The sequence below is a fragment of the Phodopus roborovskii genome, unplaced genomic scaffold (genome assembly GCF_943737965.1).
Source record: "Phodopus roborovskii unplaced genomic scaffold, PHOROB, whole genome shotgun sequence".
Taxonomy (NCBI): domain Eukaryota; kingdom Metazoa; phylum Chordata; class Mammalia; order Rodentia; family Cricetidae; genus Phodopus; species Phodopus roborovskii.
The window spans coordinates 17,626,805-17,769,043 of NW_026126469.1; the positions used below are offsets into that span (position 1 = coordinate 17,626,805).

At 46.2% G+C, this 142,239-nt stretch overlaps 5 protein-coding genes across 7 annotated transcripts; 4 read left to right on the forward strand and 1 right to left on the reverse strand.

Annotated features, from left to right (window-relative positions):
- Positions 1-2,874: 2,874 nt before the first annotated feature.
- On the forward strand, positions 2,875-9,684 carry Tm4sf19 (transmembrane 4 L six family member 19). Its single transcript, XM_051191338.1, has 5 exons — positions 2,875-3,000; positions 7,225-7,426; positions 7,945-8,010; positions 8,538-8,707; positions 8,843-9,684. The coding sequence occupies exons 2-5, from the start codon at positions 7,226-7,228 to the stop codon at positions 9,024-9,026; spliced, it is 621 nt and encodes a 206-aa protein (XP_051047295.1). The 5' UTR covers positions 2,875-3,000; position 7,225; the 3' UTR covers positions 9,027-9,684.
- A 10,744-nt stretch (positions 9,685-20,428) lies between these two features.
- Dynlt2b (dynein light chain Tctex-type 2B) lies at positions 20,429-32,124 on the forward strand. Its single transcript, XM_051191339.1, has 5 exons — positions 20,429-20,538; positions 22,394-22,527; positions 25,553-25,622; positions 27,111-27,174; positions 31,975-32,124. The coding sequence occupies exons 1-5, from the start codon at positions 20,429-20,431 to the stop codon at positions 32,020-32,022; spliced, it is 426 nt and encodes a 141-aa protein (XP_051047296.1). The 3' UTR covers positions 32,023-32,124.
- Positions 32,125-33,349: 1,225 nt separating this feature from the next.
- Pcyt1a (phosphate cytidylyltransferase 1A, choline) lies at positions 33,350-70,582 on the forward strand. 3 transcript variants are annotated; one of them, XM_051191332.1, is made up of 9 exons: positions 33,350-33,502; positions 49,034-49,160; positions 53,813-53,912; positions 58,207-58,323; positions 59,227-59,378; positions 61,857-61,935; positions 62,433-62,575; positions 65,722-65,910; positions 66,860-70,582. In XM_051191332.1, exons 2-9 carry the CDS (start codon positions 49,044-49,046, stop codon positions 67,064-67,066), a joined length of 1,104 nt encoding a protein of 367 aa, XP_051047289.1. In that variant the 5' UTR covers positions 33,350-33,502; positions 49,034-49,043; the 3' UTR covers positions 67,067-70,582. The 3 variants fall into 3 exon arrangements, with proteins under 3 accessions (XP_051047289.1, XP_051047291.1, XP_051047292.1); XM_051191334.1 differs by lacking the exon at positions 33,350-33,502 and adding an exon at positions 33,607-33,768; XM_051191335.1 differs by lacking the exon at positions 33,350-33,502 and adding an exon at positions 48,884-48,942.
- A 450-nt stretch (positions 70,583-71,032) lies between these two features.
- On the reverse strand, positions 71,033-81,120 carry Slc51a (solute carrier family 51 subunit alpha). The gene is made up of 9 exons (XM_051191337.1): positions 81,029-81,120; positions 80,214-80,308; positions 75,707-75,861; positions 74,815-74,888; positions 74,090-74,248; positions 73,010-73,121; positions 72,639-72,785; positions 71,882-71,987; positions 71,033-71,402 (listed from the first exon to the last, which is right to left on the reverse strand). Exons 1-9 carry the CDS (start codon positions 81,064-81,066, stop codon positions 71,266-71,268), a joined length of 1,023 nt encoding a protein of 340 aa, XP_051047294.1. The 5' UTR covers positions 81,067-81,120; the 3' UTR covers positions 71,033-71,265.
- A 7,818-nt stretch (positions 81,121-88,938) lies between these two features.
- On the forward strand, positions 88,939-94,653 carry Zdhhc19 (zinc finger DHHC-type palmitoyltransferase 19). Its single transcript, XM_051191336.1, has 9 exons — positions 88,939-89,033; positions 89,140-89,287; positions 89,644-89,765; positions 90,244-90,383; positions 91,046-91,218; positions 91,538-91,643; positions 93,474-93,559; positions 93,848-94,037; positions 94,503-94,653. Exons 2-9 carry the CDS (start codon positions 89,142-89,144, stop codon positions 94,605-94,607), a joined length of 1,068 nt encoding a protein of 355 aa, XP_051047293.1. The 5' UTR covers positions 88,939-89,033; positions 89,140-89,141; the 3' UTR covers positions 94,608-94,653.
- Positions 94,654-142,239: the final 47,586 nt, after the last annotated feature.

Genomic DNA, 142,239 nt, shown 5'->3' on the forward strand with positions numbered 1-142,239 from the left:
CTGTTGCCCAGAGACTACAGCACATACTATCATACCCAGCTTAGATTCTATTTAATGAAAATATCTATAGGCATGTACACATTGACATATAGAAACATGGCCACATAATTCTGGGCGTGGTGGAGCATACCTTAATCCCAACGTAAAGGAGACTGAGGCAGGAAGTTGTCTGACTTCATAGCACCAGGGCAAAGAGAAAAAGGAGAAAAAGACGAAGGCGGAGGAGGAAGAAGAGAACAGCTTGTATACAGTTTAAAAGACTTAGTTGTTGGAAGTTGTTGGGAGCACAAGATCCTTGTGCTCATAGATTAGCACTAGGGAAATTAGGAAAGATAGAACCTGTTTTGGGGGCTGGAGAGATGGCTCAGTGGTTAAGAGCAGTGGCTGCTCTTCCAGAGGTCCCGAGTTCAATTCCCAGCACCCACATGGCAGCTCACAACTGCCTGTAACTCCAGTTCCAAAGGATCTGGCACACTCACACAGATATATGCAGGCCAAACATCAGTGCACATATGCTAAATAAATAATAATAATAAAATAACCTGTTTTTCCACCCAAAACTCTGAGAATGGAGGTCATTAATAGCTTGGTGACTTGTGCTATCTGTACAACCAGATCATACTAAGCTCCCACAACCAGGGCTGGGGGTGGCTAATGGGTTATGTGACCTTTGTTTATCTATATGGCCAGGGACTCTCCCAAACTCCTACAACCAGGACTGTAGGCTAATAGCTCTCTACACTGTATGTATGGTGGAGCCCACACCATATCATCCCTTAGGTGCTCGCTCTCTATCTATCTATCTATCTATCTATATATATATATATATATATCTCCTACTTCTAAAACCCATCTTCATGGAAGAAGTGGCATGTACTTTGGGAAGAGTGTTGAGGTAATTATGCCTCCTTGTGCACAGGGAATTGTGTTACATCAGGAAACTTTTTTCCAAATTGTACTGTACTTCAGCATACCTACAATAAACTGTCTGGTGTCAGACTCTAGAGGTCTAACACCGGCTAACTAGTCGTGCTGCACTGGATTTCCTTCTTGCCTCACATGGATCATGTGACCCTGCTCTTTGTAGAGACCCCCATACACCTTTAATCCCAGCACTTGGGCAGCAGAGGTGGGCAGATCTATGTGAGTTTGAGGCCAGCCTGGTCTACACAGTAAGCTTCAGGATAGCCAGAGCTATACAGTGACACCCTGTCTCAAACTAATTAAATAAATAAAATAATAAAAGATGTAAACTGGGGCTGGAGAGATGGCTCAGCAGTCAAGAACACTCTGGTTCTCCCCCAGGACTGAGGTTTATTTCCCAGCATCCATAACAGGCAGCTCACAAACACCTGTAACCCCAGTTCTGGAGAGATTTGACGCCTCTTCTGGTCTCCACCCATACTGCATGCCTGTGGTGCACATACTCAGTCATTTTAGTTTATCAACAAAAGTAAATTCTGGGCAGAGACTATGTGTGTTACTTTATCTGGTACATGAATTAGCTCATTAGTAAAATGATTCTTGAGCTTCTGTCATGCTGGGTTCAGCATATTCAGATCAGGTAAGATACAGCCTTCACCCTCTAGAGCAGTGGTTCTCAACCTTCCTAATGTTGTAACCCTTAAATATAGCACCTCATGTTGTGGTGACCCCCAACCATGTAATTATTTCTGTTGCTACTTCATAACTGTAATTTTGCTGCTGTTACGAATCATAATGTAAATATCTGCATGTTCTGATGCAACCTCTGTGAAAGGGCCATTCAACTCCTAAAGGGGTCATGACCCACCAGTTGAGAACCACTGCTCTAGGATCAGTTGTGTGAACTGAGTTCCCAGAAAACATCCCACAAGGCCATTTTGAGTGGCTAAAATGTCTGTGGTTGGGGCTGGGGAGATGGTTCGACCAGTTAGGAGCACTGGTCAATCTTCCAGAGGGCCTGGCTTTGATTCGTAGTATCCACACCTTAATTCACAGCCATCTGTAACTCCAGTTTCAGGGATCCAATGCCCTCTAGCCTCAGCAGGTACCAGGCACACACAGACACATGTATGCAGAAAAATCTCCCATACACATTACATAATCATAATTTTAAAAGAGGCATGTGTGTGTCCACTTCCAGAATTTGTGAACTTACTGTTATTTTCTAAAAATTACTAAGCCCGCTTACAACTAAGAACCAAACAGGCATTCTGCCTCCTGTAATTCTCTCTGCTAAGAATAAGAAAGTTAATTAAGGAAAGATGTTTTACTTGGATTATTTCTAGGAAAAAAAGAGACAGTTCTTGGATATTAGTTGTCATCTTTGCTGTCACTGCGCCGTGGAATTATTTTTAAGGCATTTGTTTTTATTTTGGGCTTTGCTATATTTTGTTTTTGAGACAGGGTTCCTGCTTCCACTTCTGCCTTGACTAGGACTTATCTAAGGCCGGTCTGGAGCTCCCATCACTGTGCAGCAAAGTTTGTTGTGACTGAGACACTAGAGGGTGGTGCCTGGCGCCTGAACACAAGGAAGAACAGCCCTGAGGCCAAGTAAGTGAGGCAGAAGGAAGAAAGGGTGGGCAGTGCTCGGTGCTACTCACGGGAGTCCAGATTCTACAAGCAAGGATGATACAGCAGGATGGTGCATCGGGTGTGGGGGCAGGGTGCTGGTGGCAGAGGAGGCTGAGGCAGTTCTGGGTGCAACCAGTGACTCATTAAGACCATTGAGCTCATGAGGCCATGCATCTTGTTTCCTTCCTTGGAATCACGTGAAAATGAGCAGAGAGTGGGTCACAAGCTTGGGGTTCGCCTGTGACAGAATGACTGTGGGCAGCTGTGGGCACACATCTGCACTCATGCATGAATGTCCAGGCGACCTCTATATATACAGACCCTGCAAGCCTGCCTCAGTAGGAGTCCTGGCTGTGGCTGCAGGAGCCAAGGCCCATTTTGAACAGAGCACCCTCCACTTTCCTTTTCTCCCCTCCGGACTCGGACTCTTGTCTTCAGACCCAGGTAAGCCGAAATGAAAGGGTCCAATGAAATGATGTCCAGGAACGGCAGGACACCAGTCTTGCAATTCAGAGTCCTGGCTCTGCCGCTTAGAGTTCTCTCGGTGAACTTCAGGCCTCTCTGTCCCTGCCTAGAATACCTTTCCCATCCAGTGCCTCCCTATCAGCCAAGATTTTCTGTGACCGCACTTCCTCTGGCGGGCCGGGGGATGGGGGGGTGGGGGGGTGTCGTGTCTCGCAGGCAAAAGTTAAATGGCCCTGTGTGAGTGTGTGAGCGTCTCTGCCTCTACCACACTCCATTCTCCTTGCTCTTTGCCTGTTCTGCCTATCTTTTTAGTCCTCAAGGAAAGGGACTGTGTTTTTTCCTCTCTAGGCTCTAGCATAGTGACAGCCAAAGACTAGGTGTTTGATTAATATCAACTGAGGAATAAAGGGAAAGGTGGAGAATGGGGTACACACAGAATTTGTGCTCCCCCTCCGAGAAAACTGTGCCCACATAGTTGCTGATGCTTGATTGGTTCCAGAGTGGGGCCTCCTTGTTCTTACTACAGAGTCCAACCGGCAGGCCAGCCAAGGGTCATTAGTGATTAAGCAAGGCCGGTACCTCCAGGGGCAGACTCTCGTGTTAATTCCCCTTCATGTGTCCTTTACTCTGTTTTCACTTCTTATTTTGTGTTGCAAATGTAGCATGCCTAGAGACATTTCTGTCCATTGCTTCTGCACATGTGCACCCCCAAATATGTCTAGATTTTCATTTTAGACTATGACTTCAGCTTGCACAGAATGACTTAACAGTGTTCACATGCATATAGCATACATGTGTGCTTATGGATACTATGCAAAGGTACCATTTGCTCTCCTTGACTGTATGTGTAATACGTCTTTCTCCACTCTTTTACTTCGTGGCTGGTTTGGGATTGGCACTCACCAAGACACGAGGAGTCAGTTCACTGTGTTCAGTTATAGGGTCTCTCTGAATTCCACTCACCTGAAAGGACACACTCAGGTTTGGCATTTTTCCTCTATTTGTCTAAATTTGTTTGTTTGAGACTAGGCTCCTGTAGCCTAGGCTAGCCTCCAACATACTTTATAGCCAAGGCTAGCCATTAACTCCAGATCTCTTGCTTCAAACCCCAAGGAGCTGGGATAACAGGTGCACACCACCATGCCTGACTTCAAGAATTATTTGTTGATTATTTGAAGTTGAAGTTCAGCATTAACTGAGATCCTTTTCTTGTTTGTTTGGTTTGGGAGGATTTGAGACATGGTCTCTTGTAGCCACAGCTGGCCTCAAACTCACTTTGTGGAGGACAGCCCGGAACTCCTAATCTTCTTGCCTCTATTTCCCAAACCTGGGGTTATGGTGAGTGCCACCATGCCTAGCACAGGCTCATTAATTTTCCACCCCTTCCTAGGACTTCCCTGAGGAGAAACAGGAGAGTTTGGTTTTGATACTTGGAGGGTGGGGGGGGGGTCTCGATACATCTCACTCAAGGGTGGTTATGAGTAGGTGCTAAACCCTGGGCCAGGTTCAAAACACATTCCTGAGTGGCAGGAACATGCCAGTTCTTACTGGGCCCTGACAAAGTCAGTCCTCGGAGAGAGAGTGGGTTAGTGTCACAAGCAGAACACTGCCCTTAAATGGTGAGATAATGTGAGGAGGGAAGACTGCCTAAATCACAAGACAATGAGGAACTCAGTACAAGTGGGAAAAACAAAAACAAAACAAAAAAAAAAAAAAAAAAAAAAAAAACCACAAAAAACAAAGCAAACTCCAGCACAGTGGGAAGGAATGTTTTCCAGAGGCCTTGCTTGCTTCTTGAGAATAGCTGGATACTGGTCAGGAAGTGGGCTTCAAAAGGAGGCCTCCATCATCTTCCCTAGCTGCTTACTCCGTCCTTCCTTCCAACCCTGGAATCCCTGGGTAAAGGCTGTTCTTCACACCCACTCCCCTAACATGCCCCTCTTCTCTAACAAGACCCACACCCTTTCACTTGGGACAAGCTGTCTATTCAGTGTAAAAGGGTTTGGTAAAGGCCACTCACCACACAGAACAGAACTGCAAAAGGAAGGTAGGTGCATGGGGGCAGAGAGAAAACCTGGACTGAGGAATCACAAGCCACCAAAGAGCTGCGGAGACCCGCTGAGGAGAGAGCCTGCCTCTTCAGTGTTGCCCCTGGAAACCATCTCCTTACCAAACTGTAGTTTACACAGGTAGAAACTAGGTTAACTAACGCTTTTTTGGTTTGAGGCTCATTTTTATTTGTGTTTAGCTGCTGCTGCTGCTGCTGCTGCTGCTGCGACATGGTCCTCTCTTTGTAGTCCTGGCTGTCCTGAAACTCACTGTGTAGCCCAGACAGCCCTCACTCTTACATTCTTTTTGTTTGAAGCTCCTAAATTCCTGGGTTCACAAGTATGAGCCACCTGAAGCATGCATCAGACTTTCTTTTTTATGGCTGACTATTTCTCTATATGCATATAAAATACATTTGGTTGATGGACATTTGATTATTGGCACACGCCTGATTTTAGCTATTATGAGTGAAGCTACTGGGGACATCCAAGTCTCAGTGCTCGTGTGGGCAGGCATTGTCACTGCACTTTCATCAAGCAGAGGGATTGCTGGCTGATTTGGTAAGTGAATGTTTAGGCACAGGACAGTACCATACTATTTTCCAGAACGGTTTCACCGTTATGTTCTCACCACCAACACAACACGTGGGACCATTCCTGTTGCTTCTCATCCTCACCCACATTTATATACATTTATACACGCTAACAAGGCTAGGTGTCATTAGTGGTGCACTCCCAAAGGCAGAGCCAGGCTGATCTCTGTGAGTTCAAGGCCAGCCTGGTCTACATAGATCCAGGTTAGTCAGGGCTACACAGCGAGACCCTGTCTCAAATAAAACAAAACCAAAAAAACCTCTAACAATTTCAGGAGGTATATAGGCAGGCAGGCAGGCAGGCAGGCAGGCAGGCAGGCAGGCAGGCAGTCCCCTCTCCTCCGGTCCCCTCCCCAAGGCTAGCATTAAACTCCTGGGCTCCTGTTGTCTTCCTCCTCCTACCCTAACTTCCCACATAGCTGGACTACAGGGATGCACAGACAACTGGCTTGGGTCATTGACATCTTCCTTTTCTCCACAGTGCTCTGTAATTCTTATCATATATACATCCTGTATACATTATTAAATATATCCATAGATATTTTTGTTTTGTGCTATTGCAAATACCTTTTAAATTAAAATTTTCAACTTGTCATTGCCTGTGTATAGAGACAGGATACAGTATTAATACTTTATTGTTTGTCCTTGCTAAACTCACCTATCCAAGTAATTTTTAATACATTGTTTAGGATTTTCTACATATATAGCCAGATTATCTTTGAATAATGTTACTTTCTGTTTATGGTGGGCTTTTTCCCCCTTTGGTTTTTCAAGACAGGGTTTCTCTGTGTAACAGCTCTGGCTGTTCTGAAACTCACTTTGTTGACTGGCCTTGAACTCACAGAGATCTTCTGTTTCTGCCTCCCAAGTACTGGGACTGAAGGTGGTGGGTTTTGTTTTGTTTTTTATCTCATTGCAATGGATGAACAATAAGAACACCACTGACAGCCAGGTATGGTGTCACATGCCTTTCTGCAGAGATGGTTCAGTGGTTAAGAGTGCTGATTGCTCTTTCAGGGGTTCAATTCTCAGCCCCACATGGTATCTCACAACCATCTATGACTGTGGTCTTATAGGATCAGATGATCTCTTCTGGTGTGCAGATAGATGTATATGTAGACAAAACACCCATATATATAAAGTAAGCAAATCTTAAAAAAAGAAAAATTGTTCTCTGACTTCTGCAAGTGATGTATCACATGAATATCCCCATACACACACATACACACACACACACACACACATACACATACACACACACATACACACACATACACATACACACACACAGAGAGACACCCACACACATACACTAAATAAAATGTAATAAAAATTTAAAAGAAAAATAGAGAAATAATCACACAAAATGTGATGGATGTAGAAATGTGTGTGGTTGAAGCTTGGTAGAAAATGAGAGTTAACTCCAATTATTGTGGAAGACAGTGTGTTGTAAAATTCCCTCAGCTGTCTTTGATATAACCTGTTTCCAGAAGCTGTCTCCATCTGTCTCCTGTTGGGTATTCCCACCTTGGCTCAGCTGTGACACTCTCCCATCATTCCAGGATGCTGTCGTTCTCCCGGGTGTTGGCGTGCTCACGGACCTGCTCCCGCTTCCTCGGGCTGAGCCTTGGTACAGCATCCCTGTTTGCTGCTGGGGCCAACATCGCACTCTTCTTTCCTAACTGGGATGTGACCTACCTGACAAGGGGCCTCATTGGCAAGCATGCCATGCTGGGCTCTGGGCTCTGGGGAGGAGGGTTCATGGTATGTGTCTTGGGTTCCATGAGTGGGAATTTCCATTAGGAGGTTGTGGTGGTTGGGGTGTTCCAACAAATTGGTATTGGGTTCATAAACAGCCCAAGGAATGAGGAATGGGTGGACTTGCCATGTGTTGCTGGAGTTTTAGCTTGGAACCAGGAAGGCTAGATGGATGTCAGCACCTACACACGTCAAAACAGTTCAACCTGGGCCCTACAGCCATTTCAACAGTTGTGTGTGGCAGCTAGAAATACAAATCACCCAGTCTCTTTCAAATTTACTTATTTTTGTCTGCATGGGTGTTTGTATGTATATATTGTATGTGTACCATTGTGGGTGCAGGAACCTTCAGAGGCCAGAAGAGGGTGTCAGATTCCCTAGAACTGTACTAACAGAGATTGTAGGCCACAGTGTGCTGGAAACCAAACCTGGGTCCCCTGAAAGAGCCCCCAATGCTCTTAACCATTGAGGAGTCTCCTTAGCTCTCACTTAGTCTTCTCTTAACTCACTTCTCTGCTGTCAAGGTCCTCATCGCGGCTGTTCTCATCTCCATGACAGGGTACTTCAGTAAGAACGCAGCCTGTCTGTATGTAAGTTCCCACCCTTTAACACAACTCTCACATCCTCTACTCAAGACAGAGGGCTCAAGGGGCAAGTTTAGTTTTCAGTTCCTAACTATGCCCTTTAACAACTCCTTCCTGCCATTTATGCTTGATTCAAAAAAGAGATCAAGAGCGGGAATTTGGGCTTTAAAGCCAATAGCTTGCCATTAGAAGAGAAAAGTGAACAAGCAGCCAGCAATTTGCTAGTTCAGAGTGGAGACACTGCAGTAGACTAGCAAGGGGTATCAACCTGCTGGGCGGTCCAAAGACCCTGTGCAGTCCATGTGTCTATCTGTCTGTCTTTCTGGCCTTTCTCAACAGTTTCTTCTTGACTCTACCAAGACAGACACCTTATCAGCCACCACTGGACATGTTGTAAAGGAATGTGTCACACTGGCTACCCATGATAGGGTGGGAGAATGCGTGGCCACCAAAGAGGTTAGACTTGGCCATGCCATGTCACCAGCCCCCTGACCACAGCTCTGTGTAACCTCTGTCTCCTGCCTCCACTACAGATGCTTATTGCTCTGTTGTCAAGTGGCCTGGCTTTACTTGGGGCCTTGGTTTGCTTTATCACTTCTGGAGTAGCCTTGAAAGATGGTCCCTTTTGCATGTTTGACATCTCATCCTTCAATCAGACACAAGCTTGGAAATTTGGCTATCCCTTCAAAGACCTGCCCAACAGGTAACTGTCACCCTCACAACTACAATCCCGTGACCTAGGTCACCAGAGCCCCAACCCTGTGTTTTTCTATTGCAGTTCCTTGATTGACTATTTTTGTTTATTCCCCACCCCTGACCCCCTTATTATTGGGGCTAGGAATTACTTGTATGACCGCTCACTCTGGACCTCTGTCTGCCTGGAGCCCTCTAAGGCTGTGGTGTGGCACGTGGCCTTCTTCTCCATCCTGCTGTGTATCAGCCTCCTCCAGCTCCTCCTGGCGGTCATCCACTTCATCAATAGCATCCTTGGCCTGTTGTGCAGCTTCTGTGAGAAGAGCTAGGTAATGGATGTCCTTTCATGATGTATTGCTGCTCTCACTTCAAGGACATGGTGTGAGTCCCTATTAGGCCTTCCTATGGCTACCAGCACTTTCTTGCACATGGGGGAATGGTACAATAAAATGAAAGTCACACTGTGTACTTTGAAGATGACTCAGTAATAGAAAGAACAGCGAAGTTATTGCTGGTGTATGAGGAGGAGCTTTTAACTTGTAAAATAATTTCATTTCAGCCTCTTGACAGTCCCAGAAAAGCTGGCCATGTGTAAAGTCAGAGAAGCTGAGACTCCCCATTCTCAGACACATAGCTAGCTGACCCCCTCAATCCTAAGTTCAAGTTTGCCATTGTAATAGATCTGCATTTCCTCAAAACCATAGGCAGGAGCCATCATCACCAATGTGACTGTTTTGGAGACTGGGCCTTACATGGTAGTCAGGGATACAGGAAGTCATAAAGGTGATGTCCCGGTCCATTAGGATTGGCACCCTTACAAGAAGAGTGAGAGGCTGGACATGGTGGTGCACACCTGTGATCATCAGTTCTAGACCAGCCTGTGCTGCATATTGAGACCCTGTCTCAAAATAATAGGGCCAAGGATGTAGCTGAAGTCCACCAGGTTCAGGCTGAGGGCTGGTTTTTAATTAATAATGTACCCTTTTCCAGAAGGGGGGGAGAAGCCCTTTGATCCATAAAACATTCAGGTGTCAATTCTCAGAGGAACAGTCACTTTCCCTGCAGGGAAGGAGGAACTTTGACCTATACAACACCTGGAGCATCCTTTATGAAAAGGAGGGAGAAACCCTTTGTTTACATGCATACAAGATGGGGCCTCAGAGAGGAGGTGGGGGCTCAGGGTACGCCGGCCTTCAAAGGAGGGACCCATAAGGGTGGCTCTGGGGTAAAGATGGCAGCTGCTAAGCCTGAGGACCTGAACCTGAGGGTTAGCCCCCAGAACCCATCTTGTGGAGGGAAAGAACAGACTCCTGTAAATTGTCATCTGGCTCTCGTGCCCAATGGTAGCTCACAGCCATCTATAAATCTAATTTCAAGGAATCTCACACCCTCTTCTGGCCTCTGTGGATGCATGCAAGTACACAGACATACATATAGGCCGAACATTCATATACACAAGTAAAATAAAACAAATTTAAAATTTAAAATTATATTTATTTATTTGTGTATGGGGGTAGGAGTTGTGCACGTGCCACAGAACATGTGTATGCTTGATTGTGTGTGTATTGTAGACGGAAGTTTCTATCCCACCCGGTCCTGGAGCTGTTTGGTCCCAAATAAACAGAGGCAAATATTAATTATAAACTGTTTGGCTGATAGCTCAGGCTTCTTATTGGCTAGTCCTCTCTTAATTATTAACCCATTTCTAATAATCTGTATCTCCACGTGGTCTTGGCTTACTGGAGAATGCTCAGGTGTTCCACCTTCCTGGTGGCTGTATGGTTTGTCCTCAACTCTGCCTACCACCTTTCTCTGTCCCTGCTTGGATATCCTGGCTGGCTAAATCCTGCCTGTCCATGGGTTGAAACGTAAGTGTGTGGTGGTGGAGACATCCAGATCTCACTTGATACATGAGAACAAAGAAAAGGCCACTTAAGGACCAAGCCAATCAGCCATCTGCAATCCAAATCAAATCTACTGTTACCTTGATCTTCAATTTCTAGCTTACTGAACTGTGAAGAAATATGGTCAGGGCAGCTCATACTTATAACACTAGCACTCAGGAACCTGAGGCAGGAGTCATGACTGAGTAGAGAGACATTGTCTCAACAACAGCAACAACCACAGGCTTCTATTGACTAGTCCTCCTATACTGAGGAAATTTGTTGTAGTTGCCCTAACAGACTAATTAGACCAGGCTTCTATTCAGTAGTCTATGTTCTATTGGAAGACCCCCCTTAACTCCCCACTCCTCCCTCTCCAAACCCTTCCCCTCAGAAAGCCTGGCAAGAGGCAGCTCCTCCCCAAGCTCAAGACCTCACCTACAGGGTATTTAAGACCCTGTTCCTAAGCCCGATGGGTGAAGACCCTGTTTCCTAAGCCGGATGGGTGATTTCTCCTCTTTCTTACCTGGAGATCACCTGGGGGTGCTTTGCTTGGATTAAACCTAGTCTTGTTAATTTGGCTTGAGTTGGCTATTAAATTGGTGGAGAAACCCATTACCGGGAATCCCAAAATACTTGTTCATCTACAGTAGAGTTCAATAAATCATGTATTCTGAGTGCCCACGATATACCTGAACTGCTGCACATGCTGTAACTCCGATCCAGAGGTGCCCAAGACAAGCTTCTTGCCCTGGTCCTTGCCCTGCCCTTCAGACTGATGATCCATTTATCATAATTTGGACATCACATGCTAAGAGCTATGTAAGCACCAGGCAGTGGTGGTGAATACTTTTAATCCCAGCACTCAGGAGGCAGAGGTAGGCAGATATCTGTGAGTTCAAGACTAGCCTGATTTACAGAGTTAGTTCAGGACAGCCAAGGCTACACAAAGAAACCCTGTTTCACAAAAACGAAAGAACTATGTTAGCATTCAACACAGGTGCCAAAGAGCTCAGGGGAACAATGAACTCCAGAGAAAGCCTAAGGAAGGCTTTGGTTGTTTGTATCTGAGCTTGTAGAACTTGGAAGAGTTGGTCCAACAGATAGGAATAAGAGGGTGTCTTAATTATTTCTCTACTGTTGTGAAAATATGCCATAGCTAAGGCAATTTATAAAATAATAGTTTACTGAGTCTTACAATGACAGAGAATGAGTCCATGATCACCATGGTAGAGAGCATGGCAGCAGGCAGACAGGCATGGTGCTGAAGCAGTAGCTGAGAGCTTTGTATTGTATCTGAAAGTCTGGAGGCAGAGAGAAAGAGACTGTGCCTGCCAAGGGCTCTTGAAACTTCAAATCACAGCTCTAGACTCACCTCATCCAGCAGTGGCATGCCTCCTAATCCTTTCTAAACAGTTCACCAATTTCAGACCAAACTTTCAAATGTATGAGCCTATGGGGGCCATTCTCATCCAAACCATCACAGCATCAGACAGGGCTGGTACTGCTGAGCCCAGGGGCAGATATGGAGGCTATGCGCACTGAGCTGGTGAGCTGGTGTGGGCTCTGTACTCTGCCATGTGGTCTTTCTCCACAGAGCTCAGTGTGCTGGACAGTTCCACGAGGAAGGCATAACAAGCCAGTGGGATCATGAAGAATGCCAGAGAGCAGCCATATGAGCCACGGAGAGATTTCAAGCATGGGGCACAGGAAAGCCACTCTGTGAAGGATGCTTAGGGAAAGTGGGGTTTAGTTGTTAGAACCAAGGAGACCAATCTAGGCCTCCCGAATGAGGTTTTTGTTTTGTTTGAGATAGAGTTTCATATAGCTCAAGCTGGCCTTAAACTCACCATGCAGCTGGGGATGGTCTTATATTCCTCCTGATCCTCCTGCCTCCACCTCCCAAATGTGCCATTATGTCTGGCTGAAGAAGGTACAGTCTGAACAAAAACCTGAATAGTAAAATTAGTCTGTCTATACTTGAACTGATAATGGGTATTTCCCCAGCAACTACCCCTTCTAAGCATCATAGAAGACATTTTGGAACTTTTAAATAAAACCGTCAGGTTGAAGGTTACAAAAGAAGCTTGATGAACACCAGAGGAAATTCTTTCTCTTAGTTTTTAAATTATGTGTGTGGTGTGGTGTGTGTGTGTATGTGTGTGTGTCTGTGTATGTGTGTGGGGGTATATGCACATGACTACAGGTAACCTCATAGGCCAGAGCATTGGATTCCCTATAGAGCTGGAGTTACAGGCAATTATAAGCTGCCTGATTTGAGTTCTGGGAACCCAACTCAGATCCTCTGCAAGAACAGTAAGTGCTCTTAATACCAAGCCATGTCTCCAGCCCCCTTAGTTTTTGAATAAGGAAGAGGTCAGGATCTACAGCCTTCTAAAACAGGATCCAGCACTGGTACCTGGAAGCCTGGAAGCATCCTAACCTGCTCCTTCCTGACTTGTGCACCACAGCAGGATGACCCAGGCTGTGGTTAGGGATTGGAGCTGTGCTCTGCAAACTTTTTGTTTAGGGGGAAGATGACATTTTAGGTGTTGAGGATCATGTAGTCCTTTTGCAACTGCTCATGCTCATGTCTAATTAGGTAAAAGCAACTGGGAAGATGCAAATGAGTATCTTGTGTTTCAGATTTTTTTTTTTTTTTTTTTGGCTTTTCAAGACAAGGCTTCTCTGTGTGGCTTTGGAGACTATTCTGGAACTAGAGACTGTCCTGGAACTAGCTCCTGTAGACCAGGCTGGTCTTGAACTCACAGAGATCTTCCTGCCTCTGCCTCCCGAGTGCTAGGATTAAAGGCGTGGGCCACCAATGCCCAGCAGTTTTGGAAATTTTTTTTTAAAGATTTATTTATTTATTATGTATACAGTGTTCTATGTGCATGTACAGCTGTGGGCCAGAAGAGGGCACCAGATCTCATTATAGATGCCACCATGTGATTTCTGGGAATTGAACTCAGGGCCTCTGAAAGAGCAGCCAGTGCTCCTAACCTCTGAGCCATCTCTCCAGCCCAGTTTTGGAAATTTTTAATTAAAGTTTTGGTAAAGCTTTCAATTTCTGAGCCAGGTGGTGGTAGCATACTCCTTTAATCCCAACACTTGGGAGGCAGAAGCCAGCCTAGTCTACAGAGTGAGTTCCTAGACAGCCAGTGTACCGGCCTGTTCTTGGGGTTCTGACAGGATATGCTCTCAGCTGCAGCCACTAAGAGCACCATCTGTGTTCACTATGTTCCCCCTTTAAAAGGGCCCTGTCCACCTCCCATCCTCCACACAGCCCCCTCTGTTCCTCTGCCTCCCTTTCTCTTTCCTACTGCTCCTGTCCCCAGAGGCCGCTTTTTATGATCCCTTTCCCTAAAAAAAAAAAAAAAAAAAAAAAAAAAAAAAAAAACCTCTTCGTGAACCCTGCCTCATGGCGGCTTTCTCCCCCGCTTTTCTTAAATTAAGACTACACAGACAGGCCCTGTCTTGAAAATCCAAAACAAACAAACAAACAAAAACACTTTCAATTTCTGTAATCTCCACTTGTCACAAAATACCATTTCTTCTTTCTGTTTTGTTTTGAAGTGGTCTCGCTCTTAGCCCTCAACCTCCTGACACTGGATTTATAGGAATGTGCCACCACACCATGTTTTGTCTTTTGATTTACAGTTATTACAAAAATATAAAATTGGGATAGTAGTGATGCCTGTAATCCCAGCACTCTGGAGGCTAAGGTAGAATTCCAGGCTACCTATCAAAACCTTGCCTCAGCTGATGGGAAGGCCCTAGGCTGAACATGGAGAGCTCAAGCTGGTGACAGACTAGAGGCTTCACCCCTACTGACTTGCCTTTGTGGTACTGGAAGGTGCTCTGAATGCCACCTGAGCCTCCAATAGTGGTTTCCTTGGAGGATATGGCAGAACAATGGTGGCACAAATGTGAAGGTAATGAACCACTCTCTGATTAGATTTAAGGCTTACTCCATGAGATGGACCCATGCCTGACATTGCTAGGACGGCCAAGAGCCTGAAACTGGATAGGCCATAGGTCTAGGGGGAAAACCAAATGCTATTGTTCTGCTAAAGGAACATTGCAATATAATGACCCCTAATGACATCCTGTTACCCCTACATATCAGTGTCTTGCTCAGCCACCATCCCAGAAGCTGCTTTTTGTAGTAGATGGGAACTCACAGAGACCCACAATTGCAGTGGGCAGAATGAGACTTTATAAAGTCTCAGTCCTAAACAGCATGTCTTCCTCAAACTCCTCCCCTCAGGGCTCAGGATCTACTCTGAAGAGGAGGTGGGAAGGCTACAGAGCCAGGGGTGATGGGTGACACAACAGGACTGAGTCACATATAAACTCACAGAGACAGTGGCAGTATGCACAAGACCTGCAAAGCTTCAAGCTAGACAGGATGCCAACTCTAAGAGGCAAAAATGAATGCAGTCTCCTACCCGAAACCAAGAAGCTATCTACAATTGATACCCTCTGGCAGAGGAAAACTAGTTTCTTTCCAGTGAGACTCACTGGGGATACTAAACACACTTCAGGGAAGTCTCCATGCCCAGGAATAGTTGGCCAACACAAAATGAACTTGTCAGATGCAAAGGAAACTAATTCCCCAAACTCCAAAAGTTAATTCAAATATCCAGAAATGAGCTTAATATGGGCTATAGGAAGATTTCTGCAAGTTAGATAAAAGCCAGCATTCCTCAGGAACTTGTGAAACTGGTTCCTTCGAGGCAAAAGAAGTCATTCCCCTTATCTCTAGCAGAAGGGGCAGAGACAAAGGCTGTTACTGCTATGTGTCCAGCACAAGGCTGTTCTCTCCCCTCCCCCAACAGCCTATGAGACCTACTGTTTAAGCTCCAGCTGGCTGTATTTTCCATGTGGCTCTGGCCCTTGCAGCCTGCAGACCCATGTGGACACCTCCTTATCTTCTTCTCCTTCCTGGCTTTCTCTCACCTTGCCATCAGACTGCAGACCTACTATGCTATCTCTCAGTTTCCACTTGCAGTCCTGCAGCTCATTTTTAAACTCAACTTCCTCACTCCTAAAAAATCTGTTATTCCTACGGTTTCTTATACTGTAAACTCTTATTTTAGGATTTTCAAGTTGATCATCTGACACAGTTTCCTTCAAAACGTTTTGTCTGTCTTTCTGTTCCATCTATTTTGTTTATATGGATGGAAATGTGTAAATGTATCTAGCCACATGCTTTTTTCTGACTGATCTTGGATGTCTGAGTTTATGTGTTCTGCGTGTCTTGGTAACAACTAGTTGCCTCTGGACTTTTCTGGCCCTGAATCTGATGTAATGACAGAGAAATTTTATGCTATTCTACCTTATTAAAGAAACAAAGCACTAAGAAATTGGGTATGGTTAAAAATCTGTAACAAAAATTAACTTAAAACTGGTAACTCCAAATTATAACTGACTAGGATTGGAAAGGGGGAGGTCATGTGACGTCACCGCTATCTTATAACAGGTCTCCAAGATGCTTTCGATTAGGATGGGTTTTTGTATGATAATTCCAGTCCTGTCCTAAAAACAAGGCTTATTAAAGATAAGGTTTAAAACAATGTTGGTTTTCTGAAATATCAAAGGTGCACCTCCATTGCTGGCAGCCAGATTTTGTCATGTAAGAGTAATTTTAAAAGCCCTAAATTGTTTACACTGTGAAAACTGGGTTTTGCCTTCTGGAGATACTAAACTGCTTATACCTAAGAGGTAATGATGCCCCAATCCTCAAACGCTTCAGAGATCTGAGAATATGGCATTTTGATTTAAAAAAAAAAAAAAAAAAGTCTTCTCATGATAGAGACATGCCAGCTCCTGGCAACACCCTGTATGGATGGCCATAGAAGAACCTCCTGGAGCGCTCTTTAAATGTAGCAAAGCAGGCCATGGAGTGTAAAACTGCCTTGCACCTTAACTGCTGCTAAGACCCTGTCTAGACTGTGGACCAGCAGGACACTGGGGAATTGATTGCCCCCCCCTTTGTCAAGACAAAGTAGGCCAGTCCCCCCAAATTCCTCCTCCACAGGAAAGTCTGTCACATCTTCTTGGCCTGGCAGTTGCAGAATGATGCTGCCTTGGAACCTCGGTCCCCATTAGTCATGGGGAAACCCAGGACAGCTGTCCTAGGTATCAGCAAAGCAGTCTCACTTCAGCTTACTCATCGAGATTTATCCTTCTGGGCTCTGATGGTGTTTGATGATTTAGGGTATTGACACATTTACCAGTTTAACAGCTCCCTCACCAAGGTTACAACCACCTTTGTAGCTCATTAGTTCATTAGTTAAGTTTCCTGTTAAAAATACAGACAGGTTTGCCTTTTTCACGGGCTTCAGGCTTCAGAGTTTAAGCATGGATAGATGGAGTTTTAAATTTCTGTGGATTTTACTGTTCCCAGCTTTTATATTCTTTATGTCACTAACAGGACTGCATAGAGGCCTTTTCAGCATTACTGTATTGTTTCCCGTCACATGTGGCAGAATTCTGCTGAAACATTGTTGAAAAGCAAGATGCTGTTACCAGTTCAACAATCCATGGCTGCTCATTCTTGCCGACTCCCTGCCCCGAAACAGGTTAGCATTAAAGAGGTTATGGAAGTCTGTAGGCATGTTTGACTCTGTCCCTCCTGCCCTTCTCCTTTCAGTCTTCCTCCCTCCTCCTCCTTCACTGGCTCAACACCTTTCATTCAGTAAATTTCCTCTGGTTGTCTTCTAAGGATGGACTTAAAGGTATGTCTCATCCGGCGAAAACCAGGCCCTAGGAAAAATGTTCATGCCTTTTAACCCAAAGCCACAGCCCTTCAACTAAGATACCAAGATGTACAGCTGTTACAGCTGTTTTACAGGTACTTGCATGTTCCTGGGGGAAAGAGCTCTGCTACTGCATCAAGAAATCTGGCCTGGTAGAAACCAATATCAGTCTCCAGAGACCCTCTTTACCCTACCCTGCATTCCCCACCCTCCTGCCAGACATGTCTGCTTGCTGCTGAGAGGTGACCTTCGCTGCAAACTCAGGCCAGCTGAAGGTCTGATGTGATGGCTCAGGTACTTCTGGAACACATCATGTCTCGATTGGGTATGCAGTCCCTCTGCAAGCTCCTGGGACATCAGTGCTAGCCACCTCTCCAGACGCAAGGGCATAGCTGCTTTGTCATCTGACTCATTCTCCCTTCTCCCTTTTTGTACAACCAGGGAACGTCTCCATCCCATTCTTACTGGCATCTTCCCGCTTCCCATGGCTAGCCCCATTCATAGGGCTAGTGATAATCTATTTTTTCTCCTAGCAACTTGCCTTCTCCACTTCCTCAAGAAACAGATTCCTGGGGTCTCTAGGATGACAGTTAGCCAAATGCTTCTTCACCCACACCTCCCAGGGAGCATGAGCCCACTGACTACCAACTCCCCCACCCCACATCATCCCATGCCAACAGAAAGTAGCCAGACTCAAACTGGTGCTCATGTATGTATGTATGTATGTATGTATGTATGTATGTATGTATGTGTGCGTGTGCGTGCATGCATGCGTGTGTCTGTGTGTGTGTATATATTTCCCTCAAACGTTGGGATGTCCAGTTGTTCAACTGGGAGTTCTTCTTCAGTCCTGCTCTTTCCCATTCCAAACCTGTTCCTCTCCCCAAGTCCACCAAGGGTGGCTTCTTCCCTGGGGCTGCTCAACACCATGCCTACAGGGTACTTAAGCTCCAGTTCCTACAGACGCCATGTGGGTATACTTTTTGCTTCATTTTGCTTTGTTTTGGGTATAGCTTATCTTATTGCTCTTTTGCTTTATATTTTGGTTTCTTCTTTTGTGTTTATTTTGCCTGCCTTTCTTCCTTCTCTCCCTCCTTCTTTCCTTTTTTGTTTGTTTTGGTTTTTGGTTTTTTTGTCGTTGTTGTTTCTTTGTTTGTTTGCTTTTGAGATAGGGTTTCTCTGTGTAGTTCTGACTGTCCTGGAACTTGAATGAAAATGCAGAACTTCTTGTAAGCATTGCAGCTCAGATGGACAGGGATCCTGGCAGTTGGGAGCTCTACTCCAGGGAAGGGTTTCACTAATGCAAGTGTAACAACTCTGCTCTGGAGGAAGGGAGGTTTCCCCAGGGAAGTTGTTACAGCTTGCTTGGGACTATTACAGTTCACCACAGGTTCCCCAAATGTTAACAACTCTGTCTGCTAGGGAAAGTTTCCCTGGTGAAAGTGTTACAGTTCTTCTCTGCTCTGGCTCCTACAGAAATTGTTCTAGTCGGGTTCCACTCCACAGAAAGTGTCACACTGCACAACAAACCTCACCCAAGAGATGAATAGGAAGGGAAAATCCAGGAGGGTGGCTGCCCCTAGAGTGAGAGGCCGCAGCAAACTGAACAGGGCACAGAGTTTACATAGAGTTTCTTAGGGAGGGAGCTTCCCTGGCTCAGGGATTGGTGGGATTCTATAGCCTGACTCTGGGGCAAGCTCAGGGATTTTAAGCTCTGTTTCTGGGGTTAAATCAGGGACAGGATGTTTTTTGTTTGTTTGTTTTGCTTTTTCGAGACAAGGTTTCTCTGTGACTTTGGAGCCTGTCCTGGAACTAGCTCTTGTAGACCAGGCTGGTCTTGAGCTCACAGAGATCCACCTGCCTCTGCCTCCGGAGTGCTGGCATTAAAGGTGTGCACCACCACAGGACAGGGTGTTTTTCTTTTGGCCCTTTTCACCCTACATTCCCTCTTTAAAACAGGTGGGCCATGAACTCCAAGGTCTATCTGCCTGTGCTCCCTGAATGTAAAGATATGTGCCTTCAGGCTTGGCTGCTTCTTCTCCTCCTCCTCCCCCTCCTCCTCTTCTTCTTCCTTTTCTCTCCTCCTCCTCCTCCTCTTCTTCTTCTTCTTTTTTTTTTTTTTAGAGAAAGGGCCTGAGTTGCGGGGTGGGGTGGGAAGTGTATTCAAGGGGACACAGTAAAGAGATTGCCAGTATGACATGGTTAAGGTTTTTATTATAGACATGAGGGGACAGCCAGAGGCATTTGAAAGAGACCAGGGCAGAAAGAAAGTAGACTGAACATGGCCAGGCCAGGAGACTGGCATGGCCAGAACTATCTGTGAGGAAGCCTGGAGGCCAGTATACACTTTGATAGGCTGATAAGAGCCTGGGTAGACTACTGTCCTTCCTGCAGGAGGTAAGGCAACCGGTTTCACCAGTCCTGAGTATCTCACAGCCAGAATTCCCGTGGTCCAGCTTGAGCTTATTTCTGGGCTGCCCTTTGGAGTTTAGAGAATCAGAGTTTCCTTTGGATCTGTCAGGGAGGTGGGGAGGAATTGGCATTGGGGGAAATTGTGATAAGAATACTGTGTACAAAAAGTTTAAATTAAAAAATGCCTCAAAATAAAACAAAATTATATATGCATCCTGCTTTGGACTCACAAGTTGTCCAAAAACCAGAAGGGGCACTGTGCACGGATGGATGTAAGCCAGTAGAGTTCTAGCTCCAGCACCCATAAAACTCAGCACGGTGGTGCAAGCCCCTTATTCCAAACCTGGGGAAGTCGAGGACGCAGTTCAGGGGCACTTTCGGCTGCCTAGCGAATTCGAGGCCAGTCTGAGCTACATGCACCCTGCCTCAAAAACCAGGAACAGAGGAAACAAAAGGAAGTTAGGATGGGTTTGGTCCTGCAGCTTGCTGGCCGAGACGGTATTAAGGTCCTTAACTACTCTTAGACTGCTAGACACCAGTTGGTATAGGCAGTGCGCAGGCGCTGAGGGGGCGTGGCTGTGGCATGTCACGTGAGAAGTCCGTTGCCCTGGGGACGCGCTGTGGGACCTCCGGGCGGGCAGCAGCAACCGGCTGAGTGTCGCTCTAGAGATCATGGCCGCGTCCACTCGCTTATCCATCGGCGCCGAGGGCTTGTACGAGGCCGACAAGAACTCAGGGGAGCCCGAGAACACCTATATTCTGAGGCCCATTTTTCAGCAAAGGCGCGTAGCGGACGGGATACAGGGGACACTGTCGGTCGGGAGTGGGGTTCAGGCGCACGAGCGTCGCCAAGGAGACGCGTAGAGGGGAGGGGCTGGACGGTTTTGGCCTTCCGACTTGGCAACTTTTCCATCGCTGAGCTCTGCAACGGGATTGGCAGGTCTTCCCTTGAGCCGTAGACTGGTGCGTGGGAGTGGTTGACCTTTAGGAGATGCGCACGGGGGACAGGAAAAATAGAGGTTGGAAACAAGCAGTGTGAAAGCAGTACTCCAAGAGTTACCGCGTGCTTACCTGTGCACTTCTGGCATAAGACTCGGGCAGAGTCTATACAAAGCCCCTCCCATATAACATCGACCACTTCCCAGGAGGTTGCTAGAAGAGGGCGGTCGCTTAAGTCTGTAAAATCGTACATCAATAACATCTTACCAAAGAAAAAGGATTGCGTGTGTGGAGTGTGCGTATGCTGCTGTGCACTTTTTAGGAATTGGTTTTGTTCTGTTCTCCATTTTGTGGGTTCTGGAGATTGAACTCAAGTCATCAGGCTTGGCTGCAAGGGCCTTTACTACCTAGCTAAGCCATCTGTCTGAGCCCAAGAGAGGATTTTTTTTTTTTTTTTAATTCGAGGCGAGACAGGGAGGAGTGTGGATTGGTGGGTGACTGTAGAGATAGCTGTCTGTCATGTGCTTGCACTGAATGCAATTCCTGCACCTATTAATGGAGTTGTTTCGTTGTGATCACAGTATTGGAGAAACAGACTTTGGGTCTCACCTGCAAGTCCCAGTAAGAGACCCTGCCTAAAAAGCCAAGGTGGAGACTGGAGATAGTCTTCGTGATTTAGAGCACTGGCCCTAAATCCTCATCCAGAGAACTGGGGTTCAGTTTCCAGCACCACATGGCAGCTTTCAACCATCTGTAACTGTAGTTCCAGTTTTTGGCCTCTACCGGCATACATCTTTTTAAAGAAATAGAGGTAGAGAGGTAGTCCTATATGTATAGCAACTTCATGCTGCAGTTTCCTCATGGATACAGGAAAAGGTATGTTCAGTTACCTCCGCAAATGCCCTAAATGTATAGAACGGCACTGAGCTATGTTTCTCCTGTAAGCAGTGCAGAATGGGGTTAGTAATAAATACATGCGAACGGTCCCATGAGTTCATATGAGACTTGTCTGAAGAAAGGCTTAGCATTTTGTGAAAGATGGAAGGAGCATAAGCAGGGGCTGGAGAGTGATTAAGAGCATTTGCTGCTCCTCCAGAGTACCCAGGTTTGGTTCCCAGCACCCACTTGGCAGCTTAACAAATGTTTGTTACATTGTGCATACATAGGCAAGAGTCCATACAAATAAAATCATAAAAAGAGAAAAAGCTTAAGCAGACCAGTGAGATGGCTCAGCTGGCAAAGGCACTTGACTTCAAACCTGATGACCTGAATTCAGTCCTGGAGACCTAGGTAGTGGAAGGAAAGAGCGGACTCCACCACATAGTGCTATATGACAAAGTAAATGTAAGAGAGAAAGAAGGGCTTAGGGAAAGAAGTAAATAGCAAGTTTGTTACCATTGAGCTACATTCCTAGACCCTAGATACAGCATTTTATTTGTTTCTTTGTTTATTATTATGAGACAGGGCTTCCCTGTGTAGCCCTGGCATTCCTGGAACTCACTCTGTGGACCAGGCTGACCTCAAACTCACAGAGATCAGCCTGCTTCTGCCTCCCCAGTGCTGGGACCTAAGGGCATGCACCAGCACCTCCCAGCTAGATACAGTATTTTAGGGCTACTGATAACACAAAGGCTGAAGTGTGAAAACATGTCCGGGTTCTGAGCTGACATTTAGATATTCTCAAATTGTTTGCCTTAGGTTTAGACCCTCTGTGGTTAAAGACTGCATCCATGCCGTGCTCAAGGAAGAATTGGCAAAAGCTGAATATTCTCCAGATGATATGCCATATCTCACAAAACATCTGTCAGAAGTCATTAAAGATAAACTAAAAGGTAACATGGACTACAGCTGGAAATGATGTTCCCTTCAAACACCCAGTTCTACCAATTTGTTCCTACCTGCCCCTCCCTTTTTGAGACAGGGTTTCCTTGTGTATCCCTGTGTGTCCTGGAAGTCACTCTGTAGACCAGGCTAGCCTTGAACTCACAGAGATTTGCCTCCTGAGTGCTAGGATTAAAGACATGGGCCATTACTGCCCACCTGGCACCCTGGCCCATCTTTGAACCCAGGAGGTGAACTACTTCCTGTTAAAGACAACTTTTTCTTCAGTGTCTGGGATTCTATAATTATCTGGTGATTTTTACTCAGGTGGGATTTTGCAGACTATAGGAAAGTGTAAAACTTTGTATGTAAGCATCATAGGGAACCAATGTCCAAGAAACCCAAATATTCAGAAAGACCTCCTTTCCCTCATAATGATTGCTTGTTTTCCCCACCAACCTGGACCATTTGGTCAGGTGTGCAGTACTGTCCTAGGCTGTCCTAGACCCACTTCTTGCTGAGTCTTTAACTGCTTTTCTTATTCAGCCCTCCACTCTTGCTTGACATATGCTTGACATATGTATAGTACATTTTGTGCTTTTGCCTCTTGCTAACAAAAACTAAACTTTTTTGTTTTTTGAGACAGGATCTCACTGTATAGCTCTGCTGGCCTGGAATTCATGAAGATCCATTTGACTCTGCCTCCTGAATGATGGGAGGAAAAGGGGGTGCTATCATGCCCAATTTTGTTTTGTTTGTTTGTTTTTTTCAGACAGGGTTTTTCTGTGTAGCCCTGGCTATCCAGGAACTCACTTTGTAAACCAGGCTGGCCTGGAACTCACAGAGATCTGCCTACATTTGCCTCCAGAGTGCTGGGATTAAAGGCAGGGGCCACCACTTGGCTCTCATGACCTATTTTTAATGTTATATCATCAGAAAAGTTATTTACTTCTATCTGTGCCACCCACCTTTTATAGAATCAGGGATGGAGTTCAGGCCTCCTGAATGCTAGGCAAGTGTTGTACCATAAAGTCACAGTCACAAACCCAACCATAACCTCCTTTTTAGTTTTTCCTTTCTTTTCATTTATTTGGTAACATGTCACAATTTTTATTCCATTGAAAGAGTGGAGGATTTTTTCCTCAAAACATTATTCCATTTTCATCTAATACATGAATTGATAGATATTCACAGTATGTTTACTATTTCAATACTCACAGGATAAATATAAAACTATATTTCTTGTGTAGTGTACACTCAATGAAAAACAAGAGGCATTATTAGCAATAGTAGGTTAAGAAGTTGTAACCACTGGGGTATCAGGATAAATTGATGACACAGTTAATGGATATTAGTTGACATTTCTTTTAGGGGATTAAATTCCTTACCAAAGGAAGTACTTTAGGTACATACCTATAAAATCTCTTCTGGTATTTCACAAAAATAGTCGTGCCAAGCCAGCTGAAATGAGTGAGTGCTCCAGGGCCTTACATAGTCAAGTGCAACTATAAACAACTTTGAGAGGGGCCTAGAGAGATGGCTGAGGGGTTAAGAGCACTGGCTGCTTTTCCAGAGGTCCTGAGTTCAATCCCCAGCTGGTGCCCTCTTCTGGCCTGCAGGCATACATAATAAATAAATATGAAAAAAAAAAAAAAAAAAAACCAAACCAAAAACAAAACAGAACTCTGAAAAAGAAATACACGTGTCTGCCAGTCGATAATACTTTGAAGGCATTCAGTTAGCTTATCCTTTCAGGGTTCTCTTTTGTTTGCTTTTGAGACAGGGTTTCTCTGTATAGCCCTGTAAATGTAAGTGTCCTGCTTACATTTCTGTGCCATTAGGGTTTGAGAGAGCAGGGGGAAGCTCAGGTGAGGGTGTGGTGTTCTTAAAAAATAATTTGGAGAGCAGGGTGGTTATGCCCACCTGTAGTCATAGCCCTGAGGAGGCTAAAGCAGGAAGATTAATGAGAGTTTGATATCAGTCAGGGCTACATTGTGAAATCATGGCTCAAACAAAACCACCAACAACACAACAACTCAGCTTTTCTACGAATTTTGTTCAAGCTGCCTCTGGACGGTATCTGTAGCCCTCATGTGGTTTGTCCAGTTTACTGTGCTGTTCTGCACTCTGACCTTGTGCAGCCACGCCCAGGTTATGTTTCTTTCTATCCACCTCCCTTTTCTTCCTGTCCACCTTAATGAAAACCTTACATTTTCCTGAAGATCCCATGTTTTCATCATCTGCCCAGTTGTATTTTTTAGTGTGTGCGCGTGCGCGTGCACGCGCGCGCACACACACACATGCAGGTGCCCATCAGATTCTCTGGAGTTGAAGATAGAGGTGGTTGTGAACTATTGACACTCGAACTCAGGTCCTCTGCAGGAGCAGCAAACACTCTGTACCTCTGAGCCACCTCTCCAGTCCTATCCTCATGCTTTTGTGTTTGTTATTCCTTCTCCATAGAAAGTCTCTTTACCTGGTAAATTCTCACTCTCTAGAACATTCTCTGTGAAGTCTTTTCTGATCCTGCATCCCCCCTCCCGCATACTTGGAAGAACTCCCAACTCTGATACACCTTGTGCATGCCACTCCTGAAATAATTTCTTTTTGCTTGTTTGTTTGCTTTTTAGTTCTGTTATGAGCTCTCTGGTCCCTGAGGCAAGCAGATTGGTTTCTTATTTCTGTAACTTGAAGGGTGATCTTAGACAGGGGCCAAGGTTCACTGAAGACCCCTGTGTACCAAGTACTAGGCTAAAAGCCTTGTGTATTATTATACTTTATCTAACTTCACAGTCTACCAAATGAGAGCATTCTCTTTTAACAGACTAGAAACTTAAAGGGAAAGCTAGGCTCTAAGGGTTTACTGTGCAGTAACTTTATAGTTAGTGTTTATCTCTAGGTCTCACACCCCTAACTCTACTCTCATACTCCTTAAATACCCATGGACTGAGTGTTTACATCCATTCTGGAAGAATCTGTGTTTGGTCGGTCACTTACTACATACTTGACTAGAGATAATTTTCTTTTCTTTTCTAGAATTGGGATATGACCGGTATAAAATGGTGGTACAAGTAGTGACTGGAGAACAGCGGGGTGAAGGAGTATTGTGAGTAGTCAGCTTTTCCTGTCATTTCTATGTCCTTGGGAGTCATCCATTGGGTGGGTAGATAATTCGGTAAGTCTTTGTAAGAATGAGAAGGATGGCTTACCAGATGCAGCTGTGCACTGGAGGTTCAGTCTTGCTGGGTTCCAAGGTTCACAGCCTTAGGGTCATCTCTTATTTAGTCATGACACTCTTGTGGCATGTTCTGTACGTGGTTGTGCCACTTAGCAGCCCCTTGTCAGCGGGGCCTGACTCTCACATCATGACAATCTACATTATCTAGTTTGTAGTCTGTGGGGTGGGGATGTTGGACTTAGGATCTTATATAGGGAGTAAGTGATTTCCACCTCACTATAACCTCCACAAATTAGAACTGTCTTCAGAACTGTGTTTTGTATTTGAAACCTCTACTGATTTGGGTTGACTTTGTTAGATGTCGTCAGGACAAGCTCCAAAAAGTCCTGGGATGCTAAAGAGATGGCTCTTCAGTTAAGGCACTGGCCGCCAAGCCTGACAACCCAAGTTTAATATTTGGACTCAACTTAGAGGAAGGAGAGAAGCAACTCTTAGTAGTTGCCCTTTGACCTCCATTTTTTGCCATGGTGCACAAGTTCCTTCTTTCCATTCACTAGGAGGCAGAGGCAGGAGGAATCTCTGTGAATTTGAGGCCAGCCTGGTCTACAGAATGATTTCCAGGACAGGCTCAAAAGCTATAGAGAAACACACATACACACACACATATATTCCTGTAGTCCCTAAAGGTATTTTCAAATTCTAGGTTTTTTGTTTTTGTTTTTGTTTTTGTTTTTCTGAGACAGGGTTTCACTGTAGCCCAGGCTGCCCTCAAGCTCATTTTGTGACTGAGGATGACCTTGAGCTCCACATCTCCTGATTCCAGTCCCCAGGTGTTGGGATTACAGACTTGCAAAACTACTTGGCTATTGTTTGTTTTAGAAACAGGGTCTCACTCTGCTGCCCTGATCTTTCCAGTAGTAACTTTCCACAGCTTCCCCAATGTTGGTTTTACAGGTATGAACCTCCTAATGCTGGTCTAGTTAGAAGACTGAATCTTAGCTCAGTTGTCCCTTTCTTGTATAGGTCTCTAAAATGACCAGGCTGGATAAAGTATTATGTTGGGTCCTTTGTAAGACTTCTTTTCCTATTATTCTGTAGGAATTGAGCCCACTGAAAGTCAATCACAAGTGTCCTAACTGAGGTAATCTATAGTGAAAGGCCACTCTAAGTACCAGAGGCGTGGAGAGATTGATCCTGTGGTTGTCAGGCAACAGTTGGGTTGCTAAGGTGGCTAGAGGCTCTGGCTGCCTCACCTCTAGCTGGTTGTCCAGCATACTTTGCTTTACAAATACATTTCTCTCCATGTGCCGTGGACAGGTGTAGAGCAGGGACCTGTGAAGTTGTAGGGAATGAACTTGACCATGGCAGCTTATAGTTCAGATGTACATTACTGACCATTCTTGATTGGCATTTTAGCATGGGTGCTCGATGTTTCTGGGATGCAGACACTGACAACTACACTCATGATGTCTTCATGAACGTAAGTCTTTGGGAAACTCCTTTTTCATGTCTGGGGAGATATGGCCAGTGTATATCAGATTACTGCTAAAAGTGAGGATACAGTAGTATTTTTGAGACACATTTCTCAGATTTCTGGATAAGGTGCTTTTACTGAAACTTTTTTTTTAAGATAGGAGTTCTCTGTGTAGCCCTGTCTATCCTGAACTGCAGACCAGGCTTGCCTTGAACTCAGGGATCCACCTGCCTCTGCCTCCCTAGTGCTGGGATTAAAGTGTGTGTTATCACCACCTGGTATCAGTGGTTTTATTTTAAGTTTTATTATTTTATTTGTACAGAACACACAAGCAGAATTCATAGACATTTCTGCTTAAAACAGGGAAATTATAAATAAAGTGGCTTCTAATAAAATAATGTTACACATGCACACATGATGGTGTGACAATGAAAAGTAACCTTCACAACCCCCCTCCATCTTAGTGTTTCTATGGCTATGAAGATATACCACGACCACAGCAACTCTCCTAAAGGAAATAATTGGAGGGGCTGGCTTACAGTTTAGAGGCTCAGTGCATTATCATCATGGCTGGGAGCATGGTGGTGTGCTGGCAGACTTGGTGCTGGAGCTGAGAGGCCTACATCTTACAGGCAACAGGCAGTTTACTCTTTGTCACACTGAGCCAGACTTGAGCAAAAAGAGACCTCAGAACCTGTCCCCACAGTGACATACTTCCTCCAGCAAGGCCACACCTATAGTGCTACTCCCTTTGAGGGCCATTTTCTTTCAAACTACCCCCACCCCTTACCTGCCACCCACATATAAATGACTGTGTTCCAAAAATCCAGTTCTGACAACCTTATGAGAGTAGAAATTAACTTAGTTTAAAAATATCTGTTCATTTGAACATACCACACTTCACTGAGCTACAAAAGAACTTAGATGAAGATTTTATAAGCAAAGATGATTTTTCTTTCAATAATAAAATTAGCTACTTTATCTCAAAGCCACGTCTCAAAACTAAGGAGAAATAAAAGAAACTGTGAAAAAGAAAAATTGGAAAACCAGAGTTCCTTCTGCCTGTCTGCTCACAGGTCTATGAACAGACAGGTTGAATCTCTGTGCTTTATTCAGAGAGCTGGCAATCTGAGATGATAGTAGATTGATATCCTTAAAAGTGTGTTTGCATCTCCTCATCAGGCAGCAGTTGATAACAAGGAAAAGCAGGGCTGAGTAGGAGACAAAGAGTCATTCAGTAGTTCAGTCCTACCCCTCTAGTCAAGTGCTCAGCCATGATTTGGAGGCCTGTGATAACTGTATGTCTCTCATTAGCATCCCTCACATGCTTACTTCAATCAGTTGATATATGGGCTCAGGAACTCCAAATACTGAGTGACAGTCGTTTCTATATTAATCTTGTAGTTCTCCAGGGGCATCTGGGATGTGGGTAGAGTTAACTCAGAACAAACAGTTAGGAGCTGGAGATATGTCTCAGCAGTTAAGAACATTGGCTGCTCTTATAAATGACCCAGGTTCAGTTCCCAGTCCTCATATAGCAGCTCTGGACTGTCTGTAGCTCTAGCCCCTCTCTTCTGGCTTCAACAGGCATTGCACACATGTTGTACACAGACATAAGTGCAGACAAAACACCCAAACAGGTAAAATAAGAGATAATATTTTTTTGAAAAGAGCAATTAGGGCTGGAGAGATGGCTCACTGATTAAGAGCACTGACTGCTCTTCCAGAGGACCCAGGTTTGATTCCCAGCACCCACATGGCGGCTCATAACTGTTTATGACTCCAGTTCCAGGGGATCTGACCCTCGTGCAGACATTGAGACAAAACCACCAATGCATATAAAATAAAAATGAATAAAATACAAATACCAATTAACTGGGCATCATAGTGCAAGCCTTTACTCATAGCACTCAGAAGGCAGATGAAGGCAGAGTTTTGTGAGTTCAAGGCCAGACTGATCTACAATTTAATTCCAGGATAGCCTGGGATACATGAGAGACTCTGTCTCAAAAATACAAACAAACAAAAACCAATTAATGATGTATTCTACTAGTACATATATGCAGATTGCTTTCTACAATATTAAGTACAAATGAATTTTATAATACAGAATATGAAAGTACCCCGTCTAACCTTTCTTTCCCCTATCAATTTCACTGAACTGGACTGGACATAGTGGTGTACGTCAGTGTTCCCAGCACTTGGTGGGTATAGGCAGAAGGATCAGGACTTCAAAGTCACCCTTGGCTATCCTGGGCTACAAGAGAACCCTGTCTCAAAAAAAAAAAAAAAAAAATCATTAAAGAAACCACACACAAGATACCAAAAACACAAAACTGTTTCATTTGAGCATCGGTAAGTTATTGGTACATGTATTTCAGGTAACTTACTTTGATACTTGCTTCCAGAAGTCACCCCAACTAAAGTCCTTCAGGTTGTAATTAGTAGAGTTGTAGTTAGTACAGCAGAACAGAAATTGAACTGAGTAAACTAGGAAGGGGGTTCCATTTCCAGCTGAGTCAGTTTGATTGACTTTAAGGAAACTACTGAATTATCCTGAGTTTACATTATAAATATTAGAAACTAGGTTTTCCAAAGATGGGTATGGTTTCCCAGTACAGAGGGAACTTAATTAAAAATATAGATGTCAGGGAGCTTTGCAAGTAGACTCTGGTCAGTAAGCTGACATTTGGATCAGTGACTTAGTCTGTAAAAGTTTCCCATGTGTCCCTAGTTGCCAGGGTTTACAAAAGCATCAGAGTGGATGTGGTGGTGCATGGCTCTGATCTTAGCACCTGAGAAGTGGAGGTTTTGATTACATGAGACCCTATCTCACCGCTCCCAAAACCACCCCTGTAAATCCCCACAAACAAAACCAAAGTGTCATTCTATGGATACATGCAAAAAACAAACAAACAAAACCAAAAAAACAAAACCCAGTCTTCTTCCACAGATATGCTGTTGTTAGAACACACAAACCCAGCCACAGAAATGGAGTGCTGCCCACCAAAGGGCTGGCTTCTGGCTCATAGTTAGGTGCTTGAGTTCAGCTTGTTTTCCTCCCTGCTACTAGGCTGGAGTAAGTTTGGTATGACAGCCTTTGGTTGCTAAGACAGGTAGATTTTTACTAACAAGTTCAGTTGAGCTCTGCAATTAAAGTTTAGTTTAGCTTTGGTGATTTGTAAGCTAAAAGATGAACAAATAAAGCTCTGCCTGGTGATACAGGTCTCTAATTGTAGGTGCACAAGAGGCTAAAGCAAGAGGTCTCCACTTGAAGATCCTCTTAGCAAAGAGTGAATTTAAGACTTGGCTGGGTGATGTAGTGAGATCTTGCCTAGCATGTGTGAAGCTGTCTTTCCCTATCCAGACTGTATGGTAATATGCTGTTACTGTCAATGATAGTATATTACTTGCTCGGAGTAATGCACTTACTCCAACAACCTCAAAGCATTTGATAATTATTTCTGTGTTAAGTAAGGGAATATAGAATAATTATTTCGTAAATATGCATTACCCAAAATTTCATTCATATATTTAAAAAATCTGATTCTTTTTCTGTCTTCCTGTTATTTTACCTCACTTTTTATTTTATGTCATTTTTAAAAAAAATATTTATTGGTGTATCATATGTTTATGAGTGCTCTGTTTTCATGCACACCAGAAGACACCAGATCCCATTACAGCTGGTTGTGATTCACCATGTGGGTGCTGGGAATTGAACTCAGGTCCTCTGGAAGAGCAGTGAAGTGCTCTTAACTGCTGAGCCACCTCTCCAGTCCCCTTACCTCATTGTTTTTAACATATATAATATATATATATATTATATATTTATAAGTATATATAAATGTTTGTGTGTGTTGTGTGTTCATGTGAGTGCAGGGTCCCCAGAGATCAGAAGAGAGTATCAGATTGATCCCAATGAGCCATGTGATGTGGGTTCAGGGAACCACCTAGGTCCTCTGCAAGAGAAGCAGAGGTTCTTTACCACTGAGCCATTGCTCCAGTCCAGGTTGTTTTAGTTTTGTTTTTTTGAGACAAGAGTCTCACTATATAACCCTGGCTAGCCTGGAACTTTTTATGTAGATCAAGCTGGCCTCAAGCTCAGATCCTGCCTCTGTATACTGAGAGCAGACATTAAAGGCATGCATCACCACACCATATAATTATGTAATTAATTATATACATATATATGTATGTGTGTATAAACATATATAATTAATTATATGAGTAATTAAAGAGGCTGAACTCCCACTCTATCCTCCTTCCTCAACATCAAATATTAGATTACTGAATGTTAATTATACATAATGGGTTTCATTGACATTTCCATACATGCAAATGGACTGCTTCAATTATCCACTCTCCCAACTCCCCTCCTACCCTACTGGGCACCTTTTAGTAAGCAGTCTTACAGGCATCCTCAGGAAAACAACTTTATAGCTGCTCTTGGAAACCTTCTGCTTCTTGAAGGAAGAAATCTTCATAATTGAAAATTGATAAAAAGGAGGGTATGGAGGGCCACATCTGTGATTCCCTACACTTGGGAGGCTGAGGCAGGAAGATCATTTCAAGTTTGATTGTCTATGTTGAAGCCTTTTGAATTATGTATGGAGTTTTTTTTGGAAACAGAAGAAAAAGTCAAAAAGAAAATTATTGAAGGTCTAGTTTATTTATACTAGTATATAACACTGGTATAGTCTTAATTTCAATTGCCTGTGTTGACCTGCTTTCTCATTAGCACTAATATCCTGGATTTCTATGTTCTTACTGATTTATTTATTTATTTATTTATTTATTTATTTATAGGACAGCTTATTCTGTGTTGTAGCAGCGTTTGGTTGTTTCTACTATTGAATCTTTGGAAAGAGTGACTGTGATTATGAAGAAACCTCGACATTTTTATATTGCTAAATATCCTGACCAAATAAAAATAAGTTGGTACTTTGGCACCTAAAATCTGTTGTTTTAGATTTATATATTTAGTAGTTTGCTTTTATTATGCTGTCTGGGCTCTTACTACATTTGTTTAGTGTCAGGGTCTGAGAAGCTTCAAGTTGTATATAAAGTAGAACCCCTTAAAATTTGGAGACTTCTGTGTTGGTTACAATCTATTTTTGTGATGACCATTTTCCCACATAGAGGCCTTTGGTGTCTCTTCCAACTAGTTGTCCTTATTTGGGTCATTTTATCTGTCATGTCCAAACACCTACTTGAACTTAAAGGTGTGTGCCTGTGAGATTTTAATCATTTTTTCTCTTTGAAAGCACCTCAGCAGAATTTACCCATCTTCTTTCTTTTTGGCTATCTTCAAGTAAAAAATGCAAACAAATGCATTAAATTTCTTCCCCCATTTTTCTTCTGTAACTTTATGTGCCCACTTGCCTTACATCTACAAAATCGAGCTGGGTGTGGTGGCTAATGCCTGCATTCCGGAGGCTGAGGCAGCAGGACCACTGCAAGTTCAAAGCCAAGAGTAAGTTGCAGGCCAGTCTGGAAATAGTGTTAAGACCCTGTAATAAAGTTATTTTTAATCCCCAAACAAAAAGTCCACCACCACCCGGCAGCACAGAGGGGATGGAGAGACGGCTCCATGGCTAAGAGTTAAGAACACTTAAAGCTCTAGCAGAGGACTAGAGTTTAGGTCCCAGCACCCATCCAGGTGTCACTCCAGCTCCTCTGTGGCTTTGTGTATGGCCTCCGTGGACCCGCACAAATCTTAAACCTTTACAAAACAAAAGTTCACCGTAGCAAGTTCGTTCTCTTAGACTGCACACCCTGATCCGTGCATTTTTGTACCAGTGCCCACGCCTGTACTCTGGCTCAACGACTTCCGCAGTCGATTCGTAGGGATTTTTTTGGTGGATCAACCTAGGTCAAAATAACCGGAAGAGGTGAGCTCAGACCTGAGCGGAACCGAACGTGGCTAGCTAGCGGGCTCGAATTCTTTGGTGAGGTTGGGTGTCGGGGCCGCTCGTGTGATCGAGTGTGAGGGGCGGCGGGCGCAAGGGACGCTGGGAGACCACAGGCCGAGCGAGTCCCCGCCGGCAGGAGGCGCCACACATCCGGTATTCCGGGACTGTTGGCCCCGTGCCTGGCTGCGGTGCTCTGTCACTCCACCCGCCCGGCCCTGCTGGAAGCGGAACTACTATGTCAGGTTGTAGTTTTCAGGGATGTAGCGGTGGGATTGACAAGAGGGCGGGCAGTAGGCGGGACTTCCGGTCCGCAGTCCGGTCAGATGTTTCCCGGGCGTCTCCCCGCAACCTATTTGACTTCGCTAGTCGGTGACGCGGCGCGAGGAAGGAATCGGACGGCAGCGGAGCCTGGGAGAGCTGCGGTAAGGAACCCCGGGTAGTGTTTGCTTGCGTGGACAAACGCCGGCTGGGACCGTGAGGGGGCTGTGCCTGAAGAGCAGGTCAGTGACAGCCAGGGAGGTGTGAAGCCGGGGCTGCGAGGCTACTGTGACCGAGTTACAATGACAGCCAGGACGACTGTGACCCAGCGGTGGCTGCTTGTGAGGGGTCTGCGACCCCGGAGCAGTAAATGCGAGGGACTCTGACCTCGGAGAGCACGAGGCAGAGGCTGCGACGGGACCATGACCGAGTAAGTACGCGGTGACTGAGGGACTGACCCCAGGGATCATGAAGCAGCGGCTGCGAGGGCACGCTCACCAGCCAGCAAGCAGTGGCTTTGAGGGCTGGCGGGGAAGAATTAGATCAGAATTGGGCTTGGTGCTCTGACGTTGTGCTGTGTGCAGAGTGGGAGTGAGTGAGTGACTAGGCAGAGGTCTTAAGCAGAAACCACACTGGCGTGAGATTTATCAGACAAGAGTTTGAACTTTACGGACAAAGTTCTGTGGGCGAGAAACTTAATCCACCACTGAGTTACAGCTTTCTTCATCAGTGAAAGGGAAGTCCGGGTTGGGATTAATGTCTCCCAACCTTGCGTCCCAGTGTACTGTAGCGTTGTAATGACAGTTTAATGCGTGGCAACTGAAAAAAAAAAAAAAAGACAACTGTACTAGAATAGAAATTCTCACTGTTGACTTATGAAATGGGTTTCAGGTATGTGTGTTTGCAGTGAAGATGTAAAGTTAGTTTTGTACATCTTACAATGTATGCAGTAAAATGTAGCTAAAGTTTGAAAAATGGGTGTGGTGACCCACAGCTATAATCCTGTGGCTGAGGCAGGGCTATTTTGAGTTGTAATACAGCCTGGTGGGTTCAGGGATACCAGCTCCCCCCTTCCCCTCCCTTGAGACAGGGTTTCTTTGTGTAACCTTGGCTGTTCTGGAACTTACTATCCATACCAGGGTGGCCTTGACCTCTCAAGACATCTGGTCTCTGCCTTCCTAATGCTGGGATTAAAGGCAAATGCCACTGTGTCAAGCTTTTTGTGTTTTGTCTTTGTTTTTGTTTTTTTGAGAAACAGTGGAGTGGATTATTTGTGAACTTTTTTTTCTTTCTGTGATGATTCTATGATTGAGGAGCAGCAGGGAAGTAAGTACAAAGATGAGTTAGGAACTGGGACCTGTGCTGGGCACATGTTCCAACAAATGGGCTTAACTAAAGAAGGCTTTTTGGATGTAATTGAGGTGACTACTTTTGCCTGAGGACTAAAACTCAGAGTCTTTGGGAGAGCCTAACACTATATTGGAATAGTGATAGTTATAGAGGGAGTGAACATGTAGGAGTTTGTGGTAGGAGAAACTGCTTGGAGTAGTTATCGAGGAAGGAGAAACTTTGAAGCTAGGAACCAAGCTTGAGGAGGGAACTGAAAACACAAAAGTATACTAAGAATAAAATAGAAGCAGGGAGATATATGATCTTCACATTGTATTCAATCTTGAAGTTTAGAGAGTTTACTAATAAATAGAATTGCTAATAAGAGGCATTGGGCCAGGTATGGTGGCAAATGTCTTTAATTCCAGTGCATAGTAGGTACAGGCAGGAGGGCCTCTGTGAGTTCAAAGGCAGTCTGAACTACTGTCAAGGACCAGGACTACATAGAGGTACTCTGTATTAAGAAACAAGAATAAAAATATTGGGACTGGACATGGTGGCTGGCACACATCTGTAATTCCAGCACCTGTGGGTTTACAAAGCAGTAAAATCTGGTTTTAAAGAAAAATTAAATATAGGATCTGGGCTGGGGTCCAGGGAGATGGCTTAGCCATTAAAGGTGCTTTACCTGATTCAAGCCCGTCTTTCTGAGTTTAACCTCTGGAACCCACGTAAAGATGGAAGGAGAGAACCAGTTGTACCTCTGAACATGCATCATGACATGCATGCATGAGCAAGCACACACATAGGGAATCATGGTAATATATGAAAAATAAAAAGAATATTTCCCCCTGTACAATGGTAAATAAATAAATAATATAGTACTATATGGCAACTGTCATGGGAGACAAGGACAGAATAATGCTTGAAGTGTCAGCAGTCATGGAAGGGTTTTGATGCATTCATCTCTAAATTTATGGTAAGCCTGACACCTGGGAATGATACCACATTGTGAGTAATTCAGTTAAAGTTTTAGCTTGTGCTTTTATTTCTCAATCACTCTCTTTTATGAGGGCTATTAGTAATCAGTTGAAATGAACTGAAATGAGTATGGTCTGTCTCTCCTAATCTATTTTGAGATAGGATCTCTTCGTAGTCCTGGCTGGCTTGGAACTTACTATGTAGCACAGGTTGGCATTAAATTCTTGACAGTCTGAGGTGTGGTGGCCCATGTCTTTAGTCTCAGTACTTGGAAGGCAGAGGCAGTTGGATCTCTATGAGTTCAAGACCATCCTGGTCTACATTATCAAGTTCCTGGCCAGCCAGGACTACAAAGTGAGATCCTAAAATAAATAAATATATGTATACCAGCTCTCCTGCCTTAGCCTTCGGAGTGCTGGCATTACAAGGGTGTGCCGCTATACCCATCTTTACTTCTTTTCCCCTTCTCCTCCTCCTCCTTTTTTTTTTTTTTTTTTTTTTTTTTTTTTGAGATAGGATTTCTCTGTGGCTTTGGAGCCTGTCTTGGAACTAGCTCTATAGACCAGGCTGGCATCGAACTTACAGAGATCCTCCTGCCTCTGCCTCCTGAGTGCTGGGATTAAAGGCAGGCACCTCTAATGCCCAGCAACTTTTTCCTTTCTTATAGCCCTTTGTAGAAGATTTCTTCTGATTGTGTCACCCAGTGTTTTAAAAAGAAAAGATCTAGCCAGGCATGGTGGCACACACTTTTAGGAAGATGTCTGAGTTTGAGGCTAGCCTGGTCTACATAGCAAGCTCCAGCTTGTCAGGAGAGGCAGCCAGTCTCAAAACAAAACAACAATCCAACAGGGATTTGAAAGCCAACTGTGGATGTGTATAATCCCATCACTTGGGAAGTTGAGACAGGAGGATGGTGGATCCCAGGTTAGCCTGGGCTACATTTTAACTCAACCACACACTGTATTAATGTGGTTACCTACCTAATAGATATTCTTAATCACTGTACAGTTTGCAGTGTAGAGTCAGAAAGGTTCTTATTAGGGTATCACTTGGAGTTTGGGGAAATATTCTGTGCTTGACTAGTTACACTGTTTTATGGATTAATGCATGTGTACTTTTATTCTACATAAGTAGAAGGTCCTAGAATTTTCTAGAAGAGAATATGCTTCAACATCATTGATTGCAGAAGAGGCGTGAGTCACCATTGCTGTTTGATATGAGGACCTACCCTTTTAAGAAGAATGGTCTCAGCTGAGCGGTGGTGGCACAAGCCTTTAATCCCAGCACTCAGGAGGCAAAGGCAGGAGGATCTCTGTGAGTTCTAGGCCAGCCTGGTCTACAGAGGGAGTCTCAGGACAGGTCCCAAAGCAATACAGAGAAACCCTGTCTCAAAATAAATAAATAAATAAGTAAAAAATAGATAGACAGATAGATTATAAAAGAAGAAGAATGAAAGAATGTTCCTAGGATACAGGCTCTGATTATGGGAAGAAATACTTCTTATACTTATTTTAATCTGGATTTAGATTTCCTAAGTAATAGAATTATATGCATTATATACTTTGAAAAACAATTTGTAGGTAGGTTATAGCAGGGGATCCCTCTCTCTGTCTCTGGTTAACTCTGTTGTAAACATTTTTTTAAAGTTATTAGTACCCACAGCACCAAGTTTAGAGTAATTTTCTTTTTTTGAAACTAAGTCTCAGTGTATAGCTGTCACTATGTAGACCAGGCTGACCTTGAAGTCACAGAGATCCACCTACCCCTACCTCCTAAATGCTGGCATTAAAAGCCTGCATCATCCCAGCAGAATAATTTTCTTACACAAAATTAAAATAACATAAAATTATAAAAGAATTGTTATGTTTCAGTACATTTAATAAAATATTTTAAAATGTGTACTACAGCGGTTATGTGTTTTAAAAAGGATTTATTTTTATTAATTAAAATATTTATTTATTGTGTATACAGTGTTCTGTCTGCATGTATGCTTGCACATCAGAAGAGGGTATCAGATCTCATTATGGATGGTTGTGAGCCACCATGTGGTTGCTGGGAATTGAACTTAGGAGCTCTAGAAGAGTAGCCAGTGCTCCTAACCTCTGAACCATCTTTCTAGCCCCCTTATTTATTAATTTTTTTTAAAAAAAAATTGACTGTATATGTATGGGTATTTTTCCTGCATATGTGTTTGGGCACCAGATGTGTGTCTGAAGTCCTAGAAAAGAACATTGGAGCTCCTGGAATGAGAATTGCAGATGGTTGTGAGCTGCCATGTGGGCATTAGGAATTGAACCCAAGTCCTCTGGAACAACAGCCAATGCTCTTAACTGCTGAGCCATCTCTCAAACTCCTATTTTTATTTTTAAAAATTATGTTTATCTGTGTATCTGTGTGGGGCTATAGGCAAGTGAGCGCTGTGCCCATAGCCAAAAGAGGGTGTCAGGTCCCCTGGAGCCCGGTTTAGAAGTGGTTGTGAGCTGCCAAACTGAGTGCTAGAAACCCAAGCTTAGGTCCTTTATAAGAGGGGTACATGATCTTAAAAGCTGAGCCACCTCTCCAGCTCCAATAAGTCCCTTTTATTATTATAGTAAATGTTTGTCTATGGGTCTTATTGCTATAATTTAAAAATAGTTATGGGTTTAAACAGTATTTCAAGTTGGTTGTAGTAATAATAATTATAACATCATATGGAATGATATCTGTTGGTGCCAGAGTCTATTTTTCTACTCCATGTGCTATTACTGTTGTGGCTCATGTTCCTAACACTGAAGGAAATTGTGAATCTGTTAGAAGTTAGGCAAAACAGGTGTGTAAAATGTGATATCCAAATTCCAAATTCTATCATCTATCCTCCTTATAGGAGATTTGCATCTCACTTTAGGAAGAGCATAAGTTAAATGGCGGTTACTCATTGAATCTTCATGGACTTTGCTTGGCTATTTTGGCGGGAGGGTTGGGAGACAGTGTTTCACTTGGTAGCCCAGATTAGTCCAGAACTCATAGAAATTCTCCTTCTCAGCCTCCCAAGTGTTGAAGTTACAAATATGAGCTACCCATCATATATGACTTGACTCTTTTGAAGAACAGTGCAAAATAAAATTGTTTATCTGGACCTGGGTTGTGTAGTAATAATGTGCATGCCTGGCATGCTTGCAGTCCTCAATTTTGATCTCTTTCATTGTTACCCCCAAAAAGTTCAGATGTAAGAACTAGCATTAGTGGGAGCTAGAGAGATGTCTCAGTGGTTAAGAACGTTGACTGCTCTTTCAGCAGACTCAGGTTCGATGGTGGCTCACAACCGTCTATAAGTAGACACACACACACAGACACAGAGTGCATGGTGCATAGATATAATGCAGGCAAAAGAACAAAGAAAGAAGAAAGAACTAAATGTTAGTGTTCATTGTGAGTCTTTTTCTGTAATACTTTACTCTGTTTCCAGGCCCATGCAGATGCTTTGCTTTGCTCCAGTTACTAACTCATACTTTATACAGAGCTCGTATCCAGTCAGTGTACAACAAGGGTGTCTTTGAATAAATTAGAGGGAGGAGAGAAATTTTCAGACCTCAAACATTGAAGTATGTAGTAGCATTGAACTCCAGCTTGAAACTAATGTAGATATGCAAGTTATGTTAAGAAATTTATGTTTAGAAGTTCCAGACCAGATGTTCTTTTGATTTGTTGTTTGTTTAGTTTTTAGAGATAGGGTTTTTCTGTGTAATAGCTCTGGCTGTCCTGGAATTCACTCTGAAGACCAGGTTGGCATTAAACTCACAGGCTGCCTCTGCCTCCCGAGTGCTGGGACTAAAGACATGTACCACTACCATACATTCTTTTATTTATTTATTTGGTTTTTCGAGACAGGATTTCTCTATATTGCTTTGGAGCCTGTTCTGGAACTAGCTCTGTAGACCAGGCTGGCCTTGAACTCACAGAGATCCACCTGCCTCTGCCTCCCACTGCTAGGATTAAAGGTGTGTGCCACCAACACTCAGCCCATACATTCTTCTTAAAAAGTTACTTATTTATTAGTGTATATATGTGCATACCTGTGTCTCAGTAGAGGTGTGATGGTCAGAGAACACTGTGGAGTTAGTTTTCTTTTTCTACCTTTAAGTGGATTCCAGAACAAATTCAGATTGTCAGGCTTGCATGGCAGTGTCTTTGCCCACTTAGGCATCTCACTAGCCCTATAGTGTAATTTATTGAAATAATCCTATTCCTAGTACTGTTTGCTACCTTAGATTGTATAGTTCTAGGCAATTTGTCAACAGATGATTTGTTAACACTGACTTTGAAGCTAATCATCATGGTGCATGTCTTTAATCCAAGCATTTGGAGATTGAGTTAGGAGGGGTCACTGTGAGTTCAAGGCCAGCCTGATTTTATATGGAGTTCCTTTCTCAAAACAAAACAAAACAAAACAAAAACCAATCCTGTCCTCATTTATAAATCTGAGTTGTCAAAACTTGTATAATGTGTTGGTAAGCGGTTTTGGATTTGCAGGTCACACAGTCTCTTTTGCAAATACTCGCCTCTGCTGTTGCAGCACAGAGCAGCCAGTAGATGAGCTTGGCTGTGCTGAATTAAAACCTAGAAAAGCAGCAGTGGGACATCCTGGGCCTGCAGAGAAGTGTGTCTGCCCCAGTGTGGGAGACCTGGTTCTTATGCACAGTCCTCCTCCTTAAACTTCAAAGATGCAGAAGCAGTGCAGAGTGGATGACACGATTAACACGTGCCACGATGGACCTTATTGAGGGTCTGGCATGCTAGACACAGGGAAAGGTCTCACATACACAATAAGCTTGTTCACTCCGATGGCAGAAGTCTGAACATCACAAAGGAGAAGTTCACCTCTCCTTTTTTTGCAGATAGTTCCCTATGGTAATCAGTTAAACTTGAATTTGTTGAAATTTGGAAAGGTATATGTAGTTTCAATGTGCTACCATTTAGGTTGTCACATAATTTTGGATGTGCTTCCTGTTTTGCCCTGAGGTGCTTGCTAGATGTAATAGCAGTAAGTATAATAGGAGGGTTGGGGTAAGAGTGCCTAAAACTACTTACAGGGGCCTTTCATCTTTAAGTGAGACACAAGCATGTGCATGCCTAAACTAAGGTTTTGTCTCCTTCAGGACATCCATATTGAGAAAGTACTTAATAGAGCAAGTTCGGTGTATAAAAATAGTTGAGTGGATAAAGGCATTGTCACCAGACCTGAGGACCTAATTTCTATCTGGAGCCCATGTGTGGAAGGAGAGAACCAACTCCTGCAAATTGTCCTCTGGCCTCCACACACATGCTCATACACCAACAACATCCTCATACAATTCTTGTGTGTACACACACAACTTCTAAAAGTATGATTTTTAAATTAAAGAAAAAAACACTTGGGTGGTTCCATCCTTAGTATCTCTTCCCTACCGCCCCACCCCCGTGCACATTTCCACGGCTCTAGCTGAGTCGATGTGTCCAAGCAGGCATGTATTGAACACTGAAGAACAAGGCAGCCAGTGTGTGCAGGGAGGTGCGTCAGCAGAAGCAGCTCTGCTGGGCTTGTGAGTGTGATCAGAGACAGCAGGTGGATACTGTGTGTCGTGAGAGCAATTGGGAGAGACTGATGTAGCTGGTAGGCTGGCCGATACTGTCCTCATGTAGAAGGTGTGCTGGAAATGAGCATTTGTGATTAAGAAGGTGACAGGCTGAGTAGGCAGAGGTGTTGCGGGGGGGGGGGGGAGGGAGGAGGAGGCGGGCGACAGGTGCTCCATCCCACTGTGGCTCCTTGGTTGCAACTGTTCAGAACGATTTTTCTGAAGGATAAAGCATTAAGAGGGGAAGAGGAAATGTTTGCCTACCTTCACAGAGCTAATGAGGGAGTTCTGTGTTTTGTCTGCAGTGTCTTTCCTTCCTGACTTTTCCATGTGGAAGTCACTAAGTATTGAATGTCTCCAGGGCACTAGAGCTCATTACAAGACACTGCATTATGAGTTATGATTCTTTTTTGTTTTTGTTTTTTGTTTTTTTGAGATAAGGTTTCTCTGTACTGCTGTGGAGCCTGTCCTGGAACTTGCTGTGTAGACCAGGCTGGCCTTGAATTCACAGAGAAGTCATGTCTTAAAAAACCAAAGCAAGCTGGGTATTGGTTAACCCCAGCACTCAGGAGGCAGAAGCAGGTGGATCTCAGAGACTCACAAGCCAACATCTGTGGTGATACAGAGATGCCAACTGACCTCCATCATTTTTAAATTAAAATTCTTTCTGAAAAGGTTCATGGTGCTCTTTGTTCTAATTTGATGAGATAACTTAATCTTGAATGATTTCTACCATGCTAGCCCCTTATCACAACTTTACATAATCTATAAATTCCAAAAGCAGCTGTTGCTTCTTTTTTTGAGTTAGGGTGTCACTAGGCCCACACTGGCCTAGAACTCATTATATTGCCCAGGATAGCCTTAAGCTCATAGCAATCCTCCTGCCTCAGCCTTTCAGGTATAGGGATTATAGGTACAAGGTACCATGTCTGTCAAAAAGCTTGGTTTTATCATGTAGTGGTGGCATGCGCCTTTAATCCCAGCATTTGGGAGGCAGAGGCAGGAGGATCTCTGAGTTCAAGGATAGCCTGGTCTTCAGAGTGAGTCCCAGGACAGAGCTACACAGAGAAACATTGTCTTGAAAAACCAAAAATAAATATATGTAATATATCACCAGAACCCTCCTTTTCAACAAGTACCCTAATATTCTTTAATGTAAAAATACAATAAAAGAATTTTATTTTCAGAAAGTAATATGTAAAATATTTAGAATTCTTAATGAGTATGTTGAAACAGATATAAATCTACTTTATTGTGTGAATAAACCTCATTCCTATATGGCATTCCTAAATGTTACAGTGCTAAAACAGTGATTACAGTAATCATAGCTAATACTTAGATTACTTCCTATGTGTCAGGAAGTTAGAAGCGCTCTGTGCACATTAAATAATGTAACCTTCATCACAATCCTACAGAGTAGCTCATGCCCTCATCCTCATTTTATATATGAGAAAACTAAAGCACAGCAAGGTTAAATGATTCCACTGAGTTTATAGTTCTCAGCCAGGCAGTGATGGGGCATGCCTTTAATCCCAGCACTTGGGAGGGAGAGGCAGGTGGATTTTTGTGAGTTCAAGGCCAGCCTGGTCTGCATCTGGATAAACAAGCAAACAAAAAAGTTAATTATTCTCTCTCTCTCTCTCTCTCTCTCTCTCTCTCTCTCTCTGTGTGTGTGTGTGTGTGTGTGTGTATCCATCCCAGAGGGTGTATGGTTGGAAGTCATAGGACAACTTTTAGAAGATAGGTATCTTTGTCTACTGCGTGATCTGAGCCATGTCACTAGCCCAGAAATGGTTTTCTATTGGAAACTGGAGGAAAGGCTACTCTTGTCACACTGTGGCAAAGAAGCTACCAGATTAGGTCCATAGCCTTTGATTATAGAAAGTTTAAGATTAAGAATGATAGACTAACTGGGCATGTTGATTTGTGCCTTCAATCCCAGAACTTGGGAGGCAGATGCAGGTGGATCTCTGTGAGTTCAAAGCTAGCTTGGTCTACATAGTGAGTTCCAGGCTAGCCAAGGCTAAGTAGAGAGACCCTGTCAAACAAAAATAAAGCTGGACATGGTAGCACATGCCTTTAATCCCAGAATTTGGGAGTTAGAGGCAGGTGGATCTCTTGAGTTCAAGGTCAGCCTGGTTTACAGAGTTGATTTCAGGACAATCAGGGCTACATAGAGAAACCCTGTTTTGAAAAACCAAAAAGAAAGAAAGAAAAACAAAACAAAACAAACAAACAAACAAAAAAAAAAAAAACAAAACAGTAACTAAGGCAACCACTGAGCTATCTCTCTAGCTTCTGGTGGAAGGAATTTTAAAACAACAAAGTATCCAGGCTGGGAACCGATATTATTGGTTATTTTTACCCAGATTTATGGTGAGGCTAAGAACAAAGGAAGCAAAGTAGAAAGATTTTGGAGCAAAGAAAGATCATAGAGGATGCATCCAGGAAGCTGTGTGCCAGAGAGTGGTACTGGCTTAGCACTGGGACAGTCGGAAAAGGCTTGTAGTGCAGCTCAGAAATCAGATTATTCTCCCATCACAGGCCTGGAGCACTCGCAGAACAGAATTATTTCAGCAAGTGCCTTGGGGAGGAGGAACTTAGGTTCATTTCCCTGTCTCTAACTGGCCAAGCACTTTGTGGCTGTAGCATGAGTCACATGGATCTAGGTACAGCCTGTACTCTGTTGTCTTTGTGTTAAGTATGCAGATATGCAGACTGCAAAAGTTAAGAGGTCATGGTGGCTTCTACTCAGATTTCAAAGGAAAGCCTAGGAGGCAAAGCAGAAGTTTCTCACAGGGTAGGAACCTTTTCAGATAGCCCATTTCTGTGTGGCCAGGCATGTTGAGCAGTATTTGGGACCCTAGAAAGGTAGAGCTATCAGCAGTGCAAAGTGCATGCTAGGCAGAGCTTGGGGCAGCTTGGAGAACCAGCCCTGGGTGATAAGCAGCAGTGTCGGGGACTCCTCAGCAAACATGAGAAAGATGCTAGGCTTGAGTTACTTCAGTTAGTGTTCTTGCGCTTTCCTTGCTGGGTTTCAGACTGGCCTTGGACTGATCCTTTCTACTTATCTCTAGCTGCCTTTTAGATAGGAATATCTCTCCAGCCTTGACCTACCATTTCATCTTGGAGGTACAGAATCACAAGTAGAAGTAGCTGCCATGAGTTCTGACGAGCCTTTGGACTTTTGAATGACACTGGAACTTGTTATGATGGCGGCTGTGGGGTGGAATGAAAGCACTTCTGCGTTATGAGGTGATAAGGACGTGGACTGACAAGACTGCAGTGATAATAAGGGTGGAGAGATATGACTGCGGTCTTGAGTTGTAGCCACCATGATTGCTTCTAAATAACCATAGCTATTTTTCGTATATTTCCCCAGCAAACCATAAAAAGATAAAATCACAGGAGTTAAATGGTAGGGATTACCATAGGACTCCCGGTCCAGGGATGTTCTTGTTTCTTTAGTATTATCTTAAGATAAAGCACTAGCCGGGCATTGGTGGCACATGCCTTTAATCCCAGCACTCAGGAGGCAGAGAAGGCAAGCGGATCTTTGTGAGTCCAAGGCCAACCTGGTCTACAGAGCTAGTTCCAGGATAGGCTCAAAGCTAGCTATACAGAGAAACTCTTGTCTTGTTGAAGCAGGTAATTCCAGCCATGATAGTAATTTTTGTCCTGACCCATAAATAATTCCCACTCCCTTTACCCAAATTTCGGGATCTAACTGGTTTTCATACTGCTTATGACCATACTTCTGTCAGTAAATCCTCCAGACAGTTGCATTCTGAATATGTTAGGTCTGTTTGGTCCATATTGTGTGAGTATGATGGGACCTTTAAGAGATGGAGTTTAACGGGAGCATTCTGGGGGCTCTGCCCCTCAGTAGGTATTAAAGTGGGTCTGTGGGACAGAGTCAGTCAGTCAGTCAGTCATTCTGTCTGTCTGTCTGTCTGTCTATCATGTTCGTTTTTTGACACAAAACTCTCTATGTACTACTGGTTGTCCTGGAACTCAAAGGCTGAGCTCAAACTCAAGAGATTGCCTGTTGCCACCTGCCTTTGCCTCCCATATACTTCCATTAAAGGTGTGCACCACCACACCCAACCTTGCATCAATATGTATGTATATGTACGTATGTATGTATGTATACATACATATATGTATATATGTATGTGTGTGTATATATATATCTCATGTAATGTTTTTGGGGACAGAGTTTCTTGTGTAACAGCCCTGACTATCCTGGAATTCACTCTGTGGGTCAGGCTGGCCTTGAACTCACAGAGATCCACCTGCTTCTGCCTCCTGAGTTCTGAGACTAAAGGTGTATGCTACCACCACACAGATGCAGTTATATTTTTTAAAATCCATTTTAATTTTAAATTATTTTTATTATTTTAATTACATATGTATTTGTGGGTAGGTAGGTGGGTACATGTGGGTATAGTGTGAAAGAGGCGCAGGATCCCTCTGGAGCTGGAGTTGACTGCCTTCTATGGGTCCTGGGCATTGAACTGGGGTCCTCTGGAAGAGCAGTCTACCTTCTTATCACTGAGCCATCTTCCATCCCCATTGTGCAGTTTAATGTATGTCTATACCTCAATAGAGTTGTAAAAATATAGCGTGCATTATATAGCAGTGCTATGTACATATGTGATATAGCACATGAACATTCGTTATGCAGCACATGTTAGGAGTCAACAAGTTGGAACTGAGAAGGAACTCCAGAGATCTCATATGAGAGTTGATCTGTGCAGAAAGCTGTAGAGATTTTTAAAATAAAACATTTTATTTTGAAAAGAAAGGAAAGCCTATAGGAAAGTTGCAGGAATACTGAGATGAACTTCTTTGTGCTGAATCTAAAGCATACTTTGCTGTTTTTTCACGTTGGTGATCCAGCTGGGCCTTGTGACTGGTAGGCAAGTGCTTTACCACTGTTTACACTTCAGCCTTGTTTTTTAATATATATTATACACCTTTTCCTTGTTTTCCCTTCCTAGATTTGTGTTGAGGAAAACAAAACGAAACAAAAAGGAAGGCCTATCGCAAAGTTCAGGCTCATAAAGATAAACTCCCATATGCCTCACCTAGATTCATATGTTGCAAGTCTTTTGCCATTGTCAAATGTAATATTTTCTTTCTTCTTCCTCTTTCTCCTTGTACATAAGTTGTAGATCATGACTTTGTTTCAGGGGACTTCAGTGTTGGCACCTAAAATCAAGTAGTATGTGACAGCATGATCACCTAGTTCTGGAAGATTAGTTCTCAGCCTTTCATTAGTTTTCATGACCAGCAGTGTTTGAAGATTGGGCTCCTTGTGGGATGGCCTTCAGTGGCATTGTGTTTGTTTGCTTCCTCCTGACACACCCCTGTGGCTGGTATGTCCTCAGTACCTCATAGTAGGCATGATATGGGTGGTTTTGTAGAGTGACACCCCCTCCCCACTGCTATCAAGGTAACCCTTTTCCATTTGTAACAAATAATCTGTGGAGACATATTTGACGCTGTGTCAAAACTCAGCAAACTGTCAAGTGATGAGTTTGGAATCCTTTATCAAACATTGTGAAGGTAGAATCCTGCATGTGGCTTCTATGTATCAATTGAAGTCTCCTTCAAATAATGGCTACCTGCATTTAATTTTGTTAACATTTATTCATTTCTTTGCTTTTTAATTTACTTATGGAAGGTATGTGCATGTGTGGAGGTCAAAGGACAACGTGCAGGAGCCAATTGTCTCCTTCCATGGTGTAGGTACTAGACATTGAACCTGGGTCATCAGACTTGTCATCTCACCAGCCTGCATTTTATTTTAATTGGCTAATAATAATAGCTGTGGATACACCATGATTGTTTGTGATGCTGGAAATTGAACCAAGTGCCTTTGCATGGTAGGCAAGTCTACCACTGAGCTACATTTCGGCCTTTACTTTTGTGAGACAAGGCCTTGTTGTGTAACTCAGACTGACATGGAACTTGCTATATAGGCCAGGCTGGCCTTGAACTCATCATTCTTCAGTCTTTGCAACCAAGTATTGACATTACAGGGCTGTATCACTAATCCTGGCATACTTAGATGTTTTATGTGTGTGCTGGTTAGTGTGTATCAACCTGACACAAATTCAGTCTCCAGGGAAAAGGGAAAGCTTAGTTGAGGACTTGAGCAGATGCTTATAGAAGAGCCCTGGGATGAGCAAGTTAGAAACCGGCCTGACATCATTCTTAGCAAGCCTCTCAGATGAGTGCATATTTAGAAGAGTGATTGCTAACTAGGTGCCCTTAGTGTCACTGGCGCTTCACCTTCTCCCATGCCCATTTGTTTGTAATGAAAGGCAGTTTCTGGGCGGTGTTCCTGTCACTCTAGACTGCTATCTCTCTGTGTCAGGTTACTGCCTAGCCATGACTCACAGGGCGTCACCTTCAGCCTCTTAAGAATCAGGCCAGGTTTCTTGTAGATGTGGCCACATGGACTTGAGCTGGAGGATAGAATGTGAAGCACAGCTGTGGCTGTTCAGAAGGACATCTCATTCAAGAGGCATCCAGGCAAAGCAGCCTCATTCTGTCTGGCTTTTGTTTTCTTCCTTTATTCAGCAGATTTTCCACTGTGCCATTCATTATCTTAGGCAGAAGTGACATTTGATCATAGAGCTTCCTCTATCCTCAGGTTCTGGATGATGCCTAACAATTCATCATTAAAAAGAAATTAGTTGCCTCATGCAGATTGTATTACACAAGAAAAATAAAAATATTGGACTAGCAGGGTGGTTCATTGGGTAAAGGCACTTGTCACCAGATGTGACAACCTGACTCGTGGTAGAGAGAGCTAGCTTTCACAACTTGTCCTTTGACCTCCTCCCTCCTCCACATATATGTGTACACACACACACACACACACACACACACACACACACACACACACACACGAATAAATGTAGTAAAAATTGTAATGCAAATATTCCTGCTGGGACTAGAGAGGTGGCATAAGCCCACATCTAAACAGGTGGTTCTGACTCTTAGGATAGGGAGGTACCACATACTCTCTGCTAAACAGACAGAAAAGTAGGTTTTCTTTTAGAGAAAGAGTTCCCATTTGTTTATTAGCTGGGAATTCTGACCCAGCTTGAGGTAGTGACCCTGAAAGAAGGTGAAATGGCATGGTGACTCACAATTGTCACCCAATGCCAGAAGCTGAGGCAAAAGTATTTTACCAAAGACAACTTTTCATATTGCACCTGCTGTGTTTCTGTGATAGATAAAAAGAGTAGTGATAAGCTGGGGGTGGTGATGCATGCCTGTAATTCTAGCATTTGGAAGGTGGAGGCAGCAGGAGCATCACAGGTGTGAGGCCATGCTGGTCTATATGTTGGGTTCTAGGCCAGCCAGTTGACCATTCCAAGTCTGCTAAAAATACTTTAGATTTCATGACATTTTGTATTTCAGGTTAGTCAGTAAAGTCTAAGCACATATTCCCAAATCCAAAAACCCTGAAATCTGATACCGCTGATCACAAGTATTTCAGCTAGTTCAATTGGGTAAGAGTCTTCCTCAGCCAAGTGTTACTCCAGTCTTCACACAGTCAAGATATGGAATGGGGGTGTGTGGGCAGTGTGCTGGGGAGCAAGTTTCAAGGCCAAGGGATGAACTGTGGCCATTGTTCCGCAGTGGTGTTTGCACATCCTCTTTTTTGCCATTGGCTCATCTTGGTGAAATGTATGCTCTTGTAATCACTGTTTTGTTGTATTTGTATCTCTGGAATACTGGTTCAAGCATTTCTCTCTCTCTTTTTTTGACCAGTTAAAAGAAGATGGATGCACAGAGTTCAGCTAAAGTCAATTCGAGGAAGAGGAGGAAAGAGGCATCCGGCCCTAATGGAGCGACAGAGGAAGATGGCATTCCTGCGAAAGTGCAGCACTGTTCAGTCGTAAGTGGAGCTGTGAGTGGACACACTGGTGGGGTAGAGAGCAATGGGACACTGACACTGCTGTGAGTGTTCTTAAATAACAGGAAGAGCAGATAGCATGGATGGTAAAGGCTGTTATGCTTTCCTGACATATTGTGAATTACAGCTCGGGCATAGGACCCTTACATGGGAACTGAGAAATATGGTTAGGAAAACTTGGAGGATGTGCAAGCATTAGGCTAAAAGTAAAATTTAAGTAACAAAGTAGCAAAGCTTCAGTTTCCGAGTGTCATCTCACAGTGTCAGTGTCCTGTGTCATTTCCTATTTCACTTCTGGGTATACCCCTCTGTCCCTTTGCACACCTCCATCTCTGTGACATGGATGTTTTTCCTAGACTACTGCCACGCCTTACTCGAACAACACCATTTTAAACTTCCTGTCTTGTCTCAACTTGGTACCTTCTTAAAGCTTCACCTAAGAAACACGGAAACACGTCAAAAGACTTGGAGATGATTGAAATTGCTACTGAATCACTACATTATTCTGAAATCTGTGTTTCAAATGCTTCTGTGTTTCATTACTTCTCTTGGCCAGCCTGGTCTACAGAGCTAGTTCCAGGACAGGCTCCAAAGCCACAGAGAAACCCTGTCTCAAAAAACAAAAAACAAAACAAAACAAAACAAACAAACCAAAAAAAAAAAAAAAAAAAAAAAGATTTTTGTGATTGCATTTGTCATATTCATATTGTCTACAATAATTTTTCTAGAGCCCCTTTTGCCAAATAAGGCAACATTGTCACAGCTTCCATAGAATAAGGACATTTTTAGGGAGTATGATTCTACATACCATAGAAAACTCAGAAGATGGTGCAGTAATCAACAGAATGGGGCATTGTGCTAGCTGTATTTGTTCCGCAAACTCCAGTACTTGGCAGGCAGGCAGACAGGCAGAGATCTCTGAGTTCTATTTCAGCCTGGTCTACTTCTAGAGAGGAGGCTAGCAAACACTACATAATGGTATCCTGTCTAAAGAAACAAAACATCACAAAAAACTAGGGCATTATTAATTTCTGAAAGTTTCTCGGAGAATTCAGATTGAAGAGATGATGATGGCTCCAGTTCAGCTGTGTCACTTAGAATAGGGACAACTCAACCACATAGCTCCAGTATCTATACTAAGGAACAGAGCAAAGAGATGAGCTTCGAGGAGGCTTGAGGAGGAGTTCCACTGTTTTAAATGACTTTGCTTCGTATATCCCTGTAAAATGATTTACATGGATTCAGTTATCTGCTATGTCCATCTCCCAGGTATACACCAGCTTTTTAGCCTTGGCTAATGGCCCAAACTCCACTCACCCAGCATGCTGACTGACCCTATGGGGAAGAGCATCTGCTAAAGAAAAGAGTTTGTCATCACCACTGTACACCTATACTTTCAACTTCTTTTGAACTCTAGCAAAAAACAATCTTCCTTCTCTTGTAACAGCTTTATTGAACTATAATATACATTCCTCACACCAGCAATTTAGTAATTTTATGTATATTCACAGACAGTTTTTTCAGGAGAGTATATTTACTACTCCCAAGGAAGCCTTGTGTCTACTACTAGCAAATCACTCACTTCTGCTCAGCTTTTGGGAACCACTAATGTTTCTGTGTCTGGTGCTACCTAGTTTAGACATTATAGATAAATGCAAACACACATTATGTGGCTAGCCTTTTTCACTGACTATGTCTTTAAGATTAACCTATGATATGGTATGTTCACTGCTTAACTTCTCATTGCTAAATAATACCTTATCCTGTATCGTACCATATTTACTTCTGCACTTACCTGTTGATGTCTGAGGCAGGCAGACAGCATTACATGACTTAGTTCCGGTGTGCCAGCGTGGCTGTAGACACCAGGGCTGAGGACGAGCAGGGTCTTCCCTGTGTAAGATGGAAGCATAGAGTGAACTCTTCTTTCAGAGCTCCTTAGCACCATAAGAACACTTGTCCTTCCATGTAGAAAGGTCACCAAATGTTATGTGGCTAAGTTGGGGGTCAGCATGAAGTGGGCAGAGGAGAGAGGATAACATTGTCCAGTTTTCTCTGTATATTTAGACTGTTTCCTGATAGGAGTATTCCTAAAGGCAAAAATCAAAAGGACTATGATAGCTGGGGAATGTGCCTCAGTGATAGAGTGCCAGCCTAGTAGAGAGCAGGTTCTGAATTTGATCTAACACAAGTGCACACACACACACACACACACACACACACACACACACACACACACACACACACTTAAAAATTGCTGGACATGTTAACACACACTGGAGGCAGAAGTAGGCTGATCTCTGAGTTTGAGACCAGCCTGACTTACAGAGTGAGTTCTAGGATAGCCAGGGCTACACAGAGAAACCCTGTCTCATATAACCAAAAATAAATAAATCACAAAATTATTTATAAAAATTTAAAATTTAGCCTATCTGAATATGGGTCATTCACAAATATATATGTGTTACATATATGTGTATGCAAGAATGATGAATGTGTAAAGTACCTAAATTGAGGAAAAGCCATGGTTCTGCTTATGACTAAGATTCCACAATTCCTTTTTAGCCAACATATATTGAGATCCCCTGGCTGCCAGATGCTTTTAATGAGATTGCAAAGATGAGGGTTGTTTACCCAGTTGTGGTAAACGCTTATAATCTGAACAATCAAGACTGAGCCAGGAGGATTTAAGAAACTGGGTTGTATAGTTCATGGCCAGTTTTTGTTTCGAAAACAAAAACAGTAACATAACAACAAAGGCAAGAAAAGGAGACAGTAACAAATCATATATAGTGTGAAAAGTACCACCTAGAAAGAGGAAGAAATTGACATTGACTGAGAGGCGAGGGAAGTAATTTGTTATTGAGCCTTGACAGGTGTTTCTAATCCATGGCCTATAGACCATGTGCAGCCAAGGGTAGGTATGAAGTAGCCCAGCATAGAAGTATAAGTGTACTTAAATTGGGGCTGTGGTTAAGAGCACTGGTTCAACTCCCAGCATTCACCTGGCTCACACACAACCATCTGTAAAGTCAGTTCCAGGAGACCTGATGCCTTCTTCTGACCTCTGCCAACACCAGGCATGTAAGCAGCACGCAGACATGCATTCAGGCAAAACACCCACACACATGAAATAAATAAAAAGCCTTGAGGGGCTGGAGACATGGCTCAGCAGTTGAGAGCACTGACTGCTCTTCCAGAGGACCAAGGTTCAATTCCCAGCACCCACATGGCAGCTCATACCTGCCTGTAACCCCAGTTCCAGGGCTTCTGACGCCCTCATGTAGATACACATGCAGGTAAAACACCAATGAACACAAAAGTAAAAAATAATAAATTATGTATATATTTTAAAAGCCTAATCAAATGAATGTTTCTTTCTTGAGACAAGGTTTCCCTTGTCAAGAACAGGCTTTGGGGCCTGTTCTTGAGCTCACTCTGTAGACCAGGCTGGCCTCAAACTCACAGAGATCCACCTGCCTCTGTCTCCTGAGGGCTGAGATTAAAGATGTGTACCACTACCTCCTGGATCTTTATATAATATATGTATATATTATATAATCTTTTTACTTCTGCTCAGTGTTGCACTAGAAGTTCTAATGGCAATACACCGTACTAAAAAGAAATAAAACATCCAGATAGACGAGAACTGTATTACATTTTATTTATTCACAGATGATATTATCTCATATATAGAGAATCCTAAGGAATCAACAAAACAACATGACAGTTACTAATACTAATAGCTGAAGCCAGGCATGGTGGCACACACCTGTAATCCCAGTACCTAGTAGGTAGAGGCGGGAGGATGAGGAGTGCAGAGACCCTTTCTCAAACCAAACAAACCTAGTAGCCGAGTTATACAGTTACAGGGCCAAAGAAATATAAGAAATTCATTGAAGTCACACAAGCAAATCAATTACATCTCTGTATACTAGCAAGAAACAAGCCAAAGAGTTTTGTTTTTATTTTTTTAAAGATTCCATTCATATAACATCTGAGAGAAATAAAATCTTAGGAATAAATTGAACAAAGCCTCCCAAGTGAAGCCACATACAGAGAGATAAGCACACATGTGTTCTGGTTTGAGCTTTGCCTCTTAGTGCATATAGTTCTCATAACTAACTCTCTGACCCTTGTTTCCTCCTATAAACGGAGGGTCCTGCTGTAGCATTCCTTGCCTCACAGGGAGCATTTAAACATAGAGGATGAAGCGTTAAGCAGCTATGGTTTTACTTAGTAGCTGCTTGCCCTCCTGTTCCCTAGTTGAAGCAATATGAAATCTTCTTAGAAACCCTGGCAGTTTTGTCACAGGGTCCAAGGTTTGCTACACCACCATGCTGCAGGGAAGCCATCATTCCAGACCCAGTTTCTTGGGGCTGTGCTTAGGTTCCCAGGTAGTCTTCTCGGTTTTACCCCAAAGTCAACAGAAAGACATTTGTTCTTCATGCCATGGTTTACTGAACCTGAAGAAGGTTGCAACTGTCACTCTTCACTTTGGAATTCTTCCTTTACATTCTCAGTGTTAGAAAGGTTTAGTCACATCATTGACGTCCTTTAAAGCTCTTATTTTGAGTACTTCAGTGTATATCATTGAATTTGACTTACTACTGTTCTGTTACGTTCTTGTTCAGGGCTTACGGCAGCCAGCCCCTTTTTCTGATGAAATTGAAGTTGACTTTAGTAAGCCCTACGTCAGGGTAACTATGGAAGAAGCCTGCAGAGGAACTCCTTGTAAGTAACGGCTTAACTATTTTGTTTGCTATAGTCTTTAGCATGCTAGTCTGCCTTAATGTTCTGTTGCAGAGGATAACATCATCTTATAAAATTGTGCATTTTTCCTTACTATACATTTGTTTCCTGGCTTGTTGGCATACCTGTCATGAAACAGAAAACAAAACAAAACAACAACAACAAAAAAAATCAAACTGGGAATGTCACTTATTGGTAGGGTTTGATCCCCATTGTAGCAGAAAAGAAAAGATAGATGTTAACCCTGGCTGCAAAAAGTATTTAGAGATAGCTCATGTTGATCACAACTTTTCTGATTCATGAAGTGAATTTAATTAATTTGTTTATGGTTCAGATTTTCACTATGTAGCCTCTTAAATTTTTTAAATTACATATATCTATTTTGTGTGTATGTACATGGTGTGCATGCCACAGTATACATGTTAAGGTCGGGAGCAACTTTCAGTGGCTGGTCTCCTCCTTCTACCATGAGTCTCGGGAATTGAACTCAGATAAGCAGGCTTGGTGGCAAGTACCTTTATCTCCTGAGCCATCTCAGTAGCCTGGAGGTAAATTTCAAAATGCCAGCAGACAGTTCATGTTTCACATTCAGATGCAGGAACCTGTTGTAGTTAACAACTTTTTATTATATAATGACACATATTTAGAATTCATACTTTGCTCAGATCTGTTCACAATTATCCAGTTTGTTATTAGTATCCACATATCATCATGATACATTAAAAAGCTGAAAACATGTAGTAGTGTGCTAAGGGTATAGCAGAGAGGAAGTGCCTAGGCTTAGCATGCCTGAGACCCTGAGGTCAATGTTTAGTGATAACAGGACAAAAGAAAAAACAATGTGTGATAATATTTCTAGGTTTTGAATCTTCTAATAAATAAGCACTGATGATCTTAATTAATTAAAGACTTTAGACAAAGATACATGCTTTTTTGTTTTGTTTTGTTTATTTGAGATAGGGTTTCTCTGTATAGCTCTGGCTGTTCTGGAACTCATTCTGTGGCTGAGGCTGGCCTCAAACTCACAGATCCTCCTGTCTCCATCTCCTGAGTGCTGGGATTAAAGGCATATGCCACCACCACCTGAGTTATTTTGTTCTTTTTGTTTTGTTTTGTTTGCTTGTTTGTTTTTGTTGTTCTTTATAGGCATTAGTGCTAAGCAGTGGGAAGTTTTTTATGAGACTACTGCATCTTATTTTTTATTAATTTGTTTTTTATGTTTATGAGTATCTTGCCTGTATGTATGTATGTCCACCATGTATATGCCTGGTGACAGAGAAGGCCAGAAGAGGGCATCATATCCCTGAGACCTGGAGTTACAGGTGGTTGTAAGTTGCCACACAGGTGCTTGGAACCACCCTTTAGTTGTCGAGAGAGCAGCAAGTACTCAGCCCCTGAGGCACCTCACCTAGGGTTTGGGTGTAAGAAACTGTAGCAAGTTCTCCTGTAAAGTTGGCTAACTGGTTTGATCTTTTGTTTTTCTCTTTCATCTTCCTCTTGCCATCTCCTATGTTATATTAGATAAGAATATATTTTTGTCAATGTAGGACAAGGACTAAAACAAGAAAGGTTATTGTATCGGTTGGGGAATTCTAATCTAATAATCAACACAAAAGTATTTCTTCCCTGTTCCTCTCCCCAATGTTTTCCCTAGGAAACTTAAGGGAGTTTAACAGGGGGTCTGTGTAATTCAGAACAAAAGTCTTTAGTCAGAGGTAAAGATATGATAGGACAGATGAGCTCACCTTCAGGCATCTACTGGAAGATGGTGAAGCCAGCAATGTGTTTAACCCAGAGAAAGGAAATTTGGGAGAGGCAGGAGGTTCCATGATTGATGTTTGAGAGAGTGTCCGTGTAGACAGTTAATTGAAGCCTGGTTTAACTTACTGAGCCAGAGTAATGTAGCCACCTTCTTTATAACCCAGAGGGTGACATGAGGTTTCTCTTAGTAAACTGAGACGGTTGCCAATCAGGGTGTGGTTTATTTGCTTACTTCTCCCAAGAACTGTGCAACAGTGGCCCCTTATGGCCACTTGGTTAATATACCGGCCTGTGTTACCAAAGACTGGAGGTGGAGGTTGGTTGGGAAAAGGTTCCAGTGATACTTTACCATGCTGGCAAACAGCTTCCCTCAGTAACATTCTGCTTTCCACTCCCCAGACAGTGATTCCTCACCAGCCCCTTGCTTTGCCCTGCCTATATTGAAATATGTTCATAGCTCTCACAGTTTATCTAGCCTTTGCCTTTTAGGATCAAGTAAAGTCATATCATAGCCCTTTATTAGTTTCTTCATTAGTTCAAGAATTAAAAGGGAAAAAAAAGATTGTACATGTTTGTTTGTTTGTTTGTTTGTTTTTGAGCCCTGGCTGTCTGGAACTCACTCTGTAGACCAGGTTGGTCTTGAACTCATATCCTCTATCCTCCTGTTTCTGCCTCCCAAGTTCTGGGTGGCACCACTGCCCAGCTGATTCATATTTTATTTTACTTTTTACTATTTACTATAGATGAATAAATTTAGGCTTAAAGATGAAGGAAGCTAGTTGACAATAGCTAGTTGACTAACCCTTATAGTATAGGTCAATATTAATATATGTCCTATAATATTCAGTATATTACAGGACAAAGGTATAACTCAGTGATAAAGCAGGGTTTCTTAGACTGCTGGGATTTCTCATTTGGAGCACAGTGAACATTGTCAGTAGCCTTGGAATTGGTCTCATGCTTTGGGAGATAATTTCCTGGCTTTATATAGTGGCATATATATATATATATATATATATATATATATATATATACTTAGTGTATATATATATATATATACATATTAAGAATACTCAATAGACAGTTCTTTTTTATTCTAATTAATGGAAAAAATGAAAGCCATAATGAAAAATCCTAAAATGTTTATATTTTATTTTCAAGTACTTCATGTATCTGAGAAATGTCCCATCAGACAGCAGTGGCTTTGTCACTGTGTAGCTCTGGCTGTCCTAGAATTTGTGATGTAGACTAGGTTGATCTCGAACTCAGAGATCTGCTTGGCTCTGACTTCTAAGTGCTGGAATTAAATACATGCACCACCATTCCTGGCTAAGGTTGATTTTTTTGTTTGTTTGTTTGTTTGTTTCTCAAGACAGTGTTTCTTTGTATTGCTTTGGAGCCTGTCCTGGAACTCACTCTGTTACCAGGCTGGCGTCAAACTCACAGAGATCCACCTGACTCTGCCTCCTGAATGCTGGAACTAAAGGCTTGAGTCACCACTGCCCACCTTAAGGGTTGATTTTCAAAGTGAAGTGTTAGTTATTAATAACCAAGGCAAGCTGAAAATGAGAGTCCTAGCAGTCAGAATAGTTTATTATGTTCTATTTAAATACAGAACATAATAAACAGAGGAAGATGGTTCATATTACCTTCTTACAGTATTCTGTGGATGTCACCCCATCATTAAATAATGTAGGAAATAAATTTTCATTTATGACTTGAAATATCACAAATCTCAAGTGAGGGCTTGGGAGCTTAGTAGTTAAGAGTGTGCACTACTCTTGCAGAACAGCAGACTTCAGTTCCCAGCACCCATATTGGGCAGTTCACAGCCACCTATAAGTCCAGCTCCAGGGACCCAGATGTCTCTGGGATACTACTTACACATACATGTACCTACCCCCTCCATACACATAATTCAAAAGTGTTCTTTTTTTAAGGTGAGGATTTTATAGTTCAGAATATGTATTCATTGACTATATATTTAATATCACTTCTAAGGTAGTATTAAGGAAAAAGCACTCAGTCCATATAAAGAACATGGACTGCAGTCTAATTCAGATTGCAGAAACAGAAATTGCTGCCCTTACTAAGGAATACCTGTGTTGTTCAGGTACTCTTGTGTACTAGTTTGTTGAGACTATATAATAGTAAAATGGCTCATGTTTGCATTTATTTTATTTTAATTTTCATAGTTGTGGAGATTGCCCTTAGGGCCTTTTGCAGGACCTCTGCTGTTGGGTTGTATACCTATACCTCTTTTGACTGTGAGACAGGTTCTCACTGCATTGTCCAGACTGGCCTTGAAGTAATTCTGTAGTCCAGGCTGGCCTTGAACTTGGTAATCTTCCTGCTCCAGCTTCTAGAGTGGTTACAGGTCTGTGTCACCAGGCCCAACCCCAGAGACCATCAAGGAGAATGAAATGAGAGAGTCCCACAGTGAGGCGGTCGTGTGTGTCAGGTGTGAGGGGTTGAGTAAATGTCCTTTTTGACCAGTTCTTTCATTTGGATCCAGGTGAGCGGCCTGTGAGAGTTTATGCGGATGGAATATTTGACTTGTTTCACTCTGGTCATGCCCGGGCTCTGATGCAAGCAAAGAACCTTTTCCCTAATACATATCTCATTGTGGGAGGTAAGAATACATCGGGTGGCTTTAGGTGTTGCTCAGAAAAAGAGTGGTCTCCCTCCTGTTTGTGTGACTTGAGTGCAGTAACTAATTCAGGTTTAATTTATGAAAGGAAGGATGTGGTATAAGCTGTCCCAGATACAGTCTATAGGGGCAGCTTAGCCTGGAGAGAGCAGCAGCAGGCTCACTGAGAGGGCCTGGGCTATTTCGCAGTTTATAGCTGAGGTTATAGAGCAGCACTGGCCAGTTGGCTCCTTAAAAACATTTGTTCTGGACTTCACCTCATTAGCTTTGAGTCAACAGCAGTAGAAAAGTCTGCCAAGCAAATGTTATGGTCAAGTCCAATCTTAGGAAAATATAAGAAAACATTTATAAAATTTATTTTATCTGTATGGGTAGGTAGGTCTTTCTGTTGGTGACTGGTTGGTCTTCATGTGTGTTTCTATGCCACATGTGTGCCTGGTGACCAAGGAATTCAGAAGAGGGCTTTAGATCCCCTGGGACTAGAGTTACACACAGTTGTGAGCCACCATGTGAGTGCTGGGAATTAAACTTGGGTGGCCTTTAAGAGTAGCCAGTGCTCTTAGCTGCTGAGCCATCTTTCCAGCTCCAATAAAACATTTTTTAAAAACTTGACTGGTGTGGAAATATATAGCAGAAACTCAGTCAAAATCTGAGTTCCATGTTTTACCCTTTTCAGAAGTGTGAGCCTTGGTGTAGTGAATGTTCTCCTGAAGGTCTTAGATTGGGGAAAACATTGTTACCCAGGCTGAATGACATCCAGAAGATTCTTCTCCTCATTGGATGGGGTGGTGTAAGCATTGTTAAGGCCTAGAAAGTACAAGATGGGAAAGGTAGATGAGTGAGGGGGGTCAGGGGCCTTGACTGACACTTGCGCTTTGAACCCAGTCTGCAGCGATGAGCTCACGCACAACTTCAAGGGCTTCACTGTGATGAGCGAAAGCGAGCGCTATGACGCTGTGCAGCACTGCCGCTATGTGGACGAGGTGGTGAGGAATGCCCCCTGGACGCTGACGCCCGAGTTCCTGGCAGAGCACCGGGTAAGAAGGTGGTCTTGTCCCTGACTCCCACATCCCCTCAGTGCTTGACACAGAAGGCTACTTTTCCATTTGTCATCTGCTCCCCACAGCCAGCCTGTGGGAGTATTATTATTTCATTTATATATGGAGAGCAAGGCCCAGAGAGACAAAATAATGTGCTCCAGGTTACGTTGTTAGCTGGACTGAAATGAAATGTCTGGCTACATGGTTTTTTCTCCCGACACAATAGCTGTGTCCTCCCCTTACAGCATGCTAATCTCTTTAGAATATCCATAGTTCTAGCCACACACTGACAGACTTATCTATCTGGGTGAGTAAAATGGTTCAGCAGGCAGACACACTTGCTGCCCAGTGTGATGACCTGAATTTGAACTCTGGACCCACATGCTAGAAGGTGAGAACTGACCCCTGTGAATTGTCCTCTAGCCTACATGCACACATACAAAATAAATTTAATTTCTTAAATGTTAAAAAAAATGTTTATATTCCATAGCCAAGACACTATGGAGGTCCACAAGTTTGAGGACAGCATGAGCTATACAATAAAAACCTTGTGTCAAAACCAAGCAAAGGCTGGAGAGATGGCTCCACAGTTAAAAAAAAGCACTTGTGTTCTTTCAAAAGACCAGTTTTCCCAGCACACACATGAAGCAGCTTGCAGTGGCTTGTAACTCCAGCTGCAAGGGATCCAATGTCCTCTTCTGGGCTCCATAGAGCCCTGTACAACACACACACACACACACACACACACTCACACTCACACTCACACACAAATAAATAATAAAATCTCTTTAAAGGTGACTGGACCGATGACTGTGAGATTAAGAACACTTGCTGTACAGGATTTGGATTTGGTTCCCAGCATCCATATGGTGGCTCACAACTGTAACTCCAGTTCCAGAGGATCCAATACTTTCTGGCTTCCCTGGACACCAGGCATACACAAAATATAAAAACCTTTCAAAAAGAAAAACAAAAACTGAAGCTTTGTGTTTAGGAAATAGCACACATTCTCTTCTGTTGATTTCAGTTTACTTTCAGCTTTGGTTTGGGGCTAGAAATTGTGTGGGTTCAAAAATCAAGGGTGTTCTTGCTCTTGTTTAAGAAGTAATTATTATTTTAAAAGCCCCTGCCTTTGAGTTCTCCCTCATTGAAGCATGCTTCCTGCAAAGGTGGGCATGGAAGGGATGGATTGATTACTGCTGTTAGAGACCCTCCAGCTTGGGAAGCTAGTGTGCATATTGTTACTTCTCTGTGTGGGTGTGAGGATCATTGCAGGAGACAGGAAGGAGCAAAGATAGCCACCATGCTTCCTTCCAAAGTGGTACTTGAGTAGGCCTGAAGCCAGCAGAGGTTTATTGTAACTTTAGGATTAGGATAGACCATTTACTGCATTTTATTTACTTATTGTGTGTGTGTGATACGGGGCCATGGCACACGTGTAAAGGTTAGAGAATAACCTGTGGGAGCTGGTTCTCTCACAGGATGGAACTGGGGTTCAAAGCTTGGCAGCAGGTGCCTTTACCTGCTCAGACATCTCACCAGCCTAGGACAGACCTATGTGGTTCTCTACCTTTCCTCCATCAGCACTTAGCAATGGTACCAAGGGTGATGAGCAAAGTATTCTCTGCAGCACAGCCAGCCCAGATAGGTGTCAGAGGAGAACTTTGTGTCCTCTTTCTCCTTGTAAGCAGTAAATCCCCACCACTCAGCTTGCTTGCTGCTGGGCCTTTACTTTGCTGTCCTGGTAACTTGTTCATGGGTAATGGAGATGTTAGCTCAGCTCCTAAGGAGCTTGCTCCACACTTGTGCAGCTTCTGGAGGTTGGGTTTGCTAGGGTTAGTATTACATTAGCAAAGGCTTATGGGCCATCCAGAAAGAGTCAATAAATGAGGGTTTGTAACCTTCCTAGTCTTGTGTAGTGTATTTACAGCAATACAGTGATAAAGACTCATAGCTTTGGGTTTTGTGTTTCTTAGTAGAACAAATAATCTGTTCTGGTAAAAGGACTTCAGTTGCTATATCTAAATTCCCCATTTCTAGGGAACTAAGAGGAACAGCAGTTAATTAAGCAATAACGAGATCTTTCACTTTTTTAGAAGCCTTTTTGTGGCTCATTTCTGTAGAGCCCAGAGGACAGGGAGATTCCTTTCTTTCTAGGCTCTGTATACTAACTGGCTTACAAGAAACCTTTCCTGATTCACTGACCATGGCATGTTGATGATGTACAGAGGGACATAATACTTCTCTTAGACCAGGAGAGATAGCTGCAAGCTTTCTATGTAGAAGTCATAAGTAATTACGTTGGTGGTTTCTGAATAGATTGTAGAATGTATGGACCAGGCAAAAAGGTGCAGAGAAAATGGTGTTTTGAGGTGTGGCCCTGCCAGGTTCCCCTTTTCTGAGCCCAGGGATATTTACAGGGTCTTTCCAAATGGCAGTTAGCCTGGAGATGAGAGGGTTTTCTCTTGATTTCAGATTGATTTCGTAGCCCATGACGATATCCCCTATTCTTCAGCGGGGAGTGATGACGTGTATAAGCACATCAAAGAAGCAGGTGAGTGGGTTGATGTCCAGCTTCACTTTATGGGGTCCTGGGCAACTTCAGAGAGTCAGCTTTACAGTAGAGAATGTGAACTCTGAGAAATCCATATTCTGCTTCTGGTCAAATTGTGAACAACAGAGTCTAACACCTGTCATGTTTTGGTCCAAACATCTCATTTTAATCTCTTAAACTTAGGACAAGTCCCATACTTTTCTTACCATTAGGACAATGTGTGCCTCCTTTCTTCTAGGCCTTGCCTCAGTCCTTCTGTGTGCTGGATCTCTAGAGTCTGCTTTTTTTTTTTTTTTTTTTTTCCTGTTCTGGAACTCAGTGTAGATCAAGCTGGCCTTGAGCTCACAGAGATCTACCTGCCTTCCAAGTGCTGGGACTAAAGGGAAGTCTTTTTTTTTTTTTTTGAGAAAAAAAGAAGTATTTTGCCCCCAGATTCTGTCTAGTCCTCATCTGATGTGCCAGGACATCACAGTGTTTGTCTGTTTGTTTCAACTTAGGCATGTTTGCTCCTACACAGAGGACAGAAGGTATCTCCACATCAGATATCATCACCCGCATTGTCCGTGACTATGATGTATATGCAAGACGGAACCTACAGAGGGGCTACACTGCAAAGGAGCTCAATGTCAGCTTTATCAATGTGAGTTGCAACATCATCTCCAAGTTCCCATCCTCTGTAGGACACATCTTACTTTCTACACCATCTGGGCCAAGCATACTTTTCAGTCTGCTGTGGTTATCATTCCTCAAAGCTAATGCATACCTCTTTGCAGGAAGTACCACACTGAGCACCTCATAGAGAGCACAGAGGCAGGTTCTGCCCTCATGGTCTAATATCTCAGTGTACTGATACAAGGACAGGCTAACACAGCCAGACGTGGTGATGCAGGAGGCAGAGACAGGAGAGCTCTGTGTACCCCAGGCCAGCTAGGCTGCACAGTGAGGTCTGTCTTTAAAAAGAAACAAAAAACATGTGTGTATGTGTGTATGTGCACACACACACACACATACACAATATTCAGCAAATAGGAATGTATAATTGAGCTTGTCCATAGTCCCAAATACAGATATATCTGTTCTAGTGAAAGGACTAGAGGCAAGATCAGAATTTTGAGGCCAGTCTTAGTGACATGACACTCTGTCTCAAAAAAACAACAGAAGTATAAATTATATAGTACACTTTATCAGAAAGATAAAGAAAGGCTCTTAACTGGTGGTTAGTTTTGTTTTTTTATTGCATGTTTTTTTGAAAATGTGATGAAAACTATGATCTTTCCCCATGTGGCTTACTAATGATACACAACATTTTATGTATACTTTCCCTGCATGGGCTATTTACAAGTATTGTTTTAAAAATCATACAAGTACTTTTGCATAATATGTGCTTTTAGAAATTCTATAAATTTTATGTATAAAGTTTCAGTAAAGTTGATATAAAAAGAAAAAAATCTGTTAACTATATTGTATGCAGTAATCATATAGCCCAAATCTTTCACTTGTTCCCAGCTTTGTGAAAGAATAAGGTAAACCAGGGTAGGGCTTAGTGGTGCATCCCGATTTCCCAGGGTTTGGGAGGCAAAGGCAGGAGGACCACTTCAAGTTCAAGGTCAGCTATATAGTGTTTCAGGTCACAAGGGAAAAAAGTAGGTGAGCCAAGGGTGGTGCTGCATGCCTATATCCCCAGCAGGAGGTTGAGACTGCAGGATTGCAAATGTGAGGCTTATCTAAGATTCATAGCAAGACTGTCTCATAAAACAAAAGCAGGTGCCAGAGAGGTGGCTCACCCATTAAGTCCTCTTCCTGAGGACCTGGGTCTTTTCCCAGCCTCTATTTTGCAGCTCACAATCATCTGTAACTCTGGTTCCAAGGCATCCAGTGACCTGTCTGGACTCCTAGGACACTACATGTATGTGGGGCACCAACAACATGGAGACAACACAACAATAAAAACCCACCTATATACATAAAAAATGAAAGGAGAAAAAATAAAAATAAATGATTCCTCTTCCTTTTCTTCCTCTCCCTCCCTTCACCCTGTGCAGCCAAGTGCATGCTGTGTTACTGAGCTGAACTGTGGCCTTTTCCTTCCTTCTTATGATAATGGAGTTAGGAGACTACCTTTTTTTGAAAAAAATAACTTCATGTATGTCTGTGTGAGTGTGTCAGATCCCCTGGAACTGGAGTGACAGTTGTGATCTGCCATGTGAATGCTGGGAATTGAAGCCGGGTCCTCTGAGAAGGTGCCCTTAACTGCGGAGCCACCTTTCCAGCCCCACATTGTTTTGTTTTCAACAAAAGGTCTCAAGTTAAGCCAGGCTGACCTGGAACTTGTGTTTCTCCTGCCTTGGGCTCCTGAGTACTGGGGTTACCGCAAGTGCCATGCTCAGATGATACGATACTTTACATTTAACCAAATATCACTCCTTCTCCATAGAGCATTTATACCATTTTACACTAATGTTTAGGAACGTTGATAGGACCAAATTTCTTGTCATTTTGCAGATGAGCAAGCAGATCTTCAATTTCTAAGAAATAAAACATGGGCTGAGATGTCTTGGTTGTTATAGTGCTTGCTATACAAGCATAGTGACCTGAGTTCTGATCCCCAGCACCCATGTAAAAAGCTAGGTGTGGCAGCACATTATTTCAGATAACTGGGGCCTAGGACAGCAGCTGGACAGCCTAGTAGAATTGGTGAGTTCCAGGTTCAGTGAGAGCCTGACTCAAGGAAATAGAGTGTGGTTAAAGGCACCTGATGTTCTCCTCTGACCTACACACGTGCACATGCATGTGAACGCACACACATGCATAGACATGCACACACACAAATAAAAGAGGAAATTATGGAATGAGCTGATGATGGGGGGCACCTAGTACAGTGTATCAATTAAGGCTCTAGTATTTCCACGTTGCCTCTGGCATAATTGGCTGTTTCTTAGTAGTGTTATGTAATGATCTTGTGCTTGTACATTCCCATCTCAAAGAGTCATGTTGGGTATATAATATTTTGTTATATTAGATTTATCTTGAGAACCTTGACTTAATTTGGTTATATGCTGGTCTGTTCCAGCCTCACTGTTGTAGTTAGTTTAGTCCAGAGCTCTTATGATATTAAAATTATACTTTCAGCCAGGTGTGGTGCACAGCTTTAATTCCAGTACTCAGGAGACAGGCAGGTGGATCTCTGTGAGTTTCAAGACTAGCCTCATCTACAAAGTGAATTCCAGGACAGTCAGTGCTACACAGAGGAAACCCTGTCTCAAAAAACAAAACAAAACAAACAAACAAACAAAAATGATACTTTCATATATGATGACTGTTCAGAGATAATCTGTCCTAATATTATTATTATTATTTTCTGAGACAGGGTTTCTCTGTGTAGATTTGTAGACCAGGCTGGCCGAGAACTCACAGAGATTCACTTACCTTTGCCTCCCAAATGCTGGAATTAAAGGGGTGAGGCGCCACCACCTGGCAATCTTTCCTATTATTATGTTAAATAAATACAGGGCAGATTAAGCAAAGCAGAATTTCTAAAATGGAAAATTTAATGAACTATTTTTATTGTTATGTGTATGTCTCTGGGTAAGTACGTGTGAGTGTGGATGCTGGCAGGTCAGGGTGTCAGAGCTCTCAGGGGCTGAACATAGAGGCAGGTGTGAGCCGTCTTAAGTGGGTGCGGGAATCAAATTCAGGTCCTCTGGAAGAGCAGGAAGCACTCTTAGTAACCTGAGCCATCCCTTCCAGCTTGGGCATTATGTCTTAAAGCCATTTGTTTTGCCCTAGGAGAAGAAATACCACTTGCAAGAACGGGTTGACAAAGTAAAGAAGAAAGTGAAAGATGTGGAAGAAAAATCAAAAGAATTTGTGCAGAAGGTGGAAGAAAAGAGCATTGACCTCATCCAGAAGTGGGAAGAGAAGTCCCGAGAATTCATTGGAAGTTTCCTGGAAATGTTCGGTCCGGAAGGAGCACTGGTGAGGGCCTGCCTTCCCGACCCTGGGGGCATGTGGGTGGGGCGCTGCTCTCATGCTAGCAAGCACTGGCACTGGGCTCCACCCTCAGCCTTATCTATTTATTCATCTGTTTATTATTTTTGAGACAAGAACTCACCATGGGGTTGGCTTGAAACTTGCAGTGTAAACCAGGCTAGCCTAGGACTCAGAGTGATCTGCCTATCTGTCTCCCAACGGCTAGGATTAAAGGTGTATGCCACCACACCAAGCTTATTTATTATTTTTAGGAGTGTCTTCTTAAGGTGCCTAAACTGGCCTTGAGCTCTCTATGTGACCCAAAGCAGGTCTTGAACTTGTGATACTAATGCTTCAGCCTCTAGTCATTGTACAGTGAATTCAAGAGACTTGCAATGCTGTGGAAAGGAATATAGACTCTTAGCAGAAAGGAACATCAAAATGAAGAAGTTATCTAGTCACACATTTTCCTAGTGATTTTGCCAGCTGTCTATCAGCTTTGACACGTGGAGTTAAGATAAGTAGGTAGAAGCCATTACTTCTATGTTTTGGGTTTACAGGGAAGAGAAGGGGAAAAGAGCGCAGATGGAAAGTCGCCTCTCCATGAGGAGCTGCTGTGGGTCCCCAGTGAGAATAACTGCTCTCAAACCAAATAGAGTTCCATTAGTGTTTGCGCTCATGTGCACTGCAGACTAAGCCACCTCGAAGAATGTCTCTGACGGGAGTCGAGGAAAGAATGACTGACAAGCCGGTGTGGAGAGGAAACTGCTAGCGTTACAGCTGAGCCCTCCTGTCTTCTTCAGTCATATTTGACATAGCAAGGGCTGGGCGCGCCCCTCGAATGTGAGGCCATAGCCTTGACCCTCAGCAATAGAGAAATTAATTATAGGGGAGAGTCAAAAACCCTGTGGTCCAAAGGTATCTTCTAACTTTCCCTTTTGGTCTGCCTCCCTAGAAACATATGCTGAAAGAGGGAAAAGGTCGGATGCTGCAGGCCATCAGTCCCAGGCAGAGTCCCAGCAGCAGCCCTACTCATGAACGCTCCCCCTCCCCCTCCTTTCGATGGCCCTTCTCTGGCAAGACTTCCCCATCTTCCTCCCCAGCAAGTCTCTCTAGGCGCAAGGCTGTGACCTGTGACATCAGCGAGGATGAAGAGGACTAACCTTTCGTCCCTGTTCCCTCTCCCTCCCCCTTGCCCGTCACCTCCAGAAGCTCTCTGTCGAATTCCATTTTGTGATCCCAACACTAAACCTAAGGACATCTACAAAGAAAAGACAATGGGGCAAGAGGACCTGGGAGTGGGGGAAACAAAACAGCCTGTGCCCTGAGACCTCCATCGGCTGAGCACACCTGCTCAGAAGCCTGCTCTGCATCCATCTTCCTCCCCAGAACTTTGCTTCACTGTTTATGCTCATGTAATCTTGACAGGGAAATTGTCATTTTTATTAATTTTTTAAAAATTAGTCTTTCAAATATAGTAAGTAGAACTAATTTTTTGCCCTGAGGAGTGGGCAGAAGAAGGAAGCGTGTACTACCCAGAGGCCTTTCTTCCTGACACACTAGTGCTTGCCTTCTGTTCTGAAGCAAGGTGGCTTGCCAGATCCTTCAAAGAGCCATGCTGGTGGGTCATTTAGCAAGATTGTTGCAATTCTAACTTCCCTAAAATATCTGAAACCTGAATTAGCTCCTAATTCTGAGTGCCCTGCCAGCCCATGTGTCACTGTGGCTGTGGGAAGGAAGAGTTCTAAGCCTCGCTTTTCTTACTCCCTGAGGAGTTTCTTGTTGGACCCAGTGGGGTCCATGCAGACTCTGATGGGGTTGCAATCAAACCACAGAGCGTCGGTTGTGGTCTTTCTGCTGTTTTCATTTTCTCAGAAAATTCTGTTGCCCTTTATTTGGGAATTCTTGTCATTCTCTTTCCTGCAACCTACCTGTGACGGAAGGGACACTGAGGGCTGCTGGGATTGCAGAGGACAGTGCGATGAACTCAGTCTAGTGCCAGGGCAGCTGTGGTTACGTTTCTGTTGGGAATACATCCCTCACCCTGCAGCTGACATTTCAGCACCATGCCTGGCTTTATACAAAGGATGCTTTGTAAATGTTCCCAGCTTGAATTTTGGCTCCTTAACCCATGTTGCTTATTGCCATACTTAACACTTAGATTTTCAAAGGGCACACAGGCAGAGCATCAGAAAACACTTTCATCTCTAAAACACTTATTGACCTCTGCTCCTCTTGAGAATGCTCTTTGAGCCGATCAGTGTCCCATGGAGACTCTTTATCCTCCTAAGAACTGCACCTGGCAGGGACTTCCTCCACTGCCCTTCCAGAAGTCACAGGCATGCGCTAAACTACTGGCACACAGAGGTCCGTGCCCCCTGGCCACCCATGCTGGTGGTTACGCTTCTACTGCACCTGTTAGTTCCCAGAGGAAACAGAACTTGAATTTCACATCAAAGAATGCCGATTCTCAATACGTGCTACTGAGTATGAGCTGATGTATTTAGGCCCCTTGCATCTCATTTCAGCTACATGGCCCAGCAAGCTCATCACCGTCAGTTAGCCTGTAGCTGGATTTAGGGCAAAATTGTTTGTTCCAGGACCTGCTTGTCACTCATAAGTACCCCTTGTGGGGGTGGAGCTTTAGTGTTTTCAGCAAAGAAAACCACATATTCTTTTTCCTTGTACCTCTGCTGGGACTGTGAGCATTTATATCATAGTCCTCCCTAGGCACTTTCTGGTGGAAGCTGTGCTACTGCCTAAGGGTCCGAGGCTAGCACCACACAATGCCTGCATGGCAGGACTACCTAGGCTCCTATATTATCTTCCAGGCAGGTAGAGCAGAGGAGAGGATCAGAGAGGCACACTTGGTGCCCCGATCGATGGCCTGTGGAAACTCTGTTCCTAACTACTCCTCATGAAGTGCTGATTTCACTGTCAGATGTGATCCATAATGGCCTTGGCCTGGAATCCTTTTTCAAAGCTGTTGAGTAGTGTTTTCTCATGTTTATAGCACTGCATAGCTCGTTTTAACTTTTCTACTTTGGTCTTCTCTTTGGGGATCCGTTTCTGTCTGCCTTATTCTCCCAGGTACACACGGGTGATGACGTCACTGCTGCCATTCACCTGCTCGTTCTCTCAGTGGATGTATGTCACTGTGGAGATGGAAAGAGTCTCAAACACCAGGGCCTGGAGGCTGACAAGATGTGCACCTTAGCTAGACTAGCCTATGCTCATATCTTGGAACACTCATATTCTCAGTTAACAGGCATAAGCAAAAATGTCGAGGGTGTGGCAACATGTTAGGTACTCGAGGGTCAGTGTGCTCCTAGGTGCTAGAAAAAGGTGCTGTTGGGATGCTGCACTGTCGGCCACTTGTATCCAGTTAAATGTGGTTAAGCATCTGGATGTTGTGTCTGACTAATCCGAATCTCTTCCTGTGCAGCCTCAGCTGTGGAGCTTTTCCCCGAGGCATTATAAGAAAGCAGGCAGCATGGAAGGGTCCGGGTGAGGATGCGAGAACCTTAAGTTGTTTGGCCTCACAGCCTCTATGCCATAGGAAGTGGCCGCCGACAGGAGTCTTCTAGCTGGTGCTGAGAAGAGGCCAGTATAGCAGCCGACCTGGGCATGGGCTGGACAGGAATGTTGCTCTTTTCTGTGCTAGGCTGGAGACTGGAGAGGACTGGTTGCCACATAGACAAAGTAGAAATGGATCGCTAGTGCCCACAGCTGCTGTCTCTGAGAGTTAAGCCAAAGACCCTTTGCAGACTTGAGGGAGAGGCTGGGAGTGTGCGAAGGCTGGAAATGCCCAAGAAGAGAGCTGGAGAGACCGTTTCTGGCAGCACCGTAGATACTCCCATGGCCACACATCTGGCCAGCCACGGTGGCTCTTCCAGTGCTTTGTCACTGTCCCCAGCCCACGTTCACTCCCATTAACTCACATACTGGAGCCTGTTGTCTTTGAGATCTGTTCCTTACCAACTTTTCAATGCCTTCTCAGATCAGTTCTGTTCCCTACTTTGGTTTCTTTCCTAAAGCCATAGCTTCTAGATCTCTGTCAGCATACATGTGCCGAAATTGAACCCACACAGGTTCAAAGGAAGCTTCCTTAATGATGTTTTAAAAACTAATGGTATTTTTTTTAAGCTTACCAATGTAAGTATTTTTAAAGGTTGTATTTTTCAAAGTCATTAACAATGATTGTTTTCTCTCACAGAACAGATTATCATGGGATAAAGAATGGTCCCTAGCTTCTATTTTTCAGAAAAAAAATAAGTACAACATGTTCTTGGACATTAAATATTAAATAATATTAAAGGTTAATTCTCCTAAAAGAAAAATAAGAAATATAGTCTGTCTGCCAGAATTTTTTGTCCGTACGAGATCGGGGTAGAGACCAGAAATGGCAGGATTACACTTGGATGGCCCAGATTGGGTTCTCCTGGGTTTGAAGTGAGCACCCTCCACCACCTTGGAGGGGCTAACTGTGTTTTGCATCAAGGCTCCTGAACAGAAAATGCTGTTGGAAAGAGTCACTTGTGGCGTGAACACCTGCCCGTCACCACTGCCGTTCGATAGGGAGTTTGCCTCAGAGCTCAGTGTGCCACTTTCCTGTATAATAATTTATTCAGGGTTATTTTGGCTTTTTTCATTTAGCCAAATAAAGGCATTGTGGTTTTGCCTGGTGTTTCTATTTCCTGTAGGTTTGACCAGGCTTACGTGTGTTAACGTCTTAAGTACTGGGGGCTTTTATTTATTTGTATTCTCAGGTCCTTTGAATTTACGTCCTGATATCTCTCCTCAAGGTCAAGCTTCATGACAGTATTAATGAGCAGTTCCACTTGCAGCTTCTTACAAAAAAACTCAAAAAGCTGGTACAAGGGGATCTCAGACCTCCTATGGCCAACTGTTACACCCAAGGAAAGAATGACTTGTACTGCATGCAGAGCCTGGTTTCTTCTGGAAGCAAGGCTGGTGCTGTTTTGCCTGTTTTTATATCAGATAAACCATACATAAAACACATGCTCTTCTCCCTTTTATTCTCCTGTGCAAAAGCTCAGGGTGACCAATAGTGGCATGCACCCCCAGAAGCCTCAGGGTGACCAATAGTGGCATGTACCCCCCCCCAGAAGCAGCCTGCCAATGCAGACTCTGTTCATTACAAAACTTCAGACACTTTCCCTGAACACAACTCAAAACATTTCAGCATGCTGCATTTTACCTTCATCCCTACGTCACAGGGAAGCTGCCAGCCTGTGCTGCCAGTGAGAGCCTTAACCTCTGCTTAAGGTCAAGGGACAGAAGAAAGCGCATGCTCTTCTGAGAAGGACAGTATCATTTCCATAGTCCAAGCCACTCTCTTCAGGCTTTGAGTTTCAAGTCCGGGTCTGGTGCTGAACAACTGACGTACCCAACCTTGTCATCTTTCCTTCGATAGTACATTCGTGTCAGCACCGTCATCAGGAAGGTCTCCAGGATGAGCATGTGGCAGTTCATCACTGCAGTGTGGAGGAAAACACGATAGGGGTTACAGAGGAGGGAGCCATAGCAGCCCTGGCAAGTGAGCTAAGAGACACTCCAGTTTACCTCCGAACCAGGACCTAAGGATACCAGGCTGCTGTGTGGAGCAAGGCAGGTTAATGGTAGCCAGAACTGGGCTATGATATCTGTGATCTGAGGCCAGTGTGTGTGTGTTTACCCAGCAGTCTGCTTCCTAACCACATCCATCCTTATCCCAAGGTGAGGACTGAATCCCTGCCCTCCTGGATTGGCCATTCGGACTGGCCTCAATCTGGGGACATTGCCATTCTCCATGATGAGAGAGGGAAGAGTCCTCAGATCCTCTGCCTGGTTTCTTGGGTTCTTCCTGAACATTCTGAATAGACATCAGGTTGGCCCAACTTCTGTCCCAAGGTCCTCTCTCCCCGATCTGCTCCCAGTCTCACCTGTGACACAGAAAGGAGCCCTAAGAGCTCACCTTGAGACCTGATTTTAGAAGAAAAAGGTGGCGAGCAAGCAATCTGCCCGGTATTAGCCAAGACGGAGAAAATGGAGGGCTGCAGGGCAGTCAGGATGACAAGAACCTGCAGGACAGAAGAGACAGGTGGTGGGGTAGGGCTGCCACTGCCACCCCTGGTCCTGGGGCCAGTGCAGACTAGGCATACTAGTCTCTGCAGTTAATAGAGGGCTGAGATCTAAAACTACTAAAAATGGTTGTGATTTCCATCTTCGGGCAAATGATAATCCTGCTTCCATTTCACTCATTCAGGTTGCTCATGAGAAAAAAAAATTTTTTTTATCTCTCTTCTGGTCACCATCAGACACCCAGTAGCATGTAGCACATAAAATAGAGACAGACAGGTGGGAAAGGCCATATGATGATGGAGGCAGAGGTAGGGGAAATACAGCACAAGGCCAAGGAAGGGCCAAATCCGAGAGGGAGTGGCAAGCTGGGTTCTCTAGGTTCCAAAGAGATTATGGCTCTGCCTATATTTTGACTTTGGGTTTTTACAGGCTCTAGATCTGTGCAACAATACATTTCTATTGTTTTAAGCCCAGTTGGTGGTGTTTTGTGGCACAGAAAGGCAAATGATAGATAAAATGTCTGGCAGTGGGGGAGAAAATCTTCCAAATCTCTCAGAAAACCCAAAGGTTGAGACTATTGAATCCACTTCTGCCTCTGTGAGTCTTAACTCGTCGTGTGTTGCCAAATGCTGTTTCTGGGGTGTAGTTACCTGGAACAGAGCAAACTTGGACCCCATATTCTGTTCGCCCAGGTGCGCCCTGGCTTGACGGATAAGGATGGCTAGGGACCAGAGAGCGAACAGTGTGGACACGCCGAGGAAAGTGTTGATCCACAGAGCTGTGCTCGTCTCAGAGATCTGGTGGCAGACCAGAAAGCAGTCAGGGGGACAAACCCTCCCTTTGTGTCTCCTCTTCCATGTGAGGAAAGCCCCAAAGCCTAAACCATCTCCCCACCGGATTCTCTGGGCTGTTACTCCCCTGTGGCCACCCCTCCCATTGACCCTGTGTATTGCTGGCACTCAGAGATTATTTCTAGAACCCAAAGACAAGTCTTAGACTTTACTGTCCTTTCCTGGCTTACGTCTGATGGGTCATAGATGCCATCAGGGATGAGAAACAGGCCCACTATGCTCAGCATTATCTTCAAGAAGGCATACTGGAAAGGGCCCAACATCAGCAGCTGAAGTTTCCTCCTGAAGGAGGAAGAGAGTTAACATGGACCCATAAACCACCCGTCCTAAGGAAGCCTAGCCTCTCCACTGAGCTCCCAAGGCTGGACTGCCATGAAGGCACAGTAGAGGGTAGGTTGAGGGTACTGGGAACCCTCCTGGCCTCACACTTGCCTCTGTTGATGCCTTTTGAGTAGGAGCTCAAAGTATTGACTTCAAGTCCATTACTCAAAGTAGGCAAAGGGGCAAGCAAGCACCCAAACTACAGTTTTCACTTTGCCACTAAAGTATGCAGTGCAAACTGGGCATGATTAAAAAAAAAAAAAAAAAAAAAAAAAAAACACCTTTAACCCCAGCACTCAGGAGGCAGAGGCAGGTAGATCTCTGTGTGTTCAAGGTCAGCCTGGTCTACAGAGTTCCTGGACAGCCAGGGCTACACAAAGAAACTTTGTCTCAATATAAAGTAGGTAAGTAGATCAGCAAGGCAGTGAGCTGAAGCATTCCTTTCCGGCTGGAGAGATGATGGCTCAGAGGTTAAGAACACTGACTGGTGGTAGTGCACACCTTTAACCCCAGCACTCAGAGGCAGAGGCAGAGGCAGGTGGATATCTGTGAGTTTGAGGCCAGCCTGATCTACAGAACTAGATCTAGGACAGGCTCCAAAGCAATACAGAGAAACCATGTATCAACCCCTCCACCCCCAAAAAAAAAACCCCACTGATCTTCCAGAGGACCCGGGTTCAACTCCCAGCATCCACATGGCAGCTCACAACTGTCATCCAGTTCCAGGGGACCAGAAACCCATGTCAAAACATCCACATTTTAAAAAATTCTTCCTCTATTTCTCTCTCTGGGGGCCCATGTGGATTTTCTGGCTGTGGGATGCCTACCTTTATCATTGGCTTTGTCCCATACAGACTTAATTTCAAGAGCCATGAACTGGGGTTACAGAGCATCATGTTCTTTCATCCCTTGGCATTTCTCTGCCTTACCTGGTGAGCATGAGGGGTGGGCAGCAGGGGCAGCAGCAGCAGCAGGGACCTGTGTGCACCCTCATTGGGGTGTCCTGCAGTGTCTTCAGAACTGAGTCCTTCCCACCAAAGCCTTCCACCATGACCAGCATCAGCAGGTAAAAGACTACAGCATAAAACCTGGGATAGAGAAGCAGGATTGCAAGTGTGGGTGGGAGCTTCACCGTGCACCCTTTGCTGCTAATGAGATAAAGATTGCTGAGAAAGGGGGGTTCGCTGAGGTAAAGAGAAAAGAGCCTGGCATTTTAGTTGGTTTTCCAAGACACAGTTTCTCCATTTAGCTAGCCCTGGCTGTCCTGGAACTAACTGTAGACCAGCCTGGCCTTGAACCCAGAGATCTGCCTGCTTCTGTCTCCCACATACTGGGATTAAAGGCCTGTGCCACTGCTGCCCAGCTGAGGCTGGCATTTAGGTGCATGACATGGGGAACAGAGAAGTAACTGGGTCCAGAGGACTGGGAAGGGGACAATTTGGACCTCTGGGAATAAACAGGTAACTGAGGCATGTGCCCCAAAAAGGCATTCCCTGAGCGCAAGCAGAATCAAGAGTCTCACATTAGCACAGGTGGGTGAGAGCTAGATTCTTATCAATGGGACTTACAGACCAGGGCTCTGGAGGCTTGGGAGTCAGAAAAGGCCAATAAAGGAATGCTCATCCCCAGCGGCGGGGCGGAGCCAGACACTCACGCAGTTATGGTCATTTCCACGAGTGTGAGGGCTCGAGGGATCCAGAGACCAAAGCAGCAGAGCACAGACACCACCTGCTTGCAGAAGAGCATGATGCGCGTTAGGGCAGGGCAAGTGAGATCATCCCATGTTTTTGTAGCGAGGCCCCTCCACTTGCTAACCGCTGAGGCTGTCATTGGTAGAGCATGCGTAGGACCCTGGGCTCTGTACCCAGAACCGACAAAAATAGAAATGAGGATTGGTGAGATGGCTCAGCACGTGGAGGAGCGTCTCATGAAAACCAGGCAATGAGTTCATTCCCCAGAACCCACGTAAGGGTGGAACAAGAGCACAGCTCCACAAATTTGTCTTCTGGCCTCTTAACACGAGCTGTGGCATGTGTGCTTCCCCATCATGTGCACACACACTCTCAATAATAATAACAATAACATTCAATTTTAAAAATAAAAATTGCAATTGGAAAATAACTGAATAAATTAAATGCAGGTCCTATGCAATGGCTGCACAGACAAGGCTTACGGCTGCTGGAGCTGTGTCTCAGTGATAGACTGTTCAGTACACACAGGGGAAACAACAACAACAAAAAACCAAAACCAACCCACAATAGAAGGGCCACACTGAGCATGATCTTGTGGAAACAAACACCTGTGTATTGGAAGATGGCCCGCTTTTAACAGCAGTGCCGTGATAAAGTCCTGGTACTGAGTGGGTTGCTGTCTCTGCAGTCCTTTGCAATAGAAGACTTCATCCCATGGGCTGTTGGCCTTGCAAACAGGTGGAGATCAGTTCACATCCCCAGTGCCGGCAGGCAGCTCTGTTCTGGAGCAAGTGAGTTTAGGAGAACTCTCCAGCCAGCCTGCCCTGGCTCCAGGACCAGCGCTGGCATCCTCACCGTGGGTGCAGAGCTACTCCAAATCAGAGTCCTCTTCTTGATGGGGCAAAGGGTGTTCTTGTACAGATAAACGGCATCCTCCACGAAGATGGCAATTGAACCCATGGTAAAAAAGGTCAAGATGATGGTGAGGGCAATTTCCAATGGGCCCAATTCTAGAGGAGAGGAATAGATGCTAATGAATTGAAGGACAAATGCTGTTCCATTAATGCCTATTGAATAAAGTACAAGCACATGCGTGCGTGCGTGCCTGCGTGTGAGTTTTAAGATAGAGTCTCACTGTGTAGCCTTGGCAAGCCTGGAACTGGAACTCAGAAATATTAGAGAGGGCTAGACTTGAGCTCACAGTTATTCTCCTACCCCTGGCTTTAAGTGCTTGGGATTAAAGGTGTGCCATCATGTCTGATCCTACAGAGTCTTTAACTTTTCCTCAGTTAAAAGCATCTTTCCGAGCCATCTCACCAGTCCACTACCTTGTTGTTTGATCAGGGTCTCTCACAACCTGGAGCACACCAATTTGACTGGACTTGTTAGGCAGCGAGTTCTAGGGGGTCCCTCCATCTCTGCCTCCTAGTGCTGGGGTACATAGATACCTCCCCATGCTGTCTATGTGGGTGCTGGGGATGAATTCAGGCCCCTAATGCTGTGTGACAAGTAACTGACCCATTGAGCTATCCCCATCAGTCCCTGACATGTAAAAGTTTTCATTAAGAAGGTGATACCGCTGTGCATATTCTAACACTAATATACACTGTGTAATGATGGTATACTCACACAAGCACACCAAAGCTCACACCCTGTCTGCTCTTTTCTTGGAAAGCTCCCAGAAGTCCATTCTTGGCTTTTCCCATGGCCTCTGAACTGGGATCTCCACACCCTGCATTCTCCAGACTCAAGGGAGTTTTTCTAAATAAATTGTCTTCCACAGCAGAAAGGCAGAGGGGTGTACAGAGGGAGACTGGGGAACAGGGGACATCTAGGGTTTCACAGTCCACTAGGGTGACTTCAGCTCACATTTTATGAAAGACTAGAAATAGGAGCTTGAAGGACTGGAGAAGTTAGCCTCCCTGATTTGATCAGTGTACTTTGTATGTGCGTATTGGATTCTATCAATGTGTGCAATTACCCACTAACTAAAACCCTTTCATCTCAGCTCTGTTTGGGGCTGAAGATTTCACTCCCATGCTTTCATCTTTCCAGCAGCCATGCTGAGCTGTTTCTGCCCAGGGCTTTCTCTGTGGCCTCTGCTTTTCTCCCTGACCTCTGCTTGGCTGGCCCCTGGGCCTGTGTTCTCTGTCCCAGTGCTTAGACTTCAGCCCACAGGTCCTGTAGCCTGTGTGATGAGGCCTGCCCAGCTCATCGAGATTCTTTACATCTTCCTATACTTTCATACTGCCTCCACCTCTCACACACGGGCCTTGTCAGGATGCTCTCTGTTCTGTTGCCAAGTAACAGTGACTGCTCCTTTAAGTATGCTCGCTCTTCAACTCGACACAGACTAGAGTCATCAGAGAGGTGGGAACCCCAATTGAGAAAATGCCTCCATATGATAGGTCTGTGGTCTACCCTTTAGGGCATTTCTTAATTAATAATTAGTGGGAGGAGGACCCAGCCCATTGAGGTGATGACGCCCTTGGATTGGTGAAACTGGCTTCTATAAGAAAGCAGGCTGAACAGGGCAGTGGTAGCTCACGCCTTTAATCCCAGCACTCAGCAGGCAGAGGCAGGAGGATCTCTGTGAGTTCAAGACCAGCCTAGTCTACAGAGAGAGTTCTAAAGCAGCCAGGACTACATGGCAAGACCCTGTCTCATAAGACTAATAATAAATAATTAGAATAAAATAAATATCTACAATAAATAATTTATGCAAATGACGTCTTACAAACGCTGTGTTTTTGCCCACCCTTGTTTCTATAGCTTTTATTGCTTTCATCATGAGAAGTTGATGTTGCAGTTAGCATCCCTGGTGTGTCTTGATGCAGACAGGAGAGTTTTACCTCTCATATGCCTAGAATTAGAACTGCTGGGCTGGGAGAGGGGCAGTTTGGGATTCATGGGTACTATATTCATAGGTATTATATATTATGCCATGTGTGGCTGCCGCTTCATCAGCTTTTTACAAGGGTCCTGGGTACCAAACTCGGGTCTTCAGGCTTGGACAGCAAACACTTTTACCCACTCAGCCATCTCACTGGCCCTTTCTTGACTTTTAAGAAATTACTTGCTGTTTCTAATCATAAAGACAATTTTTTTTTAGTAAAAAAGTTTTCATTTTATGCTTATGTCCTTAATGTGCCTGAATTAATGCTGATTTCCTGTGTACTTATTTCCTTGGGGATATAGGCAGTGGTTGTGCACATCTTCCTAGGAGGGGGCCCACCTCCCTTCTGTGTGGCCCCCATGGAGGCCTAGTGCTGCCCCTAGACCTGAGGCTTTGCTGTTTTGTCCCTCCAAGCCCATTGTGACCTCATTGCTTCAACTGCTACAAGCTTAGCACAAGCCTTCGTCGCTGGCAGGACAGTCTTCCTTTTTGCACCTTCCCCAAACCATCCTGGGTCTTCTAGATAAACGCTTCGGTCAGTTCAATTTGAAACAAAATTAAAGATTATAACTGGAACCATATCATAAGTTCTAAAACACCTGGTTATTAAAAGCTCTAACAGTTGTAGAACAGCCCTTTTAACCACTTAAGAAACCGGAAGGAGTTTCTACCGTCGGTCATTGCCACAACTCAGAATCACTCTCCTGTCTAAATATTTACCAGGGCTCCTGCTTTGTGCTGGCTGCATTTTCCATTTCTTTCCTTCCTGCTGACCTGCTCTGGCCTGCTGGATGGGGTCAACAACCTCTTGGTTTTATCTCTGCTTCAGCCAAGCTCTTACCCCCAAGTCATTCTGATTACCGGTTAAAGGTCCTGAAAACTCCACTCAGCCCCTCCCAATGGTACAGCCCTTAGGGGTGGCTCCATCTTGAGGATAAAGTACAACCTTCAGGCTTGACCTGATCCAGGCCCCACCTCACCTGCCCAGCCCTGTCAATTGCCCCAAGCTCCTCCACCAGTAACCATGTGTGGGCAGCCGGCTGGCTCATTCCACCGTCATCCCCACCCTGGCTCCCCATGTCCCTTCTGCTCCAGCCTCACCAGGCAGCCTACTTGACTCTGAGACCCACAGTCAACCTATTTCCAAATCCTTGCTGTTCTACCTATGCATGTGGTAGCAGAGTTATGAGAGTTAGTATGTTGTGCAAGGCAAGATTTCAGAGGATGGGTACTGCTGACACCATACTGCTGAGGGCTGTACTGTGCAGGGCTATAATGTATCCTGCAGGTGGTCTAGTGACCTCCTTAACATCTTCCATTATATGCTAAGGGCAGGCAACCTCCAGTGAGGCCACTCAAACAGTCTGTAGACATGCCAAATACCTCCTGGGCTGAGGACATCTGATGTGAGGTGACATTTGTCCCACCCGCGCAATTCTCTAAATATGAGGTGCTCAAAGCTGGGTAGAGCAGCTACCTGCTGTCGCTAACCAGAGTGTCACCAGGCATCTCTGGACACCTGCAGTTGACAAGGCTCTGGCTCAGAGCATCTGAAACAGAGCTATCCTTAGCCCAAGGGCCTGGTCACATCTGCTTCCCACTGCACATGACAGTGTCCCCTTGCTTAGGAGGCATCTATTTTGGAAGAAGCCACAAGAGCCCCACATTTCAGAAACAGTTAATCATGGTGTAGGAGACAAGATAAAACTGGCTTGGTTGGGACTGGAGAGATGGCTCAGTGGTTAAGAGCACTGGTAGATCTTCCAGAAGACCTGGGTTCAGTTCCCAGCACCCACAAGGCAGATCACACCTGTCTGTAACTGCATTTCCAGGAGATCTGACATCTTCACACCAATGCACACAAAATAAAGTTTATAACACACACACACACACACACACACACACACACACACATTTGATCACTCCCCTCCTAGAAGCACACATGCCGCTTTGTTCTCAGTAGCTTGGAGGCAGCTCAGCTCCATCCAATGCCTCCCACTTACAAAAGCAGTTAGACAGTAGGAGGACAAGTTTGCAGGCTCATGCAAGACAAGTCCACTCCTCACAGCGGCCACCCTCTGCAGAGCCGTGAGCTCTCTTAGGGAGTATGTGCATACTCCAGGACAACTGTGAGGCTTGAACTATAATGACCATCTTAAAAGCAGGAAACACAAATAAATGCTCTAGATCCTAGTGTCCCCAGTTTGGATGTGTCTTGAGGCTGGAGTAGGTGGAGGCCCAGCCTCAGGTTTGTTTCCTGGGCTAGACTTTCATGTCTCATTGTGGCTCACTGATTCCTTGGGAGAATGACCTTCTCCGAGGCCTGAGCCATTATTAACACCAGGCCAGACACCCTCTCACGTTGACCAGATGGAAACCAGCTCTCCTGAGCTCCCCCAGTTGCCCCGGCTTCCCTCTGGGATACACATGTCTTCCCTTCAGCTCCTTGAAGGCCCCCTGACTCACCTCTCAGGAGCTGGGCTGCAGTGGGAGGGTAAGAGAAGCAGGCGGAGGAGATGCTGTAGTTGGTTTGGAGCAGCTCCAGAAGATCTGCTGTGTACCTGGAGAGACAGCAGTTTGCTCAGAACCAGGCAGCTGGGGAAGGGGTTCGGCAGACTGGACAGTTTGCTACACCCCAAACACTCCTGAGTGCAAGGAGCTAGTCTGTTTTTCCTTGAAGCCCTGGGGAACTGGCTCTGGTTAGAGTAAAACAAGCTGCCAGTTAGCCATGGGCAGCTCCATCAGGGCAGTAGCCTAACTGGCCAGGGAGGATGAGCAGGGTCCAAGAGAAAGAAAGAGTAAACTCTTAACCAGACATGGTATTGTGGGCTTGTAATCCCAGCACTGGAGAGAGAGGCTGAGGCAGGAGGATCTTAGTTTGAGGCCAGCTTCAACTTCATAAGGACATGATAGGATTCTATCAGAAGAAAGAGAGGGAGGAAGAGAGGGAGGAAGAGAGAGAAAGGAGTGGTCCCATCGCAGCACCAGGGATGGGCCTGCCCACTGTTGCTCAGGGGCTCTGTGCATGTCTAGGTGTGCCTTCTGCAGCCCTGGCCTCTGTGATCTGTCACAGCCCTGAAATGGTTACACACTGATCCAATTCCAGTTTCCCTGAGGCCCAAGAGGACTTGCAGGCCGTTTTCAATCTTATCTTGTTCTGAGTGTCGCAAGTCAAAGAGCCCAGTGAGGGAGCCAGGCGGGGACTGGCCAGAGATACAGGGGCTGCTGCTGTTTCTTAGCAACTGGCTCCCAGCCCAATACATGCACATGCCCTCACTTACCTGGGGTCAAGTTTTATCTGAGTCCTGCCGGGCTCCATCCTTCTGGTCTCTCAGGCAGACAGTGAGGGTGAGGAGGGGCAGGCAGGGCCAGCCACTGAAGAGTGGGGGAGGCTTCTGTCTTGTGTTGTGGGCTAACAGCCTTGTTCTGCTAGTTGAGGGCTAAGAAGAAAGTGGGCAGTCTCCCCTGTTCTCTGCAAGCCTCCTGTGTCAGCCTTTTATCTCTGAGTTCACCCCGGAGGAATTTGATCCTCTGTGCTGACGATTCCCGACTCCCGACTCCCGACTCCTCCCTACTCCTCCTTACCAGTTAGGCTTAGGTCCCGCCCACCTCTTTTGCCTGTGATCACTGCTTGTCCCTGGACTACCCTAACCCTCCAAACTCCATCCCCCCTTAGGAGCCATCTAGGGCTTACTGGATCCAAGACAGAATGTCCCTGCCAGGCCCAGAAGAGGGGGACAAAGTCCTAGCTTGATCAGTAACTCTGGGTGATCGGGGCAGAAGCATAGGCTTTGGCTCCTTGGAGATGAGGGACTCAGGGCTGAGGCCTCGATGTGTCTGGGTCCAAGGCTTGGTGTGTGGTGGGGATGGCTGGCTGGAAAGGCCAGAGGAGACGTGTGACCGGCTGCTGCTGCTGCTGCTGCTGCATTTTAGACAGGGTCTCGCTATGTAGCGCTGACTGACCTGGAATTCGTTATGTAGACCAGGCAGAACTTGACTTTACAGAAACCTGCCTGCCTCTGCCTCCTGACTGCTGGGATTAAAGGATCATGCCACCCCCACCAGGCTCAGGGTTTGCTTCTTAAAGGTCAGCCGGTGTTGGGTTGAGGATGGACTTGGTCACACCTGGACCGAAAGAGCAAGGCAAGCGGAGGCTGCATTGCATCTAGGTGTCAGAGCTCACAGCCCCAATAAAGGCTGAGGAGATGGCTTGGTCTGTACTAACCCTTGGAAGAAAGGATCCCCAGCACCCACACAGAAGCGATGGGTGTGGCAGCATATGCTTGTAATCCTACATCTCGGGAGGTGGATCTAGCTGAATTGGTGAGCTCCAGGTTCAGTGAACCCATTTAAGACAAATAAGATGGTGCCAGGTGATGGTGGCATATGCCTTTAATCTCAGCATTCAGAAGACAGAGGCAGACGAATCTCTGAGTTCAAGTCCAGCTTGGTCTACAGAGTGAGTTCTAGGACAGCCAGGGCTACACAGAGGAGCCCTGTTTCAAACCAAACAAAGGAAAAGGATGGAGAATGGTTGAGGAAAACACTCCATGGGGACCTCGGCCTCCAGAGGTGCACACACACACACTTGAAAACTCCTGCGCACACCACACCCGCACGCCCTTACTCCAAGTTTCATGTTTACAGACTTCTTTATTGGACTGGAAAGATGGCTCAGCAACTAAGAGCACAGGTTGCTCTTCCAGAGTTTTGAGTTCAATTCCCATCGACGTGGCATCTTCTATCATGCAGGAGTACATGCAGATAGAGTACTCATCCATTAGAGAATGCATAAATTAATATTTTTTTAAAAAAGAAGTATTTCGTTGGTTGGTGGTTCCTCCTTCCAAATAGGTGTAAACTGCTTTGAGGCTGGGCACATGTGCAGTACCCTAGGCTGTGGCATGGGACCTGGTGCATGCCACAGACTCCTTGGACCCCTGACAAAATAAGACAACCAGAGTGAAGGCAGCAGGTGCTTCAGACATGCCAGGCGTTGAGGGAAATGAGGCTGTTCCTCCTCTAACCCTTACCACCATCTTGTAAAATAGGGCAGTCTTTATTCCTGTTTCACAGACTGCAAAGCTCAGGGCGACCGAGGTTAAGAAACCAAGTTAGGGTGTTGTGGGCATGAACAGAGGCAAAGGCATCTGGGGTAGAGAGGAGCTCACTGTGGAGGCCCAGTGGGAGATTTTCGGTAGTGAGTCCAGGGCCTTAGGAGGAGGCTTTTCCCCAAACACATCACCGTGTCTGTGGAGTCCCGCAGTTTATCCTCTATAAAACACAGTTCTCAGGACAAGCAATATAACACCAGGAGTAGGAGTCTAAGGGCCAGTTACCTCCTGAGGTGCTGGGAAGGGCAGAAAAGAGGGTAAGGGTACTGGTCCTGCGGGTCGATGGCCTTGGCCACACCTAACAGCCACAAGCTGACTCAGGCAACTTCCGCTGGAACACACCTCAGGCCATTCATCTGTGGCTGCTGAGAAGCCTCAAGCCTACACTGCACACAGCCCTGAACTTTAGACTACCCTGGAGGAAATATCCTCAAGATGGGGGCGAGGTGGGGAGTGTAGGAAGGAATAGGGGGACCTGAGGCCAGGCTGGAGACTGGTAGGTCCCAGGGGAGGTGTCCATTTTTCACCCTACTGGGTGTTCCTGTCCTAGCCTTTTCTTTACAGTGTGCCCATGGTATCAGACAAAGTTGCAGCTCTGCCCTTCAGGGCCAGCCCCCTTCAGCTACGGAGGCCCAGTTGGGCCAGTCACATTCTTCTGGATGCCCTTGATTGACAGCTAGCTAGATGTGGACCATACTTTTAGAACTAATAACCAATCAGCCTTTGTTTGTTTTTTAATAATTTAAATTAGCATATATTAATTGTATGAGATAATGATTTCATTTTGTTATTTCATTTTTAGCTTGGAGGCCAGCTTAGGCTACAGAATAAAATTCTATCTCTACGTTAATAAACAAAATGTTAAAAAAAAAAAAAAAAGCATGCACATGTAACTGTGTTACATGGTATTTCCTTTTGTGTGGTGGTCTGTTTAGTGCTTACCTGGCAGAATGCTATCATATTAGTCAAGGTCTACAGAACATATAGTGTGTCGAGCTTTCTTCCCCGGCGAGGTTGAATGAGGCTCCCTTGTGTCTTTCGGTTGCCCACTTGTCCGCTGATGGACACTGAATTTTAACTGCTGTGAGCAATATTGTTCAGAGTGCAGTCACACGAGCATCTCTCAGACCCCAGTGAGAGTTGCTTGGCTACATACCTTGTAGAGGGCCTGCTCAGGTGACTACATACTCTGCAGTGAGCTTGTTCAGGCAAACTGTGTTCTGTTTCTTAGGTTTTTGAGGGCAAGGTTTTCAACTGCAGCTGAAACACAATGTACTCTGGTGTGTAGGGCCCCTGTGGAGGATGTGGGGTCCTCATGTTTCATGTACAGCTTCATGTAGAGGACGTGAGGTTCTCATGCTCCCAGAATAAGCACTAGAGAAACCAGGACTGCCCAGGCAGTGGTGGCGCATGCCTTTAATCCCAGCACTCCGGAGGCAAAGGCAGGAGGATCTCAGTGAGTTCAAGGCCAACCTGGTCTACAGAGCAAGTTCCAGGACTGTAACACAGAGAAAGCCTGTCTTGAAACATAGAGCCAGCCCTCACCTAAATCCCCCAGATTCCTGAGTCAAATTGTCAATCATTAGTTTTCTTTTAAATTTTTATTTATTTACATTTTATGTACAAAAGCATGCATGTATATCCACATGCCAGAAGAGGGCATCAGACCCTATGATAGGTGGTTGTGAGCCAGTGTGGGTGCTGGGAATTGAACCCAGGTCCTTTGGAAGAACAGCCAGTGCTCTTTTTGAGAGGAGTTTCTCTGTAGCTTTGGAGCCTGTCCTAGAACTCTGGAACTCACTCTGTGGACCAGGCTGATTTTGAACTAACGAGACCCAGAGATCCACCTGCTTCTGCCTTCCGAGTGCTGGGTTTAAAGGTGTGCACCATCACGCTAGAACTCATTCTTATGGAAGAGGTCCCATGCACTTTACAAAGGAACCTATTGTTATGCTTATTCCAGACCCTTCCTCCCAACCTGTTGCAGGATGTTTGATCATACTGTGAACCCCCAAAATTGTGTTATTTACTGGAAAAACCTGTTTCTAGTTGTGATGAGGCTCAGCCCTAGTATGCACCTTTAACCCAAGAGCTTAACCCAAGGTTAAGTCAAGCATAGGTCAAGAGGCAGAGCAAGCAATCACTGACAGGAAGGGAACTCAGGATGATTAAGAAAAACCATAGAGAGTAAGGGGGAGTCAGGAGGACAGAGATGCACAGGGAGTAGGAGGGAGGGACATTCAGTTTGAGGAGAATTTGGAAATGACATAAGAGAATGGAGAGGCTGGGTACTTCCTCTGCTTCTCTGAGCTTGCAGGCTTTCACCCCAGCATCTGGCTCTTAAGTCTTTATTGGTAAAATAGAATGTTTGAGACTTTGTTTAAAAACAACATAGACCCTTATCTGAGCATATTGCCAGACAATAGAAACCCTTCTTTGGTTGTTTTGTTTTGTTGAGACAGGGTTTCACTGCTCAGCCCTGGCTGTCCTGGAACTCACTCTGTAGATAAGGCTGGCCTAGAACTCACAGAGATCCACTGCCTCTGCTTCCTGAGTGCTGGGATTAAAGGTGTGTGCCACCAGCTGTGTTTACTTCTCTTACACTGAGTGTTCAGTTGTTCTAGCACTGTTTATTGAGAAGACGACTTTTGGACAGGAGACATGACTCAGTGGTTAAGAGCACTTGTTCTTATAAAGGACCTGACTTCAATTCCCAGCATCCTGAGGGCAGTTCACCATCGTGTACAACTCCAGTTCCAGGACAAATACAATACAGGCATACACGTGAAGCAAAACATACTTGTAAAATAAATCATTAATAAGTTCATGGTAAGATTTTTGTTTGTTTTGTTTTTGTGGGGGGAGGTTGCAAGGGCAGGGGGTGGGTATGGAGGGATGGGTAGATGCATGAGATTGGGGTGCATGATGTGAATTCACAAAGAATCACTAAAATAACTAAAATCACTAAAAAAAAAAAAAAAAAAAAGGCTACTCTCCCCATTGAATAACTGGCAACCTTCTCGAAAAACAAATTGGTGAGAGATACAAGGATTTATTTTCATTCCATATTTCTGTTTTGTTTTGAGACAGGATCTCATACAGTGAAGGCTGGCCTTGAACTCACTATGCAGACAACATTGATTTTGAACTCCTGTCCCTCCTGCTTCAGACTCTGGAGCGCTAGGATTCCAGGTGTGAGCTACCACACTTACTGTACTCCAAACTTTATTCTCCTGACCTATATTGCTTGGATTAAGTTAGGAGTCCCTTGGCGGGTGAGGCTTTGGTTTGCCTCAGAGATCACACCCTGCAACAGATCTCATGAGAAAGGTTTATTGGGGGTGTATGAAAAGCCGTCTCAGAGCAGGGACATGAGAGGGAGAAACAGAGAAAGACAGGCAGAGCAAGACCGAGAAAACGAGATGAATCTATGATTGTGGGGCCTCTTAAAGGGTTGGGGTTTTGTGATGATGCGGCTGCTGGCACTGAGGCACTTAAGGCAGGCTGGGGGAGGGGATGCTTTCTAGGTCATATGTCTATATCCATGCCAGTGCCATCATTTTGATTGCTGTGGATTTGTAGTGAGCTTTGAAACTGGGAAGAGGGAGGGAGTTTTCCAATTTTGTTCTTTTTCAAGAGTGGCTATTTGGATTCATTCTCCTTTCCAAATGACTCTTAGTAGCAGCTTCTCCATTTATGGGGAGAAACTCAGTTGAAATTCTTCCTTTTCCATTTTTTCAAGTGCATGTATGTGCATGTGTGTTCTTTTGTGTATATGGATGTGCATGTATGCACATGTATGGGGAAGCTTGACGTCAGTGTCAGAAATCATCCTCTGTATCTGAATCTTCTTCGAATCCCCCAAGACAGCGCCCCCTTACCAGCAGGAAGTAGTTTGGAAAGAACGACGCCCAAATTCCCAAATATTGTGTATAAATGTTTGTTTTCATTTAATTGGACTTTGTTATATAAAATTAAATAAAAAATACTCTATATGCATAAAAAAAAAAAAGAAAAAGAAATCATCCTCTCTTCCATCTTGCTCTTTGAGTTATCGATTGTCAATATGGCTGTTCTTGCTAGCCAGCTTGCTTTGGGATCCCCTGTCTCTGCCGTCTGAGGCTGCAATCACAGGTGGACTTTTGGGGATCTGAACTCTGGTCCTCACATTTGCTCAGCAAGAGCTTTAGCCACTGAGCCATCTTCCCAGCCTGTCAGATGGAATTTTGGCAGATGTTGCATGGATTGGGGCTGGGGATTACACAGGGCTCCAGACCTTAGGGCAACTGACTCCATGATGTCAGTACCATTTAGGCTGTAACACTCAGCACATAGACAACACCACCTGCCCAAACCTTCCTTGCTTTTGGGCTTCTGTATTTCCCCTTCTGGCTAACTGTTCTTGTTAACTGGTTTGTCAACCCAGAACACAGATTATTGTGCTTAAAAGCTCACTCTGAGAAAGGCTCAGGGCTACACTGGGATCCTGAGCACCCAGTGTAGTCATCACCAGCTGACAGAGACTTTCCATTGGCAGTCTTCTCTGGTGAGTACCCCACAGCAGGGATGTAGTTAAATTGGCAGAGTGCGTGCCTGGTACTCATGAAGCTCTGGGTTTCCACGCTTGGCACGGTATAAACCAGCTGCGGTGCTGCCTAGTTGTAGTACCAGCATTTTCATTGTTTAAGTGGGAGAGTCAAGATTAAGGGATAAAGAGTTTTTCCCTTGGCCAGGCAGTGGTGGTGCATGCCTTTAATCCCAGCACTCAGGAGGCAGAGGCAGATGGATGATGGATCTCTATGAATTTAAGGCCAGTTTGGCTTACATAATGAGTCCTGCCTCTGCCTCCTGAGGGTTGGGATTAAAGGCATGCGCCACCAACGCCGGGCTACCAATAGCCTTCTTATGAGCTTTTGAATGTCACATGATCTTTTTTGCTATCTCCCCCCCCAGCTGAGGACTGAACCCACGCCCTTGTACTTGCTAGGCAAGCAGTCTACCTTTGAGCTGGATCCCCAACCCTAAATGTCATAGGATCTTTGAAATAGCCTGTGTTCTGTTGTTATAACAAAGTACTTGAGAATGGGTACTTTAAAGAAATATATTGAGCTCATAGTTTTGTAGGCTTAAAGATTACCAGCCACACCATTGGCCTTTGGTGAAGGTCCCCTTGCCTGCTTACATGGCAAAGGACATCATAGCCAGGACAATTATGGGGGAGAGGGTTGCATAGCTATATCTAGAAACAGCCCCCCTGGAGGGAGGATGGAAGGTAAAGAAATTGACCAGACCAGAGACACTCAGAAATGTACACGAGCCACAAGGCCTGCCTGCAGCCGTGCAGGGCACTCCAGACATATGGCTCTTGTGACCTTTTCATCAATGAAGCTGTTTTCAAATCCACCATGTTTCTTTAGGTTCAGTAATTACTGGTTCACTAAGCTTGGTTTGGGTGAGATTGGCCCTCTGGCCTGTCATCAGTTCTGTCTGGGGTGAAGTGGTGTTTGTTCACTAGGAATTCACATGACAGAGATTCTGTCACTGGGGAGAAGTCAGCCCTATGCTTTTCATAATGACCTGCTAAGGGGGGTGCAAGAAGACTACATCAACCCCTTTGAAAGTTAGTCAGTGTCCCTGGTAACCCCTCTCTTGAGACGCCCAGCACATCAGCAGGGCTGCAACATGTGACCCTCAGGGGACAAACCCCAGCCAGCAGCTTCCAAGGCAGGGCTGGGTGTCTCAGTCTCCAGCACCAGTGATGGGGAGTATGGCTGGTACTGAAAGTGATCAAAAGCAGCCAGAGCCTCCCTCTCTCTGCCTTTGTGACATCACACTGACACCTCTCCTCTCCGGGGCTGTGGCCTCTGTTGCTATGGCAATGAAATTCTGGGAGTTATTAGAGGAAAGAGTAACTAGTGGCTCATACTTGCCCTGTGAGTATGATACCCCCTCCCTGTGTGTGTGTGTGTGTGTGTGTGTGTGTGTGTGAGAGAGAGAGAGAGAGAGAGGGAGGGAGGGAGGGAGGGAGAGAGAGAGATCCAAAGTCCGTTGTCTTTCTTAATTAACCTCACCTTATTTTTTGAGACAGGGTCTCTTGCTGAACCCCGGAGCTTGTCGTTTGGCTGAACTGCCTGGCTAATAAGCCCCAGGGATCCTCTTGTGGCTGCTAAAGGTATGTAGCAATACACCCTGCTTTTACATGGGACCTGAGGATTGAGCTCAGGCCCTCATGTAGTACAGCAAGCACTTGGCCAATTGTGCCATCTCCTCTGCCCTAGCCATGCCTCTTTTAAGAGACACCACGACACTTGTGAAGGAGCCACAGCAGCTGCCTGTGACCCCACTGTCATGGTTCCTCCCGAGCCTGTTTGCTGCCTTCAATATAATGTTGCTGATCTTTTTGAGTGGCCTTTTCTTCGGGTTCCCGTGAGTGTCCCATATCATCTGTTAGGTTTCTTATACAGGATGGAAAACAGAGATAGTACAGAGGCAGGGAGACGCAGGAAGAAGTAACAGAAGGCCCGGGAACAACTGTCTAGTAAGAGGCAAATGTGCAGGCAGTTTTGGAGTATTGGTGCATGGGGTAGGGTGGGGTAGAGTGGGGTAGGGGGTAAACGTAACTGGTAATGTGGTGACATTTGGTGGGCCCTCGGTTATCTGTCTCTTGTCTGGATACTTAGAGCTGGCTTTAAGTTCTGTGTATCCTGACCCAGCTGGACAGAGCCCTCAGGCTTGGGGGAGGGGGGTCTCCAGCTCATGACTGAGAGTGGCTGTGGTCTCAGTTGTAGGTGGCTGGCTCAGAACGGAGAGTGGGTCTTTCCCGTGATCACAGGCCCACTCTTCATCCTCACCTTCTACAGTCTGATTTCGCTCAACTTCTCAGATCCTGGTATCTTACATCGAGGTGAGGACCCAACCCCCTGGAAGGAGGAGGTGGAACCCCCAAAGGCCAGCGCCCTACCTCTGCCTCAGGGCTTCTGTGCCCATGGCAGTACTGTTCTGACTCTAGAATTTCATTTCCTGAGCCACCAAGGTGTGTGGGCGAGGGGGACAAGATCCTGGGTATTCCAATTGCTTCAGAAGGCTGGGCTACACAGGCTGGAGAAGGAAGCCGGTAGGCTTGTCCAAACTGTACAATCTTCATTCCATCTTCCCACCACACACAAAACTTTAAGAGCTACCATTGTTTCAAAGGCAAAGTTCTATACACTGGCTTGCCGGAGCATGCCCCCCAACATGTCTCTCTCTGACGGCCACCAGCTTGCTCTGTTAGGTCAGGGATTCCCTTACCCACCCCTTCCTACATTCCCAGCACCCAATGCTGCTGTAGGGCTGCCCGGAGCAGCAGTGTGAAGGCTACTGCCTGCCCTCTCCCGCATCAGGCTCCATCGATGAGGACCCCATGACGGTGCACGTGGTGAGTGTGAACCAAAGGGCTTTCCGCCTGCAGTGGTGCCCAAAGTGCTGCTTCCATCGCCCACCCCGGACCTACCATTGCCTCTGGTGCAACGTTTGTGTGGAGGTGAGTCCCTGTCTTACTGCCTGCCTATTTGCTAACCTGTCACCTAGACCTGGCCAGAACCTAAAGCCCCCTCATATGTGGCCCAGGAGAGGGCGTGAGACTTCTCCATGACTGGTGAGGGCCAAGGGTGACTGCATGTCCTCCTGTTCTTGGTCCCTCACACAGGTCACTCCCTGCCTCTGTGCCTGCGTCTGTCCAGGGAGGCTGGCACTTTCATTTGTTCTGGCCCTGGGGAAGGGACAGGGGAGACAGTCCCTTCCCATCTCCTGGCTTGCTGTCACTGGGTATCTAAACCCTTCAGTTGGATCTCCTGTCTTGTGCAAACTTGTCTCACATGCACTGGCATCCCAGCTTACAAATGCGGGAGGAACGCTGGCTGAGCAAGGCTGTTTTTCATCTTCGCCTAAAAGACGAGAAAGGAAAGCCCCAGAGATAGTCCATGTCCGACCAAAAGCTACACAGGGCATGTCTCAAGACACAGAGCCTTAATTGTGTTCTAGACGGAAATGTCAGCATCAGGGACCTTGGTCACCAGGATTCTTCCTGGGCGTGAAAGTCAGTGTGGGGGGCCGAGAGTAAGTGACTAGAGGGCTGAGCTGTTTGGGTGACAGAAGCTGGGTCAAAGGAAGGATCCTGGAGGTCTACCCCCTTCTCTCTCACAGGATTTTGATCACCATTGCAAGTGGGTCAATAACTGCATTGGTCACCGCAACTTCCGCCTCTTTATGCTGCTGGTCCTGTCCCTCTGCCTCTACTCAGGCTCCCTGTTGGTCACCTGCCTGATGTTCCTACTTCGCACAAGCCATCTGCCCTTCTCCGTGGACAAGGTTATGGCGTATCTGCACATGTCCAAAGACCCACGTGAGAAGCAGTGGGGGAGGGGTTGAGGCAGGTGAGAGATGAGATCTCAGAGGGTGGAGCCAGTGATGGAACCAGAGAAACCACTTGAGAGGCTCAGTGTGGGCAGATGAGCGTAGGGAAACGGACCGAGTGAAAACCCAGAAGTTTTAAGTGTTAAGTGTTAAGAACCTAATGGGACCACATGCTAATGCCTAAAGGGAGAAGCAGGGCCACAGCGTGGTGGGATAAGGAGGCGGGAGTATGGTGGAGAAGGGAGGATGAGCTGCACCGGGCGTGACTCCTTAGCTAGGCAGCATCCTGGTGGCTGTGCCTGCTGCGGGCTTCTTGATTCCGCTCGTCCTGCTGCTGCTGATCCAGGCCATATCTGTGAGCACGGCTGAGCGCTCCTGCGAGAGCAAGGTATGTGGGGTGGAGTGTGGGCACCAGGATGTTTGGCTGTGGGAAGCATCTTGGGCCCTCTGGATCTGGTCCTCCACTGCTTTTGGCCCTAAGGGTAAGGCCTTCGGGATGCGTGTCCCTAGCAGCACCTCGGACCACAGCGCCACCTGCTGGAGCCTGGTGGTCGCTCTCCCTCCCGATTGCTCATCTTCCTAGGCTGCCTGCATTTGAGGACTGGGCATAGGGATCTCCCACTTCACCATGGTCCACACTAAGACAGGCCTGTCCTGGCGGTGTAGTTTTGACCGAGAGAAGGCTCTAAGAGTTAGACAGGCCAGAAATGTCAGTCTGTGTGCCCTAGTGTGATCTTGAAGGATCAGGTGTTGCCAGCTTTGCAAAAGGATTAGGTAACCAGAAAATGGACCTTTTCCCCTCCCTTCCAGTACTGGGGATTGAACCTAGGGTCTGGAGAATGCTAGGCAGATGCTCTACCACTCAGCTGGAGTTGATGGCATGAAGTCTGGTTGAAAGTAGAATGCTAAGAGAGTGAGGAAACAGCTCTGGGGAGAAGATGGCCCTGGGAATTGAAGCAGACCCCCTCAGAGCCGTCACAGAAAGCAGCCAGTAAAACCGAGCATGGGAGTTAGTACTGATGGAAACCCAGGAATCAGGGTAAGGGTATCTGAAAACAGTGCATCGTCGTTACTCCAGAAGATTCTTTCAAGGCCCTTTGTAGTCCATTTGTCATCCTATTACAGCCCCAGATTATGGCTGGTTTGTTTTCCAACCCTAGAGGTTTTTTTTTTTTGTTGTTGTTGTTATTGTTTTATCTTCCAGAATCCCACATAAACAAAGTCATTGTTTTTAGAGTCTGCCTTGGCTTGCTTAGCACAGCACACGTGAGATTCACCTATGCTGTTCTTGTCAGTTTATTCCTCTTTATCACAGTGTAGCATCACATTGCATTGTAGGGATGCTCTTGTCCATTCGAAGGATTTTTACATAATTTCCAGTTTGGAGAAAGTATGGAGTGAACTTAGTCCAAACACTGGTGTCCAGAACCTAACTTTCCTATTGTGGAAATTCCTAGAAGTGTCCCTGCTGGGTCATGAGGCAGCTGTGTGTTTATGACAAGCTACCAGAATGTCATCCAGAACACCATTTTGCATTCATACTATGATATATGAGAATTCCAATTGTTCAGCCTGCTTGCCAACACTTGACACTGTTGGAGGTTTGTTTAGTTTTTTTGTTTTAGCCCATCTAGTAATTGTGTGGTGGCATCCTATAGCTTTGGTAAGTGGCCAGAGGAGGACTTGAACTTTGAGCTTGACCTTTGCCATATCATCCATCATATCTGGGGCAGGGTTTCCTGGGCCATGTGTTTCTGGCTGGGGAAACCTGATCAAAATTACGACCAGCCTTGCAGATGGTGAAATTCAATGGAGACAAACATTTGGAAGGCAAAATGAGTGGTAGGAAAGCCAAGACGCGGTGGTTGGGTGGAGGGACCGTCTGCCGAGGGGCTGAGTGGTTAAGGGAGGGTCTGGAAGAAGACCGGAGGAGGGTATTGGTGGCCCAGAGAATGAGGCTGCCACAAAGGGGCACACAGGTGACGGGAGCCGTGAGAAGGCAAGGGAGGAGGGTGATGGTGGGTACAGTGTCAGCATCTGCTTTGCCAGAGTTGCTCAGAATCGGGCTGCTCCTCCTGGGAGCTCAGCTCACTTCCCGGCTTCCCTGCCCTCCCCTGCAGTCTGGTGGCAGCTGGAGCTGAGCTGACAGACTGAGGGTGGGCTGCTGCCGTGAGGGACTGGCCAGTTCTGACATTTTCCCATCCCCATATCCGTCCAGTGCAGGTACCATCAAGAATACAACCCCTTTGACCAGGGCTTTGCCAGGAACTGGTATCTAACTATGTGTGCACCACTGGGTCCCAAGTGAGTTGGGGACAGACATCTGAATGGTGGACCCCAGGGCTGGTGGGCGGAGTGGCCCCTTACTCCATCTCTCAGATCTTGCACCGTTCAAACCTTTCCTTTGGGTTTGCTCCCACCCATTGGGCCCTTCTGGGGGTTCTTGTGGCTTGAAGGGGTGAGAGGTGTAGTCAGAAGAAGCTAGCCTGCCTCTGGGCAGGGTCGACCCCCCATGTGTCCCCAAACTGAGAGGGAGGTTTGGGCCCTGGCTAGGAATGGCATGGACTCCTTGCATCTGGCTTGTTTTCTTAGGTATATGTCTGAAGTTATCTGTCTGCAAAGGCCAGTGGGGACAGGATGGATCCACAAGAAGACGCAGCCCTCACTACCATGTCCTCCTGAACACCATTCTCCAGGCCCCCCTGGGCCCCAGCCCCAACCTTCACACACAACCTTCACACACACCCCAGGAAGTGGTGAGGCTGCCATTGTTCTCCGGGAGGTAAGGCCCAGGGCATCTGTGGGAAATCCCAGGAGGTGGGGACGGCCGGCCGTGCAGCTGGAGTTCTTGGAGCTTGATGGGGGGACCTTGAATGAGGGTGGTCACAGGCCTTCAGAACACCCAGACGCTTGCCAGAAACAAAGACCACGTCCCCAACGTACTTTGGACCTGGCCGTCCAGGTCTGGGCCAGTTTCCTCAACTGTTAATGAGGACAGAGATTGGCCTACAGTTTATACTGTTTTGAAGAACACGGTCTAGTTTCATTGAAATATAAGGGAGTGGAATATACGAGCGAAGCCACCACAGGTTCCTCCCAACCCGTGACTGTGACTGTGAGCGTGGACCTGTTAGTGTCCCCTTGGCTCAGTCAGTGGGGAGCTGGGGAGGAGGCTGACCACAGCAGCTGGCTGGGAGCAGGAATTGGGGAGGCCGGAGGAGCTTGCATGTGCCCACTCTGTATTTAGATCGATGCCAGCCCACGGCTGTCCTTGCTGTCGGAGGCCCCCAGGCGAGGCTCGCCCCGGCGCACACAGAGCCTGGACCAAGTGAACCTATGCCTCCCCGTCTAAATCCTCATGGTCTGCTTGGGCCCAGGCCCGGTTGTTTCACTGGTGGGAGCATGGCATCCACCAATCATTAAATGTTGACTGTTGGTTTCTGATGATGATGGTTGTTGACTGTTCAAGGGGTTGGGGACAAAGACCTCCAGAGATGGGTGAGCCAGGATCTCTGGAGACTCAAGCACGGGGTTTCTGTCGCTGCCTGGCCCCATGACCTTGAGCAGGACACTAAAGCTTCTTTCATCCTTACAATGGACGGGCAGTATTAACTGCAGTCTTCCTGATGAGAGCTGGCAGTAATGTGAGAGAAAACCACTAGTCATGGTTGCAGAGGCTTCCGCCCTGCAGTACCTATACTTGGCTGCAGAGGGCACCCACTGCCCGGGAACATGCAAGTCTCTCTCCAGGGCCCCTTTGCACTGCAGCACTGGACCTTGTGGCTGGGAAGGCCATCAAACTAGGCGTGGGTACCCTTCCAGCGGCCACTCTAAGAGACCTGGGGAGATGTGGAGTGCTCAGTCTTAGGCTAAGCCTGCATCTTTCATGCAACCGAGTCTCGTTTTTGGATGTACCCCCTTCTCCAAGGTCCTGTGAGTGAGTCTTCAGATCCCTGGGGTTTGATGGAGCACATTTAAACTCTGGCTTTACTAGTGACCGCGGTGCGGCCTTGTGTAATACAGGCCATCTCTCCAGCTCTTTAGACAATGAAGTCCAGATTCACTCTCTTATCATCACCTCCCTCCTGTCCACTAACTCCCCCATCCCTGTCCCTGTCCCTGGGTCCCTTTAATCTCAGCACTTGGGAGGCAGAGGCAGGAGGACCTCTGTGAGTTTGAGGCCAGCTTGGTCTAGATAGTAAGTTCCAGGACATTCAGGACTACTTAGACCTTGTCTCTAAAGAAATAAATAAGTAAATAAAGTAAAATTAAATTTAAAAACCTCAGCCCAGCCTGACCCTTCCAGATCGTGCTAGGGACCAAATTTGGGGCTATTATGGGGGGTCACATTTAAATGTAGAGCTGAGCCAGCTCCGAGGTCACATGGCAGCTAAGGATGGAAATAGTCCTTGAGCCACTGAGCCCAGATATGTGTGTCTATACCTGGGTGTGCATATCCTGTGTATGCAGAGGAGAACATCCCAGCTTCAAAAAAAAAAAAAAAAAAAAAAAGGCAAGAATGTGACAGTTTGGGGTTCCTGCTTACGTCCTCCCAGGGAGAGTTCTCCAGGTAGCCTGGGCCTGTGTCAGAGGAATAGAGGGGCCCAAGGAGCCTGGGCCAAAGCTGCAACTTCCTGGCTTTGAGGGTACCTGCTGAAGTCCCAGCTCCACCAGGGGCTTTAGGGAGAGTCTCCCTTCAGCACTGCCTGGCTTGGCACTGTACCTACTGGCTCCTAGCCTCTAGGTATACAAGAGACTCATCCAGCCCTAGGCGAAGGTCCTTCAGAGGCTTAATTCCATGTTATCCTCCCTGACTCTTAAGGCCTCGGTTTTCCCACTAGGCAAGGATACAGTTTTCTTCAGATTATCAAAGAGGCCCTGACTTCCCCAAAGGCAGTCACTTCTCTCTCTGTGGTGAGGATTCTAGGTCTCTGTTCTTTGCAGCTGAGAATTTCTATGGCTCTGAGAGGGACCTAGCCCACCTGTCCTTGGTGTCCTGTATCCCTGAACTTTAGACTACCCTCATGTGTCCAGCCTGGAGGGCTTTGGTTGTGCAGTCCCCACCTTTTTCCAGAACTTGCCTTTGGTTCTCAGATGTACCCCACCCAGTCCTTGGCCAACAGATAAGATGAGAGCTGTTATCAGAGCCCCATGATGGGGCCCTACTCTCTGCATGCCCAGAAAACCTTACCACCCTCAGAGTGAGGACCAGGAATGACCATGTGCTAAATTGTAGCTGGAGCGCCATCTGCAGGGTCCCCTCCAGCTCCTAGAGCCTGCGATGGGTATCCAAAACATCTCCAAAGTGGTCCTGACGGCCTTTTGGGACGTCGAGACTTGCAAACTGAGTGACACATGGCAGAGTAGATAGACATCACTTCCCTTTTCAGCCCAGCGGTCCCCACAAGAGTCATTTACCTCATGGAGAGTCACTGGCTTTGACCTTCCTAGAGGAGGACAGGGGTCGGACTCTTCATCCCACAGCCCACTGCCACGAGTTTCAGTTGGGTTTAGGGGCTAGGGAGTGAAGTGGTTAGCTAAGATAACCTGATGGCAACAAGCCTGGTGTCTCTGTTTCCCAGAAGGCTACTGCCATGCCTACTCTCAGCAGCTGCAACAGGAGAGGCTGAGCAGTAGCCTTGGGGGACCTGGCTCTCCCGCCGGGCCCTGCTGATAAGCCAGTGCATCACGGTGTGGGTCCGCTGGGCAGCTGATAAGGAGGCTGCTGAAGCCCTCTCCATCCTGTGCCACCTGATAATGGCTCCTGCTGTCTCTGGTTCACCCCACCCTGCTCTGCCCTAACCACCCCACCCAAGAGGGGGCCCTGCGAGTGGCAGAAGGCGGGGCAAGGCAGGGTGATGAGGCAGAGGAGACAATGTGGAGTGAGAGTTAGGGCCAGACTCCTCACACCTCAAGGCCACAGGCACCTTGCTGGTCATCCTCATGGACATCTAGGTCAGGTGTCAGGCCTTTAGGAGACCTCCATCTGGGCTTGTGTCTCTTTAGTTCTTAAACAGATACAGCCCAGGGATGAAGCCCTGACAGGTGACATCCTGTCAGTCCTGTGTAATGTTATTCATATGTCCTTTAATCTCCACAACAACCCCGCAACATGGCCATTCTTGTTTTAGAGATGAGGAACTCACCATTCAACAAACCAGTAACTTCCCCTGGCCTGCTAAGTGGGAGAGCCGGAACCCTCTGTGACCTTTCCCACGACAGGTCCCTCAGTGTGAAGACAGACTGTGGGCTTCTCTATGAAACAAGATGAGTGATCCCAAGGCACAGCATTGTCATATACTCCAGCACTAGCCAGGGGCTGCTTAATCAACGGTGGTGTCATCAGAGTGTGACCCAAGAGCTGCTGGAGGCAAGGCTTTGTGTGACCTGCTCAGGACTTCAAAATGCCGGTTACCATGACAACCGAGCAGTCCTCACTGCTGCCCAGTTTAGAGTGGGACCCCTTGGGGGCGTGGGGAAGAGTACTGCTTCATGGGGAAGTTTTATGAAAGTCAACCCCTAGGATATCTCCAGGCCAAGGGGACTGGAGTGTGGACTGGGGGGTCGGGGGGGGGGGTAAAAGCTGGGACTCCCCCGCAGAGCAGTAGCATGTGGCCTCTCTGGGCCAAGGCTGTGCACGCTGGTTAAGCAAACAGATGGCTGCCTGTGTTTGTTGCTTGTGTTCATGGCACCCAAGCTGAGGGAAGTCAAAAGTGGCAGGTGTTCCTGGCTCCTGTTTCAGTGTCCTGGGCCCCATCTCTGGCTTCGCCTCCTGTCACATCTCCACTCTCCTCTCAGGCCTGTGGCCTTCCTCTTATGTCGTCTTTCCTGCCGTGCTCATTCATGCTACCCTCTTGCTCGCAACCCCTTTCACTGCCCCACCCGCTCCCCAACTTTTCCTGGACGACAACTTCCAGGAACACAGTCAGTGGAGGACTTTTAGGTAAGGATGTCTAATTGTGATTCTTGGAAACTGGGATCTGGGTACAGAGCATAAGGGCTGCAGGCAGCATGTGCACAGGGCGTCTTTGTCTGCGGTGCCCGGGGCTTCTACAGCCCAGCCAGGCACCCACTCCTAAATGCCTCCTCACAGGAACAGTTTTGTCTTGCTATGGAAACAAGATTCTAAACTGGGGGGACCCTGTGGGCTATCTGGCCACCGCATTTCTCAGGGAGGAGGAAACCAAGGATGTGGGCATGGGAGGGGGCTTTCCCTGGAGTCGCACAGCTCGTGAAAAGCCAGCCTCAGCTGTCTCCAGGTAAGTGCTTTGTGTAAGAAAGCTGGCCCATGCCCTGTCGGGTAAACAGGAAGGGCCTAGAGACCTCGCTGCTTGGCATCAGCCAGCAGGAGCATAAGGATGACGACAGCAACTACAGCCACTTTGAATGCTTTTCTGTGCTCCAGGCATCGGGTTAAATGCTTGGCTTGCATTGGCTCATTTAATCCACACACCGAAAGTACTCCTAGTACCTTTGTGGGTGTGACCCTGGACAGTCCCCAACTCTCTTGCCTTGACCTGGCATCCCTTTAAAAATGTTTAAATGCTGGGACTCAAACCTAAATTTTTATGTATTCAAGGCAAGTACAATTTTAGATTTTAAGACAAGGTCTCATCAAGTTATTCAGGCTTGTCTTGGACTTGGTCTCAGACTGATCTTGAACTCAGTCTGAAGCCCAGCCAGGCCCTGAACCTGTGATCCTCCTGCTACAACTTCCCATCCCAAGCAGACGGGACCACAGGCCCATGCCACCATTGCCCCTCATACCTAGGATTCTGGATCCATGAACAGAGCCCTGGCCTGAGTTCAACATTGCAGCGCCTGGCCTACTAGGATCATTTACAGAGCTTAGGTCATGCTGACCCTCCTCTGTCCCCTGGCAGCAAGAGAGTCAGCAAGGAAAGGTACCAATGCTGTGCAGAGAACAGAGCTGGGGATTTCCCCAGCCCACACGTTTCTAGATCTCACTTCAAGAGCCATGAGCAAAAATGGAGAGAAGCCCTCCAGCTGGCCCCATCCTGGTCAGGGCAGCAAGGTGCTGTGGGGACAGCAAGAGTGGGTGTCTGGAGACATAGGGCTACTCCCTGCAGTGTGTCCTAGATAGCTCTCAGCCTCTTAAAGTCACCCTCCCCTGTCTGCTCTGGAATGCATTGTCGGGAGGTGTGGACTGTCCTCTTGGATAAGAACTGAGGTGGGATGGTTACCCAGGGGGCAGTGTGAGGATGAACCATCTCAGTCTATTCTGCGAAGGATTCTCCCTCCCCTGGAGACTGAGTTCACAGATTCACACATGCTAGACAAAAGTACTATCTCAGCCTTCAAACAGTGGGGACATAGATCTGGGCCACCAGCCTGGGCTCCCAACACCTTGTGTTCCTGTCTTCTCTCTTTGGCCTCTTGCCCTTTCACACACTCTGGATTGAGATGACTCAGAAGTAGCCAAGGCTGAGGGTAGGCCACCTCATTAACTCCCAGGCACTGAGCCCGGATCACCTTTCTGTTGTGACCTTCGGCTCCCTCTCCCTTAGCCAAGCTATCTGTTTCTAAGGGAAGGAGCTAGGCTTGGTCTTGGGGGACAGGGGTTGGTCCCTTGGCTGCCAGCTGGCAGCAGTCTGAAGTTCCCAAGAACCCCTGCTGTGGGGCCCTGGGGTGAAAGCCCTTGTAAGCCTGTGAGATCATCTGTGCCCAGTCAACTCTGACCAGCCGCAGGGACTTGGGCTGTTGGGCTGGCTCAGGCATGAGCTTCTGGCTGCCTTGGGCACGATCCAGAGTAGAGAGGAAAGCAGCCTTTTCCAAAGCCAAGGCCAGAAGGAGGCACACTGGGGCTCTTTGCTGTGGACCTGAAGCATTTCAGGTCTGTTTTCTTTAAACATCCTGCTGCAGGAAAGAGAAGCCCAAATCCAGACATTCCTAAAACATTCAGGTGGCTTTAAAGGAGCAGTTTGTTTGATTTTCATCCCACCCTGTTTCTGCTCAGTGGGGTCTCGGGGACCTCCCCCTGGAGTTTGGTTGGAAGGCCTACACCCTTCCAGCTCCACCCGTACGTCTGCTACAGAGACCTTAGCGGAACTTGCTGTTTCTACTTTGGTCTGTTTTTGTCTTCTTTTGCCGTGCTGGAGATGAAGCTCTTGGCGGTATGCGTACGAAGCACACAGCACCACTGAGCTGGATCCCCAGCCCAGGTTGTCTGAGGTCACTTTTCTTTGATCCCCAGCTGTAATGGCACCATTGGCCACAACCTTTTCCTGAAGTCTTTCCCTTGACCTCTGGGGTTAGACACACTGTGACTTCTTCTGAGCCAGTGCTCTGCTGGACTCTTTCTCAGCACCCCTGAGGTTCCATCAGGGTGCATGCCTGGGTGACAGAGTCTTCACCAACTCCTTTGCCTTCAGAGTGGAGGCCGCTCCAGTGCACAGGGCTTTATGCCTTCATTTTCCATGTTGGAGTGATCCTGGAAGAGATGCTACACAAGATGAACAGATGCTCAGTGCTAGCCCAGAGTCTAATAGTGGGGCAGGAACTGGGGAAGAGAAGCCCTGCTTGTTGTGAGAAAGAGAAAAGTCCACAAAGTGAGTTCCAAAGCTGGTCTTGGCAAGAGGGATCCTTCGGCAGCTTTATTTGCCTTTCCTGTCTAAGTCCCTTGCTGTGAGGGAAGAAGGGACACAGGGATTAGAATCTGATGGAGGAAGGGAGTCCAGGGCAGAGAGGCTTCGGAGGGGGAGCCATTCAAGACCTTACTGCTGAGAAGGTGCTTGCTGAGCCTGCCTCAGTTCCATTCCTGGAGCCCACATTGGGGAAAAGGCCGGGCCATAATCCCAGCTGTGAGACAGGCGGAGGGGAGAAAGACCCGGAAGCTGTCAGGCCAGCTACTTGGAGCAGGCAGCAAAGTGGCAGAAACAAGAGAGACCCTGTCTCAACAACCTCAGAGTTGTCCTGTGACCTCCACACATGCTCCGTGTCAGCGTGCACATACACATACCACACACATTAACATGCACACACACATCACATTACACACATACCACACACATTAATACACATACCACACATATCACACACACTAACATACACAATCACATACACATCATACATACTGCACCCACATTAACACACATACACATACCACACAAATTAACATGCACACACACATCACACATTACACACATACCACACACATTAACATGCACACACACACCACACATTACACACATACCACACACATTAATACACACACACCACACATTAACACACTAACATACACAATCACATACACACCACACATACTGCACCCACATTAACACACATACCACTCAAATTAACATGCACACACACACCACACATTACACACATACCACACATTAATACACATATCACACACATATCACACACACATTAACACACACAATCACATACACACCACACATACTGCACCCACATTAACACACACACCACTCAAATTAACATGTACACACATATCACACATTAACACACACATACCATACATATTAACACACACACCTCACACTTTAACACACACATACCACACACACTTTAACACACACATACCATACACACATTAACACACTAACACACATCACATACACACCACACATGCTGCACCCACATTAACACACATACACATACATACAAATTAACATACACAAATTAACATGCACACACATTAACACACACATCACACACACATAAACACATACACATATCACATACACATTAACACACATACACTACCATGCATTAACACACATCACATATACACAACACACATTAACACACACATGCCACATACATATTAACACACATACACATACCACACTCACATTAACACACATATATACCACACACACTAACACACACATACACACATATATACCACACACATCAAACAGTAACAACAGAAGCTTGTCGGCTCAAGAGGACCTGTTAAAAACCCACTAGAGCCTGACCTGGGGTGGGAGGGAGAGTTCTCTCTCGTTCAGTCATCAAACCCACAGCGTGTCCAGGAGGCAACAACGATGTGAAGGGAACTTTTAGAGAATACGTTTATTTATAGTATAATTAAATGCTCTTTTGAAATTACATGTGTAGAGGCCACAGAACTGGCTCAGTGGTTGAGAACACTGGCTGCTCTCGCAGAGGACCTGGGTTTGATTCCCAGCTCACGCATGGTGGCTCACAGCCATCTGTAACTCCAGTTCCAAGGGATCAGATGCCCAATTCTGAACTCTACAGGCAGCAGGCACACACACACACACACACACACACACACACACACACACACACAAAGCAAACATTCTAAGTAAAAATAATTTCTTGTGTATTATCTTTAGAAGACTGGAGGCAAATTAATCAAATATGGCAACTGAGTGGGAGTTTCCTAAGTGGGGGGACTCTAGCTGTGGGTGGGGTGTCATGAGGCTTGATTTCCAGGCCAGCTTTCCCTCTGCGTTGCTGAGTGACTGGAAATCTTCCCCCCATGCATGGAACCAGGCGCTCTCCCACTCAGACATTACTTGAGAATAATCAGGACCAGGTGCTTATGGGCAGTTGTATTGGCACAGCTGGTGCTGCCCACCCCTACGCAGGCCCAGCCAGCCAAACCCTCAACCCAGCCTGGGCTTCTCTCCTAACCTGGGAGGAAGCAGCCCCCTCCCCCCCCAACTGTGGGCTCTGATCTCAAATTAGAATTGCACCTCTTTCCTCTGCTTGGGCATGAATCATGAAAAAGCCGCCTGCCTACACCATCAGCTGCAGCCCCAGGAACAGAGTGGTTGCCTGGACAGCCATCCTAGCCCAGAAGTGGCATAGGGAAAGGAGGGGACCAAACAGGAATGTATAGTGGCAGGACACAGTGGCATGTGTGTCCCAGGACCCTTCTTATACCAGGTCACCACAGCTCCCTGGGTGGGTGACAACGTTGCCTGTGTCACAGGAAGAGGTGGCAAAGGAGGCTTAGTCCTCAGTGGGATACTGGCTCAGGGTGGGATGGGTTCTCCCTAGGGCTGAGGACAATGCCAGCTGCCAGTCACAGATGGGTCTCATCCCCATCCCTGTCCGCACCACCTTCCTTAGCTTAGTCTGTGGTAGCAGGAGTTTAAACCCATTTCTGCTTGAGTCCATGGGAAGCCTCCCCCCCCTCCCAGGAACATTCAGGAATAGCTGATTCTCTTTGTTCTCAGGCCTCTCTGCCCCTGAGCCCTCCCTCTCAGAAGCCCACAGATCCAGAACCTTCTGTGATCTTTCAGTGGGAGCTGTAACTCAGGTTCTTAGGTGAAGCAGCCTCAACAAGATATGACATAAACCACCCTTGTGTCCCCTGTCACCTCTTGCTGAGCCACCCCCAGCCACATGCTGCTGTGTCCTTTCACAATGTTCCTATTGGTCAACCGATTTCATCCCTTTCTCTCAGCCTGCACCTCGTTTCTGCCCCCCTTTATTTTTTTTTTTTCTTAAATCCTAAAGTAGATGAAATTGCACGCATTTTCCATCTGACTTTGGCTTGTTAGGCACACAGTCAAGATAACAATTGTTGGTTTTCAAGACAGGGTTTCTCTGTGTAGCCCTGGCTGGTCTGGAACTTGCTCTGTAGACCAGGCTGGCCTCAAACTCAGAGATCCGCCCGCCTCTGCCTCCCAAGTGCAGGAATTAAAGGCGTGTGCCACCGCTGCCCAGCCCCGGAGAGAATTTTCTCATCAATGCTGTTGCCTTTTTTCTTGTTATTAGTTGGCAGTCTTATGTTTTCTTTTTCTTTTTCTTTTTTTTTCCAAGACAGGGTTTCTCTGTATTGCTTTGGAATCTGTCCTAGAACTCACTGTAGACCAGGCTGGCTTCAAACTCACAGAGATCCGCCCGCCTCTGCCTCCTGAGTGCTGGGATTAAAGGTGTGCGCCACCGCTGCCCAGCTAGTCTTCCGTTCTAATATTAAAGAAGTCCATGGCTGGGAGTAAAGCTTGCTTGTCGAGGGCTTGCCTGGCACAGATGAGGCTCTGGAGTCCACCCCCTGTACAGAAGGAAAGAGGGAGAAGGAAGGGAATCGAGAAAAAACGAAAGAGAGAAAAAGACTAAGACAACAAATGAAAGAATCCCAGAGTCATGGGGGGAGGGTGTCTTGGGATGCTTGGAAATTGAAAGTTGTACTCTGCCTCCATCCTTAGAATGTTCAAATTATGTTGGGTAGCCATCTTATTTATTTACTTATTTTTCTGAGACAGTTTCACTCTAGGTAAGCGATTCTCAACCTGTGGGTTGAGATCCCTTTGGGAGTCACACGACCCTTCCATAGGGGACACATATCAGACATCCTGAGACATTTACATTGATCATAACAGTAGCAAAATTACAGTCCTGAAGTAGCAATGAAATATTTTATGGCTGGGGTCACCACAACATGAGGAACTGTATTGAAGGGCCTCGCATTGGGAAGGCTGAGAGCCACTCTTGTAGATGGCCTGGAGCTCACTATATTGCCCAGTAAGATCCGAACTCACAGAAATCCTCCTGTCTCAGCCCCTACAAAGTTGGCATTACAAGTGTGGGCCACCATACCTGGCTCTTTTGACTTTCTTATCTGCCCTGGAAGATGTGTTGTTGTGTAATAGAAAATACCCCACACAGATGCATCCCAGCCTGCCTTCATCCCGGGCAGCTGTGGGGGACCGAGTGGCCCTGCTCTCTCTAGTGCAGGAGCAACAGTGAGGGGATTGTTACACGTGGGCCTCACCGCATCTCTTAATCTAGCTTAAAGAGGTCAAACTCCAGTCCTGAATCCCTCCAGCAGAGCAGATGACTGTCTACTGCCAGAGCCAGGCACACCGCCTCCTGTGCACACTGCCGCCCGTGCACACTGATGCCCGTGCACACCGCCTCCTGTGCACACTGATGCCCGTGCACACCGCCTCCCGTGCACACCACCTCCTGTGCACACCGCCTCCCGTGCACACCGCCTCCTGTGCACACCACCTCCTGTGCACACCGCCTCCTGTGCACACTGCCTCCTGTGCACACTGATGCCCGTGCACACCACCTCCTGTGCACACCGCCTCCCGTGCACACTGATGCCCGTGCACACTGCCTCCCGTGCACACCGCCTCCTGTGCACACTGATGCCCGTGCACACCACCTCCTGTGCACACCGCCTCCCGTGCACACTGATGCCCGTGCACACCGCCTCCTGTGCACACCGCCTCCCGTGCACACTGATGCCCGTGCACACTGCCTCCCGTGCACACCGCCTCCCGTGCACACCGCCTCCTGTGCACACCACCTCCCGTGCACACTGCCTCCCGTGCACACCGCCTCCTGTGCACACTGATGCCCGTGCACACCGCCTCCTGTGCACACCGCCTCCCGTGCACACCGCCTCCTGTGCACACTGATGCCCGTGCACACCGCCTCCTGTGCACACCGCCTCCCGTGCACACTGATGCCCGTGCACACCGCCTCCCGTGCACACCGCCTCCTGTGCACACCGCCTCCCGTGCACACCGCCTCCCGTGCACACCGCCTCCCGTGCACACCGCCTCCCGTGCACACTGATGCCCGTGCACACTGCCTCCTGTGCACACCGCCTCCCGTGCACATTGCCTCCTGTGCACACCGCCTCCTGTGCACACCGCCTCCCGTGCACACTGCCTCCTGTGCACACTGATGCCCGTGCACACCGCCTCCCGTGCACACTGCCTCCCGTGCACACCGCCTCCCGTGCACACTGATGCCCGTGCACACCGCCTCCCGTGCACACTGCCTCCCGTGCACACCGCCTCCCGTGCACACCGCCTCCCGTGCACACTGATGCCCGTGCACACTGATGCCCGTGCACACCGCCTCCCGTGCACACTGCCTCCCGTGCACACCGCCTCCCGTGCACACTGATGCCCGTGCACACCGCCTCCCGTGCACACTGCCTCCCGTGCACACCGCCTCCCGTGCACACCGCCTCCCGTGCACACTGCCTCCTGTGCACACTGGTCCCGTGCACACTGCCTCCCGTGCACACCGCCTCCTGTGCACACCACCTCCCGTGCACACCGCCTCCCGTGCACACTGATGCCCGTGCACACTGATGCCCGTGCACACTGATGCCCGTGCACACCACCTCCTGTGCACACCGCCTCCCGTGCACACTGCCTCCTGTGCACACTGATGCCCGTGCACACCACCTCCCGTGCACTCTGTTCTAGAGAGCAAGAAAGCAGACCTGCTCTCACTTTCTTACCTCTGTCCCTTTACCTAGGGAAATGGCACCAAGAGTGGACATCCTAACCCTAGGATGAGTTAAAGTCTCACTTCACATTAGACCTTTGTCCTTCTGTTGTCAAGCTCTTAGGGGCTGGGCTGCCCCAATCCTGGCTCTCCAGGGTAGCCTGTAACACCTCCAGGACAGAGGTATCTCCAAGCTTCAGCTTCAGCAGGAGGTCAAGTGTCCCCTCTGTTACCAGAGAGCCTTTCAAAGCACATGTGACAACCTGGCAGGTCCTTTCCCTGGGGACCTCATATTTTAATTGTTGAGTGTTTGAGTGGATGTTAAAAATGAATGTTGATAATTCAAAGAAGCTTGATCTGACCCAGAGGTGAAGCATTTGGAGACTTTCTTTTTAGATTGTGTGTGTGTGTATGAGTGTGTATATATGCATGTATGTACGTGTGTGTGCTCATGTGTGTGTGCATTGTGTGTGTGTGTATGTTCCTGTATATGGATGGGTGCATATAAAGGCCAGAGGTGATCTTTCTTTTCTGTTGCTCTCCATTTTATTAATTTACTTTTTGTTTGTTTGTTTTTGTTGTTGTTTGGGACGGGGTTTCTCTGTGTAGCCCTGGTTGATCTGAAACTCACTTGGTACACCAAGCTGACCACATTGTAGTCACGGAGATCTGCCTGTCTCTACCTCCCCAGTGCTGGGATTAAAGGCATGTGCCACCACTGCCTGCCTCATTTACTTGATTTTGAGATAGTCTCTCACTGATTCCAGAGCTTGCTCTTTGGGTTGGACTGGCTGGCCAGCGGGAACCTGTCTCTGCCCTCCCCCAGTGCTAGGGTTATAGACAAATGCCCCTGTGCCCGCTTTTATGTGAGTTCTGGGGATCCAAACTCAGGTCCTCATCCCTTATAGCAAGCACCTTACCCACTGAGCCATCCGCCCCCAGCCTAGGGCACAAGTTTGTTTTTGATGAATTGTTTAAAAGTGTCAAGAGAGATTGCCTACATTCATCAGGTTGCACATGGACTCTGCTCCCCACAATACCCCCCCCAACCAAGATAGAGTTTCTCTATGTACCTCTGGCTGTCTTGGAACTCACTCTGTAGACCAGGCTGGCCTTAAATTCAAAAATCCAGCCTCCTGAGTGCTAGGATTAAAGGTGTGTACCCCCCTCTCAGCCCGGCAAAGTACTTTTTTCTGTAAAGTGAGATGACTTAAAGTTGACTTGTCAGCAGGCACTGTGTGTCTGTACATGGAATCCTGGTGTAGGAGCTGCAACAGAAACTTGAGTGACTATGTTTGGGAGACTGCTCCCTCCTGCCGCTCACAACAGCCCTTAGGGCAGGTGTTATGTCTCACAGAACAGGAAAGGGACCCAGAGAGGTGAGGTGAGTTACCTAAAGTCACTGTCTTCACTGCTGGTAGTGACCTGGTTGGGATGATGGATTTGGAAAAAAATGTTCGCCACCCGGTCGCCAATCCCTGGCGCAGAAGTTCAGCCCTCCTCTCTGAGCTGTGCAGAGACTAAGGATGTCCCTCTGACCAGCTGGCTGAGCCCTGACTGACTGACCCGAGCCTATGCTAAGACAGGTAGCAGGCTGGGAATGGGATGGGGCCATGTTGAAAAGGAGAACCAGAAAGATGGGCTAAGAGCTGCAGGAGATGCCAGCTCTAGAATGTGTCAGAAGAACTAAACCCACGCCCACCTACCAGGTCTCCAAGGCAACACTGGCACCCAGTCTGCCCACAGGTAAGAATCTGAGTCAAAGAAAAGCCATGAACATGAGGAGAGCATCACTCACAGCCTCCAGCACCATGAATGGTGGCAACCTAGAACCGTTTCCTGCTGGAGCAGCCTCCTCCTATACATCCTGCTTCCCAGGGGCCTCTTTTGAATCCCCTTGGGGTGTCTTTATCATCTTTGAAGTGCTTGCCCATTCCTCTGCCTTTGCTCCACTGTCACTCATAAAGTTTAGTAACAACTTCCAGGCTGTGTTTAGGAGGTAAACATTGGTTCAAAGAGAACTCACAAGGGTCAGTGGTGGCTACATAGGCCTGTAATCCTAGAGCTTGGAAGAGCTGGAATTGCAGGATCAGGACCAGACTCAGCTACATAGGAAGTTGGAGGCCAGCCTAGTTTACATGACACCACGTTTTACCTTTCCCCAAGAGAGAACTAACACAGAGGTAGTGAACAAACTCTATTCTCAGAAGGGTGAAATAAAAGCATGAACACCTCCCCAACAGTCCCATTGAGCTAGGTAGGGCAGGGAAATCAGCCCCGCTAGGCAGATGGGGAGAGGGTGAGCAGCTGGGGGAATCCAGAGGAAGGCACTGAGGATCACCCAGACCAAGATGGGGCCAAGCTGAAGACGGGCTTGTCCTTGGGAGACTAGAGGAAGGTTGGTAGAGTGTGAAGAGGGTAAGGAAACATCAAGGCCTGCTCTCTGGCCCACCTGAGCAGCCACAGGAGAAGAGACCAGGATAATTTACTGAGGAGGTTGGGGGTGTTGTAGGCTTGGAGGGGGGCGACATGGAAGAGCACAGAGGCTGCTTGTGGTTAATTGGGGGTGAGAGGTGATTTCTGATACCTAGTAAAATATGCCTCAAAAATATTCAGTTCCAGGAACCATATTTCACAGATCAGCAGCTCTCTTTACCTTACCTTTTCTTTTTCTCTTTTTCTTGGTTTTTTTTTTTTTTTTTTTTTTTTTTTTTTTTGAGACAAGGTTTCTCTGTGTAGCCCTAGCTGGATCTTGCTTTGTAGACAGGGCTGGCCTCAAACTCACAGAGATCCACCTGCCTCTGCCGCTTGAGTGCTGTGAGCAAAGGTGTGCACCACACACTGATCCTTGTATTCTTTTTAATGCCTTGAAGCTAAGACATGTGGCACAGTTGTATGTAATCCCCCCCCCCTTTGCTGTGTTGCGGGGCTCCTGGAGCCTCTCCTTATCACTCAACACCTTATCTCTGAATTATAATTGTGGAAACTGAGGCCCCAAGTAGTAGTTTGACTAGTTCAAGTCTAAATAGCAGACAAGTGGCTGAGCTAAGGTGGGCCTGGTTTGCGCTAGGACCTAGCAAGCCCCAAACTGCTTCCAACTATGGAGTGTGATTCTCCCACACGGAGCGGCCTTTGATGGCTACTGGTGCTGCTCATAAAATCTCTTGAGTACAAATTTGCTTTTGTTTTGAAACCAAGCTTTTACATTTTTTCTTTTTTCCTTTTCTTTTGACACAGGGTTTTTCCATGTAGCATTGGCTAACTTGCTCTGCTGACCAGGCTGGCTTGAAATTCATAGAAATCCATTTGCCTCTGCCTCCTGAGGGCTGGGATCAAAGGTGTATGCCACCACTGCCTGGCCTGCTTTTGTATTTTTTTAATCACAAAAGTTGAACATGTTTTAGAATTTTTTTTTTTAAAGCTAAGGTCTTGTGGTATTGTCCAGACTCACCTCAAACTCCCAGGTTCAAGTGATCCTCCTGCCTCAGCTCCTGAGTAGCCGGAGCTACAGACATATACTGCGTTACCCCGCTATGCTTTGGAAAAATTGTAGAGTGTCAAAAACACAAAGAGGAGAATTAAAATACTTCATAATCTTGCAATCAGAACCGACTCCTGTGAATATTTTAGACAAGTTCCCTTCCTTTTATGCCCCCCCCACCAACTTTTGCCCTTCTCCATTTGGCTATATTGAGACAGGATTTTCCTATGCTGCCTCAAGGTCGTGATCCTCCTGCCTCTGTGCTAAGTCCTGGGATTGCAATCATGCACCACTACACTAGGCTGTCTTTCTTCTTTCTATAAACATGCACAGTTGCTGAAATTTGTCATCTACTTTTGCATTTTTTTAGCCGCTTTACTAAGCTTTCTAAGTGCCTAAATTATACACATTGGAAGTATGCATGGGCTCAGTAGGTAAAGTCCCTTCTGTACGAGCCTGAGGGTGTTGTGGCACACACCTGTGACACCAGTGCTGGAGGATGGAGGTGAATCTGGGGCTCCTAGCTAGCTATGCAAGCCAAAATGGTGAGCTCAGGTTCAGTGAGAGATGATACCTTAAATAGTAAGTTGGAGGGCCAGTGAGATGGCTCAAAGGTAAAGGTATTGCCTTGAAGATCTGGCAACTTTGTGGGTCACCCCTTTAATCTCAGCATTCGGGAGACACAGACAGGTGGATCTCTGAGTTCAAGGACAGCCTGGTCTACAGAGTGAGTTCCAGGACAGCCAGAGCTACACAGAAACCCTGTCTTGAAAACAAACAAGAAAAGAAAAAAGAAAATGTGGCAAATTGAGCTCCATCCTCAGAACCCACATAAGGGTGGGAAGAAAGAACTAATTCCACAGAAATTGACCTCTGACCTCCATATGTGACCACGGTGTATGCCATGCACACATGCACAATATATTTTTTAAAGAAAAACAAAAAAGATGGAGAAGATGTTGAAGAAGACACCCTGACTTCATCCACCATGCACAAGTGTATGCATGTATATACCCTGCACACATGTGTGTGATCACACACATAATAATGAAAACATACATTTAAAAAAGATTGTCTAATTTGAGCTTTAAAATGATTTTTGGCATTCCATGCACGCAGCTGTAAAACCACCTTTACAGTCAAGACCCCGAGCAGCTGGCCACTTCCCTTTGGCCTGCCTGGCCTCCCCCAAGCCTCTCCCAGTGACTTATGGCCAGGATTCCAGGCCAGGAGAGCAGGCATGCAGCCAATGCTTGCTTACCTATGCTCTGTCTCCTGGCCAGAGAGTGCTTCAGGGAGCATGAAAGATTTCTCCAGAAGGTATTTCAGACCCTCTATACCTTCTGCTCAGTTTTGCTGTGAACCTTTAACTGTGGAGGAAGACGAGGAGGACAAGAGTCTGTTTAAGAGGGAAGATGTCATAACAGGACATCGTAAATATAACAAAAAAGCATGTATAAAAACAACTGTGACAAATGTGCAAAGCCTAAAACCAGTGAAGGAATTACAGTTCAGAACATATAAAGAATGCTAGAAATAAGGAGGCAAGGAGGCGGTGGTGGCACACACCTTTAATCCTGGCACTTGGGAGGCAGAAGCAGTCGGATCTCTGTGAGTTCAAGGCCAGCCTGGTCTACAGACTGAGTGCTAGGACAAGCTCCAAAGCTATACAGAGAAACCCTGTCTGGAAGAAAAAAAGAAAGAAAAAAGAGAAAGGAAGGAAGGAAGGAACAAGGCAAGGAAGACATAAGCAGGGTCTTGTGTAAACAAAACAGGTGTTCAGGAAACAAGTAAAGATGCCCCATCTCTTTAGAAAGTTCACCCCTCAGATTGGCAAGAACAAAAGGAAACTGTAGTCCAGTGTTCAGGATGCATGGGGCAGAGAGGACACTTGCTGTCTGTTCCAGCTGTCAGCTCCACCCCCTTTCGGGAGCCATAAAGTTGTCTGCCAGGTAGTTAAGACTTGTGTTTGCCCACTTGACCCCAGAGGCACTTGAGCTCCGCCAGTGCACAGGGGTAAGAGACCAGACAACACGTTTCCCGTGAAAACAAGAACTATAAGCAACTCTGGCAGAGGCAGCAGACAAGCATGGAGTGCACACACATGAATACTTAAAAAAAAACATGTAATCAAGCCATGTAACTTTTCAAGGTCAAATGAATAAGTTGTGGTGTATCATAAAGAGATCTGGTCTAGAAAACGAATCATCCCAGCTTCACTTACAAGCCAATGTCAAGGGCAGAGCAGCATTGAATGAGGTATGACAATGCATTATAACAGTGTGCCACCCATTGACTCTCACCCAGCAGTTCTGGAGGCTGAGAGCCAAGCCCCAGGTTCACAGAGCCAGCTGGGCCACCTGGGAAGGCCTCTGGGGAGGGTGTGACTTCTAAAAGCCCCACTCCAGGCTTTACAAGCTTCTCCCAGTCTGCTTTTCCTGCTTTGGTAAGGACTCCAGTCTTATTGGATTAGGGCCCATGCTAATGACCTTGTTTCAACTTGTGTCTCTCTGCAAAGACCCCATCTCCAAGTATGGTCACCTTCTGAAGTACTGGGGTTAGGACTTAATACAACTATTTGGAGGGATACAGTTCCATCCATAACAACAATAACAGCAAAACAGCAGCATTCAGTGCTATGGCAACACTAATAAAATGTTTAGAGATCCATAGGTGAGTTCAATGAAGTGTAAGAGAATGATAAGGCTGATTGGCTGAGGTGGGGAATGTGACCGGGGCTTAACATGCTCTGAGAAGACTTTATCAGTTTTTTTCTGTTTTTCAAGCGTGGGTTACAACCACAGGGCTAAGCCCTATTCTTCTGTTTGGGGGGCAGACAATGGGTTTATTTTAATACTCTTTATGATATGTGTGTTATTTGTGTGTGTATGTGTGTGTTGTATGTTCATGTGGATATATACAGCTATGCATGCATATGGAATCTGCTGTCTCACCTGTCCCCCACCGCAAGCACTGGGGTTACAGACGCTGGACACAGTTTTTACATGGATGCTGGGGATCAGAATTCAGCTCTCATGCTTGCACAGCAAGCAAGGTACCAACTGAGCCACCTTCCCTGTCCTGTGCATATTTTACTTACTTTCTTTTGAGATGGGGTCTCACATACCACAGGCTGATCTCCAATTTCCTATATAACTAAAATGACCTCCCTCTGAGTGCTGGGATTGCAGACACATGCCTCTATTCTCAGCTGTTGTTTTTTGTTTGTTTTATTCATTGTTTGTTTTTTTGAGATAGAGTTTCTCTGTGTAGCTCTGGCCATCCTAGAGCTCTCTCTGTAGGCTAGGCTGGTTTCGAACTCCCTAGAGATAAGCCTGCCTCCGTTGTTATTTTAATTTAAGAGGCAATTTATAGTAAGTGCTAACTTTCAAAAGAAAAAACAAAACAAAAAGATTGAGGCTATGTGAACAGCATGCTGGAGTTTGCTTGCGGGGAGGTAGGAAGGAGAAAGTCTGGAGAGAGATGAGGGCCATCTTCCTGGGAAAACCATTGATTTCCGAGAGGTTTAAGGGAGCTCACCGAGGTTCATACAGCTAGTGTGGGTCATTTTGGAGTGGCACCTGTGTCCCTAACCCCACCACACTGTTCCCTCCCCACATGGCTGCTGCCTCTTTCCTGAGGTTATTATCTGGGTCCTCGGGTGCCGGCCATCAGGTTGCACACAGTAGGTGCTTAGTGAAGGCAGGCTGACTCCTCTGTCCCCTTTCTCCCTCCATTTCTTTCACATACCAAGGCTGAGGCTCACCTGCCCTCTGGCCCAGTGCAGACCTCCAGAGTGCTCACAAGCTGCCAAGCTGAGGCCTGGGTTTCTGAGTTGACCCTGGGAAAGGAGCCAGAGCCATTGCTCTAGAGACAATGTTACTGGCTCCCAGAGTGTGAGGACCAGTGGGACAGTTGTCACCAAGTATGTGTCCACACATGTCCCCACCTGACCCCACAGTTGCTCTGGAACCTGGGATTTGGAACAGTGAACTAGAGAACTTATGACCTCAGCTCATCAGTCCCTGGGGTGATGGACCTTTCAATTTCTGCACCACCTGTCCATCAAGACAAAGGAATACCGCACTGTTTCATGCTGAGACTTCATTTCCTGGCTCCTTGAAGTGCAAGGGTTAAAGAAGACAGCCTGCAAGTCTCCTACAGTAATAGTCTCGACTATTTAGCGAGATTTCCCTTGAGCCTGCAAAACTAACCAGGAGCTAACCAGTTTTACTTTGCTTAAACTGTAGTTAGCTTGCCAGCACCTGCAGGAATCAAAAGTAGATAAGAGTTGGGTGACATGTGGCTCTGAAGACAGAACTGGGCCATTGGGGTGGCAGACAGAGGAGGTACCACTCCAGAGAGTCTGAAAGCCAGTCTAAGGATAAGGAAATGACATGGTTGATAGTGTGACAGAAAGATGTATATATTGTTTTAAAAAATTAAAAAATCAACCGAAATAATGTTCAGAAATTGAAGACTGGCTTACTATGGCATTCATATGACCAACTACTGTGAAGTCATTAAAATCATATCAGCCAGGAGTTGAGCACGTTTGAGACCAGCCTGGGCTTTGTAGGGAGACACTGTATTAAAAAAAAAAAAGTAAGCAATGGTGGCCCACATCTTTGATCCCAGCATTCCGGAGGCAGAGGCAAGCAGATCTCTGAGTTCAAGGCCAGCTTGGTCTACAGAGTGAGTTCTAGGACAGCCAGGGCTACACAGAGAAACCCTGTCTTGAAGAAAACAAACATACAAACAAACAAAAAAAACCCACATTGCCTGGTAGTAGTGGTACACGCCTTTAATCTAAACATTCAGGAGGCAGAGGCAGGTGGATCTCTGAGTGCAAGGCCAGCCTGGTCTACAGAGTTACAGGATAGCCAGGGCTACACAGAGAAACCTTGTCTCACAAAACAAAACAAAAACAAACAAACAAACAAACCCCAAAAGTGAAAACAATACAAAATCTCATTGTAGGATTTGGGGAGTACTTATAACAACGCAAAGGTGGTTTATGTAATTGTATCTTTTGTTGTTGCTTTTGGAGACAGGGTTTTACCATGTAACTCTGGCTGACCTGGAACTAGATATATTGTCATAAAGATCCACCTGCCTCTGCCTCCTGAATGCTCAGATTAAAGGCATGGGACACCCCATCTGGCTCTGTGATTATACTAACATAAAATATAGATTAAACAGACGGATAGATAGACACACATTTATGTTCAGTGTGTAGGAAGACATATTGTTAGTATTTGTCTCTGAGCAATGGTTTTTGTTTCTGGTTTTTTGTCTATGAATTTGTATAATTGAAGAAACACATTACATGTTTGCCTTTTTAGGCTTTTTCAGACATCCTCAGGTGTTCTATTGTAGCAACTAAAAACCTGCTAATATGTGTTACTCCACACCTTTTTCCAATTTGCCCTGTCTTATCTACTTGCTTACCTTTGCTATTCATGTCTTAGCTACTTTTCTGCTGTTATGACAAAACACCTGACCAAAGCAACTCATAGGAGAGTTTCCTGGGGGAGATTCTCAGAATAATTATCTTTGCATGTTATTAGTTCTTCTCCACTGATGTTAATGAGACATAGCATTTAGAATTTTGAGTAGGTCTGCAAGCTTATTTTCATGACATGGAGAGAATTTTTAAAAAGTGTGCCATGTCGAGGCTGAAAAGATGGATCAGCAGTTAAGAGCACTGGCTGCTCTCCTAGAGGACCCAGGTTCAATTCTCAGCACCCACATAGCAGCTCACACCTGTGTATAATTCCAGTTCCAGGGACACTGTGGGGACATGCTCAGCCAGAGGTTAAAGGCATGAGTCTCAGGTCATGCTCAGCTTGTATCAAGTTTTAGCTGAAAATAACAGAAAGTATTTGGATAATTTGTTGACATAAACTTTATCCCCAAAGAGACCTGTCTTGTTGTGTAACAATGGCCAAAGGATGGCATTGGAGTCTTGAATAGCCCTTGTCCAAGTGAGTCTTCTTAGGTTTCTAGAGGCTCTTTCAGCTCAACTTTGGGATGTAGTCTTTGAACTTAGCCATCATCAGCAATGTCCATGCCCAGGAGCTCCATGACCTTCCCCATACTCTCTTCCCTGAATTCCTTAAGAACAGAACTCTGGAACTGGAGAGATGGTACGTGCAGCTTGTGCAGAGGACCTGTTTGGTTCCTAGCACCTACATGCGGTTGTTCACACGATCTGTGACTCCAGGTCCAGGGGAGCCAAAGGCCTCTTCTGGCCTCCTAGGACACTGCACACTGATAGTGCATGTATATGCATACCGACAAACACTCATACATAGATTTTTTTTTAAATATTAAAACAAAAACCAGAATACTGGTTTTGTTGGGGATGACAGACTGGAATTATGGCAACACTATGTCACCAGGCCATCTTGATATTGAAGGTGCCATGTGACCATCCTAGCCTGCAGGACTGGCATGAAAGGAGGCTGGCTGCCTTCTCCTAGTATTTTTGAAAGGTTCCTGCTCTAGGGAATGGCAACAGCCACAGTCCCACTGGGAAAGCTGGAGACTCCAGGAACGCCAGGCTGAGCCCTGCCCTCCTCGGCCCTGCTCTCCTAGCCCCCATTCCCGCCCCCTCAGTTCCTCCCCCGCCCTCCACCAGCCTTACTAAGCAGGAGAAACCACTGTTGGCTTTAGGTTTTTCTGTTGCTCACAACCTTCCTCATTACCAGGGATGAGCACTTCCTTCTGCTTTTACTCCACAGAACTAAAAGGAGGCTTACTCTGAGGAGGTTTGCCTTCTCTCCTGCCCTCACGCAGACATTTTCTTTCCCTGTAGTTCTACTCCACCCACAGATTGCCCTGTTTTTCAGTTTTCTCCTCCATTCAGACCTCAACTTCCCATTTCCTTTGCTTAATTCCCTCCAAGAAAAACTGCCTTCTATTCATGCATACTAACCCAGTGAATATCCCCCATATCAACAAATGTCACAAAGATGCACACACACGCACACACACACACTTAAAGAACACCTCTGGCCTTGGTGAAGATGTGACATTCTGATTTCTGCCTGGAAGATTAGAACATTCCATACAATTGTCTCTTTCCTTCACAGTTAATCCAGTTGGGCCTGTCAATCACTTAGCTAAAAGACCACCGCTCAGGGAAGCCAATTCACAGGAGCCAAGCCAAGATGGGAGGAATAATTATCCCCTTAATGAAATAATGTACTTTCCTTCCTAGAAGCCCTACTCTCAATACAGTTGCTTATGGAGTCTCTCCATGGAGCTCTGTTAAGTCTGCTACTTCTGGGGCTGAGAAATGGCTCAGTGGTTAAGAGCACTGACTACTCTTTCATGGGACCTAGGTTCAGGTCTCAGCATCCACATGGAAACTTACGAGGCTCTACGTCCTCCTCTGACCTCCTCAGGCACCTTGTTGTACATATGGCATACATACATACATGAAAACAAAACACTCATAGACATTAAATGAAAATAAATTTTACAAAATCTGCCCACTTTAAAAAAATACTAAGAAAAGTGTAACTTTCTCTTTTATTCTCTCTCGCTCTCTTTTCTAAAACTGTGGTGTTCATTACCTGATGCTCCGGGATTTCTCTCTCTTTGTGCATGTTGGTTTGCTGACCTCCACCGTTACAGACATGACTTTACCTCGTCACCATCTTCCAGCTGAGATTTGCAGCTTGCCTGTTCTGTTATTTTCCTCTTAAATTCTAATAAAATTGTCTGCAAGCTTTCTTTCAAGCCTGCATCTAATTTTTTAAAATCAATTATTTATTTACTTATTTCTAGGCATGGTCTCACTATGTAGCCATGACTGCTCTCGACCTCAGAGATCTGCCTGCCTCTGCCTCTCAAGTGGACACCACCATGTCCAGCTCTAAATTCTTTTATTGAGATTAAGAAGCCAAAAAGGTTGTCTTGGTTTCACTGATAATAATAAAACAGATTTACCATACATAACACATGTCACACAATGCACTTTTAAAAAACAATGCATGCCATACACAACATTTGTCATACAGCACAGATATCATACACACATGACACACTACGCCCCACCTCACTCCTGACCCATTGGATTTTATACTTCTCTGCTCAGTGAAGGCAGAGCTAAGCTCTGGAGTGTCCCTCTGCACTTCTGCCAATCCCAGCTGCTCGTACCAGACATAGTGCTCTTAATCTACATACGATCTCAGAGCAGAAGAGGTTGCCACAGGGACTAGGCCCTCCTCTGTCCGCACACTGTACCTTCTTCCCAGGGTGTCCAGATGGCCTGCCTGAGGGGACGGATATGCCATGGAGAGAATGAGAACCGAGTCTCTCAGGGATCCTCAGTTCCGAATCTGACCTCAGGGGCAGGGCTCCCAGGCCACCAAAGAGCTATTTAGAGACACTTGGCCCAGTTCCACCTCCGGCAGAAAAGCAGGCTTGGATAGAGGCCTTGGTATTTGTGGGGCCCCTGTGCCCTCTTCTTCTCAAGCTTATTCCTGAAACAACACTGCGCTTGGGCTGGCTGAGAAACTGTCCACCCATGGAGTGTCGGCAAACCCACCCCACTGAAGGGTAGGTGACAGGTGTCACCTTCCTCTGGGTTAGGGGCTCCTGTAGCTTTGCCACTGGATGATGTGAGCACTAGAGGAGTCCCCTAAAAACAGGCGCTGGTCGGAGAGAGAGTGGGGTGGGGATGGTTTTTGCAGTGGCAAGGCAGTGGCCTTTTTCCTGTGGGAAGCTTCCTCTATAGGGGTGAATTTCAGTTGCTGGGTACACAGGAGCCCCCGATGTGTCCTGGCAGCTGTGATCCTCAATTACTCCCATGTGCCCCAGCCTCCTGACATGGTCCACACTGTTCTAAAAGCTGTCCTGGTTTCTGCTCTCCTATCCTGGGCAGCCTTGCTGGGCTGGCAGGGAAAGGGCTTTTTTTGCTGCACTACCAGAAACCTTCCGCACTCCACGAGGCAGCGCCAGGTCAGCACCTTGGGTCCAGAGAGCAGAAGCCCGCCTGCAAGGATACCAGGGCGAGTCTTCGAAAGGCACTTTGGAAAGAATCTGAGGAGCTAAGGTGTGGTTCAGTGGTGGGCACTTGCTTAGCTCTCATGAGGCTCTGGGGCATGCGCACACTCCAAGCTGAAACCTGGCCTGTGACCATGGGCCTGTGACCATACAGCTGAGGTCCTTTCCTTCCCTGTGAGCATGATCAGTGAACTTGTGAGGACCCTGCAGACCATGTTACATGCAATTAGTGGGTGCCTTTCTCGTGGGACTCCCCAGGGCGGGGCTTTCTTCTAATGCTCTTTCTGTAGGTTCCAAAGATACTTTCTTTTGGGAGGGGGCTCTGACACATGATATTAAACATAATAAAACATGCTTGCAAACCACACACGCACATTTTTGAAAGAATTTGGGGTAAGCAACTTTGGAAATTGCTTAGCAAAAAATAAGTGGATTTTGATCAACTCTGATTTTTCAGTGGCCATGGTATCTACTGCAGATTCTTAGGAAAGGAGGAAGATCACAAAGAGTTTCTAAACGTGATGCCCTTTCCTGAACCCTGAATGAATTAACTTACAAGCCAAGCAGGACATCTTGGTAACTTAGTGTCAGGGCGGTGTGGGGTTATTCACACTGCAGAAATGGGCAGGCCAGCTCCTTCCCCCTAGGGAAAGCGGTTTTGCTCTTAAGATTCAAATGTATAGCCACTGATCTAGCAGTGCAGGCTCCAAGGGTCCACTGAGGAAGTCCCTAACAGGGACTGTGGTTCAACAAGAGCCCTGGCCACCCAGCAGGCCACCCTACAGGAAGAGTGCTCTCCTAGGGACGGTCCCTGCCTCCAGCTTCAGACCTTGTTCCCGAAGAGTCCTAATTTTAGATCAAGGCTTGGCCCCAAGGGCTTAATCTCTTTATATGTTTGTATCTGTAGTGTAGCCCCCTTTGTTCTGGTGAAGCTCTGTATTCAGAGCCTTTGTCCTACTTGCCATGTTTGTTTTACTTCCCTTTTTATCTTCTATTTCTGATAGGCCCCCCTGGCCAGCAGAACTGAGTAGTGCTTGCCCAGCAGGAGGGACTGTAGCCTCAGAAAGGTCCTGCATTCTGTTGGACCTTTCCTGTCCCTCAGGCTTTGGGAGGGGGGTGGTCCTTGATCTTGAATCCAGACTGCTAGGGTCTGTGGGTGGCCAGGCTTCAAAGTGAGAACTCCTTATGATTTGCAAGTGTGCCAGCCCAGGACTCTTTCCTGGCCCCTCAGCAGGGACTCTTTCTGAGGGGCATGTCAGAAGGGGCTATGTTCAAGGCCATCATCAAGGGAAGTATGCACCGTGCATGGAGTGTTCTGTGGTGTGATTCTTGAACAAACAGGCAAACCAAATGTTTGATGTTGGGCAAGGGGATATGAATAAAATGTTACCAAGACACATGTGGTACCTGGTACCATTTAGATAAAGGCATCCACATAGGGAAAACACAGCATGCTTTGTGTAGGCTGGTGTGTAAATAAAGGAATAGGAAGGCTCCTTTAAGATCGGGCACACACCTCAAACCCACTGTTAAAGGAGGCTGGCGTCGCCGCACACTATGCTCCTGCTCATGGCCTCAACAAAGCAGACTAAAAATCAAAATGGAATCAGTCAGGATAAAAGGCAAACCAGAGCAATGCTATCATCCCTCTCCGAGAAATCAAAGTGAGAGAGACAAAAGCTACCTTTCTCAAATAAGTCTCTTCCAGTTGGAATGAATACAAAATTCACACCTTTAATCCTGGTACTTGGGAGGCAAAGACAGGTGGAGACCAGCCTGGTCTACAGAGTGTGTTTCAGAGCAGCCACAGAAAGCCTGGTTCGGAAAAAAGAGAAAGAAAGAAAATTTCAATGAAAACCATTAATTGTACAACTAATATGTTAATAACTGTAATAAAGGAGAAAAGCAAAGGAAGTTCCCTCTGCTTGAATCTTTTCACAAAAGACATACCCTGAGTTAGTCTCTAGTCCCGCCTTACAAGGAAAGGGACTTTGAAGCAACTGTCCCGCTTTTAGTCTGTTTCTAGGAATGGATCCCACTATAGTAATATCCTTGACTCCTAGGAGAAGGGATAACAGGAAGGATTTGTGTTTTACGGACACAGAGTCTGCGCTGGGTGTAATGAGACTTCACCATATTCCCCAAGCCAGGTTTCTTACTTTACAGATACCAGCAACAATGAGGTTAGGGAATACTGAGAAACAGTATTGAGTGTACAGCTCAATTGTAGAGTTGGTATTCACCTTGTACAAGGCCTTGGGTCTGATCCTCGCAAGTAAACAATAACCTTCCCCAAGAACAGCTTAACGTCATACAACCCTCAAAGAGTCTGCAATAATACCGAAAGCAGCATCCCTCACAGTGTGATGTCACACCCTACAGCTCAAGAAAAAGGTACAAACGTGGTTGAAGGTCTTGGCACACACATTTAATCAGAGCCCTCAGGAAGAAGAGGCAGGCAGAACTCTGTGAGTCATAGGCTAGCCTGGTCTACAGAGTGAGACTCTAAGAAAGAAGGGCAGATGGGAAGAGCAAAGGAAGCAAGCAGCTGAGGAAGCTAGTCGGAAGTCACACAGTCTGGCAAGCTCTCAACCGCAGCATCCTTGATCTCCCTTCTGCCCCATTCTCCTTGGTCTTTATCCCCCCTCCCCCACCCACCTCAGCAGGGTGAGATGCTGTCAGTTTCTGCAATGCAGGAAGGGAGAAGGCAGTCTCATAGGCTCCCTGGTGCTCTAGCAGACACTTGTCACACACTTAGAGGATGTCACACACCTAGAGGAGCAATATGGCCACCTGGGTTGGAATGACAGGTTCTCTTCACAGCTGGGAAGTCTTAGAGAGCCGGGTGTTATAATTTAGAAAAGAAATGGCTGGAAGGAGTCACACCATTCAGCAAGGCTCACATGTGGAGTTCATTTGAAGAAGAGAGAGAAGGACTGGGGACAAGAGTGATAGGAGAGAGAGAGAGAGAGAGAGAGAGAGAGAGAGAGAGAGAGATGGGAGGTGGGCAAGGCCCACCTTTTAAAAGGGAAGGTAGAGGATGTAGACATGAGGTGCGCTTAGTGGCTGTAGCTGAGGGTGGATCCTGTCAGGGGCCCAAGGGCAGGCCAGTACAGATGCCTGAATACTAACACCTAGAGAGGAAGACCCTGTGTCTTGAGAGGACACGCTGAAGTCCTCTCCTGGGTAAAGCGCTTGACTTTATTTGTGAATAAAGAGAAACTCATACAGGCTTAGAGTGAGCCCCAAACCCAATAAACAATATCCTTGTAAAAGGGTGGGGGAGGGAAACTGGACATAGATAACTTTTTAGTTTGCTTCCTAGTGCTGTGATACACAGTATGACCAAAAGTAACTCGGGGAAGAGAGGGTTGGTTTTATCTATATTATGGCTCATCAGGAAAAAAAGTCAGGGCAGGAACTCAAAGCAGGAACCTGGATGCAGGAGCGGATGCAGAGGACATGGAGGGTTGCTGCTCACTGTCTTGCTCAGCCTGCTTTCTTGTAGATCCCAGGACCAGCAGCCCTAAGAGTGATACCACCCACAGTGGGCTGGACCCTCCCACATCCATTGTTAATCAAGGTTTGCCTGCAGACAGTATGATGAATGCAATCCTTCAATTAAGGTTCCTTCTTCCCAGATGACCTTAGTTTATGTCAAGTTGACAAAACAAAACAAACAAAGAACCAAAACTACCCAGCACAGGAACTCAAGGAAGACAGAAACCATACTGGGCTGAAAGTAGGGCTTGATCGATGAGACTGTGACTCAGAAACGTCGAGGATGGTCAGAGGGCCACAATAGAAAAGGCAAGGAAGGATTCTAAAAGCACAACTTCTGGCTTCCGACACTATGAGAGAATGGATTCTTGTTGTATTAGGCCATGTGTCTTGTGCAGGAAAGCTATTTGGTTGTGTTGCTTCAGAGGTACTTGGGCAATTAAAGTCAGGAATAGTAATTACTGTCAGCATGTCATGTGCACTCGGTAATGGACCTACGGATTTTATCTTTGACCCTAATGTATTTTATTATCCTCTTAGATAATAATAAAGCCTGCCAGTCAAATTAGTGAGTTATGTAAAACCCAAAGAGGTTAGTAATGAAGTTGGAATCTATGCAAAAACACCTTGAGCTGCCAAAGTGGACTAAACTTTGAAAGTCACAGCTGAACAAGGACAAAGTCCTTTGTTTAGGTTCAAAGAACCAAGGGTCTGATTGCAGGATGGAGATTTCTCACCCTGGTGACAGCTCATACAACAAAGGCATTGCCTGCATGCTGAGTGGATACACTACAGTCATGGCAATGGCAGAGCCTCATATCCCATAGGACAGAAAACCAGTATCTCAGGAGCCTCTGGGCTGGCCAGGCAGCATCAGGAGCGCCTTTTGGCCCTGTGTGCATATATCCAGGACAGCAAAGAGCCCATAAACTGCAGTGCAAGGGACAATCGGGACACTGAGGTTGCTTTTCCCCCAGGAAGGGAAAGCCATGGGAAGGTGGGCCATATTTAAACACTGAGTGCCTTTTTGTTTTGTTGTTTTTGAGTCAGGCTCTTACTGTGTAGCCCTGGATGTCCTGGAACTCACCATGCAGGCCAACCTGGTCTCGAACTCACAGAGATCCACCTGCCTCTGCCTCACAGGTGCTCGGATTAAAGGTGTGCGCCATCATGCCCAGTCTGAGTGGCGTTTGTGAAGGAGTGGGGACAGGCTAATAGTGTAATGCTCAGAGGAGAACGGCTCAGTGGTTCCAGGATGGGCACACAGCTCAGAGTTAGCCAAGTAGAGCTAGAGTGCTGTGTTCCCTATGGCTGTAGCAATCTGTTCAAAAATAGTCTTTTTTTGAGATCCAACCCAGATCAACTGTTGTCCATTGCAGGCATTTGGCTGTACCTAGCAGGAAGACAATCTCACTACGCTGAAGGATAGCAACCTGCAGCCTTCACAGGGCAGCTGGCTGCAGCGAATGGACCCTGTTTGAGCAGGCATTCTCGTAGGCGATGGGGACGTGAGATGGAGACAGAACCATCCTTCTGGCACTACATGCAGGTCTGGGTCAAGGCATGCCTGTGACTTTTGATTTTTTTGTGACATGACACTCAACTTCCTTTTATGCTTTCACCAGTTATGTCTTTATCATTTGCAATTAGATGTCACAGTCAACATTTATTGCACAACTTCTAAATTTGGAAATTATGATAGATTTTAAATGTGTGTGTGTGTGTGCTCTCTTCTGTGTGAGCATGTGTGTGCTGGCAGGTCTGTCTATGCAACACATGTGCAGTTCTTCTAGAGGCAAGAAGAGTGCATTGGGTCCACTGGGACTGGAGTTACAGGTTTCGAGCTGCCCAATGTGGGTGACCAGAATGGAACTTTATTGACTTTTGTTCCGGATGACTGGATCTGGCTTTTGGCTTTCCCTGTCCCCACTACATAGAACATTTCCTATCTCTGCTTCCTTTTACCTTAATTATGTTATAGTTTTGTTTAGATCAATATTCACTGTTTATGCTTTAGAGCCATGGATCTCAACCTGTGGGTCGTGACTCTTTGGGTCAAATGATCCTTTCACAGGGATTGTATCAAATATCCTGCATATCATCTATTTAAATTAATTATCCATAACAGTAGCAAAATTACAGTTATGAAATAATTTTATGGTTGGGGGGTCACCACAACACGAGAAACTGTATTAAAGGGTTGTAGCATTAGGAAGGTTAAGAATCACTGATTTAGGGTATCCTAGAAGAAATGACTTTTCCTACACAATGCTTTTAGTTTCCCTATAGTTAATAACTGTCTTCTTTTCTTGCTTACTAGTGTTCTGATGTCTGTTACTAACTCAAGCCCAACCCCTCTTCCATTTGTATAACCAGAGTCAAAGTACCATCTTTCTGAATACATTGTTCCAGAACCTTTCAGTTTGCCTTGGTCTAGACTGGTACTTGCCAGGCCTCAGCCACAGCAGCTTCCTGAGGTGGCCTTTTCCATCTGCCTCAGCTTCAAAACGCTCTACATTTTATCAGCTCTTGGTGCCTGGGTCCTGTTTCTTCTCTGGGTTAGTGCTGTCATTTTGACAGAACACATTATAGCTTCCTAAAAAAAAAAAAAAAAAAAAAAAAAGAGTGTGTGAGAGCACATTATTCTTTTTATTTACTTCATGGTTTTGAGACAGTACCTTGATATAAATCCCGGCCTAGCCTTGAACTAGCAATTCCTCTGCCTTAGCCTCCCAGGAGTTCAGATTCCAGGTATGTCACAATGCTTGACCTACTCTGTCTGTCTATGTATCTATCTATGTACCTATGTATCTACCTATCCCCTATCATCTGTTCGTCTGTCTGTTTGTGTTCCAGATTGAGCCCAGGGCCTCACACATGTTAGGCAAGCACTCCACCACTAAGTGACATCCCAGGCCAGGTAGAACCTTTTGAAAATCTTTTTACACAATGCTTCACACTCACACTTTGGATGTTGTTTTTCCCTCACAGAGATCCACCTGCCTCTACCTCCCCAGTACTGGAATTAAAGGCATCCACCATCCTTCTAAAGACATTCTCAAACCTCGTCAGAGCCTCTCCTTATTCATGTGAACTGGCTCAGCAGATATGAAGAATAAGTCACAGTGTCCAAAGATCTCCAAGAGCCATGGTAGAGACATGTGTATTGTAGCTCTAAGCCTTTCGCTCCCAAAGTGAAAGACTTAGAGCAGCGAGCACCTTGTCATTTTCTTGCTGTGTTGAGGATGTAACTGAGGTCCTTGTGCATGCTGGGTGTCTTCATTAGGGTTTCTATTTGCTGGGATGAAATGCCATGACCAAAAAGCAAGCCGGAGAAGAAAGTTAGGACAGAAACTCAACTCAAACAGGACAGGAACCAGGAGGCAGAAGCTGATGTAGAGACCATAGCAGGGTGCTGCCTTCTGGCTTGCTCCTGTCATTTAAGTTGGATCTTATGGAGGCATTTTCTCAGTTGAGGTTCCCTCCTTTCAGATAACTCTAGTTTGTGTTTCAAATGATATGAGACTAGCCAGCATACCAGGTAAGCACACTCAGCCACGGGCCACATTCAGCCACGGGCCACAGCCCCTGAACAATTACCTCATGGATGTGAGAAGCAGGAATCTTCTGAGTGCTTCAAACTCACACTGTTGTAAAAAGGTGGGCAGGGCAAAATCTCCTGCTGAATTCACTGTTGGGTTAGTGGTCTCAAGTCCTCACTAGTGGTTGGCTAATCAATCACATCTGTCCCGTGAGCCAGCCCACACTCAAGTAGCAGGTACAGCCCAAGGAGAAGTTCCAAGAGGCCTGAACAAGTTAGCCAGGGCAGGAGGCTAACTGAGGTGCTCATTAACATATCAAAGCCAATGCTGGCCGTTACAGAGTCCTGACTAGTCTCAGACCTCCTTGCTCTAACCCTTACCCTAAACTCCTTTTCTCTCCCCTCCCTTCCCATCCCCTCCATTCTTTTCCCTTTCCTCTCTCCTCCCCTTCTCTCCCCCTGGAACTAAGGTTACAGATGGTTGTGAGCTGCCATGTGGGTGCTGGGAACTGAACCCAGGTCCTCTGCAAGAGCAGTCAGTGCTCTTAGTCACTGAGCCATTTCTCCAGCCACATTGAAAACTTTTTTTTTTTTTTTTTTTTTTTTTTTTTTTATGTTTTGTTGTTGTCTGAGACAGGGTTTCTCTGGTAACAGCCTTAGCTATCCTAGAACTCACTCTGTAGACCAGGCTGGCCACCAACTCAGATCCACCTGCCTCCTGTCTCTGCCTACTGAATGCTGGGATTAAAGGTGTGTGCCACCAACACCTGGCTTGAAACATTTTTTCAAAACTATAATAGTAAACCTTATGTGTATATTTTGCCACAGTAAAACAGTGTTCATTTTAGAAAATAAGGAAGCTTTGGGCTGAAAATCATTTTTGTTTTGAGGCTCTGGTCAAGGCTGACTTGAAAGATGAGTGGAGATCCCAAGGAACCAACTGGTGGGAGGTTCTCAGCCAGGGCAAAGGTGTTACAGAAACTAGAGTCAGGAAGAGCCAGGTGAGTTCTGAGAACAGCGTGGCTGGAGCGTGGAGAAGCCGGAGGGATGGGAGGTAAAGGGTAAAGCCAGCTCTGGAGGGACTTTCAGACCTAAGGAGAGGTCACAGTGGGGACAGGATGGGATGGGGCTGTGTTTGAGTCCTCTCTAGTTGCTAAATGGAAGGGGAGAGATGAAGGTCGCATGGAGAACCAGGTGAACTCTGGAGGCGGATGTGGGGTAAGGGTGGTAGGAAAGACAGACTGACAGCAGGTAACTGAGAGGTAACTGGGACCGACAAGGGCATCTCTCTGTAAGATGGCTCAGGGTAAATGGGTGGGCAGGAGGTCTAATTGTGATTTCAAGAAGACGCTCTCTGTTGATTCCTGACTGGTGGGTGCTTGCTTGGCTGCAGGCAGCACTGTGCAGTTATCGGGAGAGCCTGGGGGAGATTTGGCTGCCACATCAGGTCCAGGAGATCCACTTCTACACCATGTGCTGATCTTCCCCATGCCGCTGAGATGCTTTCTGTGTCTGCATTCATGGCTCAGCCTCGGAGGCCTCCAAGGGCATCTCAAATCCTACCCTGGACTTACTCCAGCAGTCTCCTCCAGAGCCAGACCGGTCCTCACCAGTTCATGAAGACTTTAAGACTTTGCCACATCCCCACAGTCTTGGCCCTCTCTCCTGTACGTGACTACAGGGCCCTTCTCAGTCTTCATTTGCATAGAGGAGATGGGATCTATGCTCCCCTCAGTCTCTGCCAGCATCAGCTTGCAGGCACTCTGTTGGCTTCCGCAGGCTCCGGGCTGTTTCTGTAAGAAGTATATCACTTTCCTGGGGGTGGCCCATTTTCCACCCTCTCCTCTGCCTGGACCTGCCCTGGGGGCCAGCTGGACTTGGATAAGCTCTCCTCCTCATCTTAATTCTGCAAACCCATTGAGAGATTTGGCCTTGCTCCAAATGAGCACTTAGACACCAAGGCTGCTGAGTCCTAGTCTGAGAGCTTCTCTGCACACTATGAATCAGTGGCGGGACGGTGTGGCCCCTGTCCTCCTCAGGGCAGGAGTTCATCTGTTATAATCTTTAAGTAGAGGCTCAGGGGTGAGCTTCACACCTTCAGGGTGTGAACTCTTGCTTTGCCCACATCCTGCATGGTGTGACTCTTTTCCAGATCTAGCCCAAATCCTCCAGGGATCCCTGAGCAGAGATGGATGACTGAAATGGTTCCTGGACGGAGGAAGCAAGCCTGGTCTGTCTGCCTCACATCCCTCAGAGGCAGGGTCTGATGCTTCTGGGAGGGAAGGGAAGTCTCCCCCTTTACCTTTGCCCTCCTTGGCTACCCCTTACCTACAGCCCACACCTTGGACCAGAGTTGCAGCTGCCCTTGGCACCCAGAGGCTGGGGATGTTTTATATAACAGGAGTTGGCCAGACATTCTAGTTTGGCAGGTACAGCCTACAAGTTTAAAACTGTTCTGAAAATGCCACAAGGCTGCCTAAACACACAGGTGGAGAGGAGGCTTGGGGGGCAAAGGCCACAGTCAGCAGGGGTTGAGCGTGCCACTGGGGCTTTGGGCTCAAAGATCTGACTCCGAGAAATGGGTTTTGTGACCTACACACCTCCCAGCTGTGTTCTCTAGAACCAGCTGTGCCCCTGCTGGCCTTGACACATTGGGTTTGCCTCCCAGTGTCAGCCAGCCCCACCCTTCTGCTCCACGCCCTGTCTGTCACCTACATGCGTGCAGTGTCTCTCTTTCCTCCTGCTTTCTGTCGCTCTGTGCCCATGCTTTAGATACATCTACCCTCCAATTTTGTTCCTCTTCCTCCTTGTTCTCCTTTTCCTGCCTGGCTTCTTTGCCCTCTCTAGGTAAACCCAGTGTCTAACTTCAAGCCCCTAGTGGAGGAAGACAGCCATTAACCCTGTGACCATGGGCCCCCAAGTTCTCTGTCAAGTGGGGCAATAATATCCATAGAGCATACCTGCCTCATAAAGCACCTCCGTCCATAGAAACAGGAACTGTACACACACACACACACACACACACACCACACACACACACACACACCACATACACACACACACCGCTTCTCCCCGCTGCCACCATGCAGGGTCTCGCCATGCAGGGTCTCTATGGCCCAAGGCCAGCCTGGAGCTCCTCAGATAGTCCTAAACTCATCACTCTCCCACCTCACCCTCCGAGTGCCGGGGTTACAGGTGTGGGTCATCCGTTTTTTGTTTTTTGTCTTCCTCTTATTTACAATAAGTTGCTGGCCATTGTGGTTGAATCTGGGATTTACAAAGAAGAACTAGGAACTAGGCAGGCAGTAAACCACTTGCCTTGTAAACATGAGGGCCTGGCTTCAGATTCCCAACACCCATGTAAATGTCTGCTGCTTGCAATAATTCTCGGGAGGTGGAGATGTGATTCCTGGCACAAGCTTACTAACTAGACTAGTACAACCCCTGAGCTCTGAGTTCATAGGAGAGACCCTGCCTCAAAACATAGGTAAAGAAGGCTAGAAAGATGGCTCGGTGCGTAAAGGCACTTGCCAACCCTGTTGACCTGAATTTGACCCCTGGGACTCACAGAATGGAAGGAATCAACTCCTGCAAGATGTCTTTTTCTTCTCCACATGTGCACCTAGTCATACTTGTGTTCCCCCATCACACACATACATAAGACAGAAAGTGATCAAGGGTACCTCAACCTCCCCACACTTTCTCTCACACACATGAATGACCATGTGCACACCACCCACACGCATGCACACACACACTATCTCTCTCTCATGTGAATGAACATACATACACATGTGTACCTCCCCCCACACTCACATGAATGAATAGGCATACACATGTACATACCACTCACATGCACACACACTCTCGCATGAATGAGCATGCATACATATGTATACACCACCCACATGCACACACACACTCTCTCTCTCATGTGAATGAACATGCATGCACATGTGTACACCACCTACACACGCGTGCACACACACATACTCACATGAATGAGCAGGCATGCACACATGCACACACAAGCGCACAACACACTTTCCTCCCCCTAAAAAAAGAGAAAGAGAGAAACAAAAGCAGAACAAAGAGGCTTGCAGAGTGGTCCCTACAGAATCTTGTGGGCTTCAAAACAGAGGAACTGCCAGACCTCCAGAGTTGAGCCGCGAAGGTGGGTGGAGGCCTGGCTTCTCTGTGGCTGCAGTGTGGTGTGAGGGAGAGAGGAAGGAGCTAGATGCTGTGGGGAGGTTGAGGGTGTAGTGCATCTCTGGGAAGGGCTGGAGGCGGGAGACAGGGAGGCATCTCTGCCCACACACAGCTGTCCCCAGCCTGGGCAGTAATAAAAAAGGAGCCAGAGAGGAAACACAGTAGCTGTGCCTGTTTCTGCACCATGGCAGGCTTCCCTCAGACCAGGATTCCACAGCAGCCCCCTCACACACCTGCCCTGTTGGCCGTCCACACACTTCCCTAGGTTTTCTGTTTTGTACATAGTGCACGCACACACACAAACACACACACACACACACACACACACATCAAACACACATATGGGATTTGTATAATTTCTTTAAGTATTGGTGTGGTGTTCTGACGTTTGGACATCTGTTCCTGAAAATTTAAAGTTATGCTCACTAAGAAATGACTGGTCACTTGGTGTTGGTGGCGCATAGATCTCTCTGAGTTCAAGGCCGGCCTGGTCTACACAGTGAGTTCCAGGACAGCCAGGGTTACACAGAGAAACCCTGTCTCAAAAAGCAAAACCAACCAAAAATCAAATCAAAACAAAAAGAATCAGGAAGTGCTGTGGAGAACAGTGAACACTACATGGGATATTGAAATGCCCTCATGCTCTAAGCCAAAACTCCACATTAGGTCAGAACTCGGTCAGCTAGCAACAAGACGAGAGCACTGTGAGGGTGTAGAATGGAATGAACACAAAGGAGGTGGCTGAGGCTGCAGGACAACCGAGCCTGAGAGACCCCTGCCTCGGAGCTTCCAACTCAGGGAAACCAGGTAAAAGAGGGGCAAATGACGAAAACAGGTCCCATACAGCCACCCCCCCCCCCCGCCTCAAGACACAGTGATGACGTCTTAGCCAACTAGCCCCCTCCCTTTGATGTTTTGTTCAAGGCTGGCTTTTCACCAGTAAATTTGAGAGATGAAGTCAAATTTTCCATAGACATTGAAGTAAGCATTCTAACTAGTAAGGTTTTAAAAGTACGCATGTGGTTGTCTTCTTGTTTTGTTTTGTTTTTTGAGACAAAGTCTCGGTTATGTCTTTTTGCCTGTCTTGGAACTCTTGTTGGCTTGTAACTTGCAGAAATCCACCTGCCTCTGCCTCTCTAGTGCTGGGATTAAAATCTTTTAAAGGAGAAGTCAGAAAGTGGGTGTAAATTTGAAGTTGTATAGAAATATACCCTTACAGCATTCCCTTTCCCTCCTGAAGTCAGGTGGCCATGGACCCTCGCTCATCCTTCCCTGCTCACACCCAGGAAGACATGGGAAAGAGGTCAGTATTACACTAGCAGGTCCTGGTGCCTGGCGCTGGAGAAACAGACAGGCATATGACTCCTTATCCCGCCTCCCAGCCAAGCCCTTTGAAACTTTATATCAGTCTCCCCCTCTACACAACTCAATGAATTGGTGCTGTCGTCCATGTTTTCTGGATCTGGGAGCTAGGAAACTGCCCTGAGTCACACAGTAGGCCTACTGCAAAGGCAAGGTTAGGTATTTGTTCTGTTCCTCTATACTCCACTGCTGTGCTGAGTTCTTTAGAAGACGCTGCCTTGAGACTTACTGTGCAGTAGAGCACATTCCATAACCTCTCTGGTCTCCTATCAATTCTTAGGAGACAAGGCTGGGATCCCAGTGAAGAACTTGGCTGCCTGGATCTGTACCTAGAACTCTTCATGTTCTAACAATGCAGAGGGTGCCAGAGCATCACCTCCTCTATGGATTTGCCTGTCTCTGTCAGTCTTCTATCCAATCCCTTCTCCCCCTCCCCTACACCCCATGTAGCTCAGACTGCTCTTGAACTCTGATCTTACTTCAGCCTCCCAAGTGCTGGAATTACAGCCATCTCCCACCACACCCAGGTGTAGAGACTCTATTCCTCAAGCTGGACTTGAACTCCTACTGATTCTCCTGCCTCAGTCTTCTGAATGATGGAATTGCTGGCATGTGCCACCACACCTAGTCATGCTCACACTTTTTCTTTTGAGACAGGGTTTCTCTGTGTAACCCTTGCTGTCCTGGAACTTGCTCTGTAGACCAGGCTAGCCTCAAATTCAGACATCTGCCTGCCTCTGCCTCCAGAGTGCAGGGATGAAAGGCATGCACCACTATACCCAGCTAAAGATTTATTTATTTATGTAGTTTTCATATGTGAGTACTTTGCCTGCGTGTTTGTCTGTAAAAGCCACAAGAAGACATCAGATCCTATTATGGATCAGAAGGTTGTAACCCACTATTTGGGCGGTGGGAATTGAACTCTGGACTTCTGGAAGTGAGCCAGTGTTCTTAACTGAGATCCAGCCCCTCTTTTTTCCTTCTCTTTCCTTTCTTTCCTTTTTTGTTCCTAATAGAGTCTCATAGCCCAGTGCTAGGAAAACAGACATGCACCACCATGCCCAGCCCATTCTTTCAAGGCAGTGCAAACCTGTTGAGCTTTTCCATGTGCCAAGTTCTACGCTACCTCTGAGGACAGGTATAATACAACAAAGCCTTTTGGCAGTTAACCCAGAAACTCACAAGCAGGTCAAGGTGCAGAGGTTCAGTGTTTGTGGAGTGCTCAGCTACAGTGTGTGTGACATCCATCACAGCCCCCTCCCCAAGGCTCTGGGACCATCTTGGAAGAGGGAGCAGAAAGAAATATTCTAAGAGTCAGATTTCAGGGAGAACCAGATTGAAAGAGCACTCTCTGGACACAACTGCATGATGCACTCATGAGCTCACAGTGCCCATGGCTGCTGCACAAGGTCAAGCTAGTCCACACTCCCACACAGAGAAGGGAGAGGCTTAGGAGCCGAACCCCTAACCCTCGCTGAAAAGTGACAGCTGATGGCTTCTAGGCAGGAGAGCCAGTTTTCTTTTTTCATTTCTCTTCTTTCTTCTTCTTCTTCTTCTTTTTTTTTTCTTTTCTTTTTTCTTTCTTTTTTTTTTCTTCCTGTAGCTTTGTAGACCAGCCTGGCCTCGAACTCACAGAGATCCACCTGCTTCTGCCTCCCGAGTGCTGGGACTAAAGGCATGCACCAGTTGAGAGTCAGTTTTCTTTAAGAGTGTGGCTCCTGGTAGGTCTGCTCCAGTGGCTGACACCAGGCCCATGTGTATATGGACAATGCAAATTGGACTTGGTGAGTGAGGGGTAGGAGAAAGAAAGCAGAAAGAGAGAAATTGAGTTCACAAAGTTGTTGTTGGGGCAATCTGGGAGAAGGTGATGAATACAATTAAAAAATGCGTTGTATGTAGGCATGAAAATCTCAAAGAGATATATATATATACCTGGTGCTGGAATTACACTTGGCAAGAGATCATAAAAACAATTAAAAGATTCTTCAACCTAGGAAGAGAGGCAAGCATGGTGATAGATACTGAACTCAGAGGGCCTGACTGCAGCCGCCCTCCAAGGAACCAGAACAGAGGCTGCAAATTCCTCTAGATGGGCTCATCAAGGCTTCAGCTCCTGAGCATCACAAGACACAAGACAGGTTTGGGGATAATAGGATTAGAAACACAAATTGCTTTTAGGAGTATCACTCAGAGATCGATACACTACTCCAGTTTCTGAGCAACTGGCTGCTCTTCTAGGCCCTGGGAGGTCTGTCCACACTGAGATAAGAAGGGTAGCAGGCCCTGTCCCCTGGGGACTCTTTTCACTGCCCACCCAGGGAGGTCTTCCTTATGCCAAGCCAAACTTCCTACTGTAATACTTACAAATAGAATAATGTTGTTGTTTTCCCTTCATTGCAGAACATTAGAAGGATAGAAAATTACAGCACTTGGGGGCAGTGGCAGGTGGATCTCTGTGAGTTCAAGGCAGCCTGGTCTACAGAGCGAGTCCAAGTTCCAGGACAGCCAGGACTATGTAAAGAGACCTGTAAAGGTTGTCTTAAGTTGCCCATGGCAGCCTTGACCCAGCCTATAGCCTAGGCAGACCTTGAACTTCTTCTGTGTGGGGAATCACATGGGGTTTGACTTAATGTACTTGCTCCTCTGCTGTGTTTCTCTACTGTGACTTAAGTGTAGGTATGATGTTTTTGCACTCTCAGGGTCCTGATCTCTCCACCCAGCATTAAGAGCACAGCTCCAAGGTCCCTGAAGTCAGGCTCCAACCCTTGTCCTGGGTCCATCATTTTACTTCTGATTAGAGTAGCCCTCAGAAGAGACATGGGTCCCCGCCTCCTGGCAGTGTGTTATGCCAGAAACCCCTGGAGAATAGGAGCGCCTTGTGTGGATCACAGTGCTCAAGGCAGGAGCACTTCCAGGGAAAGACAAGGAACTGGGAGGAAGGCTCATTTGGAAAGCCCCTGTAGCCATGTGTTTCATAGTGTTGATTCGTGTAACCAAAACAGCCTCCCATACCATAGTGAGAGCAACCACACCGCCACGCTTCACGGAGGCAGCGGGCTCCGTACCGCCTCCAAGCAAGTCTCCCAGGATCCTCCTCACCTGAAGTTCCAATGTTCCAGGAAGACTGCTGAGGTTGCCAGAAAGACACCACCACCACAGCTAAGTGTCTGGACAAGAACCACCACAGCTAAGTGTCTGGACAAGAACCACCACAGCTAAGTGTCTGGACAAGGCAAACACATCCTCTCTTTCTTTTTAAAAAGATTCAGTTTTCCTTTTCTGTTTGTTAGGTTGGTTGTTTGTTTTGTTTTGTTTTTTGAGACAGGATTTCTTTGTGTGTAGCCCTGGTTGTCCTGAAACTCACTATGTAGACCAGCCTGACCTTGAACTCACAGAGTCTGACCCTGTCTTCCATTTGTTTGTTTGTTTGTTTGTTTGTTTGTTTGAGACAGGGTTTCTTTTATGTAGCCCTGGCTGTCCTGGAACTCACTCTGTAGACCAGGTTGATGGGAGAAGTCATTCTGTAAATATGTTTCTCTTATTGGTTAATGAATAAAGCACTGTTGGCCAATAGGAAAGCAAGATAGGCGGGACTAGGAGACTAGAGGAGGAGAGAGGAAGAAGTAAGGAGGAGATTCGAGATGTAGGACTGAGAGAGAAGAATGCCAGGCCCTCTCCAGTAAGCCAAGACCACGTGGAAATTCTTAGATTAATAGAAATGGGTTAATATTTAAGAGAGACCTAGCCGATAAGAAACTAGTAACTGGCATACAGCTTTATATCTAATACAGTGTCTCTGTGTGTTATTTGGGGCTGGCACACATGGCAAACATGCTCAAAACACCAGGCTGGCCTCGAACTCAGAGATCCACCTACCTCTGCCTCGAGAGTGCTGGGGATCAAAGGTGTGCACCACTGCTGCCACTAGTTCTGCTTCTAATTGTGTGTGTGTCCGTGTATCTGTGTGTGGGTATGTGCATGAGTGTAGTTGTCTGTGGGGCCAGAAGAGGCTGTTGGATTCTCTGATACTGGAATGATGAGTGCAGCCACCTGACCCGGGCGCTGAGAACTGAACTCTGGTCCTTGCAATGTAGCACTGCTCTTAACTGCTGAGCCATCCCCCCAGCCCTGAAAACTTTACTTTTGATCAGGAAGGTGCACTGTAAGAGTCAACACCTCGAGACAGGAAGTGAATTAGGTTTTCATTCTAACTCAGGTGGTGGCTGTCTTTTCCGTCCACTGAGGTCTAACGTCAATCTTACTCAGATAGCACAGGAAACAAAGGAGGAAGGGGAAAGAGTTCACTGCACCAAAGAGAGAGGGAGAGTCACTTCACACTCTTAGAACAGAATGGCAGGCCTTTTTGTGTAAAGGAAGGTTTGATAGACAGGGAGGAAGGATTTCCAGGTCAGGAAGATACAATTTCGTTTTCTTGTCCTAAACCCAAGTTTTATAGTATACTTGGTATCTGTTACACTTTGCTTGGCTTGTGCCTGGCTCCCATTCTGAACCCCAGATGGCCCTGATGCTTGCATCTCAGTAAACTCTGATGGGTGGGTGCTGGATGTTAAGAGGCTTGCTCAGCTTTGGAAACCTGAGAGAGGGAGGGTCAATCTCTGTCCCCATCCTGGGACTGCCAGGATATGCCGCCTTAAACAGGCAGGTGTCAGACCCACCAGTCCATATAAGCCCAGCAACCACTCTGATCCTACAGAGCTGGTCAGAGGCCAGGGCCAGCTTCCTCACTCTCTCTATTTGGCCAAGGCTGCATTGCCTAAGACTCTCCTCCAGGCCAGCCATTTTGGCCACAACATTTGAATGTTCACTTTCCAACTGGCCCCTGCATCCACATTCCAGGAAACTCAAGATCTTTGTACAAGCTGCAGTATTGATCAAAACCTCCAAATGAGAGCTGAGGGTGTGACTCTTTGTTTCTGTTTTGTGTGTATGGTTTTATTTTTGTTATTGTTTTGAGACAGGTTTTCTCTATTATGTAGCTCTGCCTGTCCTCAAACTCACAGGGATCCATTTGTCTCTGACTTCCTAGTGCTGGGATGAGAGGTATGCGCCATGCTTAGCTTTTTAAAACTTTTGAAGCTTTATTTTTAGGTGTGTTTGTGTACCTCAGTGCAGGTGCCCGAAGGGGTCAGAAGAGGTGTTAGATCCTCTGCAGCTGGAGTTACAGGCAGTTTTGAGCAGACTGACACAGATGCTGGGAACTGAACTTGGGTCCTTTGGAAGAGCAGTACCTAACCACTGAGCCATTGCTCCAGCCCCCATCACTTCTTGATGAGGTCCCCTTTGCCCCTCAATATGATGTGCAGTCTGCATCCTGTCAACACTCCCTGATCGCTCACCCTGCCATATACTTCAGATACATTGCATAATTAACTCACCTATCATGTCTATCCATTACCCTACTCCTCCCCAGCAGGGTGCTCATCCCAGGAGGTCAGGCACCTCTGACAAGGGCTTAGAATGCCCCCCCCACAAAGTAGGAGTGTAGTCAACAGTTACCCAATGAATGAAGAGCAAGTGAAAGGCATTGACTTAGAACTGGCATGTAGGAGAAAATTCCTTGGGGGAAGGTGTTTGTGTACTAGAGGCTAGAGGCAGGAATTAGATGGATCATGTGTACCTGACTCCAGCTTCCAGGAGTCCTCTGTTCATTCTCTTCATCCTGTCCATTATGGAAAGGAGAGAAAATGCTGTGTGTGCAAAGTGCATCTTCCTAGCATCCAGCGCCTTCCAGGAGATTTCTAAGACAAAGAGGTAGAGTTGCCCATCCATGGTCCATGAGATGGGATCTACCGAGCTGCACTGTCTCCCTGGGCTCTGTGGGTAGTGTCTGACCATCAACCCAATTAAAAAAAAAAAAAAAGCCTTGAATATGTTCCCTAAGCTCCCTAGGACAGGATGTGGGAGAAAGAGTATAAGCCAGATGACCACACCTTTAATCCCAACACTCAGGAGACAGAGGCAGCTAGATCTCTGTGAGAGAGAGACTCTTATGATATAGCCCTGCCTAGTCTGGAACTCATCACATAGACAAGGCTGGCCTCAAATTTACAAAGATTGTCTTACCTGCCTCCAAAGTGCTGGGATTAGAGATGTGTGCCACCTCATTACAGCAGCAATGGAACCTGAGTGCCTTGAGCCTCTGCTTTCTCAGCTGTGAAATGGGAGGAAGTGTGTGTGCCCTTGCTGGCTGGTAGCTGCAGGTAAAGGCAGTCAGAGTGTCCTCTGTGGTGTGGCTGGAAGTTGCTCTGATTGAGTGCTCCACTCCCTAACTGAAACAGGCTTATCTCTCCTTCCAGAATGAGGCAAAGAAGAAAACACTCAACCAAGAGTTTGTACATACCAGGATGCTAGGAACATTCAAGAACTGTGGGTAAGGTGAACAGGTTCAGAAGAGCCCTTCAGTCTTGGTTCTGAGGAAGTCAACGCAGCTGTTGCCACACTGGAGATGAGCGGAGGGGAGCTTTGGGGTGAAGACAGAGGCAGAGAAACACCCCCAGGGACCTTTCAGGCAGAGATTCCTTCAGATGCCTCCTGCACTGGAGAGATTTCCATACAGCTCACCCCTCTTCCTACTCCTCCTCCTCTTTCTGTTCTGTCCTGGTTGACAGGTGAGTGGAGGGGGGCGGCCATTGAACGCACAGAATATGGAGGACACAGAGCCCTAAGCTGAACACAAAAGTGCCAAGGACTGCCTGTTGGCAAAGGATCTACTAAGAAAAGAGCAACTCCAGGGATTCGAACTCCAGATTGGAGGTGTAACTCTGAGGTACTCAGGTAAGACCTTGGGCTTGATCCCCCAACACTGTGAAAACAATACTGCAAAGCAGGGGCACTGTGGTGGACTCCAAGCCTTAAGGAGGGCCAAGAGCCACACACATGGTTGACTACAAAAGCGGGCAGGATGCCATCACTTGTGCCCCACCCCCAGCAGGCGGCTCCACACATTATAAACCTCAAGCAGTGATGGCGCACGTCTTTAATCCCAGCACTCAGGAGGCAGAGGCAGGCAGGTTATCTGTGGGATCGAGGCCAGCCTGGTTTACAGAGCAAGTTCCAGGACAGCCAGAACTACACAGAGAAACTCTGTCTCAGAAAACCAAAGCAAGCAAACTTGCAGGTCATAGAACCCAAATCTCTTGCCATACACTTGGGGATACTGGAGCACAACAGAAGAATCTTCCCATCACACGGGCAGTTGCCATGGTGACAATAATGAGACTTCAGTCCTTTTTCCTCGGCAGAATTCACTCTACAAATCCAGTCTGTGGCAAAAAAACAATTGTTAAGTCCCAGACTGCCCCTGCCCCTCCATCCCCACAGTGGCCGCATCTTTAGAGCTTGGCTGGACCTAAGCCATCCTGCTTATTGGGAGCCAGAGGCACTTTATCAGGAGGTAATTGGCCTCCTGAGGTCAAGTAAGAACAGCCACACTTCCAGACATTCACTCATTTATTTATTATTTATACCACACCCACTTCCAAAAAAGTGTTTGAGGTGGCTCACCTCAAACAGTGGAATTATTCAAGAGAATAAACATCTAGATGGCTCAAGCCTTTCATGATCCCAGACTCTGGTGGAAATTCTGTTGTTTTGTTAAGGACAAAAGAGAGGGGATTTTGCTTTGTTGTGAGACAATATGTAACCCAGGCTGACCTCAAACTTGAGACCCTCCTGACTCGGCCTTCCAAATACCGGCATCTACAGGCTTGTGCACCAAGACTGGCCCTACAAGAAGCCTTTGATCTCAGGGACTTAAACATGAGTGTGGCATTGAGGGGGCCCGGTCATTTTAAGTAGTTAAAGTGAGGGTACTGGCAGAGTGGGCGCATGGGCACTGAAGATAAGGAAAGCCAAGAGCAAATGTATGAATTCATACACACTCACTTCCCACCTTAGTCCACCTTCTGTTGCTGTAACAGAGTACCTGGGACTGGGAGCTTATAAGGGAAAGAGGTCTAGCAGGAACAGTGGTATAGACCTGCAACCCCAGTGCTTAGGGCGATAAGCAGGAGAATCAAAAATCAACAAAAATTTGAAACAAAAAACAGTATGAGAGAGCTGGAGAATGGAAAATGTCACTCGTGACTCGGGATGGGAACCCCATGAGCATGACACATGGTGGAAAGCAGAAGGGAGGCAGGTAGACGTGAGAGAGGCAAAACCCAAGGCTTTGCCTCTGCGTGTAGACTGGATTCCACTCCTGGAGTCGGGAACACACTCCTGTAATTCCTCTTCAAGGCCCCATACCCAACAACAGCAATCAACCCCAACCTGCATATCACTAGGAGAGACCCTGGCCTTGAGTCCCAACAAGAAAAGGCAAAGCAAACCTACAGCATCATCTACTTAATCAGCATTAATGGGAGCCTACTATGTGCAGGGCTCTCTACGGAGATTATTAAAATATAAAGTCTCCTTCTAGGAGCAGGAGATGAGGGCCGCGCTGGACACTGGTCCTCCCTGTTTCCCAGGCTGTACCTGGAGCAGCACATGCAACCTCCCTTCTACCCACGCTGGCAGCTGTTGGCCCTGGTAGAGCCTGACTCCACGGGACCTCCTCTCTGTCTACTGTGGCTGCTGCCCAGGTCTATGGGTTCTGGCTCCCTGATCTTTCAGACACTGGTAAAGTGTCCTACAAGACGTAAGATTGATTTGGCTTCAAACACGGCAGAGTATGATAGGTTAATTTTGGTGGCTCAGTCTTTGATGGATAGGAGATGGTGGTGAGAGCCAGTAGGTAGGCCAGGCTTTCCTGTTTCTTCTCTGCAGAGATGCCTGTCCCTCAGAGCAACTAGCTGTGTCCTTACATTCTGCCGCCATGCCCTCTTCCCCTCCCTTTCTAAACCGCATTTTAAGCCCCAGTAAAAGCACTGGTCCCTGAACTTGACTCCAGCTCCTCCTTCCTTTTCTTTTGAGACATGGTCTCACTGTGTAACCCTGAATGATCTGGACCTGGGAGTCACTGTGTAGACCAGGCTGCTTTCATACTCAGAGATCCCTAGCCTCTGTCTCCCCAGTACTGGGATTAAAGGGGTACACCTTTTGGGTGTTTGGGCTTCCTTTTAAGAGAGCCCTTTCAGACTTTCACTGCATATGAATTATCTGGAGAACTTACCTGATTGCTGAAGGACAGGGTAAGGCCTGATGCTGCGTTCTATTGAGTTCCCAGTTGGCATCAATGCTGCTGGTCCAGCAAGGAAGTCCAAGGATAACAGAACCAAGATACCTTCATAAAGTTCATTCTCTCTCAGCTCTGGACAGAACAGTGATAGCTGTGCATTTGCCTGGCCTGAGGGTGTGGGGGTGGTGGTGACATTCATACCTGCTAATACTTTCTGAAAAGGAAAAAGAAAGACTTTTTGAAAGAGAGACTGGGAAAGGGCAATTTCCCTTTCCTCCATGAATACGGTGGAGGAAAGTGTGTGCTGTTCTAAGCTGGAACCACAGGCTGGGAGTTGGCTCAGTGGGTAAAGTGCTTGCTGTGCAAGATTGAGGACCCGAGCTTGGTTCCCTAGAACCTACTTGGAAAAGCCAGGTGTGGTAGATAGAGATAGCCTCATCCCAGGGACTCCCTGATCAGCAGCCTAGGTAGAACACTAGCTCCAAGTTCAGGGAGAGACTGGGTCTCACAAACAAACAAAAATAATAGAGTGGAGACTGCCGTGATCTGAACAAGAATGGTCCTCATAGGGTCATATATTTGAACTCTTAGTCACCAGGGAAAGGAATTCTTTGAAAGGATTAAAAGGATTAGGAGGTATGACCTTGTTTGAGGAAGTGTGTGAGCTGGGCTTTCAGGTTTCAAAAATCCATGCCAAGCCAAGTGTCTCTCTTTCTCTGCTTCCCTGCCTGTGGGTCAGCTACTGCTCTGGCTGTTGTTCTAACAGTTTTAGGAGAAAGCTGTAGAAGAAGGATGGTGATCCCCTGTGGGGGTCCCAAGGGCAGGGAGCACGTGGGAGAGCACAGCAGGTTCCATAACAGGTGAGGGTGACCGAGGCAGAGGAATAACATGCCAGGCAGATAGAGCTTGAATGAGCAGTTTATTTAGAAAGGGGAGTGAGGGGAAAGGGAAGAGACATAGAGACACCAGGAAGAGAAGAGGGAGAGAGAGGGAGAGAGAGAGAGAGAGAGAGAGAGAGAGAGAGAGAGAGAGAGAGAGAGAGAGAGAGGCGCTGGAAAGGGAGCAAAGAAAGCAAAGGGCAAAAAGGGAGCGTAAGTGGGCGGGGTCTGACTTTTAAAGGGTCCTTTACACCTGCCTGCAGACTGGTACTCATGGAACCCTGGGCTGACCAGGGTACTGCCTGAGTGCATTCTGCCTGGTGACAGGGGCAGGCCCGCGTAATGCCTGAATCCTTACACTGCCACCTGCCTGCATGCCCCAATACTACCCACCATGATAATAGGACGAACCCTCTGAAACCCCCCAATTAAATGCTTCCTTTTATGAGAGTTGCAGTGGTCATGGTGTCTCTTCACAGCAATAGAACAGTGACTAAGACAGAAACCAATGAGGAAAGGTACTCTGAAATCAACCTCTGGCCATATGAACAGGCAAGGGCGCCCAAACACACACACACACACACACACACACACACACAGAGAGAGAGAGAGAGAGAGAGAGAGAGAGAGAGA

Bases quoted from the DNA above. Each gene is read 5' to 3' on its own strand.
- Tm4sf19 (XM_051191338.1), top strand. From the start codon at position 7,226: ATGCTGTCGTTCTCCCGGGTGTTGGCGTGCTCACGGACCTGCTCCCGC. The intron at 7,427-7,944 runs GTATGTGTCTTG...TCTGCTGTCAAG, and splicing joins TCTGGGGAGGAGGGTTCATG to GTCCTCATCGCGGCTGTTCT. The intron at 8,708-8,842 runs GTAACTGTCACC...TATTGGGGCTAG, and splicing joins TTCAAAGACCTGCCCAACAG to GAATTACTTGTATGACCGCT.
- Dynlt2b (XM_051191339.1), top strand. From the start codon at position 20,429: ATGGCCGCGTCCACTCGCTTATCCATCGGCGCCGAGGGCTTGTACGAG. The intron at 25,623-27,110 runs GTGAGTAGTCAG...TTGGCATTTTAG, and splicing joins CAGCGGGGTGAAGGAGTATT to CATGGGTGCTCGATGTTTCT. The intron at 27,175-31,974 runs GTAAGTCTTTGG...ATTTATTTATAG, and splicing joins CTCATGATGTCTTCATGAAC to GACAGCTTATTCTGTGTTGT.
- Pcyt1a (XM_051191332.1), top strand. From the start codon at position 49,044: ATGGATGCACAGAGTTCAGCTAAAGTCAATTCGAGGAAGAGGAGGAAA. The intron at 59,379-61,856 runs GTAAGAAGGTGG...TCTTGATTTCAG, and splicing joins AGTTCCTGGCAGAGCACCGG to ATTGATTTCGTAGCCCATGA. The intron at 65,911-66,859 runs GTGAGGGCCTGC...CTGCCTCCCTAG, and splicing joins TCGGTCCGGAAGGAGCACTG to AAACATATGCTGAAAGAGGG.
- Slc51a (XM_051191337.1), bottom strand. From the start codon at position 81,066: ATGGAGCCCGGCAGGACTCAGATAAAACTTGACCCCAG. The intron at 75,862-80,213 runs GTGAGTCAGGGG...CCTCTCCTCTAG, and splicing joins TGCAGCCCAGCTCCTGAGAG to AATTGGGCCCATTGGAAATT. The intron at 72,786-73,009 runs GTAAGCCAGGAA...GTCTGCCACCAG, and splicing joins GCATCTATGACCCATCAGAC to ATCTCTGAGACGAGCACAGC.
- Zdhhc19 (XM_051191336.1), top strand. From the start codon at position 89,142: ATGCCTCTTTTAAGAGACACCACGACACTTGTGAAGGAGCCACAGCAG. The intron at 91,644-93,473 runs GTATGTGGGGTG...ATATCCGTCCAG, and splicing joins AGCGCTCCTGCGAGAGCAAG to TGCAGGTACCATCAAGAATA. The intron at 93,560-93,847 runs GTGAGTTGGGGA...TTGTTTTCTTAG, and splicing joins TGTGCACCACTGGGTCCCAA to GTATATGTCTGAAGTTATCT.